General features: G+C 43.9%; 5 protein-coding genes across 8 annotated transcripts in view; 2 read left to right on the top strand and 3 right to left on the bottom strand.

Moving 5' to 3' along the window:
• sorcs2 (sortilin-related VPS10 domain containing receptor 2) overlaps positions 1–12,414 on the bottom strand; it is a 226,304-nt gene extending 213,890 nt beyond the window's left edge. The window contains exon 1 of the mRNA XM_034557809.1: positions 12,061–12,414. Coding sequence (XP_034413700.1) covers positions 12,061–12,414 — 354 coding nt within the window. The remainder of the gene's footprint in view (positions 1–12,060) is intronic.
• A 9,992-nt stretch (positions 12,415–22,406) lies between these two features.
• Positions 22,407–26,264, top strand: grpel1 (GrpE-like 1, mitochondrial). The gene is made up of 4 exons (XM_034557646.1): positions 22,407–22,808; positions 23,933–24,077; positions 24,703–24,784; positions 25,518–26,264. Exons 1-4 carry the CDS (start codon positions 22,741–22,743, stop codon positions 25,862–25,864), a joined length of 642 nt encoding a protein of 213 aa, XP_034413537.1. The 5' UTR covers positions 22,407–22,740; the 3' UTR covers positions 25,865–26,264.
• Positions 26,265–28,458: 2,194 nt separating this feature from the next.
• On the bottom strand, positions 28,459–34,408 carry tada2b (transcriptional adaptor 2B). The gene is made up of 2 exons (XM_034557397.1): positions 34,066–34,408; positions 28,459–30,894 (listed from the first exon to the last, which is right to left on the bottom strand). Exons 1-2 carry the CDS (start codon positions 34,333–34,335, stop codon positions 29,680–29,682), a joined length of 1,485 nt encoding a protein of 494 aa, XP_034413288.1. The 5' UTR covers positions 34,336–34,408; the 3' UTR covers positions 28,459–29,679.
• A 110-nt stretch (positions 34,409–34,518) lies between these two features.
• On the top strand, positions 34,519–36,934 carry ccdc96 (coiled-coil domain containing 96). Its single transcript, XM_034557398.1, has 3 exons — positions 34,519–35,260; positions 35,763–36,110; positions 36,220–36,934. Exons 1-3 carry the CDS (start codon positions 34,586–34,588, stop codon positions 36,541–36,543), a joined length of 1,347 nt encoding a protein of 448 aa, XP_034413289.1. The 5' UTR covers positions 34,519–34,585; the 3' UTR covers positions 36,544–36,934.
• Positions 36,935–39,371: 2,437 nt separating this feature from the next.
• afap1 (actin filament associated protein 1) lies at positions 39,372–123,970 on the bottom strand. 4 transcript variants are annotated; one of them, XM_034557467.1, is made up of 18 exons: positions 123,708–123,970; positions 84,702–84,830; positions 82,503–82,585; positions 70,019–70,127; positions 69,356–69,567; positions 69,019–69,198; positions 65,507–65,593; positions 64,056–64,131; positions 56,797–56,949; positions 54,538–54,749; positions 53,730–53,875; positions 52,606–52,720; positions 51,279–51,524; positions 47,025–47,154; positions 42,251–42,415; positions 41,935–42,125; positions 41,669–41,830; positions 39,372–41,137 (listed from the first exon to the last, which is right to left on the bottom strand). In XM_034557467.1, exons 1-18 carry the CDS (start codon positions 123,742–123,744, stop codon positions 41,111–41,113), a joined length of 2,460 nt encoding a protein of 819 aa, XP_034413358.1. In that variant the 5' UTR covers positions 123,745–123,970; the 3' UTR covers positions 39,372–41,110. The 4 variants fall into 4 exon arrangements, with proteins under 4 accessions (XP_034413358.1, XP_034413355.1, XP_034413357.1 ...); XM_034557464.1 differs by lacking the exon at positions 51,279–51,524 and having other exon boundaries at positions 52,582–52,720; XM_034557466.1 differs by lacking the exon at positions 51,279–51,524.
• Between the last annotated feature and the right edge of the window lie 20,209 nt (positions 123,971–144,179).

The following is a 144,179-nucleotide window of genomic DNA, read 5'->3' as shown; positions in this document are numbered from 1 at the left end:
AGACAATGGCCACAACCGACTGGTAGAACATCTCCAGCATCTTCCTGCACACGTTGAAGGATTGAAGCTTCCTCAGGAAAAAGAGTCGACTCATCCCCTTCTTGTAGACAGCATTGATGTTGGTCTTCCAGTTCAGTCGGCTGTCGATGGAGACACCCAGGTACTTGTACTCCTCCATCATGTCCACGTCCACTCCAAGGACACTCAGAGGTCTAGGAGTTGTCGTCTTCGACCACCATCTCTCTGGTCTTGGCCAAGTTCAGAAGCAGGTGATTCTCAACGGCCCACTCCACAAAGTCACTCACCACTGCTCCGTACTCCTCCCGTCCATCCCTAATACACCCGACCACTGCAGAGTCATCAGAGTACTTCTGCAGATGGCATGACCCCGTTATATATAACATATAAACATATAAAATATAAAATATATAAAAAACATATATGTATAACATTATAAACATTTATAACATAAATATATATATAGGATAAATGCAAACTTGAAAGCCAAACTGCAGACTACGATAAGGAGAGCATGAGTAACAAGATACATGGGAGAAAATAAAGCCCTGTGTTTACAGAGACAAAACTGGGAAAACAAGGAACGCATGCTGAGTGCATTTTAACAGCGTAACAAAATAATGGAAGTTTGGAGAATGTCGGGGATGCTCAAGCAGATGAGGGGCTTTCTTGTGTGCCACTGCCTGCCAACGAGTTGTTTTCACTGTTGCTTGGTAACTGGTACCTCCCCAGCTGAATTTCAGACTAAAATACACACACACACATACCTTCCTGTGTGTAAAAGTGGAAACAGAATTGGAAGGTAGTTAGTTAGCAATAGACCCCCCAACACCTACCCCCCCCCCTCCCATTACTCATACACATGAAGCACTGCAAGAGCAAACAGAGACAACAATCTCTGTCATGCTGCCAGAATCTGTACGACAAACGTGTGTTGATGCTTTAATTTAGCTCTCTGGCAGCCGGCATTCATCTGGTACTTCTAGACACTACCAGTTGCGCGCAGCTCCATGTACCTTCCCGAGGTCTCATTAGCAAGGCAACCATAGCATCGAAGCGACAAATGCTACCTACCGCCAAGTGTCAAAGAGCTGTCCCAAGCCAGCACTAAGACCAAGAGGAGGTGTTTATGTTCAACTCTGCCACAAGTTCAGACATGAATGTCTTGCTTCACAGTCAAAACTATCAGTATTTTACTCTGGCAGGTAGCTTGATTAGACTTTAGTGATATGGGTTATGAAAGCTGAGACTTTTTGCTTTAAATTGCACAGTTTATATATAGTATGTTTCAAATCAATCATCTTAATGGCTAAAATAACTAGGATTCTACGTTGACGTTGCCATGACGGGAGTAGAAAGACGGTCACAGGAGGGCGCTCAGGGGCAAGGCCGAGAGCACGACAGGGACCTCTGTCTCACAGCTAATAAAGATCCCTAAACTAGTTTGAGTCTCCTGTGTCTCTGTGCAAGGGGGAGAGGGTAACACGGACCCGTTACAATTTTTTTTTCACTGTCAAAAATTTGTTATCAGTCATGAAATAGTAAAACTAAAACTTTGACCAGACTAATGCCATGTAATTCAATGCAGTCGGCAATGCAATATTTTGTTGTAGTATTCCTTTCACTGGAAATTACACCTGCATCTTTTTTCTAAAGGCCAATGTGGGCTGGATACGATATCTTTCAAGCCTTCATAATGACATTAGGCGATGGCTTCTTCAACATACAGCCTTTGCATCCTTATGGCCATCCTGGATGTCAAACATGCTGTGCAATGTGATTTCAAGACAGTGCTGTATGCACATTAAAAAGAGAGAGAAAGGACAACCAAGCAAACAAGTCTGATGATTTACAGTCTTAGTTTTTGAGTGTCTCTTTTAAGCAGGATGAACGAGGATGGATAAATGATGAAGAAGCCTCTCTTCACATGTGCAAACAATGTTCCGCCGCAGAACAACCAGAGGCCAAATGAACTGTCTGTTCGGTATCCAAAGCGTGAAGAAATACCTTTCACATTAAGTCAGGACGCTTGTTTGTTACAGCTTTTACATGTGTGTGTGTACATACCTGCATGAGCCATGATCTACCTTGAAAATAAAGGACCTTATTGTAAAATATTATTGTTCATTCTAAAGACTCAATTTAAATTCAACCATGTTTTGAATAGATGTATCCTGCCGGCAGATTATCCTTTGACCTGATGCTAAAACAGTGCTTGCAATCTTAAAGTGGTGTTGGCAAGGTCACCTGAGTTCTTGGTAGGAAGGAGGCCACGATGAGGGTTAAAGGTGGTATCAGAAAGCTACATAATCTGTAAAGAACAGTCAACGCAACAAAGGCAGAGAAAGATGAGAAGGAGGAATTTGTGATGACAAATATATTTAGACTAATGATTCCCGACCAATCCTGTGTAATATCTCAAAAACTACTCGACGGACTGGCAAAACATTTGGAACATGATTCATTGATGGCCTCAACTTTCAGAACTGCATCAGCATGGTTCAAACTAAGATGTCTCAACAATAAGTAATTCAATTGCAATGGAATTTGGGTCGGACAGTCATGTTCTCAGGATGAACTTTAATCATAAGATTCCTCATCTTTTCAGATAGCACCATCATCAGGTCCAAATCTCAGTTTGTTTATTACCGATAATGATGTTCCCATCTCCCATATTCCCATCAGCCTTCACTGATATCAACTTTGTATATCATGCTAATTGGAATGTATAAGCATGCCTAACTAAAAGAGCAAACAGTCAAAATGATAACTACAACATGTTAACATTGTCATTGTGAGAATGTTAGCATGCTGACATTAGCATTTAGCTCAAAATGAACATAAATACATTGAGGGCAAGACAAATCACATTCATCACAGGTTTATGTGCATCAACTTGTCAAGATACGCTGTTACACAATGTGCTCTTCCTCATCCACGTGCAATAACTCTTAAATTGCAATTGTATCACTTTTGCTGCCCAATCAGCCCCTTCCCGGCCACCCTATCAAGATTACTCCTGTATACGAATGGCACATGCACTGTGTGGCTTCTGATTTGCGACTACTTTCTCAAGGATCTTAGAAAGGAAGGGAAGGTTAGAGATCGGTCTGTAGTTAGCCAACACCTCTGGATTAAGAGTGGGCTTCTTCAGGAGAGGTTTAATTACAGCTACTTTGAAGGAATGTGGTACATGGCCTGTTAGCAAAGACACATTAACAATATCCAACAGAGAGGTGCCAATTAAAGGCAACACGTCTTTAAACAGCCTCGTTGGGATGGGGTCTAAGAGACAGGTAGACGGTTTAGAAGTAGAAACCGTTGAAGACAATTGGTCTAGGTTAATGGGAGAAAAGCTATCCAAATATACACCAGGGCATACGGCCGTTTCCAAGGACACTCCTCTTGATGACAGATCGGCAGTAGTTGAGGGCAAGAGATCATCAATCTTGCCTCTAATAGTTAAAATCTTTTCATTGAAGAAGTTCATGAAGTCATTACTACTGAGGTCTATAGGAATACACGGCTCCACAGAGCTGTGACTCTCTGTCAGCCTGGCTACAGTGCTAAAGAGAACCCTGGGGTTGTTCTTATTTTTCTCTATTACTGATGAGTAATAGGCTGCTCTGGCATTACGGAGAGCCTTTTTATATGTTTTAAGACTATCTCTCCAAACTAAGCGTGATTCTTCCAGATTGGTGGAACGCCATATACTTTCGAGCTTTCGTGAAGTTTGCTTTAGGTCGCGGGTCTGAGGGTTATATCAGGGAGCAAACCTCCTTTGCCTCACTGTCTTTTTCTTCAGTGGGGCTATCGAGTCTAGTGTCATTCTCAGTGAGCCTGTAGCACTATCGACAAGATGATCAATCTGGGACGGACTAAAGTTAGCACAGGAGTCCTCCGTCACATTGAGACGTGGTATTGAATCAAATGCAGAAGGAATCGCTTCTTTAAATGTAACTACAGCACTGTCAGTTAGACATCTGGTGTAGAAACTTTTGACTAACGGTGTACACTCCGGGAGTATAAACTCAAAAGTTATGAGGTAATGGTCTGACAGAAGAGGGTTCTGTGGGAAGACCTCCAAATGCTCAATGTCAATGCCATATGTAAGAACAAGGTGGAGGGTGTGGCCAAAGCAGTGAGTGGGTTTCTGTACTCTGACAGAAGCCAATCAAGTCCAACAATGAGATAAATGCAGCACTAAGGCAATCATTATCAATATCCACATGAATATTAAAATCTCCTACAATAATAACCTTATCACTTTTAAGGAGTAAAGTTTTATGGACTAAACTCTGAAAATTCAGATATAAATTCTGAATATGGACCTGGTGGCCGGTACAGTATAACAAATAGAATTGGCTGTAATGTTTTCCAGGTTGGATGTGAAAGACTAAGAACAGGGCTTTCAAATGAGTTGTAGTTTAATTTAGGTTTAGGATTCATTAATAGGCTTGAGTCAAAGATGGCTGCTACTCCACCTCCTCGGCCGGTGCCTCGAGGAATGTGAGTATTAATATGACTTGGAGGAGTTGAGTCATTTAGGCTGACATATTCTTCATGCCTCAGCCAGGTTTCAGTAAGACACAATAAATCAATGTGATTGTCTGATATTAAATCATTTACTAATACAGCTTTAGATGACAGAGATCTAATATTTAGGAGTCCACATTTAATTCTCCTGTTTTGTTGCACTGTTGCAGTAGTGATGTTAACCTGTATGAGGTTATTTTGTATGACTCCTCTTCTGGTTACTTTTGATTTAATTAATTGATGGTGATTGCTGATTGTCTCCTGGTGTGAGTGAACGCTGGCGCATCTAGCTGCCGCTGCTCTCCGGTTGTTTTATTGTTTTTTCGACGATTTTTCGACGATTTTCTGCACAGTTTGCAGCAGACCACCTACTTACTGTCATCCCGTTTAGTTTAATAGGAACTGTGCTTAAAGCGAGTTTGTTGTCCTGCCTACCCGAACGCTGACAGCTACGCTGCTCGGCGAACATCTGCCCGTGGCCGTGGATCATGTGGAGCTACAAGCTTGCTGTGAGCGTTGTGCTCCTGTGGACTGTCCTGTCCCTCCTAATACTCCCAGTATCACCCCTGATCCACTACCTGAGCGCGGAGCTCCTCCAATTTAGATTCCTCCGTTCTGCTCCTCCGCCTTTATTATACAACTTCCCGGACATCGCTAGCCACCGCCGGAGGTACATTCACCGCGGATCGGGGCGATACCACCACATCGATGACTCCACTGCCATCAACTCCATCTGGTCCTCCACCCGCCGTCAGAAAAAACCAACCCACAGGAAGGTGGACCACACCAAGTTAGCCAGCCTAGCCAGGTCGGCTAACATTAGCTTCACCAACCAACACTCCGACGTCAAGTTTGGATTATTTAACATCCGTTCCCTCTCAGGCAAGGGACAGCTACTACAAGACCTCCTCCTCGACCACAAGTTGGACTTTCTCTGCCTGACTGAGACGTGGCAAACCCCTGACGACTTCTCTCATCTGAACGAGTCTGTTCCACCTGGGTTTGTTTACACCGCACACCCCCGTCTCACCGGAAGAGGAGGAGGTCTCGCGATACTTCACCGCGAGACTTGGAAGGTCTCGTCATTATCTTTGCCAGTATCCCAGACATTCGAATCTGTGGCTCTACAGCTGAATGGTCCTACTCCAACCGTTTTACTCAACATCTACCGCCCACCCAAACCAAACAAGGACTTCATCAATGAATTCACCACACTTCTCACACACATCTGCTCACTGTCTCCCAACATCATTCTGTTGGGCGATCTGAATATTCACATGGACAACACTAATCATCCCCTCACTAAGGACTTCACTTTTTGCTTGGACAGTTTTGGTCTCCTTCAACATATTCACTTCCCCACCCACTCTAAAGGTCACATTTTGGACTTGGTCATTTGCTCTGGTGTCACTCCCCTCAACTGCTCTGCTGTCGATCTCCCTATCTCAGACCACATGCTCATTTTATTTAATTTAAGTTTAACATTATCCAAATACAAACAGTTACGTGTCATATCCTTCCGCAACATCACAAACATTAATCTGGCTGACCTCACAACAGGCATTGACAGTTTCCCCATCATCACTCCCCCACACACCCTGGATCATCTGGTTAATCTTTACAATGATAGTCTCCGTACTCTGCTGAACTCACTTGCTCCCCTCAAAACCCGGACTGTCTCATTCCCCCACTCTGCCCCCTGGTTCTCCCCTCAGCTCCGCCAGTTGAAAGCCAAGGGTCGTCAGTTGGAGAGGCTTTTCACCAAAACCGGACTCACGATCCATAAACAGATGCACCATGCCCACATCCTCCTCTACAAAGATGCCCTCTCCTCAGCCAAATCACAATTCTTTACTGACAAAATCACTGCTGGTGCTGGGAATACCAGGACCCTTTTCTCTGTGGTCAACAATTCATTCTGCCCCCCAGATTCCCTTCCCCCTCACTTCTACTCCACGGAAAACTGTAACTCCCTAATATCATTTTTTAACACTAAAATAACTACCATCCATCAGCAACTGACCCCTCATACGTCCAGCTGTCCTTCTACTTTTGTTGCCCCCCCCGTCTCTGTACCTCTCTCCTGCTTCCAACTCCCCTCTGCCATCGTTTTATCAAAACTCATCCAGACTTCCAAGACATCCACCTGCCAACTCGACCCCCTCCCATCCTCCCTGGTTATAGCCTCCCTCCCCTCTCTGCTACCCCTGATAACGGCCATCATCCATTCCTCCCTCACCTCTGGTTCTGTCCCATCACCTCTCAAATCCGCTGCTGTTACTCCAATTCTCAAGAAACCTGGTTTAGACCCCAACATTTTCAATAACCTCCGTCCCATTTCCAACCTACCATTTCTCTCTAAAATCTTAGAAAAAACAGTGGCATCTCAGATTCAGGCTCACCTCTCAAACAACAATCTCTATGTACAGTTTCAGTCCGGTTTTCGCCCCCGTCACAGCACAGAAACCGCCCTCATCAAGATCTCAAATGACCTCCTCATGGCAGCTGACTCTGGACTACTATCAATCCTCATCCTCCTCGATCTGAGCGCCGCCTTCGACACCATCTCCCACACCATCCTCCTCGACCGTCTAGCCTCCATTGGAATTTCAGATACACCCCTTTCATGGTTTCACTCATATCTCTCTGGCCGTACTCAGTTCATTCAGTTAAAATCATTCACATCACATCCCTCCCTCCTCTCCTTCGGTGTTCCCCAGGGATCTGTCCTTGGTCCTATCCTGTTTATTATCTACCTCCTCCCACTTGGACTCATTTTCCGCAAACATAATATTCAATTCCACTGTTACGCGGACGACACCCAGCTCTATGTTTCCTCCAAACCCTCTTCCACTTCCCCGCCCCCCTCCCTCTGCGCCTGTTTACAGGAAATAAAAAACTGGTTCACCTCAAACTTCCTCAAATTGAACAGCAATAAAACCGAGGTTGTCCTCATCGGCTCCAAGTCCACTCTCACCAAGCATCCCAGTTTCGCCCTCACAATAGACAACTCCTCGGTCTCCCCCTCCCCTCAGGCTAAGAGTCTGGGTGTCGTCCTCGACAGCACACTGTCATTCCACACTCACATCAACACCACCATCCGGTCTGCCTACTTCCACCTCCGAAATATCAACCGCCTCCGCCCTTCACTCACACCCAACAGCGCCGCAATCCTGGTCCACTCTCTTGTCACCTCCCGCTTGGATTATTGTAATTCCCTCCTCTTTGGTCTCCCCCACAAACTCCTCCATAAACTCCAACTGGTCCAGAACGCTGCTGCCCGCATCATCACCAAGACCCCTTCCATCTCTCACATCACCCCTGTTCTACGACAACTCCACTGGCTCCCCATCAAACACCGCATTGACTTTAAGATCCTCCTCCATGCATTCAAGGCCATCCACAACCTCGCCCCTCCATATCTGTCTCACCTCATCCAAATCAACATCCCCACCCGGTCTCTCAAGTCTGCCTCTTCCATCAACCTGACTGTCCCCCCAGCTCGTCTGTCCACCATGGGGTCAAGAGCCTTCAGCCGCTCTGCCCCTCGCCTCTGGAACTCCCTCCCCCCTGACATCAGAAACATTGACTCTATCATTTTATTCAAAACCCACCTCAAAACCCACCTTTTCAGGCAGGCCTATGCCTGACGTGTTCCCCTCTGGGTTGCTCTGCTGCAGACTGTTCTGCTTTTAACTGTGCTGCTTTTTAAATTGTGTCAGATTTTTAAATATGTTGTACGACGACCTTGAGTGCCTTGAAAGGCGCCTTATAAAACAAATGTATTATTATTATTATTATTAATTTAAGTGACCGTGGGACAGACACAGTCTCTATAGAGTTAAGGTTAAGGGTGGGTAACTGCTCCAATGGAAGTGCAGAGAAGGGTGGAAGACTACAACTCTGCTTCTGCTTCCTGATCTGAACTCTGGGTCATGGATTAAGTCTGTTAATCAACTTGGCCATGTTTGTTACTTCCAGACTAGATTACTGCAACTCCTTATTATCAGGCTGCTCTAATAAGTCTCTTAAATCCCTCCAGTTGATCCAGAATGCTGCAGCTCGTGTACTCACAAAAACTAAGAAAAGAGATCACATGACTCCTGTATTAGCTGCTCTGCACTGGCTCCCTGTAAAATCAAGAATCACATTTAAAATTCTTCTCCTCACCTACAAAGCCTAGATTGGTGATGCACCATCATATCTTAAGGAGCTTGTAGTACCATATTGCCCCACTAGAGAGCTGCGCTCACTAAATGCGGGGCTACTTGTGGTTCCTAGAGTCCTAAAAAGTAGGATGGGAGCAAGAGCCTTCAGTTATCAAGCTCCTCTTTTATGGAACCAGCTTCCATTTTCAGTCCGGGAGGCAGACACAGTCACCTCATTTAAGAATAGACTTAAGACTTTCCTGTTTGATAGTGCTTATAGTTAGGGCTGAATTAGGTTTGTCCTGGTCCAGCCCCTTGATATGCTGCTATAGGCTTATAGGCTGCTGGGGGATGTTTTAGGATACACTGAGCACCTATCTCCTCTTCTCTCTCTCCTTATGGATGAATTTACATCTCTACATTGCACCTTATTAACTCTGCTTCCTCCCCGGAGTCTTTGTGACTTCACGTCTCATAGGGTCCATTGGACCTGGAGGTGTCTGATGCTGGTGAGCCGGCCTCCCGCGTTGGCCCTGCTGATGCCCCGCCCCCCCTCCTCTCTACCTCCTTCTGTTTCATGGATTGGAGTTCCATTCATACATTGTCATATTCATGTAATGTGTTTATGTAACTCTGTAACTCTGTTCATCTGGTCACATGACATCTATTCTTCTGTCCATCCGGGGAGAGGGATCCTCCTCTGTTGCTCTCCTGAAGGTTTCTTCCCTTTTTTCCCTGTCAAAGGTTATTTTTGGGGAGTTTTTCCTGATCCGATGTGAGGTCAAAGGTCAGGGATGTCGTATGTGTACGGATTGTAAAGCCCTCTCAGGCAAATTTGTGATATTGGGCTATAGAAAATAAACTGAACTGAATTGAATTATAATTATTTCCGCTAATTCAATTCAATTCAATTCAGTTTATTTTGTACAGCCCAATATCACAAATTACAAATTTGCCTCAGAGGGCTTTACAATCTGTAATAAATACAAACATATGGGAAATAAAGTTATTATTTATTATTATTGTTATTATTATTATTATTATTATTGAAACTGTGTCTGATTGATAAAAATGTACTTTCCATGTGTTATTTGTTCAAATAGGGAGGCTTTAGCAAGGTTGGAGAGAAAGTCTAGCAGGCTATAGGGGAGCCAAGTAAATGGGTATAGACCCAGCTCTCCTACAGATCTCCCTCTGGTTCTCCAAGATGCTCTGCGGGCCTATGCTTGACTCTATGCTACTTGGCTCTAACCCACATCCCCTGAACAGCTTCCAGCAAGCCCCCCTGTGCTCTGCCCCTTCACAATAGAACGAGAGGGAGATTGGTGGGGTCCACTTGCGGTTATGTGGAATGTCTTTTAAGAGAGCTCCAGCGTGCTCACAGTTGGGTCTGCGAGGCCGTGGCTGAGTCACTCGTGCCTGTCTAGTTATGGTCGGTCATAGTTGCATGTCGAAATGTCCTTGACCCCCGGGCGCTTCACTGCAGCCCATTGCTCCTTATTAACTAAGGAAGGGTTAAATGCAGAGAAGAATTTCCCTACTGTGGATCAATACATTCATTAATTAGTTCAAAGCACTGGTTAGCGTCATATCTAGGCTAACGTTAGAGTTAAGCAGCCAATCAGAGGCAGAATAGGGGCTGGGAGGGATTGGGTACTGACATTGCCAACTCTTTTCGAATGAATGTAGCTTGTACTAGCACAGTAAAAAGTCGCCAGATGCTCTCGTTTGCATATGGATAATATCATTATGCATTCATTTGCATAAGACTTTGTGATTGTGTCGGTTGCACAACCACAAAGAAAAGCAAGAGAGTGCCTGCACATAACCAGAGGAAAACACCCCATGCTGTTGGCTAAAGAGCCATGGACTGTGATTTATACTCGGAGCATTGTCGGATTTGATTTTGCCTACAACTAAGCACATTTGAATTTATTTATTGCTCTCAATTTGTTGCTAGTTGCTTTTTAGAAATATAGTTGCTAAGAGGGTCTGAAAACGAAATCTCTAAATCGAGCAAAAAAGACCACAAGTTGGCAACACCGCACTCAGAGGCTCTAGGCTGTTTCCACAAATAGGCTTCATCCCAAAAAAGTAAATAAATAAAAAACACTAACTGCAGTATCTTCGAAGCTTATATTCGCTCACACAAAAAGTGCGAACTCTAATTTCAGAGTTTAAAATGTGCCAATAAATATAATGTTACCTGCAAATGTCACGTTCACATTATTTACAAAATAATTTGTCATGACACTCCAAATTTGATTCAAAATGGGTCATATTATTTTCTCTCTCATGTCATTTCTTTTTTTTCCAGAGCCATTGCCTGTACAACAGCAATGTGTTACTAACAAAAAGGCTCTGATTGTAAGTGATGTCCCCACCAACCACCGCCACTGAAACTCCCCTGGAGGACTCCTCTTGTTTACATGGTGTAGCTGCTCTTGACCTGGCCCTCAGGAAAATCACTGTTTATACATACACTGACCATATGATATACGTTAAAAATAAAGGTATCACTTAAATGTCCCTCAATTCAGTTTCTCAGGAATATTAGTGATGACTTCAGTGAATGTTTCAGATGTGCTATTTTTGTCTCCAGTGACATCACTGTTCAGTCCCAGCGGGACATATTTCTTCTGATATCGGTATCTGTCTGAAATCTATTTTGGTGTCACAACCCGTTATTAGCATTAGAGCATAGCATAGGCAGACACTGGTGGTTGAGCCATAACAGTAGGCTACATCCATTTTCATATGAGCCAAGTCAAGTTTCAAACCACAAATAAACAAGGCATTGCAAAATGTATGAAGTATAAAGCTCCATCAATGTGTTAGGCTTTGTGTGACTGAATCAAGCACCAAGCCGTCTGTTTAGTGAGGGCTCCTTGTCTGGGGCTCGCAGGCGTCCTTGGACTTCTGAATGTCACAATACACTGTGGCATGAGAGCATTTTATTGGACACCATTGAACAGCAGCAGAACAGATGACATCTGGTTGGGAAGTTCAAACAAAGGTAATCTCAGCCAGCACCATGCTGTCCCTGCACAGCACCGTGTGACCAGACCATAACAACAAGCTGTGAGTCTGGACCACCATGTGATGTCATGGGAGTGATGGGTGTCACAGTGAAGCCTGCGTGTCTCATTGTGGAGCCACTGCCATGAAAAGGTTTTTAAAGTCATCATCAAAACCTGAAAGCATGCCCCGCGTGGAGCTGCACAGTGGTGTCTGCAGGGCAGCCTGCTGGGGAACAACTACTTGTTTCTGGTCATGTGGATGGATGGTGACAAAGAGGGAATGGTGAGGATGGAGCATGAACCATTGGATCGTGACAATTCGGGGATAGCCTACTCACGCTGCTGTTCTCTCCTGTCCAGTGGACCATCGCCTGGTTGTGGGTCGCATCCCCTTTGAGGACGAACGAGCTGCTCAGCAGGGTCATTTGTTTCTCCCGGGACAGCGCTCTCCTGAAGCGGGGTGAGCTCTGCCCGCCGGCGGCTTCCTCGTCAACGTCCGTCGGTAAGCCCGGCGACGACCCTCCGTCTCCGCCGCCCATGTCCAACGGAGGGTCCTCCCCGCCGCGCCGGTTTAAAGACCCGCTGTCACAGCGCACGGGTCCCGGCCCGGACATCCAGGCCGAGGTGGTCAACAGAAAGACGCAGAGGTGCGCAGCGGCGGAGAGCGGCTCTTCGGGCCGCAGAAACGCCATGTTTTGCGCTGCAGTAGCGCTGAGTATCGCGGAGACTGATGGAGAGACTGCTGATGCTTGAGTAAGATAGGTGTATACTGTAAGCCGAGGGAGAGAAAGAGAGTGAGGGGGAGGGAAGGAGGGAGGAGGGAGGGAGGGGGACTAAAGCGGAGGCAGACAGTGGGACCAACGTGGACGCGTCTCTCTACCAAGCGGATCCACAGAACGGCGCAGTGGTGCCATCTGCTGTGCATCCAACTGCAGCTCCTTGAGAATGCATGATTCATGAAGTGTCCCACACGAGGAGTTTACATTTTAGATATGACATCTGATCTTCTTATAGCACACGTTCAAGTGTGTGCAACAAGCAACAGTCATCTATAGCTGCTGTCACCGGGGGAGTAAATCACAAGTTCATCCACAAAATATATCTTATGTTATATATATATATATTCATCGATCTAGCTATCGTGTGGTCCCTTGCTTAAATGTTTGTCCTCCATCCATCATGTTTGAGGAATAACTCGTGGCCTTTTTTACGTGTGAAGGCCGTAAACATGACCGATTCTGTGTCCTGTAACAGTGCAAAAACGATTTTGCATTCAGGTAATGTAAAGGGAATTACATTTAATCTGAAAAATCTGACATTTATTTAGTTTATATTTACTTCAGCACAGCCCCCCAGTGAGGAGCAGACATCATTTCACTTGCAGAAAAAAAGACTGAAAGGTGAGGGTTAATGAATGTCACAGAGAAAATGTGGTGAAAACCCATAACTGGGAACATTCAACTCAGTGATCTTGAATGCGTGTGACTGTTGGGTGCCAGTTTGAATCTTAAACGACATTAGGCTATACAAAGAAAATTGAATTGGAAATTGAATCTGGGAGTCAGTGAAGTCTAATTTGTTGAAGTTTTGAAATTTGTTGAAGCTCTTAGTCCACATTACTATACTATAGTATTACTATAACTACATGTGAGCAGATAAAACAATGACCTGAGACTAGGACATCATTATTGGATACTAAGGATCATTTGTAAATCGTATTGCCCCTCATTAAATACAAACAGTTGGCCCTAATTTCTCCCTGGGTTTGTTTTTCTGACAGCTTTCTAATATATTCCAGCATTTTTTTTTATTAATCTTTGCTCCCAATTTAAAACTATCAGATGACTTAAAGCATTTGGGAACATTCCTCATTTGCATGATATCAGTCCACAGCCTCCTCACTGCCTGTGTTGGTGGCCCGTTGGCCATGAGGTCATAGTGTAGCTCCCACTAAGTAATAGCCCTTGTTGAGTTGTAGTGGATTTTATATACACTTGCACATGTAGATAAGAGAGGTTATGTTTTAAATTAATACATAAAGAAAGTTATGATAATTAATTTGAGGAATATTCTGAGGAATGTATTATGAAGCATAAGAGAGAATCACTGTTTTATTATTCTGTTTTAATGACAAATGTAATGATTAATTGTATGATGCATGAGAATGAATGGATGTTTTATTGTTTAGACAATAGTTAAAGGGATGCCGATTGAAACCTGAGATGTTGCTTTTATTCTGAAGGCAGGATAATAGGGTTTTATTCTGAAGGGGAACTTCCTGTCCTTGACCGGAAGTGTGAGCTTTGACCCCGCTAGCTTATCGATTGGAGGCATTCTTTGAAGTGGCCAATGGCACTAACCCTCAGGTGTGAACCTCATGTCTTATTCTCTGGTCAGCAGCATGTCTCTAAAAGGTATTTACATGAATACCTCCACTAACCAATGGAACCAACCTTCAGGTGTGAACCTCATGTCTTATTCTCTGGTCAGCAGCATGCTGTGTCTCTGAAAGGTATTTACATGAATACCTCCACTAACCAATGGAACCAACCTTCAGGTGTGAACCTCATGTCTTATTCTCTGGTCAGCAGCATGCTGTGTCTCTGAAAGGTATTTACATGAATACCTCCACTAACCAATGGAACTAACCTTCAGGTGTGAACCTCATGTCTTATTCTCTGGTCAGCAGCATGCTGTGTCTCTGAAAGGTATTTACATGAATACCTCCACTAACCAATGGAACTAACCTTCAGGTGTGAACCTCATGTCTTATTCTCTGGTCAGCAGCATGCTGTGTCTCTGAAAGGTATTTACATGAATACCTCCACTAACCAATGGGAGCTTAGCTCAGCGAATGGACTGCCAATAAAACTAATTGTAAGACGTGAATTTGGTCTCTTACGTGGTGACGGCAGACAGAAACTGTTGGCTACGTCAGGAGACTGTGGAAGCGAAGCCATGTGAGTGCGACCGGGCCTGTATGTATGTATACTGATGACTCTTGTTTGTTATGATTAAATAATGGTTATTATATATCTCTGGCTTCGGAGCTTCTTCTTCCAAGCACCAGGTAGCTCGAGATTCTCTGGACTTTAACACCCTCCTCTGAGTTCGTCCTCCTATCCAATTACAGCTCAAGACTTGGACTAATCCATGAGTTGGTGGGTCCAGATTTGTAGGGGTCGAAAGTATATATATATATATATACAGAAAGTACAATAGTATAAAGACTTAAACTGCAGCCACACAATCCCAATGTTAATTTCTCTATTCTAACATATGGATTATTTGTTGTTTTAGTCATTAAGTACTGTACACAAAGAGCTGTACTTCTTAAAGAAACTTTAGAAGACAACATTCCCGTGCCAGATTCTTGTAAACTTGTACTGAGGGGCAATAGAAAGCATCCTGGCTGGAAACATGACAAACATGGGACGTGCACGACACAGGACAGGACGGCTCTACAGCGTTGGTGAGAAGAGGAGCCTGTGAAGAGCTAAAAGAAATATTAAAAGACGATACCCACCCAGCCACAACCTGTTCACCTGCTGCCGTCTGGAAAGAGATACAGAAGTATCAGCTGATGAACCACCAGACTTAAAACAGCTTCTTTCCTCTGGATGTGAGACTCCGTACCTCATCCTCCTCCCTGCATTTTTTGTGTGTTTTTGTATTTTGCGGTGTATCAAAATGGGACTACAATCTGCATTTGTTGTGCAACTCTGTTGTACAATGAGAATATATAACTTTTTAACCTTGCACTGACAGGATTAACCTGCATCACCAATAAGTACCAGGGATTGCTTGTAAGACTGCAAGAACTTTGACTATGGTAACATTTTGTAATATCACTTCACCTCTTACGAGCAGAGTCGTAGCCAGTTCCTCAATTTATATTCATTGCTATTTCTTCATTTATATTTGACCATTTTGTGTATGGGTGTGTGTGTAATCCCTGCAGGTCAGCGCACCAAGGAGAGGTGCTACTGCATGGTGGTGTGGCTGAATGAAACAGCATTCTGTTTTTAGACCTCACACAGCTTGCATCATATGTTATTTCCTTGACAGATTATTGTGCATTTTTTGGGAAAGATGGGCTGATGCATAGAATCATGACAAATGGAACAACAAAAATAGTTATATCCATGTTAATTTAAACAGAGACACAGAGTTACCCCCGGGTATTACCCGGTGAATAAAACAATGTCATTGTATGGCTGACTTGGCAAAAACATACCATCAAAAGAATTATGAGTTATGCTGCAAACAGATGTTGTCGATCTGAAATATTTCAGGATACAGCAGGAAGAAGTTTTAAACATAATATTTAGGAGACAGTGTTAGGCATTATTTTTTCAGTGCCACCTAAAGGCAGAATTGTGCTCTTTTGAATCAAGAGCTGAATCATAGTTGAAAAATGTGTATATTATTTACATGTCAGAGTCCTTCTGTTGTGCTGCAGGTTGGGAATAAATGGAGAGAGTGATGTTGTTGGCTCAACTGGTCTCAGATCAGTGCACTCAGGTGTCCCGAGTGGCAGAACAGGAGCAGTCGGTTTGAATATTTGATGGCAGAAGGTGCATCAGTGTTACAGAAAATACAGAACACAAGAGCACCTTTCTCTACGTCTATTATAGTTTATATTTCTATCCATCCACCTTGATAATCCACTTTTTAGTGAAGTTTAGAAATAGACATGCTGTATTAGGAAGAGATAAACCCCAGCAGGCAAAGTCAGAGAACCACAGCTGGGTAAGTAATGTGAGGCATCAAGTATTTATGGGATGCTTTAAATTAATTAAGTATAAGTTTAATTATTTTAATTATTTTGTCATTTTTAACAAAATAATTCAACAGACAGCACTTTACATAATGCATGTGCTTGGAAAATGTTAAATGATTCAATAGGAATATGTTTAAAAAATCAAACTACCTAAATGTGATGCCTACAGAACTCACAGATCTAACACACAGCCTAATTGTCTCGTTGATCAACTTTAAATGAACTTGTGATCTTGAAAACAGGTCTATTTTCTGCCCTAAATCTAGTGCTTCCAAGCATAAATCAGGGAGGCCGGATGATGGCAGTATGGCAACCTCCATGACCTCAACTACCAGCATACTGCCTGTACTTGCACCTTCTAAACTGGAGCTAGCATTTAAATATTTCATATCTGTGTGTGTGTGTGTGTGTGTGTGTGTGTGTCGGGGTGGGGGGGGGGCGCATTAGACAACACACATTTAGTTACTTCAGGTAGTGGAAGGTTGGTATGTGGTTGATTAATTATTTAGTATATTATAGTCTACAGTGTACATGAGCAACATAATGAGAGTGAAACATGATTAGTGACTCCAATGCATTTTGTAAGTTGGGTAATTTGTAGGAAATGATATTGGAGTTAAACTGCAGATCATCCAAGATGCATGTAAGAGCACCGTTTGGTAGATTGTACAGAACCATTGGTACAAAAGAACTGAATGATTGAAAATAATCAGCTGATCAATCAATAATTCACATCGAGGGACCAATACTATCACCACTAAAGAGGCCAGAGACAGGTGTTGAGAGTTAACGTTTTATGCAGTTGTCCTGCAGCTCTGTAAAACTAATGCACATTAATCTTCATAACATTGAATTATTCGGGAACATTTCATGGCGAACAAAGTGGCGTTGAGCAGCCGCTCAGCAGCATGCTAACAAACTTGACTTCCATGGTCCAAGCTGTCTCTGATGATGCAAGACATGGTTCTGTCATCCATACTTCTGATCTGCAATCACACGCACACAAACAGGACGACAGCACCTGCACCGCTCAGTGAATACGTCTTTAGTTGGCTCAGGGTTATGCTGTGGAGTTGTTGTGGTTTCTGTCCTCACAGGTTCCATGGATCGTGGTTACACCTGTACCTGGCCCTGCTGACACCCACCACTACTATCATTATTATTAGTCACAGTAGTATTATTATAACCAATATCATTTCTGCTTTTGTTATCATTATTATTCTACTATATCCACTACTGTTATTGCTAGACCTGATTGTTCCCATCAATATTCTGCTTACTACTCATTATATGAATAAAATGTTTATGTAACTCTGTAATGTTCATCTGGTCACATGACATCTATTGCTTCTGTCCTCCTCTGTTGAGGGGGGTACATAGAGCATCATAGTTTGAAGCCACTGACCAAGCTGTTGGAAGTGAGTGTTGGTAAAAGGGGTCGCACAATTTATAGTTTCTTTCAGCTCATTGTTTTTGTTGGCAAGTTTTCCTGCTAACAAGTTTTCGACCTTTGCAAATTAAAAATAGTTATAGTACATAATATATGTAGTTAATACATCTAAATGTCAAGGACTGCATTTTTTCATCTACGTAACATTTTCAGAAATCAGGCACATGTGTGTCTAAAGCTGGTCCTGGGTCCTGACCCCTTGCCCCTGCTTCCTGCATCCAGCCTCTGGCCTAGACCTGGCCTGTTTTCCCAATGGTCCTGCCTCCTTCTCTGGGCCTCCTGCCTCAAAGGCCCGGCCTCATTGGTCTGGCCTCCTTCGTGATGCCTCGTGCCTGGTGGGCCGGTCTCCTGTCTCCGTGGCCCTGCTGATGCCCCCCACCCCTCTTCCTGCTTCTGTTTCATGGATTGTGGAGGTCTGGATCGTGGTCCATGCCTACATTATTCATACATTGTCATATTCATGTAATGTGTTTATGTAACTCTGTAACTCTGTTCATCTGGTCACATGACATCTATTCATCTGTCCATCCAGGGAGAGGGATCCTCCTCTGTTGCTCTCCTGAAGGTTTCTTCACTTTTTTCCCTGTCAAAGGTTATTTTTGGGGAGTTTTTCCTGATCCGATGTGAGGTCAAAGGTCAGGGATGTCGTATGTGTACAGATTGTAAAGCCCTCTGAGGGGAGGTTGTAATTTGTGATTTTGATCTATACAAAATAAACTGAATTGAACGCTATCTGCTGTGTCTGTGTAGTGGGAGTGAACCAAAATGGTAACAATGTAGACTTGTGCAGAATCGAGTAATAATTCTCAGACGTCATTCCCACAGTTAAATCCTTGTAGGCCCTATGGTGAAGCATAAACACACACACACCTTGATCCAATGCAAGGCATACTTGAAACTGTTTAATGGGATGTTGCACCCCAATAATGAGGGAGCCAACTATTGACCTCGCAGAACCCCTGAGGGAAAATGACTGTGGTTCAGGGTCACACACACAGTCCCTGTGCCCCTACAGTCAGTGGCAGGCTTGATAACTCACCCTGTTTGCTGGATACACATTCCGACTGGAAGAAACAAGGATCTTTGAATGCCCCGTGCCCCTCGGTGCCACTAGCGCATGAACAAACAATGCTGCAGGCAAATGTATTATTCATGTTCTCGACTCCATAGCGACACATACATTCTGCTCTACCAATATTGAATACATCAATACTTACACATTGAGGGTGATTAATGCATTTGATTTTCATAGAAATGGTGAAATAATGAAAATGTTAATATGATTTAATAGAAAATGACATGTGTAGTTTACAGTCCAAATATCAACATTTAAAATTTAGTGGTGAATTGAATGATTAATCAGGGCCCCAAGGAGCGCCTGAAATATCCTACCATAGAGCTTGAGACTGGTCAAATACCGGTAACGTAAAGTCGCTGTGCTAGCTGTTAGCACATCTCTCTGTAAAAAAACAACCATCAAGTAGCCTATTCAGCCAAGCCATAGTATAAATAGTTTATTGTATTGTATTTTCAAATATGAAAACTCCATAAAGTCCTTCACATACTCTGGTTTTATGTGTGAGATAGATGTATGTCAATTCATCAAAATCTTGGCTCAACACTGCTGTATACTCATGGTTTTCATGAATAACTAATTGTGTACGGTAATGTGTGAAATATCGACACCTACTGTGTCTGGACCGCTGAGTCAACATCCTGGTGCATTGTTGGCAAACACTGGTGACTTTAACCACACCCGCCTGGTTAAAGCTCTGCCAACTTTTCACCAGTATGTTGACTGCACCACACGGAACAATACAACTCTGAACCTACTGTATGAAATGAATACAATGCCACTGCCCTTCCCCCTTGGCAGGTCTGACATGACCTGGTCCTGTTGATGCCCAAGTATGTTCCTCTGCTGCAGAGACTGCCTGTGACCACCATGACTGTTAGGAGTTGGTCTAGGGGGGCTAATGACACCCTGCACGACTGGGATGTGCTGTGTGGACCACATGGGGAGGACGTCAACAGCATGACATGTGTGTACAGATTGTAAAGCCCTCTGAGGAACATTTGTAATTTGTGATATTGGGCTATACAAAATAAATTGAATTGAATTGAATGACATACTGCATCACAGAATATATCAAGTTCTGTGTTCACACCACCATACCATACCGGACTGTGCGCTGGTTCCCGAACAACAAGCCATGGATCACCAGTGACCTGAAAGCACTCCTTAATAAGAAGAAATCAGCTTTCGAGTCTGGGGACATGGACGAGCTCCGGAGAGTCCAGCGCGACCTGAGGGTGAAACTCAGGGAGTGCAAGGACTCCTACAGGAGGAAGCTGGAGGCCAAAGTCCAGCAGAACAATATGAGGGAGATGTGGACCGGAATGAAGCAAATACCTGGCTTCAAGGTTGGAGGGAGACATGGAGAGGGCTAATGAGCTAAACTGTTTCTTCAATAGGTTTAGTTCACAGCCCTCATCCATCTCCTCCACACAACACACCTCCCAAACACCTCTCCCTCTGTCCCCCCTGGTGAGCTGCACAAAGGCTTCTTCCCCTCTCTGTGACGACTGACCAGGTGAGAACAGCTGGAGAGACTCCACCCAGTCAAAGCTGCAGGACCTGATGGCATCAGCCCCAGGGCCCTAAAGACCTGCCTATCCAGCTGTTGGATGTCCTGCAGCAGCTTTAAAACCTGAGCCTGAGACAGGAAGAAGTCCCGGTGCTGGAGAGGCTGGTCTTGGCTCACCTTTGACCGCAGATGAAATCATCGCTGGACCCTCTGCAATTTGCTTACCTGCCTTGTGTGGGATCGGACGACGCCATCATCTACCTGCGGCAACGAGCTCAGTACTTTAATTAGGTTCCTCTACGAGGAACCTATTGTTTTTTCGAGGAATTATTATTATTCTCTAGCAATGAAAGTGTTTTTGGGGCCTTTATCATATCCCAAACGTTCTTAAATTTGACATCCATATCAGGACTGGCGAAAAATTTGATAATTTGGAGGTCTCGCTTTTGCGTACAAATAATTTTCTCTATAGCGCCCCCTTAAGGTAGAACGCCTGCCGTTTTTGCTCACAATGACCGATTGACTTGAAATTTGGCACACATGTCCACTTGGACCTGCTCTATAAAAAAGTCAACGGTGGCCATAAAATGCGCCTACTTAGATTTTCCGCCATTTTGAATTTTCTCCTAAACGCTTGGTCCGATCTTTAAATTTTCGCCATGAAAATGTAAGTTGTTATAACTCGGCCATACATTATTTAATCTGCTCCATATTTCTCATGTGTCATGACATACTGATAATAATAATAATTTTGAACATTTAACATTTTTATACTCTAGTTATAAACATACTCTATTAAAAAATATGATTTATGCAACTGTATCTGTAGCCCTGTGGTTTATAACTATGCTTTGGAAGCAGGAGACCTGTGTTCATGTCCCAGCTGGGACTAATTTCTTGCATGACTTTTTACATTTAATTTACACCACATGGTCTATACACGTAGACACATGATGCATGTATAAGTTCACATTGTCACAGCACCACCTCCTGGCTCCACTGGACTTCCTCGAATCTGCCCCAAACTTTTAACGCTTGATAAATGTCACAGCCTGAGGATATCGACAAGCCTATTTTCATTCAGTTAAAGCGACACCTACTGGCCAAAGGAAATCAGCCTAAAACGCATCGGATTCACATGTAATTTACATGACGTTACGTGACAAACGTTCAAACGTCAGACCGGCGGGCCTGCGTTCTCGGCCGAGGGAGCCGGCGTCCGGCCAGTACCGCCGACGTGGAAGAGGAACGAGGACCCGCACATCGCTGCTTGCAGCTTTAATTTTAAATGTGATTCTTGATTTTACAGGGAGCCAGTGCAGAGCAGCTAATACAGGAGTCATGTGATCTCTTTTCTTAGTTTTTGTGAGTACACGAGCTGCAGCATTCTGGATCAACTGGAGGGACTTAAGAGACTTATTGAAGCAGCCTGATAATAAGGAGTTGCAGTAATCTAGTCTGGAAGTAACAAACACATTTGACAACAAACACCAAGTTTTGTCGATAAATCCTTATTTTTCTGTGTAGTTGTAATACTTAACGCTTGATTGTTTCCTCTTCGTCTCATGTTTAATTAAAATCATATATTATGTTCATAATAATAAAGCTTATTTATATAACACATATCAAAACGAGCAGCAAAGTGTTTCACAGAGAGAGATAAAAAGAACAAATGATGGCATACAATGCAGATACATGCACATTTTTACATACATATATATTTACATTTATATTTAATACATGAATATATCCGAACGAGGTCTGTAAACTCCAAGTAGCCTACAGATCGGAACTAACAGGAAGTAACTGTTTCTTTGACTTCCTGTGTATCCTTTAAAGGCAGCTGCCCCACATGCTCTCCTCTACTTTCCAGGCGAGAAGCAGTTTCTCGAACAAGCCTATTATGAGATACTAAGTCATAATTATGAGATGCTAAGTTATTATTTCGAGAAAGTTTCACCTTATAAGGACTTTTTGATCAGGATTTGTTGTAACTGTCCTTGGTGGGCCCATGAGGAGCTTTCACCTTTAACTACGACTCAACCAAACTACGCCTTCTCGTCAACCTCTTTTCTGATTGGTCAAATGTGAACCATGTTCTTCTTACTGACTCCTGATAGGCTCAACCCGCACGCGGCCGTTATCACTTTGCGTGTCCAGTCAGCAAGGAGGTCTCACCAGTGGGTCACACGGGAAAATGGCGGGTTGGTGTGTGCGAGCAGTGAGACAGAGCTACTCACTTGTAGCTTCACCTGCGCTAACCAGGTAACACTCGGACACTGGACTTGTTTACTGAACTGTCCCCGTTCTAGCGATGCGGGGCTTGGTTTGGTTGTGAGCTCATGGCGGCTCGGGGAACGGAGTAGTGCAGCCCGGCTAGCAGCCTTAGCTTCCTTACCCGAGCATGGTCCCTAATGTTGACCTTTACGTGAACGACAGGCTGACAGGACGTGCGTGTTAGATGACCCGATACAACTTGACCTAACCAGCGTATTAGTGTAGGTTATGTGTGTGTCATTGTTAGCATGTCATCGCTCGAAGAAGGACGATGAGATAACTTGGCACATGCTAAACGCTACAGAGGGATGTGCCCTCGGTCAGTATGCTAATGTCACTATCATAGCTGTCTGTCATTTGGAGTTGTGTGTGTTGTCAGCTCGTTATTTAATAAGATGATTTAATTACATTAAGTGCATTATACGATTTAGTGTGTCGTCTTCTCTTGAATGGAGAACATGCCAAACCTATTCTTACATCTGATGATTAAACGTTTCGCTTCACATGTAGCTTCACATGTAGCTTCACATGTAGCTTCACATGTAGCTTCACATGTAGCTTCACATGTAGCTTCACATGTAGCTTCTCATGTAGCTTCACATGTAGCTTCTCATGTAGCTTCTCATGTAGCTTCACATGTAGCTTCACATGTAGCTTCACATGTAGCTTCTCATGTAGCTTCACATGGCATTAGCTGAAGCCTCTGTGACTGAAGTTGTCATGTCTCTACAATACTCGGGCCAGAGAAACATTACATATGGTGAAATATGCTTTTCCACTCCTACTTGTGTTTCAAACACAATTCCACTTTTAGGCTGAATACTAAAGTAAGTTGTCATTGAATGACACAATGCACCACATTCTGGGTTAGTATGACTGGCAGTCATCCAGCTGTTCGCAACCAAAATACAACGGCCTCTGGAGAAGAAAGATAATATACGCAGTGCTTACTGATGGGTTCTTCTAAAATCTATTTCGCATCATTTTCACAAACCTTGACTAATTCACTAATTATGTCTTAAGCTATTTTGTTTGTTAAGCCAGTAATCCAAAACTCAAAGTGATTCAATTTACCATCATAGTTGACATCCCTCTCCCTTCCTGCCACACAGAGCATCTCCACGATTGCTCTGCACAGCCACCCAGCAGAAGAATGGCCACGGGTCAGAGGAGGCTGAGAAGTCGGACCAGAGTGCAGCAGAGGCACTCCTAATGGAGGAGAAGACCAAGCTGGAGGACCAGCTGAAGGACATGACAGTGAGTACATCCCCATCAGACTGGTGTTATCTTATCTTGTACGTCGATAATTACTGCATCTCTTTTTACTGCATCCTTCAGAAATGACAATAGTCTGGAGATTTTTTCTTATTTTGTTAAGTGACCCCTATAATTTTACCTGGCACCTACTTTAAGGTGGACTAAAAACCTAAAGAGTGACACATTCATCTCACTGAAATACACGCTTCCTATGAAAAATGTGTAATCACTGGTAGATCCCAAACATTCTAATTATTTTCTGTCATTTCCAGTGAAAAGGTTCTTTGAGTGATGTTTTATATCTGCAATATTCGCTATGATTATTGAAAAATATGACATTAGTCTGTAATACAATGAGTTAGTTACAGCCTTAGTTTAAACATGGTTTGACCACTGGACATAGGATTCCCTATGTAATGTTTGAACTTAACTAACAATAGATCAAATTGAAGGTCTTACAATAATATGTTGTATCAAATGGTATTTGTGAATGGAGGACATGTTTACAACATTGTTACATTTTCATCACTTAAAATTAAAATGCTTAATGGTAATTAAGTACATATTATTCCTGAGCCTCTTTACATAATGACTGGTTTGCTTACTTTTTCTACCATGTTTTCAGGAAAAGTACAAGCGGGCGTTAGCGGACACAGAGAACCTCAGGACAAGGACACAGAAGATGATAGAAGATGCTAAATTATATGGTAAAGACTCCATTTTAGCGCTGCCAGTTTTCAATATTTCAACAGGATGGATGAATCCTGCAGAAAAGTTTTATATTTATTCTGCAGTTGCATGTTCTAGCCTTTAGATGTCACTGGGAACAAGGGCAGCGTTAGCTTTTGTTGATTAAACTGTATATTTGTGGTGAAATGGTTTGCTTTCAATTTAGTTTACTTAAAACTTGTATTTGCAATGTTTACATACAATAATGCACTTTATTTAGATTTCCATCACAAGCTTATTCAATCTTTTTTTCTAATTTGAGTGTACATATATGCCTTACTATTTTTATATACCTGTTATAGGCTTTAAAGTGAGACTATAACTTTCAGGGGTTTCTTTGTAGCTTTCAGATACTGGAGGCACTCTAATTGTACTGTAGGTATTGTAAATATCAGATAGCAACTTGTCAGTAGTTTTGCAAGTGGAAAATGTACATTCTATTTTATTGATTTTTAATTCTCCATTTGAAAAGCTGAGATGAGGGCCAATATTTTTGCTTCTATAGCCTTAAGTGGTCTGTAATGACCGCCGGCTACTGTTGCTAAACTTGTTTTGTCCTGTTTAATTCACTGTTTTCTGTCAGTGCCCCTGCTACGCTGCCTTTTTTAGCGTATCAAAACTATAACAAAAAGTAAACGCTACGTACCACACCAGGAGATAAGTTGGGAGATTGAAAGCATGTTGAATGTTCTAACTTCCTTCCATCACTAGGGATCCAGGGCTTCTGTAAGGACCTGCTGGAGGTGGCTGACATCTTGGAAAAGGCCACAGACAGTGTGCCCAAGGAGGAGGTGACGACCCAGAACCCTCACCTGAAGAACCTGTACGACGGGCTGGTGATGACAGAGGTCCAGATCCAGAAGGTCTTCACCAAGCATGGCCTGGTCAAACTCAACCCTGATGGCCAGAAGTTTGACCCCTACGAGCATGAGGCGCTCTTTCACGCCCCCGTGGAGGGCAAGGACCCTGGCACTGTAGCCATTGTAACCAAAGTGGGCTACAAGCTTCACGGCCGCACCCTTAGGCCAGCATTGGTGGGTGTGGCCAAAGCCCCCTAGAAAGGGGGATGTGGGATTTGCTTTGTTGCCCGAGTGTCTGATGACCTCAGGTACAACAGACTGGTTGAGGGTCCAAGAGACGGGAACCCAACTGAGCTGGACTTTGTATCTGGACCGCCATCTTTTAGCAGGAACATTTACTAATGCACTTTGTCTGGCACAGGATAGTCATTCAGTTTGTCAGCCTCACCAGATCACAGATGGAGGCTTTACGTCTCCTACAAACATCCAGCCTAACTCTAATTGTAAGGCAGTAGTACTGATTCTGTAAACTGTAAATATCATTCCAGACTTTAGTTTAAATCCCTAATAATCCTGAACCTGACAATGTCCTTGTTTGTGAGTTTTAAATGAATTCTGTCAATAAAGCGAGGCGCAGGAGGCTACTTGAGGATCTGAATACTTTGTCTTGAGTTGGTAAAAACACCCTCCCCTTGTTCATTGGATGTGATCGGGCTCTGGTAAGTCAGCCTCAGTCATTGTGACGTTCTTAAACAACAATTTAAGGTAACTGCTTTTAATTATTTAATAGCATTAGAATAAACTGATCAACTTTGGCATCTTCGTTTAGTCCTTCTTTTACATATCCTGAAATGAAAGGTTTTCAAACTGTAAGCCACGAAGTGAGACATGAGGGGAAGGCCGGCTATTCAACAGGGTCACCCTCAAGGAAACAGAACTAGAATTATAAAGTCTTTGCCTTTTTAATACATCTCCATTCATACAATGACAACATGTGCAATAACAAAAATAATGGGACAGCAAAAAGGCTCAAGTATCAGACCGGTAATGAGATTAAACCGCATGCCATCACTATCAACCCTTCCAAAAGGCTTCTCTGTATTCCAAAATCAGTTTTCATTACAAAATCTATCAACTTTTCATGACACAAAATACTCTACATTTCACAGGTTGTAGTCTGTTTCCACTTTATCTTACAAAAAGATCTACACTTGGTGAAAGGCCCCTGACGAATAATATTGCCCCCATGGAAAAAATATAATCAAATTGTTTTCCTTTGAGACATTTACACCAAACAACCATTTTGGAACAATAAGGAACATTTGGTTGCACATGCAGCGCGACTCCATTTTAAAAAAGTTGTCTGAAGGAATTACCAAAAGTGGACATTCAAAGAGGAACGCTCAGTTCTACATGGAGGCTGTTTGCTGTAAGGTTGGATACGAGCCTTCTGGTTTCAGAAACATGTATCATATCAAAACCAATATGGACAATATGATGATACTCAGCCTGGCCTGTTGCTCAATCAGCATCTTCAATGAACTAACTCCCATTAGACCTAGTTCATCATTTGCCGTGGAGATGTAGGAGAGATGGCCAAACTGATTGGCCACTAAGGTAACAACACAAGCTGAATTCATTGAAAATCATTCGGATGAAGAGGTTCCATTCATTAAATAAGGCGTGGAATATTACCAGTGTTCCCCCTCTTCTCGAGCTCTTTTCCAGGGCTTTGTCAGTGAAGCTGTCACGACGAGTAGGGAATGCACCAAACCTGTTCCCATCTTTGAAGTCTGATGCTAGAACTTCTCAAAACTATCTCTTCGCTTAGAAATGTTGACAAATGTGTTCAAAGTTAGTCGAGTTTGCTGGTATTATTAACCGGACTCATCACACGCGGTTACACGTTTCATGCTTTTTGGGCTCCATTGACATGAAGAATGCAGCAAAGTAGCACGTTGCATTAGCCGGTATGAGCCGAGTGTGAATCACATTCAGTTGACTCGGAGTCAACTCCTGTGCAATGCTACCCGTGTTGGGGAGCTCAGTCGAGTAACTCAGCTATATAAAGATGTTGACATTATTTTCTAGGACATTTGACTTTTTCTCTAATTTTTCACGTTTTCAATGAGAGGAAAACAGTTTTCCAGGTTTTCCAGGAAACGTGGGAAGTGATTTAGTATTTTTCTTATTTACAACAAACCCCACAAACAGACAGTCAGTCCACATCTTAATCCTTCCAACTGTCCATTGATTCATACAGAAGCTGTGCATCTTCTGAAGAATGATTCATGGATATAAACATATATAATGTCACAGGCTCATGAATCTCCTAAAACAGCTGGACTGCAGTCTTTAGGAAACGTTACTCAAACAGGAGTAAATAGTGCACTTTGACAGTGTGTGTGCACGTGTGCCTCATTGGTGCACACATAAGCTATATCAGGCTTTGGATACAAACACAATATTTGATAGAAAATCAACTCATTGTTGATTTGAGTCTTTACATGGGATTTGTTGACAGTAAAAGAAATAGAAAATGTCCTGTATCCTTTAAATAACTAACTAATATAATGATGCATATGGGTTAGCAAAATGAGGGACTGCGGTTTTGGTTCTGCCTTCAACACAAAGTGACGTAACCTTTGAACAAGTGGTGATAGGGAGGTGGGCCACAGCTGGCCTGACAGGTGGGTGGAACACTGCCAACTAAGAGTTAACTTAAGGCCACCTTAAGTTAAACGGTCGTACTTAAGATATGACGCCAAGTTTCCAGGGGCTTTAAAAGTGAAATACAATAAAGCAGTCAATGTATACTTCTTTGCCATCAACACATAACACATACATATTAATGATAAGGATCCTTATAATTGTATTATTAAAAGCCACAGTAACCCCTCCAAAATCAAAAACACATATTTTGGTTGACCTTGTTGCAAACGGCTCATGATTTCTGCAAAGAGACATCGTTGTTGACTTTTTCAACTTTATGTTGCTGTTGCTTTGAGCACAATAAGCAGAGTTCCATCTAGTCTCGTTAAATTGGAGAAGTCACATATCTATCTAGCAGATATCGGCAACATTAAGCAACTTGCACCAAAACTAGATTGATAAATAACATGAAAGGTAAGAGGATTAAATATGGATTTTAGATGTTGTGGTGAACTGCCCTTTAAAGATGTTGTTTTAAAGTGGAACAACACACTTGTCAGCTCTTCAGTGAACAGTTTGTTTAATGACAACAGTCTCTGAATAACCTTTTAATATTCTTTGGCATTTATTTACATACAGTTCTTGTTGCTTATTGGCTCACATGTGTACCAATACTGAGATTATATATATATATATATATATAGTGTCTAACTCTGTCAACCTTTATCTGTCGGACCCAGATATAATGTGCCTTCAGTAGCCAGTGCTCAGTACAAAGAGTGCTAGATGACTATTGAACCATGGTGCTCTTTTTCCTTCACTTGTAGGCAGTAAGAAGGAAAAATGTTAGACAAAATGAGAGTTTACTGAAGATGGAGGAGAACAATGTTTAAAAGGTTCGAAGATGTGAAAAGCAAGCAGTCCAGCTTTAACTGATGAAACAGCTGACACAGTTGATCATTTAGAAGATCCTGAAGAAGAGATCCTGAAGAACATCTAAAACCACAACGGTGACGATGTGTCATGATTCATTCTCATTTACGATCCTTTCAGGTGCAAGTGGCTTTTGCCCAGTCAGTGTTTAAATCTAAAATCATCAATGAACCTGTTGCATTAACACCAACATTTCCTTGTTAGCATTGTAGTTCTCATGTATGTAGTAACATTGTGGACATAAAGTCATTTGAACCCACAGAGTTGATTTGCCACCCGGTCCCTTTCCAAATGTAAAAATATAGGTTAGTTTTTGTTCCTAAACATGGTATGAAAATAAACCCTTTTTTCATCCTCTTTCTTTGCAATGTACATATTCACAAGGTCACCTTTGAAAAAAGCCAGTAGTTTTGTCCCGCCCACGGAGCTTATAGCAAATCAGCTATCAGCAATGATCAACGTATGACTTCCTGCTCGGAGACGGGTCGCTAGGAGGCGTCTCGGGATATCCAGCCGCTTTCCGTGAGGAAGGTGAGAATGCGCTTCTTGAGGACCTTGTCCAGGTAGCTGGGCAGCCGGCTCTTGGCCGGGATGCCTTGCCTTTTCTGCAGGTGATCTTTGATGATGATGGTTTTGACAGTCAGGTATCGTGCTGGGCTGAGGTTCAGAGAGTTGCACAGCACCTTCTCCCTGTCAGACAGCAGCTCAAAGCCCGCCAAATTCTCAATGGCGGAAAACTCACCATCTTTGCCCTCTTCTTTGATCCCACTTCCAACCCCCAACCCTCCAGCAAGGCCTCCTCCTCCTCCTCCAGCTCCACCCCCAAGTCCCATACCAGAGCCGAGCCCGCCTCCTCCTGCGCTGCCCCGCTTGGAGGCGACCACACTTTTGTTCTCCTTGCGTTTCTCCCTCTTGTGGCGCGCCGATTCATATTCAGCCGACTCTTCCAGGCGGGTGATGCCGTTGCGGCGAAAGCGCTGCAGCTCCCGTACCTTGGCCCTCAGTACGCGCTCTTTATGGATGTTCTCAAAGAAGTCTTCAAACTCCCGATGGGCCATGAACTGGCAGAGCCCCCGCAGTCTGACCCGTTGCTCCTTCTCTTCCTTGGTGATCTTTCTTTTGGGCGTACTGGGAACAGAACCTGGTCCTGCTGCTGTAGTGGAACCTGATCCAATTGTGCCACCGGCAGCTCCTGCCCCCCCCACACCACTAGCAGTGCCTATGACTCCAGGCACTCCTGGCTTCTCTTTCTCCTTGTCCTTCTTGTCTCGGCCCAGGAACACAGGCACCAGGTTGTAGTCTCGGGCGATGTTCTTACGCCGCTGGCGCTCTCTGAGCTTCCGCACATACATGTCCACATGGGCACGTTTCATTTCAATTTCCACATCCTCGTCGTCGTAGTTCACAGACAGCCCGCTGATGAGCTTCTCCGCGTCCTGGTCATATTCAATCTCATAGTCGTCACGTAGCGGCATGTAGCCCAGCTGCTGCTGCTCGGCCAGGCTGATATCCAGCGGAGGGAGCGGGGTGGTGAGGCTCGGCGACAGGGGCCCTCCGCTCGGGCAGGTGTGGTCCGTCACTCGGTTGGGAATGCTGTCGGGGATGCAGGCTTTACCCAGGTTTCCGTGGATGTACATGGTGACGTAGTGCTCCATGACTTCCTGAGGAGTTCGGGATGCTCCAACGTGAGCGGCCATGTCCTCCTGAAAGAAAGCAGACAGGAAGTTGTTCATAACGAGCTTTGTGGAAGAAATACAAAGGAATGCTCTTATATTCAATTCAGTTTATTTTATATAGCCCAATATCACAAATTAAAAATTAGCCTCAGGACCGGCACCTTATTTATGTTCATTATTTTTGTTAACATGTTATTTTAACCCTGAAAATGTTGTTTCAGGAGATACCGATGTGACAGAGTATTCAGTTGAAACACGTCCTATTCATTTGAATGTAACCTCGAACCGTTCAGCTAGTGCACAGCATACACGTCAACATATGTGGAAGATAAGTTTACAACTATAAATTATTTGACTTTTCAATGGTAAAACTTTAAGGTAAACTATTATTTTAACTTTTGGAATGTTGTTGTAAATACTTTTGATATTTATCCATCCATCCATTATCAGCTCTTATCCGGGGTCGGGTCGCGGTGGCAGCAGGTTCAGCAGGCCGACCCAGGCCTCCCTCTCACCCGCAGCACTTTCCAGCTCATTCTGGGGGATCCCGAGGCGTTCCAAGGCCAGCCGGGAGATATAATCCCTCCAGCGTGTCCTCGGTCTTCCCCGGGGCCTCCTACCAGCTGGACGTGCCCGGAAAACCTCTAATGGGAGGCGTCCAGGAGGCATCCTGACTAGATGAACCACCTCAGCTGACTCCTTTGGACACGAAGGAGCAGCGACTCGACTCCGAGCTCCCCCCTGATGACCGAGCTCCTTACCCTATCTCTAAGGCTGAGCCCGGCCACCCTACGGAGGAAGCTCATTTCGGCCGCTTGTATCCGAGATCTCGTTCTTTCGGTCACGACCCAGAGTTCGTGACCATAGGTGAGGGTTGGAACGTAGACCGACCAGTAAATGGAGAGCTTTGCCTTCCGGCTCAGCTCCTCTTCACTAAGACGGACCGGTACAGCGCCTGTTTTACTGCTGCAGCCGCACCGATCCGCCTGTCGATCTCCCGCTCCACCTTACCCTCACTCGTGAACAAGACCCAGAGATACTTGAACTCCTTCGCTTGGGGTAGGCAGTTTGCCACTTTTAATATTTAGCATATTTTAATTTGCAATAATGCACACCTGGAATTAAAACCATTTAGCTAAATGTTAATGTTTTATTAGTTATGTAGTTACATTTGGAGCTTTTTAGTACATTTGCTGTGAGCTTGCAAGTGAACTTAAGTAAACTCAACTAAATGATGCATGACAGTTGACTTTGGTTAAATGGTGCTCTGCTTTCAAGGAAATCCAATTTAGTGAGTGCAATATTACATAGTTATTTCCCTGTTCTGTAATTGGACACCAGTGAAGTAAAGCATTAGCCTTCAGACATTGACAATGTCTCTCAAACTATTTGAACTAATAAGAAATAACAGATTCATCAAAAATCTAAATATGTTTTAGTTGCAACCCTGAACCTGATAGGAGGCTGACTCGTGATATAAGTCATGCATTTATTAATAAAGTGATATTTACTTGGTGTGTATAAAAAGCAGGGTTACACTCCATTGGAGCAAAAGAGTACAACTACACGCTACCTGTTTAGTGGACTTCCTTTAAGCATGTTTGTTACTACAAGTTATTTCTTTCTAATCTCATCTCTTACATTCCTCCTGGTGTGGATGGACTTGAAAAGCATTTCCTGTTTGATGATACAGATCTATCTAAACACGTTAGGTGAAGTCAGTACTCTGTATTCTGGAGGCAGTTTGAAGCTCCCATCCTCAATGTGACATGAGAACGTCTGGAGCCTTTAATGACACATGTAACATGTTACATGTTATATGTTACATGTAACTTCTAACATGTTACTTGTAACATATAACATACACCATGTAACATATAGCATGTAACATATAACATACACCATGTAACATCTAACATGTTACATATAGCATGTAACATATAACATGTTACATATAACATGTTACATGTTACATGTAACATATACCACGTTCCATTTAACATATACCATGTTACTTGTGACTTCTAACATGTTACTTGTAACATATAACATGTTACATGTAACATATAACATGTACCTTCTAACATGTTACTTGTAACATATAACATGTTACATATAACATGTAACTTCTAACATGTTACTTGTGACATATAACATGTAACTTCTAACATGTTACATATAACATCTAACATGTTACTTGTGACTTCTAACATGTTATTTGTAACTTCTAACAAATAACTTGTAACATATAACATGTAACTTCTAACACATAACATGTTACTTGTAACATATAACATGTAACTTCTAACATGTTACTTGTCACATATAATGTTACTTGTAACTTCTAACATGTTACTTGTAACATATAATATGTTACTTGTAACATGTTACATATAACATCTAACATGTTACTTGTGACTTCTAACATGTTATTTGTAACTTCTAACATATAACATGTTACTTGTAACATATAACATGTAACTTCTAACATGTTACTTGTAACATGTTACTTTTAACTTCTAACATGTTACTTGTAACATATAATATGTTACATGTAACATATAACATGTTACATATAACATGTAACTTCTAACATGTTACTTGTAACATAATATGTTACTTGTAACATATAGTATGTTACTTGTAACTTCTAACATGTTACTTGTTACATGTTACATATAACATGTAACTTCTAACATGTTACATATAACATCTAACATGTTACTTGTGACTTCTAACATGTTATTTGTAACTTCTAACATATAACATGTTACTTGTAACATATAACATGTAACTTCTAACATGTTACTTGTAACATGTTACTTTTAACTTCTAACATGTTACTTGTAACATATAATATGTTACATGTAACATATAACATGTTACATATAACATGTAACTTCTAACATGTTACTTGTAACATAATATGTTACTTGTAACATATAGTATGTTACTTGTAACTTCTAACATGTTACTTGTTACATATAACATGTAACTTCTAACATGTTACATATAACATATAACATGTTACTTGTGACTTCTAACATGTTACTTGTCCACTCAGTCGTCCAACAGGACGAACAGAACATGGGTCGTGGATCAAAGGTCATGACCGTCACCCTAACATCAGCCCGTTGACCCTCAACCAGTCACGTGGACTTTGAACACAACTCTTGAGTAACTTAAAGAGGGATGTACCCAGTTTCCAAATCCATATTGCTCGATAGCATCGAGCAGCGACTGCTCTTCCCTGCTGGTCCATCCTCCCGCTGCCTCGGGACCCCAGAGGGAGAACCGGCCGCCGTCGACCTGCTGGTAGCCGTGCCATCTCCGGTGATTTCCGATTTCTGCGCCGGCCGAGAAGCACTCCGGACACAGTTCGATATCGGGGCAGTCAGTGCAGCGAAGCCGCAGGTTTGTAACATCTGCGAGGCAGTTAACGCAGTACTTCTTCCCCAGGTCGGCCATGTTGCCTGGCTCCTGCTTCTTGTTGTTGGAGGCAGAACTGCGCGCCTGCGCACAATGAGCTTCGCAGCGCGACCGACTCACATCCTGATTGTTAATATTAATGAGTAGGGCCGGGCGCTGATTGGTTCCCGGTCCCAGTTTCCAGGACAACTGAAACCAAACGAACCGTGTCATTGACTTGGGAAGTGCACGAGCTCTACAGCTATAGAGAAATGTAATAATACTTTTGGGTATTCTTTTTCTATTGAACATGGATAGAGAGACAGACAATGATGGGGTGCTGTCAGCAGATGCCTCCAGTGAGGAGGTTCATGGAAAGGGAAAGGAAGGTGTCCACGCTGAAATGATTGCATCAGATCATGATGAAGAAAACTCTAAAAGCCCTAGAGGGGCCCGTGTTGAAGAAGAGGCCACTTGTGAACCAGAAGAGAACCGTGGAAATGTTGATTTCATCAACACAAGTGAAGATTTGGATGTGAAGAAGAATGAAGTCAACGACCCGCCAATATCCAACGATGGGCGTATTGTTTTTGAAATCAACAGCATTGATGGCGATGGACCTCCCAGACTGCATCTCGAGAACACCAGTCCACCACAGGAGGAAGACGAGGCTGAAGAAGACAAATCCACTGCTGCTCCTGCAGACGAAGGAGAGGTCGGCCTCCTCCAGGAGCTGTGTGTGCACAGAAATGAAGCCCTCAGGCAGCGCCGTCTGCTGCAGATGAAGCTGGCAGTGCTCTTCCGTAAGAAGGCCGGGGACGACGCCCACCTGGACCGAGCCGTACCGGTGTCAGAGCAGCTGCAGCAGTATGAAAAGTACATTAACATGCTGACTGACCTGAAGCAGCAGCTCGGCGCTGATTCAGAGTCGGCTCAGCAGCAGGCAGAGGGGCAGAGGTCAAAGGCCCGAGAGAAGCTGGACACGGTCGGTCTGATTTTCAGGCTTTTTTGACATTGTTTGGAAACTTTGCCTGTAGACATCTGATCATTCCCATGGTTAACTAGCATCTATATTTATTATCAACTTTAATTGTTTGTTTGTTTAATTGTTTGATAGAGAAATACTCCAAAAAAATGAATGCATTTTCATATGACCACATTTTCAGAGTTTGAAATGGTCTCTATCCCTCCAGGAAAAATGAGTACAAGGGGTCCACACATGCTGCTCCGCCGTGAGCTGGGTGGAGGTGACGTGCATACTGAACCAGGGAAGGATTTAGGAACAAAGAGTTAATACAATTCAACTGGAAAGAATAAATAGTGTAATCTGAACCCAGTGGACCCGCTTGAGAAATTACAATAGAAACATTCCACAAGAACTTATAATAATAATAATAATAATAATATTACTATTATTATTGCATAAATGTGATTAGGTGTTCCGGTGTACTGATCAGTGAGCCAAACGGTCTCATCTTCATCCTCAGGTGGAAGATGAATGGCGAGCATTGGTGGCACAGAAGCAGGAAGTAGCTGTGGCAGCACTGAGCCGGCGCCTGGGTCAACAAGCCGCTCAGGCCGAAGTGGAGGCAACCATGGAAACAGAGACGCTGCTGCAGCAGGAGCTGATCAAGCAGCGCCTCAAGCACATCAAGCTGAGGATCAAGATTCACAGGCTGGAGGCAGAGCTCCATGAGGAGGACCAACATTCCAGAGACCCCCGACATCTCCAGTTTGAGCAGCTGCAGGCGGAGAGGCTGGAGCTGAAAAAATACACCGATAAGAAAAACGAGGTATCTTCAAAGATGCAGAAAAGTATCAGCAGCAGCTTGGAGGTAGGTTGACCAACCAAAAGGTACAGATGGCTTCAACGTCGGTTCTGTAGTTGCTTAATATGAATTCTGGTAATAAGCAATTGAGTGAGCAGTGTGTTTTCTTTTACAGCTCCTTTCAAACGTGAAGGAGAAGCTGTTCTGGAGCCAGATGGAGGTCCAGGCCCAGCGAGAGCAGTTGTCCATGGTGGAGGCCATGGTGGCCAGGAAGAGGGACCTCCTGACCAGGACTAGGCAGGCACGCAACGGCCTGCTGAGAGACAACTTGAGGCTGAAGGAGCATCGTGGGCTGCTGGGGAACAGGATCCTGCTGCGAGACTTTGAGGACACTGTGGACGCCTCCGACCATCTGAAAGAACAACTGGAGGATCTGAAGTGCCGACGAGTTGGGATGGTCTTCAGTTGTGGCAGGTGGAAGAAGAAGACAACTTCATGAATGACTGAATTGACACCTTAAAGTGCGATCAGACTACATCAGGAACATTAACGAGCATCAGACTTATCTCTTGAAGTGTGTTGAACCAGATAACATCCACTGAGATGGGGTCCAGACTGTTGACACATGTCCATGTCATACATCCAGTAAAACAAATGGATCTACACAGTAGTAACAATAGTGTTTGATACATATCGTCAACACTGTTCCAAGAATAAACACAGATACATTGTGCATGTTTTTGATTAATAGTCATTTTTTTCATGTAAAATGTTATTAACAATGTTGATCTATTCGTCACATGTAATTGATGTTTTTATATATGATATGTTAGAACTCATGTGAAATAATAAAAATACAACATCATACTCACAAACAGAGAAGGAAAGCTATTGAACGTCTTTGTTTCTGTAGATTCATTTTAAAAGTGTAACGTGTGATATTAGTTTCACACGTGACATATTCAACCTGACAATGTCTTGTTTTACATTCAATATGATTTGATGTGAGAAGGCATCATGCTGATATTCCTGCTCTTTTGAGAAGACGGTCCATTAAGTAGCTGCTCTGGAGCTTTCAATCAGATACCATGATCTTCATCCCACTAGTTTATAACCACAAAGGACGAGGACTCCTTTCACTGCTCAGTCATGATCTCACAGTTCAGAGGAGGGAGAACACAAATATTACATTTAAAAAATAATTGACTGTCATTGTACAACAGGGTTGCGCAACAAAATAGTTTGTAGTCCCATTTGGCTCCATAAGAAAGATACACAAAGCAAAACTGTATCATCACATCAGAGGAAAGAAGCCGTTTTAGGTCTTTCTATTGCCCCTCAGTAAGAGTTTACAAGAATCTGGCATGGGAATGTTGCCTTCTTAAGTTTCTTTAAGAAATAATGCCATTTCTGAGTTTTGTCCCCCAAACAGTAGGTAAGAAGAGTAATCATGAGAATTACACCTAATGTCTTGTTTTATTATTTTCCAGCATCAAGACTGAAGAAGAAAGCAGTGAGTGACGTGGAGAGCAGTCTGGTTTGGAAGTTTCTAACAAAGAAACAAGATGGCGCTCTAAAAGGTAGCTCCAGGTAAACTCTTCATGTGAAAATAGAACAGTGCTCTCTTGTGTTTGCCTGGTCACATTTTATGGGGGAAAAACAGGGAGACATCAGAATCAGGTTTGTCGTATAGGTTTCTTTTATGAGCTGCTATCTCCTCTCCTCTCTCCTTATGGATGAATTTACATCTCTCCATTGCACCTTATTAACTCTACTTCCTCCCCGGAGTCTTTGTGACTTCACGTCTCATAGGGTCCATTGGACCTGGAGGTGTCTAAAGCTGGTCCTGGGTCCTGACCCCCTGCTTCCTGCATCCAGCCTCTGGCCTAGACCTGGCCTGTTTTCCCAATGGTCCTGCCTCCTTCTCTGGGCCTCCTGCCTCAAAGGCCCGGCCTCATTGGTCTGGCCTCCTTCGTGATGCCTCGTGCCTGGTGGGCCGGTCTCCTGTCTCCGTGGCCCTGCTGATGCCCCCCACCCCTCTTCCTGCTTCTGTTTCATGGATTGTGGAGGTCTGGATCGTGGTCCATGCCTACATTATTCATACATTGTCATATTCATGTAATGTGTTTATGTAACTCTGTAACTCTGTTCATCTGGTCACATGACATCTATTCATCTGTCCATCCGGGGAGAGGGATCCTCCTCTGTTGCTCTCCTGAAGGTTTCTTCACTTTTTTCCCTGTCAAAGGTTATTTTTGGGGAGTTTTTCCTGATCTGATGTGAGGTCAAAGGTCAGGGATGTCGTATGTGTACAGATTGGAAAGCCCTCTGATTTGTGATTTTGGGCTATACAAAATAAAAAACTGAATTGAATTTGCGTACTCTAGCTAACCCTATTGTACCCTAATAATTTGTAATTTGTGATTTTGGGCTATACAAAATAAACTGAATTATTATAAAACAAATGAAAGGAATGAATTTAAAGGATCATGAAACCCAGGTGAGCCAGCTCAGTAAAGACCTGCACCGTTAGACCACCTCCCACAGACCCACAGGAGAGCTCATCACAGCTCAGAAATGTATAATGGATAAGACATTTATCTATTTTATCTGAATGAAAATGAATCACAACCCCACCAATAAAGCACAGTCATTTGTCGGGAAGTTTATTAATATATATATATATACAAGCATGTCTGTCCCCAAGGCGGAGACTGTCTGAGATATACAACGGAATAGAAAATGTATAAGGTGCAAAGACATACACTGATGCATAATCCCCCCCCCCCCCCCCCCACACACACACACACACACACACACACACAAAGCCAAGCTTTGTACAGCAGGTTCACATTAACTGACATCTTGCTCAGTTATAAGCCACCAATGAACGAGATACATTGAGCTAGAACTGCGCTCCGGTCTTCATGCTGACGACACCTGGAGCTCGCTTGGGCTATCGAAACAGGAAGGAGATCAGAACATATTTACATGAGCGAGGAGCAGTTGGTGTTTCTGTGCTCTACGGATGGATTAGTTCACACCATCACTACTAAGGGGCACGTAGCGGTAGAAACATGACGAGTGTCACACAGCGTAAGCAGTGGGACACTCGAAAAGCACCATAAACACTGATGAGTGTGTGTGTGTGTCTGAAAATGAAAGTCACAGTCTTTAATTTAGCAGAACACACAGCAATTTGAGTTTACAGCAAGTGTCTCTATTTCAGTCAGTTTAATATTTGGATGTGCCTTGGACACACACACACACACACACACACACACACACACACACACACACACACACACACACACACACACACACACACACACACACACACACACACACACACACACACACACACACACACACACACACACACACACACACACACACGGGTTGTTCAGCCACAGCAGTTGAGGTTTCTGAGTTTTCCGCGCCTCTTCAACACTAACACACACCAGCTAGCGTCCTGCTACAGTCCGACTAGCGTCCTGCTACACACCGGCTAGCGTCCTGCTACAGTCCGACTAGCGTCCTGCTACACACCGGCTAGCGTCCTGCTACAGTCCGACTAGCGTCCTGCTACACACCGGCTAGCGTCCTGCTACAGTCCGACTAGCGTCCTGCTACACACCGACTAGCGTCCTGCTACAGTCCGACTAGCGTCCTGCTACACACCGGCTAGCGTCCTGCTACACACCGGCTAGCGTCCTGCTACAGTCCGACTAGCGTCCTGCTACAGCCCGGCTAGCGTCCTGCTACAGCCCGACCAGCATCCTGCTACAGCCCGGCTAGCGTCCTGCTACACACCGGCTAGCATCCTGCTACAGCCCGACCAGCGTCCTGCTACACACAGGCTAGCGTCCTGCTACAGCCCAACCGGCGTCCTGCTACACACAGGCTAGCGTCCTGCTACAGCCCGGCTAGCGTCCTGCTACACATCGGCTAGCGTTCTGCTACAGCCCGGCCAGCGTCCTGCTACAGCCCGACCAGCATCCTGCTACACACCGGCTAGCGTCCTGCTACACACCGGCTAGCGTCCTGCTACACATCAGCTAGTGTCCTGCTACAGCCCGACCAGCGTCCTGCTACACACCGGCTAGCGTCCTGCTACAGCCCGACCAGCATCACACGAATAGACAACTTTAAGAAGCACAAGGTTGTTCCCTCTGAGACGACGTGGCTCAAACTGTACTGGGTCTTCTAAGAGTAAACGGCTTCAGTGAGAGGTGTCTCCATTCCATTGGCTGGATGGAAAAGCACTGTTAGCAATCTGTGGCTACTAGCATTTCACTGCGGGACATAACCTTCTTACCATGGTTACATCTGCAGATACAGAACATATGGACTGCTAGTGTTAAAGTTAACAGGTTGTTTACAAGAAAACATATTTGATAATGTATTAATTTAATAATGTATCACTTTTGTGTGTCATGGTTAGGACAGTTTAAGGACATTTTTACAAAGTAAAAACAATGAATGGCATGATTTTAATGCTTTCCATAAACCTGTCCTCTATGGTTGAACATGTCAACGCCATAATTCACTGTGTTTCTTACAGTTTGGATGATCTTGAGAATAATTGTGCTTCTTGAAATCGCCCTTAGAGAGGAGCTGGTGTGTGTTACAGTTGTTGTGATCACTTGGTTTGCTGATGTTGACACACATGATGGTGGAGGGAATGGGATTCTGTGGAGCGCCACAAATTCATCAAAAATAACTTTAAATACATCAACATAAATAAAAAAGGGAAGATAGTAATTCCTCGTAACATTTACAAATAAATACTTGGTTTTGACCTTTTTGAGCGAACATTGTCAATCAAAAACAAAGGTGACTGAAGAGAAAGTAGAGCGGACAACACAAGTGGCACAACTCAGGGCGCTCAGCATGCTCAATGTACAACAGTTGAAAAAGGATGCTCTGACCGGATGGGTATGCTCTGCTTGTCTGCTCCTCAACACACTCTCACACTATATGAACAGTTTGAAATAAATATATGCACAATTTCTTAAAAAGAAAAAAAAGACATGAAAGTAGAGTGGAGTGAGGGGCTGGCTGGTTTATGTGCCAGTCTTCTGCTCCCATTCCTGCAAAACAAAACACAGAAAACCAGTTTACCACTGTACGTCTCTCAGGATCCGTAACCACGTGTCATCATTCTCAAGCAAATCAACCTAGTCTAATCTAGACTCAAGGCACAAGGTCCCACTAAGGAACAGGTTCTGAACCCTGACCCGTTAAGCTTTTCACACCGTCCTTGTTGAACAGGTCTGTGTGTGTGTTATTTAATGTGTGTGTTATTCTGGCTCATGGACTTTTAAACCCATTAGGCCGAGATGTGTGTGTCAAACATCATACTCAGAACACACACACATTGTTGAGATTAGTGGTGAGGCGGATATCACTCCAGGTTGAAATTTGTCTTCAGTATCAGAGTAATGGAGTTGTACCTGTCTGCATCCATGGACACACCAATTGATAAGCTAGAGACAAATACTGAAATAAAGAGAGTTGTAGTCTGTTTCCATCAGTTTGTCAAGTCCGAAGTCTGATCCAGCCGATGCACTGGTGTCAGACATGTAAATATCTAGCAAACGGTCTGCATTGTGAGCTCTGACCTTGGCCTTCCTGAGGACGTGTCCCCGGACTGGTGAAGCCTTCAGGCCCCCCTGCTGGCGGCGGAGCAGTGAGGCGCTGTTGACCGGCAGGGAGCAGGACTCTGTGTCACTGGTGTCGCAGCTGGAGAACGACTCCTGGGCCCGTCGCAGTGTTGTTGGCGACTACACACACACACACACACACACACACACACACACACACACACTTTGTGAACTATGGAGCATTAAAGCATTAATAAACCAGCAGACAGTCCAGGCGTTCTGACCTGGATTCCAGAGGAGCCTGCTTTTGGTTCGATGGTGAGGCCCAGGGTGACCCCACCACTCAGGGCTTTCTTCAGGCTCTCCATCACCTCAGTCAGCTCCAGTTCCAGGTTGACCCGCTCCTCCTCCCTCAGCCTGCAGTCCTCCTCCACCTTCTTCAGTTGCTCCGACAGCGAGGCGTGTGAACGTTTGCCTAATGGAGGGAGGAGAGTTTATCACTTTTAAAACGGGTACCTGCCAAGCTGTTTCCCAAACACAAACCTGCTGCTATGAATTTCAGACATAACCTCCTCAATGACAAGCTCTTATTGCTCCTACCAGCAGCAGCTTCCACTGCAGTGCGCAGGTCCCTCCTCTCCTTCTTCAGCTGGGTCAGACGGTTCCTGATCTCCTGCTTCTTCTTCATCAGCTCGTCCTCCTTGGCCTGCAGCCGCTTGGCGTCAGCCTCCACGCGGTTCTTCCCATACTTGCACTGCTCTGCATCTGCACAACAAAGACGGAGTTAGAAGAAGCTGGATCCAAGAGTTTGAAGTTCTGCATAGCAGCCGTCACATGACCGACAACAGCACTACTGAGCACTTCGGCAGGCCGAGTATCTCATGAGCTCAGAACCCCTCTGTGATTTCTTTTACGAGCCAGTTGTTCGAAGATGCAATCAAGCTGGCAGAAATCTTGTCAGTTTAATATTATATATATATATAGATCTCGTTATTTATTACTACATTTTTGATTTCACAAGGATTAAGATTTGAATATTATGCCACTGAACAACAATCTTAAAGGGCTAGTTTTGGTGTTTGAAGTGGGGTCGGATGACATATTATCCATATTAATGTATTACTTGCAGAGTAATGTACTGCTGTGGAAGGGTCACAGACAGCTAACACATCTATGAGTTTAAAGGTGCTCTAAAAGAGCATCCCTGACAACACCCACATTCTCTGTTCAAGTAAACATTACTCCACTATATCGTTACAGAGACAATAGTTGTTTGTTGCTATTTTTAAATCTGTAAATTGTGTATATTGCACCTTTATGCGTATGCTATATGTAGAATATTTTCTTAAGGAAAACCTAGCCTTTCGGAAAATATTCTTCATAGAGCACTTCAACTAAAAGTTTTTTTTGAGGGTTTATAAAAATCTACTTTAAGTAATACACTGACGATGGAGAAGTACCTCATACAACCCCACTTCAAAACATCCACACCATCACCAGGAAGCAGAAGCAGAGTTGTAGTCTTCCACCCTTCTCTGCACTTCCATTCGAGCAGTTACCCACCCTTAACCTTAACTCTATAGAGACTGTGTAGTAACAAAACAGGATAATTAAATGTGGACTCCTAAATATTAGATCTCTGTCATCAAAAGATGTATTAGTAAATGATTTTATATGAGACAATCACATTGATTTATTCTGTCTTACTGAAACCTGGCTGAGCCATGAAGAATATGTCAGTGTGGTGGCTGGGGCGTGGTTAGGCTCAGCTGCAGGGGGGGAGCGGGGGCAGGTGCCGGGAAGAGGCTTAATTAGCCTCAGCTGCATTTGATCAGGGGTAATGTGTCTTGTCCCTATATCAGGTGTGTTGGAGATGGAGCATGGGACCGGCAGAGCAGGATCAAAATAAATTATCTTGCCAAACATTACACGACGTGTGCTCATTCCCCTTGTGGGGGGAACCTGGGGATTGTGACAGGACTTGTTACAGTGGAGCCAAATGTGGGGCCCCCTGAAATAAGGCACGTGGAAGGAGAGAAGCAACACCTGAATCTGCCGGACCAGCCGATCATCGCATTGGGGCAAATGCTGGGCGAGATCGCAGAGATGCAGGGGGACCAGGCGGAGGCAAACCGCCAGTTCCTGGGGGCGCTCAAGGTCCAGACGGAGAGGCAGACATACTCCCTCGAGCAGCTCGCCGCCTGGACAGCTGCAGGGCCGTCGACGCAGAACCCCTCCACCTGTGCGGGGGTAACTCTCTACAAAATGATGACGGCGGCCGACGACGGGCAATCTTTTCTGGAGACGTTTGAGGTGACGGCGGAGGCCCGCGGCTGGCCAGCGGCAGAGTGGGCGGTCCGTCTCCTGCCCCTTCTCACCGGGGAGGCACAGACAGCGGCCCTGGGGCTGCCTCCGACAGTTAGACACAACTACGCGGCGGTGCGTAAAGCCGTCATTGATTGGCTGGGACTGACCCCCTTGCGAGATTGTCCGACACTGCAGACGGGGAGGGGGAACCGGCGGAGCCTCCCATTGAGAATACACCGGCTCCCGAGTTTCACTCCATGGAAGATTTTCCACTCGAGCAGTCTCGGGAAAATACTTTATGCTCAGCCTTTGACCAAGTGATACAAATTGATGGTCACCTGGTGCGCCCTGACGCAGCGCAGTCATATCCGCACTTTTCATCATTCCGAGGGCGCCTTTGCATCCTATGCCATTAATGGAGGTTCCGTACGAGCGAATCGCCAATCACACACTGGGTAGGATGTCACGTGAGAATTTGCTCCAGGCCCAGAAGCGTCAACAACGGCTGTACAACAAGAGGGGCCAGGCTGAAACAATTCGCACCGGAAGAGAAGGTACTTGTATTACTTCCTTCTTCCAGCTCCAAACTCCTCGCCAAGTGGCAAGGGCCCTTTGTGGTCACACGGCGAGTGGGGGATGTTGACTATGAGGTGGTGCGTTCTGACAGGGGCGGAGCTACACAGATTTACCAAATCAACCTCCTAAAAGCATGGAGGGAGGCGGAGTCTGTTTCTCTGGTGTCCGCGGTATCTGAGAGAGAGGAGCTGGGGCCTGAGGTCCCAAAATCCACCAATCCGGCCTCGCTCCTTTGTGAAGACCATCTCTCCGGGACCCAGAGAACAGATATTGCCCAGTTGCAAGAGCAGTTTGCTGACGTGTTCTCTCTCCTGCCAGGACGCACAAACCTCATCATGCACCAGATTGAGACTCCTCCGGGCATGACGGAGCGGTTACGGCCCTACAGGTTACCTGAACACAAGAGAAAAGTTGTTCAGAGGGAATTGGCTGCTATGCTGGAGATGGGGGTAATAGAAGAGTCACACAGTGCCTGGTGTAGCCCCATTGTTCTTGTTGTCAAGAAGGATGGTTCTATATGGTTCACAGGGTGAATGATGTGTCACGTTTCGATGCTTACCCAATGCCCTGGGTCGACGAAGTCCTGGACCGACTGGGCACCCTGGATTCAACCAAGGGCTACTGGCAGATTCCTCTGTCGCCAGAGTCCAAGGAAAAGACAGCCTTCTCCACTCAGTTTGGTTTATACCAATTTACCACGTTTCCCTTTGGGTTGTTCGGGGCCCCAGCCACTTTTCAACGCCTCATGGACTGGGTGCTGCATCCGCACGCTGCATATGCTGCCGCCTACTTGGATGATGTGATCATCCACAGCACCACCTGGACGGAGCATGTGCAGTGGGTGGGCGCGGTGCTCGAGTCCCTGAGGCAGGCGGGGCTCACCGCCAACCCAGGGAAGTGTGCAGTTGGACGGAGGGAGGTACGGTATCTGGGGTACCACTTGGGCGCCGGGCAGGTGCGCCCTCAGGTGGACAAGACTGCCGCCATCGCTGCCTGCCCGCCGCCCAAGACAAAAAAAGAGGTGAGGCAGTTTTTGGGGCTGGCGGGCTATTACAGACGGTTCATCTCAAACTTTGCAGAGCTGACCAGCCCCTTGACTGACCTAACCCGGAAAGGTGCCTCAGATCCGGTCCAGTGGACGGAGCAGTGCCAGTTGGTGTTTGAGAAGGTAAAACAAGCTCTCTGTGGGGAACCACTCCTGCATACACCTAACTTCTCTCTCCCTTTTACTCTGCAGACTGATGCGTCGAACAGAGGGCTGGGGGCCGTTTTGTCCCAGCAGGTCGAGGGGGTTTGCCGCCCTGTCCTTTACATCAGCCGGAAGCTGTCAGAGAGAGAGGGCAGGTACAGCACAGTGGAGAAGGAGTGCCTGGCCATCCGGTGGGTGGTTGACTCCCTGCGCTACTACCTCCTGGGACGCTCATTCACCCTCTGGTCGGACCATGCTCCGCTCCAGTGGCTCCACTCCACCGCATGACAGATACCAACGCCCGGATTACTTGGTGGTATCTGGCATTGCAGCCTTTTAATTTCAAGGTGATCCATAGGCCGGGGACGCAGATGGTTGTGGCTGACTTCCTCCCCCCCCCCCCCTCTCTCCTTATGGATGAATTTACATTTCTTCATTGCACCTTACTAACTCTGCTTCCTCCCCGGAGTCTTTGTGCCTTCTCGCCTCATAGGGTCCATTAGACCTGGCTGTGTCTGACGCCGGTTCTGACTCCTTACCCCTACTTCCTGCCTCCTGCCCCCTTCACTGTGCTTCCTGCCTACTTGGCCCTGCCTCCTGCCATGGCCCTGCTGATGCCCCTCCTCTCTACGTTCTTCTGTTTAAATGGATCGTGGTTATCTGGATCGTGGTCCATGCCTACTACTCTATTCATAATTTCTGTCATATTTATTGAATGGGTTGTAACTCTGTTCATTCTGTACACATGACATCTATTGCTTCTGTCCATCCGGGAAGATGGATCCTCCTCTGTTGCTCTTCTGAAGGGTTCTCCTGATCCGATGTGAGGTCGTGGGACAGGGATGTCGTATGTGTACAGATTGTAATTTGTGATTCTGGGATATACAAAATAAACTGAATTGAATTGAAAGACCTGAGACCCCCAAGTGTGATGGTGCCTGTCGTCTATCTGAAAATAAACAGATTTTACAAGACCAAAAAGGAAAAGGAGAGCTGTGTCTTAGTATATACATATGAGGTGTGCAGAAACCCACTGAACGCACAGCTTCAGCACATTCATGACACCTAGACCTCACTGAAAAAAGACTGAAAGTGAGCATCCAATGTCTGTGTGCTATGGTCATGCATGTGAGAAATCCCTCAATCAAACCGCAGCTGACATTTTAAAATTCAATCTTATACAGGAAATGTGGGCATTGTGTGGCTTTGTCCTGTCTTTATTGTTTTAGTTTGTTAAGCTCAGATATCAACCCTTTGGTCATCAGTGAACATAATGTGCTCTCTCTTGTTGTAGCTACTTACTGGAGCCGTTCCGTCTCAGAGAGGCGCTACCATTCGTCCCATTGACTCCGTTCTTCTTGATCTGGCTCTTCGGCTCGGGCTTTTGTTTGGATGCCGTCCCATTGGACCCTGTTCCCTTCTTTCCCTTCAGCTGATTGGAGAAGAACAAGGAGGAAGGAGATTTATCAGATAAGTCAGAAGAGTTAATACTAAACTGTAATAAAGAGACACACATACATAATTTGTCTCCACAATTGTACCAAATAAAACCACTAAACAAAATGGATATGATGCAGTTTATAGATTTGTATGCGACTTGCTTACAATCTACAAAGCACTTGACTGCTAAAGAGACATTGTTTCCTTTTATATACATTTATGTACAGCATATACCTATATTTTCCCCAACTTCTATGGACATAATAGTTTGGCTTGCATATAAATAGTTTATGTACTTTGAAAAAAAATTAAAATCTAAGTCAAATTGCTCGTTCATACTTGGCCACTAAAACAAGATTCTGAATCTGAAAGCTGGTACCTATGTAATATCCTTGAATTAGGCTATTAAAATAAAAGTTCATTTTAATATTCATTTAGTTTCTTCCCTCTCTTAGAATGTAAGATGGGTTCCTCGAGCTGCATTCATTTCTTTATTTTAACACTTTTCAACACTGAAAACACAACATGGACAAAATACCACCTTAAAGAAAGTTGTGTACACCTGATGAATATATAGGGTTAGAATTCATATTTCACATTTATCTTTTCTTGCTTTTTTATTAAGATTATCTTTCGTTCAATTTTAGAACTACTTATCGGAGGATAACTCAAAAACTGTCATGACACCTTGTCCAGTTTAATTACTCAATCTGAGCGACTATGTTCATATAAACATAGTTGCTCAGATTTAATTTAATGTGCTTTAACAATATTGCTAAAGCACATTAAATTCAACAGCTGATTGTTTAATAATACCTATATTATTCAAAAGTGAGATTTCTGCAGAACTACACAGTTTGTCTTTGTGATAGCCTTGATGTCCTTTAACTCCACGTTAAGCAAATCACAAGGACTGCATTTTTTCATCTACGTAACATTTCAAAAATCAGACACATCTTATCTCAAAAAGATGCAGAAAAGCTGGTTCACGCATTTGTTACTTCCAGACTAGATTACTGCAACTCCTTATTATCAGGCTGCTCTAATAAGTCTCTTAAGTCCCTCCAGTTGATCCAGAATGCTGCAGCTCGTGTACTCACAAAAACTAACAAAAGAGATCACATGACTCCTGTATTAGCTGCTCTGCACTGGCTCCCTGTAAAATCAAGAATCACATTTAAAATTCTTCTCCTCACCTACAAAGCCTTGATTGGTGATGCACCATCATAGCTTAAGGAGCTTGTAGTACCATATTGCCCCACTAGAGAGCTGCGCTCACTAAATGCGGGGCTACTTGTGGTTCCTAGAGTCCTAAAAAGTAGGATGGGAGCAGCTTCCACTTTCAGTCCGGGAGGCAGACACAGTCACCTCATTTAAGAATAGACTTAAGACTTTCCTCTTTAATAGTGCTTATAGTTAGGGCTGAATCAGGTTTGTCCTGGTCCAGCCCCTTGATATGCTGCTATAGGCTTATAGGCTGCTGGGGGATGTTTTAGGATACACTGAGCACCTCTCTCCTCTTCTCTCTCTCCTTATGGATGAATTTACATCTCTCCATTGCACCTTATTAACTCTGCTTCCTCCCCGGAGTCGTTGTGACTTCACGTCTCATAGGGTCCATTGGACCTGGAGGTGTCTGATGCTGGTGAACCGGCCTCCCATTGGCCCTGCTGATGCCCCGCCCCCTCCTCTCTACCTCCTTCTGTTTCATGGATTGGAGTTCCATTTATACATTGTCATATTCATGTAATGTGTTTATGTAACTCTGTAACTCTGTTCATCTGGTCACATGACATCTATTCATCTGTCCATCCGGGGAGAGGGATCCTCCTCTGTTGCTCTCCTGAAGGTTTCTTCACTTTTTTCCCTGTCAAAGGTTATTTTTGGGGAGTTTTTCCTGATCTGATGTGAGGTCAAAGGTCAGGGATGTCGTATGTGTACAGATTGTAAAGCCCTCTGAGGAGAATTTGTAATTTGTGATATTGGGCTATACAAAATAAACTGAACTGAATTGATTGTAATGAGACGGGGGTCAGTGGGTCAGTGTTGCTGAAAAGAACGCAGCAGGAAGCTTTGAGGAATAAAATAACAATATCAATATTCTCCGAGCAGCAGGGATTGTTAAAGTCCTAACACAAGGACTGCCAGCAGCCTGTAGAACACCTCGTTGGATGAGGATCTACTTCTTTTAGTGGTACTTTGTGGTCTTGGAGGCGATGTTAGCACCCCTTGGCCCCGCCACGCACGCATCACAGAGGTGGCGCTCCACCTCTCACACTCACACACACACACACACACACACACAGTACTGTGGTGTACTTATACTACATGTTACACACAAAGACACAAAGATCTAGTCAAAACAGAAGTATTCAGTATTTCAGTGTTGGTATGTTTCAGTATCAGCTTAAAAAATCCAGACTGGAATGTGTCTAACTGGAGCTAAAGAGCATATTGCATGTTTCCACAGACTCAGGAATGGTTTCAGGCCACGTCGTGGTGAAATCAGATGACTACTAACGACAGCAGAGGAGGAACATGGTTCCCAGGCTGAGGGGAACGAGAGGAGGGCTTGTGGGTGGCCAACGTCAACACCTTGTCTCCGGAGTCAAAGAGCTCCTCTTCACAGTGGATCCAATCAGGAGATTCAACATCTGAGTGGTAGGGAAGGGGCTCTGCTGTTGCCCCCACAACATGTGTTAGTAGAGGTGTTAAGCATCATCCTGCAATCATCTGTATCTTTACCATTAACAATGGATACAATGTTTAAGTGTAATGAAAGGTATCGCCTCAGCTCTACAGAGGTTTTAACTGAAAACTATATTATATTTCACAATGTTGACTCCAAATGAAAGAGAAATATTCCCTGATTATGTATAGTATTGCTACAACAAATGTATAATGTGTCCTAGTAATAATTATCAATAGTTATTGTTCTCATATTTCTAACAGCGTAAACCCTAATTATGCATCTATGATTACATTTCAATCTCATATCTCATACTGTGTATATATGGAAATATTCTGGGCGACTGTGGGTCAGTGGTCAGGTCCGTCTTTCAATCAGAGCATCGGCGGGTCGATTCCAGGCTCTGCTAGTCCTAGTCGATGTGTCCTTGGGCGAGACACTGGACCCTGACTTGCTCCCCGGAGCTGTCCAGGGTGGATGAATGTCAGTCGCTTTGGATAAATGAAATGTGATGTAATGTGTAACAGTTTAGACACACTTGGCCCAAAGATTCTGCCTGAAACCAGCAGAAGGTCTGTGGGTGCTGAGGGGCCACCACAATATTTCCCATCAGATTCCACATTAAAAAAGGCCAAGATCATATTGTATGTGGCCGATAGAAACATGACATGTGCCTCTTCCTCTAAATGAAACCGGCATGAAGCCTGACGTTTGGAGCCAAGAGAGCTTTTTTCCAGTTTTCTTCTCAAGATGTTTTGTGCGTCAGACGATTTCTGGACATACAGTGCTGGCTTTTCATAATACTTGGAACACTTAGTGAACAACCTCCCAAACACTAATCAGCCATGGAATAAACTTACTGTCCCCTTGAAACATGGCAGACCATCAGCTGTGTGCTGCTGCTGCTGGTGAATGCAGCACACAACATGGCGTGCTGTGTTTGGGCTCTTCACAGTAGATAACAACACACAGTGAGTCCTGTGTAACAATCTCCTGAAATCAGCTTGAGAAACAATCCAGTTGTACACAATGTCCTTCAACTCCAGTCATCGGACTGTCAACAATGAGCAGTGCACGGTGAAGGAAGTCTTGACCTGGATATCCAGCCATGGGCTCTGACTTATGGAACCATATCTACTCATAGCTGAGGAATATGTTTTATTTTCAGTCTAGTGACAGTGATCTTGAATTCTGAAGTCATTTTTGCGATGTATTGTCAAGTCCTAATATTTTAGTGCTTCTATCAGAATCAGAACAGATGGAAAAGGTGAAAAATGAAGGCTATCTGATTGTTAACTTTAAATGAAACATTTAGTTGTTGACAAAAGAAAAACACAAAAACGTACACACGTAAAGAGTTAAATATTGTTAAATTATTATAAGAGTGTAGAGCAGGAAAACAGTGAGTAAAGAGCAGAGTTAGTCACCTGAACAGTAGCTTTAGTTTTAGAATCAGCTGCCAGGAACTTAGAAGAGACTTTAGAAACAGGGGTTTTGTATCGACTGGTAGAGGAAGAGGAAGAGGAAGTAGAAGAAGAGGAAGGCCTGGGAGCAGAGTGAGTGTCCTGCTTGGATGAGGGCATGTTTTCATAGAGGTCAGCGTTCTCATAGTGCTCCTGGTCTTTCAGCTGGCACCTCCTTGTGTTGGGACTGGAGTATTGCACCTCCGGGTCCTTGGGTTAAAGCATGCATAAGCAGAGAGGAGAGAGACATAATACATAAAACCAAAGAAAGATGAAAGGAGACCAGAAGGGAGAGATGATAACCAAATAAAGTTAGTTACACTATTTTGCCATAATAAGTGTAATTGCAATATAGACTAAACGTGTCATATAATAATAATAATAATAATAATAATAATAATAATAATAATAATAATAATAATAAATGATATTAGGGGTGGGCCACAAAGGAATATTCCTGCATAATTGAACCTGGATTATTTCCCCTAAATGTGTCGCCATGTCCGTCTCCTGTCCTCTGTTCAGAGAGCTGTTTCTGTTTTGGCATTGGCCCTGCTGATGCCCCGCCCCCTCCTCTCTACCTCCTTCTGTTTCATGGATTGGAGTTCCATTCATACATTGTCATATTCATGTAATGTGTTTATGTAACTCTGTAACTCTGTTCATCTGGTCACATGACATCTATTCATCTGTCCATCCGGGGAGAGGGATCCTCCTCTGTTGCTCTCCTGAAGGTTTCTTCCCTTTTTTCCCTGTCAAAGGTTATTTTTGGGGAGTTTTTCCTGATTCGATGTGAGGTCAAAGGTCAGGGATGTCGTATGTGTACAGATTGTAAAGCCCTCTGAGGAGAATCTGTGAATTGAATTGAACATGCTTCTCTAATTATTTAGTGTGAAGCTGTCACTGTGAGCTTAGCTCCATCAGCTCCATCAGCTCCTGACGGGACTCGTCTACAAGAAGACTGTGTGGCTTTTGTTGTGTGTCTCTGTTCTTTGAGGTTTATTTCATCAAACCATTTCCACCACCTGCAACCGACCTGTACATCGTCTTGATGTCAGTATGCAAGCACATAATGGTACCACAAATGATGTGACGTTGTTGTCACCCTGGCATCACTGCTCAAGATAAATCAAACAATACCACAGTAAAATAGAATCTTAACTATGGTAACCATCTTATATATATGTCAGTTAATCTCGCCATAATATGTTGATGTTAATGATGCTAAATGTAGCAGATGTAATTGCTGTGTGTTGCTTCATCTTACGCCTCTGAGCAGCCGTGTCCTTACCGTCCCGTTAATGGGCACATCGTCATAGTGCAGAGCCATCCCAGTGGGGCAGGCGTAGCCATTGACGGGGTTGTCCAGGTACGGGTTCGGAGAGACAGCGCGCTTACTGGTGAAACTGGGATGAGGAGACATCCAGAATCATTCACAACATCCTCCTTCTATAACCTCAGCACTCAGACTGTAAAATACACTGTAGATTAGGAGTATTCAACCAAAGGGCCGGAACATCACAGTAGTGTCTGACTTGCTATGATTTAGTCCCATATGTATTGAAGTAGCCTATAGCAGTTCTTTCAACATCTGTATGAAGTCAACAACTTCATTTAACAAAAATGAATTCAACTTAATTGTCTTTGCCCTGTAGCTTTAAATGATGTTCATTCAGGTTTCTAGTGATGTCAACCACATTATTATATTATTCTCTTGTAAAATGTGTATGCAGGGACTAAATCTGTTTTTGAAACCACTTGTTTCAGCTCTATTCTCTCTGTTGACATTATTGTTGGACAATGAATGAATGTGTTAGGATTCTGATCATATTGGGATCGTTTATTTTTCTGTTCCTTCATTTCGGATGTGAGTCGGTACGTTTGTCTCGTAGCAAAGCTTCACATTGATGCTTTTAATGATCGTTATGAGACAGACGAGTTTTTAACTGCCTTTGGGAAGAATGAACATAGAAGAGTCTTCTTGGTTAAAGACTGTTCGGCCTCTCCTCCTCCAGTCTCTCCAGTCTGTGTATAGCTCACTCGAACCGGAATACGCATATTTGATTGGCCGAGTAGCATCACGTGATGTCATTTACAACGCCTGTAATTGGTCAGTGTGTTTCTGGACTGCTGAACGAGTGCCATAAAGGCTGGAAAAGCTGCGCCGGTTAAAATACAAGTGCTCTGTCAACATTTAATAATTCTCAATTATTGATCGTGACCCGGACCGCGATCCGCCTGTTATTGACACCTGCTGTATATTCAGCCCTCATTAACAGCAGTAAGGGCTGAATATACAGCATCAACATCTCATTTTACACAACTACAACATTCACAATGAAATGACTCAATAAAATAAAAACAATAATTCAAAGGTTTACTATCTGATAACAAACAACTGTTTAATTCCCTCACCAGAAGGACTGCTTGGCCAGCTGGATGACATTGGCGGTGGTCTCCACGTCGATGTAGTCGTAGTGCAGAGTGGCGGGGTCGGTGGTGGAGCCGGTCTCAGACAATAAAATCCCCAACCAGCGACCCATCTCCTCCGAGGAGGCGGCCTGGAGGAACAAGATAAGAGTCACAGGAAATGGACAAATGAAATCCAGTGGTGCCTCTTCCTCATCTTTTAGTTAGAGACAGGGCATTTATTTATGTATTTAGCATTTGTAGGTCCTGGTTCATTTGTCATCAATAATGCTAAGCCATACGTTATTATGATGTGCTTTTATTGACTCTGCTGTTCATATTCTACATGATGCTTCCCACCTTTCACTTATGGACAAACTGCCTGGCTGGCAGGCCTGACTGCAGCTCAGAAAACCATCATCGGCAAGACAATTTCAAGATCTAACTTAATATTTAATTCTAAAGATCTTCTGTCAAAATAAGCCGGTGTAGGTAACACTGTCCTGTTGGAGAAGATGGGGTTTGAGGGGTAACTGAATTAAACAATCAAAATGTATTCAGCAGCCTGTTGTACAGTCTAAAAAATGCATGTTAGCATCCATCAAAGGCTGAATAATGATATAGTTGTACATGGAAACACAAGTAAATGTCTAGCAGAGGATGGCGTGCAGACTACGTAAGGAAATAGATTCATTCGGGTGGAGAGGAACTTTAACATATTCCCTAGCATTTGATGACAGTGGAATTTTAGTAGCCGACTAACGCTGATGCACATCTCCCCGTGTACAGAATCAAACAGATCATCTCAGCTCACCTCCAGCACAGCGACCTCCTGGCTGTTACGAAGCAGGCGGAAGGCAAAGGGGTGTTTGTGATCGAGGCCAGGGCTGACCTCGCAGCCTCGCAGGGGCAGCGAAGCGATGTGGCTCTTCAGGTCGTCACGGTCCTTATGGAGGAGCAGCTGGTTGTCTTTCAGGCGGCACCAGCGGTCCCTCCAACGGTTATTAGACAACACGTTGAGGTAGCCTGTCGACAAATAAAGTCAGAACAAACTACGCTGACTCTGTCACATGTTTCTATTTTTAATACTATCTATGGCAGGTATGTACTGGAAATCCTATGGAAGACAAACAACAGTGAAATAAACGCTATTCAAAAACGCCAAAACAAAAAGAAGAAACGCTTCAACTTTCTATTAATTATTGAGATGAGTCCGAGGGAGAGAGACACAAAGAGACACAGAGAAAAACATAGTGACACAGAGACACAAAGAGACACAAAGAGACACAGAGAAAAACATAGTGACACAGAGACACAAAGAGACACAAAGAGACACAGAGAAAAACATAGTGACACAGAGACACAAAGAGACACAAAGAGACACAGAGAAAAACATAGTGACACAGAGACACAAAGAGAGAGAGAGAGTGACAAAGAGAGACATAGTGACACAAAGAGAGAGAGAGAGTGACAAAGAGAGACATAGTGACACAGAGACACAAAGAGAGAGATAGAGTAACAAAGAGAGACATAGTGACACAGAGACACAAAGAGAGAGAGAGAGTGACAAAGAGAGACATAGTGACACAGAGACACAAAGAGAGAGAGAGTGACAAAGAGAGACATAGTGACACAGAGACACAAAGAGAGTGAGAGTGACAAAGAGAGACATAGTGACACAGAGACACAAAGAGAGACATAGTGACACAGAGACACAAAGAGAGACATAGTGACACAGAGACACAAAGAGAGAGAGAGAGTGACAAAGAGAGACATAGTGACACAGAGACACAAAGAGAGAGAGAGTGACAAAGAGAGACATAGTGACACAGAGACACAAAGAGAGACATAGTGACACAGAGACACAAAGAGAGACATAGTGACACAGAGACACAAAGAGAGAGAGAGAGTGACAAAGAGAGACATAGTGACACAGAGACACAAAGAGAGAGAGAGTGACAAAGAGAGACATAGTGACACAGAGACACAAAGAGACACAGAGAAAAACATAGTGACACAGAGACACAAAGAGACACAGAGAAAAACATAGTGACACAGAGACACAAAGAGAGAGAGAGAGTGACAAAGAGAGACATAGTGACACAAAGAGAGAGAGAGTGACAAAGAGAGACATAGTGACACAGAGACACAAAGAGAGAGAGAGAGTGACAAAGAGAGACATAGTGACACAAAGAGAGAGAGAGTGACAAAGAGAGACATAGTGACACAGAGACACAAAGAGAGAGAGAGAGTGACAAAGAGAGACATAGTGACACAGAGACACAAAGAGAGAGAGAGAGTGACAAAGAGAGACATAGTGACACAAAGAGAGAGAGAGTGACAAAGAGAGACATAGTGACACAGAGACACAAAGAGAGAGATAGAGTAACAAAGAGAGACATAGTGACACAGAGACACAAAGAGAGAGAGAGAGAGTGACAAAGAGAGACATAGTGACACAGAGACACAAAGAGAGACATAGTGACACAGAGACACAAAGAGAGAGAGATAGAGTGACAAAGACATTGGGGAGTTTTTCCTGATCCGATGTGAGGTCAAAGGTCAGGGATTTCGTATGAGGGGAGTTTGTGATTTGTGATTTTGGGCTATACAAAATAAACTGAATTGAATTGAAAGAGAGACAGAGTGACATATAGATACAAATATACACACATATGAGTGACAGAGACACAGTGACAGTGAGTCATGAAAGAAAAATGCAGCACAGTTCAAAGTAATAACTGAAGTGATATCATTCTTATTCAGCTGTTTATGCCTGGTCGCAAATATTTAGAGACCTGCTGCTGATCCACGGCCCAGGGGTTGGGAATCTGGTTGAAATGTTGTACTCCCACCAAGAATGCTTGTGAGGAGAGACTGTCTGAAAGTGTGTACCATTATCCCCATTTATGCAATTAATTGCATTTAGACTTCAAAGACTCCCAAAACATTCTTCAGTGATGTTCAACGCTGACTGTAGTCATTGGGAACACGGAGAAACACTTTGACCCTTCGACTTGGTTGGATGACACACGAGACCTTTAGAATATGAACTTGAATGTATTTTTCTCACCACACGAGGGCACTTCTTCTTCTGCTGACGACGTCTGCTCATCTGTGGACGGCTTCTTCTTCCCCAGCCCGATGATTTTAGTGATCTTCTTTCCTGCTCCCTTCCCCACTGTCCCAGTCTTATGCTCAGACTTTGAGTTCTTCTTTCCTTTTGCTGAGAGAGAGAGATTTTTTGATTTTTAGAAAACCTTTATTTTACTTATAGCAACATGAATGAACAGAACATCTTAGTCATTGCAAACTTAAACAAATCAACAAACAAAGAAAAAACTAAAAACACAAAAACATTGTATTAAAAGGAGCGTTCAACACAAGCTCCAGCCACACAACATACGATCTCATTGTAGCACAATTCTTCGCAAAAATCCTGTATGTTATTCATACTGTTAAAAATCCTAAAATCAACCCAGATTCTAGCTTTGATGCGTGAGATGAAGATACACTGTCTTGTCTATTTACACAAGCAGGAAGAACAGTTTTGCCTCTCAACAACTTCCACTTGGAGGCGTTCACCTTTCCATAGCTGACTCCTAAAATGAAGGTGGTCTTGGACCAGGTCTCACCAAACCCTTTAAAAACATCCTGCAGCGTGTTAAAAAGGTTACAGAGCCTATCACAATTGTAAAAGCAGTGGAACACGGTCTCTACCTCCTCACAGAATGGACAACGTTTACAAACCGTAGGATTAATAACAGAAATAAAAGCATTAAGACTCAATAGCACCGTGTAGAATCCTCCACCGTAGATCTCCAGTTCTCTTGTATGGGAGGTTTGTACAACACCCTCCAAACTGGTTTCACACCGATGCCCAAGTTCAGCTTCTGCCTCCACACAGTGTCGGCTCTCTGGTCCAACTTTTATTTATTGAGCACTTTAACACATGTTGTGAATATCATCTTCCCTTTCAACATGTGGAGGTCCAAGAGCTTGCACCCTGTTTCCCTGAATAGTGGTCCTGAGACCCCATTCAGTTTTGGAAGGCATCCTAGATATGGAAAAGGATCTGCAGAGTCGGGAGCTTCCTCTTTCCTGCCGTACTCCTGCAGCATTTCGACCTCGTCCTCCGTCAGTCTCCCCGCCCACCGCCTCAGGGACCTCATGCTCTGCCGGATGGATGTCATACATTGTCATATTCATGTAATGTGTTTATGTAACTCTGTAACTCTGTTCATCTGGTCACATGACATCTATTCATCTGTCCATCCGGGGAGAGGGATCCTCCTCTGTTGCTCTCCTGAAGGTTTCTTCCCTTTTTTCCCTGTGAAAGGTTATTTTTGGGGAGTTGTTCCTGATCCCATGTGAGGTCAAAGGTCAGGGATGTCGTATGTGTACAGATTGTAAAGCCCTCTGAGGCAAATTTGTAATTTGTGATATTAGGCTATACAAAATAAACTGAATTTGAATTGAATGTCAGCCCGAGCGGAGAAGCCACCGCAGATGCGACCTTGTCCTCCACCAGTCTCCCCAGGGTCGTGATCCCGGAGGAGCACAGCATGCTGGTCTGATCTGGTGTTGTGCCGTCCTGGATGTCCAACCTGGCTCCATACACCAGCAGTTCTTGAAGCAGCCAGTGTAGGGAACCTGTGGGTTCTGGTCTCTTCCATTCAAAACAGTTCCATGCCTTAAAAAGTGACGGTAAAAAGGAGATAATCCACACAATTTAAAAAGGTTAAAATCCATTAGAAAAAGTGCAGTGTCCAGACCCAGACCAGCTGCCTTCCTTAAAATGCAGTCTGTCACCTCTCTCCACACCACATCCGTTGGACCTGTGAGATACCTTTGTAAAAACTGGAACCTGAAAGTAGTCACCCTGCTGTCAATATGCACAAGCACCCCCCCCCCCCCTCTTTAGGTAAAAAGAGCACGCTCTGAGGGACCCAGTGCAGCCTGTTCCAGAAAAAATCTGTGAGGATGGCCTGTAGTTTCTGTGTGAGGCCTTTAGGAGGTTGCATGCAGGCCAGCTCATGCCACAGAGCTGAGGCCACCAGATTGTTAATAACCAGAGTCCTGCCTCTAAATAACATCTGTGGCTTTAGCCACTTCCACTTAGCCAGTCTTCCCTGCATCTTCTGCATAACTCCCTCCCAGGGACATTCATTCCCCACATACACACCAAGGTATTTGGTATATTTAAAACCCTCTTTAAAACCCATTAAATAATCCTCACCCATCACGCTCCAGAACTCTTTATATAGCTCTACCGGGATCCCATAAATTCCTGGGGCCTCCACTTGAGATCTTTAATATCTCCATTTCCAGTGGATTCTGAAAAATTCTGCAACTCCACTATTTCAGTCTCTAGATCCTTCATAGATCTGGTGATGTCCCGTGTCACATTGAGAGTGTACTGCTGACAGAGCTGCTTTATCTCAACCTTCCCGTGATCCCACCAATGTTTCAAAGAGTTAAAATCATGCTTTGTCTTCTTAAAACTGTTTTTAAAAAATCTAAAAAAAACTTTAAAATGTGCATCTTCTAAGAGGGATGTGTTAAAATGCCAGAATGCACTCTTTGGCCTTACATTGGGAATAAGAAAGTTGCACAGAACCAGAGCGTGGTCAGTGAACCCAACAGGCAGCATGCTGCACTTTTTAAAGATGTTGAAGTGGTTCACATTCCCTCTCGAATGGGCCCATGTGTACTGTCTCTCAACTCCATTTCCCCTCCTCCAGACATCGACCACCTCATGCTCCTCCACCAGCTGCCTCATTGTTCTCTGTGAAGGTCCGTGAGGTTCCCAATGGTTCTTATCTACTGCCTCATCCTCCGTGCAGTTAAAATCTCCTCCCACAAATAAAAAATCCTCCACATCCACTCTGCTTAAAACACAGCTTAAAACCTTTTTAAAAAAACCCTTGCTCAGGCCCAGCGTCAGGAGCATACTCATTTACAAAGACAAAGTTAAAAGTTCAAGTTTTGCCCTCACCACCAGCAGCCTGCTCTCCACCACATGCTCCACCTCCAGAGTCTCCGGGGCAACAGGATCCCCACCCCCCCACTGGTGGTGCTCTTGTGACTCAGCACCACCTCGCCCCCCCACTCTCTCTTCCATTCGGCCTCATTGGCTGAGTCACTATGCGTTTACTGTAAAAACATCACATTTGCTGTCATTAGCTGGTAGAGCAGGGACCTCTTTACAGAGTCTCTGGCTCCATTCATATTCAGTGTGCATACGCTTAAAAGACTCATAACAAACAAAACGTCATCTTCAATTTGAAAAAGACCCGTGACATCAATGTCAATTTCTTTATCTTTGAAACTAACCTCTTTACTCTAAAGACTTCCTTCGGTGTGAAGCCTCCTTTGTCTCTGCTCCTCAAATGTTTCCTTAAACAGCTGGAGAGCGTCTCGTCGTCAGAGAAGTATTCTCCTAACTCAACTCCTCGTTCCACTTTCGTTTTCTGTAAATAAAACCTTTATTCTCCACACACTGTGTCCTTTGGTGCCCTTACACCCATCAGGCCCTACGTCAGCCACTGAGTCCTCCTCCATACTGGACTCATCGTCCTCTGCTCCCCGGCCTCCTGTACTCACTGTCCTGTGAGTTTTCCTGAATCCTTGTCTTTCTCTTCAGCTGAGGGAGTTTAATCGTCCACCTCACAGCCCGTCAACCCAACTTCTTTCACCACTGTTCCACTCTCACACTTTTCTTTTTCTAATTCCTGTCCCCTACCCTTCTCCACCTGTCCTCCTGCCTGCCTCCTCTGTGCTCCCATCCTGAACCCCACTTTCCTCCTCTATGTCTTTCTGATTTGGGTTCTTCTTGGCGCCGTTCTGTCCATCAGATGTCAGATGTCTTCTGACAGGTGTCACTGCCTACCACAACTAAAACATTTCATGTTATCAGATGTTGCAAAAGAAGCATAATCAAAGTCATCCACTCTGACTTTGAACGCTACGTTCAACTCTTCATTCCTGTTGTTGAGGATCATGAACAGTTGTCTCCTATGAGACACAACATGCTTTAAGAACAGAGACTTGCACCCAGAGGACATTTTCTTCACCTGAGATATAACTCTCCCATTATAACCTCGTCCTTAACGAACGGTGGGATGACTTTAACTGCACAGAGGAAGAACGGGTACGGAAGTGTCAAACACCACGATCCCGTTCTCCACCACCGTGTTGACCTTGCTTACGCTATCAAGAAAAATGACCACATCTTTGTTCATCCTAGCAGCGGACTTCACGCTGGTGTGGCCGACCAGCTCCCCGCTGCTCAACTGCACACTAACACAGACACTACAACCCGCTAACCTACACACATGTCCCTGTGAACCCTACACCCCACTCTCATACACATTACCCAGTAAAGAAAATGAAAATAGCTAGTATCGCTCTCAAAAACCACGCTCAGCACTCCTACCACTCAGAGAGAGAGTGTAAATGAAGTGGACATGAGTAAAACATTGTGTAATGTCCTTTGTTTGAAGGCTCCCTGCAGACTTAACTTAATGTGCTCTACCATCATAATCTAAACATGGGAAGTTACCAAGAGAGATGTAACGTTTTCATCCATGTTAATTGTGAGGCTTTTGCAATACTGTAAGAAAGAGAACAGAAAAGAATAAGCAACTATAGGCTCTGCTGTCAACAAACAGGAGTTCAGAATAAGATGCATTCGATTTAATCATACCCTTGTGGGTTATAAAGCTCTTTCTTGGTGAATTGGATTCAGTATGAAATCCCAGCGTCCCCACTCATCTGAGTGGGCGTATTTCAGCTGGCCTAGTTTCTATCCAAAGAGAGAAAGAAATGGAGAGTAATGACACACACATTGTGCTGCAGGGAGGGCTTCAGTCGAGTAAGCTAGGTTTCAAGAGGATATGTCTGAGTCCCTCTGTCTGCCTGTTTCTTCTTCTAAACTGCCGGATATTAAAGAGACAGTGGAGAAAAACAGGGGAGGAATATACGAAGTGTTCCTCTGCACTGATGTCATCATACCAACATGTGATTTTAGACACACATGCACCCACAGAAGGAAACTTTATTTAATGACACACAAACCACACTCAACTAATGAATAGTAGTCCAAACCAATGGCAGAAACTAGTTGTATTCAAAAATCTTTTCCCTGGTATGATGTGTTTACTACCATGGCGACTGCCTTAATCAAGTAGGAAGCTGTCGCAGAGTTTTCTCCAAATATGAAACGTATACAAACACACGTCACACACATTGCCGTCCTGAGGTGGAAAGCAGACACACAGATGTGAAAGTGATTCAAACCTTTTTAAAAAGGAGGAATTATTCTTATTTTTCCCTTCAGGACACTCTGATCAGGTACATTTGACTCCAGTAAATCAGCCCCGTTTGTTACCAGCCATGGAAAGAATGTGGCTGATTAAGTTGAAAAGAGGGTTTTCCCTGAATGAGGGAATGACTGAAGCAAGACAAAGGGGTACGTTTTTATTTCATTGATGAATCTGTTGTTCTTACTGAATGACAATAAAAGTAAGCAGAGATGTCTAACTTAGAACCTTCAGGGAAAAATCAAAATAGGCTCACATGGGAAAAGTTATATCAGACTGAGCAAAAGGGCCCTTGTCCAGATTTCCATCACATGACAGCTCTTAAGTGATGTAATCAGTGTCACTATAGGTGTAAAGGGGTGAAGAGTCATAGATACGGCTATATACTATGTTGATATAAAACAACAGACCCAATTCAGATTCCATGTGCAAAAACCCAACATTAAGACATTGGATATATGGGTCTGCAAAGCATGTCGCTGTAGCACAAAATATACAGCCACAAATCGTACTATTCATTTAGGAAGGCAAGGTGGACACTGGCGGTAACGTTACTTTATTCTGCATTCTGTTAGCGCTACTGTTAGCACGCTGGGCCCTGACTAATGAAGCTGAAGCTCTAAAGAGTCTTCCTGACTGAACACTCCTTTTCATTCATAATCTCTCACTCTCTCTCCCTGTGATTCACTTTAAATTAACCGAGCAGATTCTCCACAGTTTCCTTAAGCCAATCACACCTACAATCAGCATCAGCCGTGCTCCTGATTCATCAGATTGCAGCAACACCTTTCAACTCATGGAGGATTCTGCCACATCAGACCTCAGCATAACTACTCCTTGATTATCCTGTTACAGGATGGAGTCCAATTGCCAAAGACTTTGCACTATTGAAATATTATGCATAGGTCATAAATTATTGTTCAAGTATCTCCTGATTGAACTCCCTGTTGTAAACTGAAGCCATAAGCCTTTGTCTTTAGATGGACATGCACCCATACATTTTTTAGGAAATTACAAAATTTATATCGACAGCAGTCTTTCAGTGAAAACATCGTTGGGACCAATGCAACTTTCTAGTCTATACTGGGAGGGTGAGAATGATGCATACTAAATGACGGATCTTTACATTTCTACATGTAAGAGGACAGAAAGGTCCATACTTTGCTCCCTGGAGAAGTATATCAATATGTTTATATGATTAACTGGGCTCATCTGGAAGATCGTTGCTGATCCCATTTCTACATTGCCCGTAGTTTCACAGCAATGACACATACACATGACACAACCAAGTCCATAAATTACAGCTATGTGCTGACTCCAAAAAGTTTCATACTGTTGGACAAATGCACTAATCTCACTAAGAGTTACATTTTAGTTAACAATACAAATCACTAAGCTGACGACGAGAATTTAATTTCTCTCCCCAAGGAATTTTGCCTGCTGAGCAAACAAAGCGATAAATAATCGTTAATGGTAATAACTCTTTGTAGTCAAGGCCGTCTTAATTTCAGGCGGGACAGACTGCCTCCGCCATAAAACACTGCAGGAAACAATATCCTTTAATACCATTGATTTAAGTGTCAATAAAACAGTGCGGTTGGTATATTGACAACTTTCCTGTTTCCACTACATGGTACCTCATCTATGGTTGCTTATTTGAACTACCCTGTTCTTCTTTTGATTTTAATTAACCAGAAATCATCATTTCCTCTGCACCAGAGGGGTTTTCCCAGGATGCTCCTTCCAGACATATTGTGTTCCCCACAAAAACTAAAACTCACTCATGAACTGGATGTAAATGACAAACTCATCTGTTTGCAGCAGATGTTTTTCCTTTTCCAATGTGAGGGTCCAAGGATCAGACATCGTATGTTGTACAGTTTGTAAAGCTCTCTGTGGCAAATGTGTGTTTTGTGATATTGGGCTTTTTTTAATTCAATTGAAAACTGAATGTTTATTTCCCCAAAATGTTACAGTTTGTGTAGGTATTGCTGCTGTGGTCTCTCACCTTGGTCCTTGCAGTCGCTTTGTCCGTTCTCATGAGTCACTTCACCATCAGAGCTTGGTCTGTCACACGGTGCCTTCTGGCAGTTAGGGAGACCATACAGAGGAAGGAAATCAAGAAGGTACAAAGTAAACACAACTTTACTTTTTTATACAGAGCAAAAACAGGTTGACATAGTCAATAATGCACACAGCTGTCTAACTACAATGTACATTGTAAAGATCTTTAAAAGCATCTACAAAATGGTGTAGATAAATAATCAGGCTTGGCTGGTGTTTGCTGTGCCAAGTTGGGAGCAGTTTGTCACTAAAGAGCCTCATTTTCCATCATTAAACACACATGTATATATTCAGGCACACACATGTGCTGGGTACAGTGTGACTCCAGTGTTATTTTACCCAATGAAAACCAATAACGCAGTGTTCTCCCTTCAGCTCCCTACATTTTCCCTCCTGTGCCAAACAGAATTAAGTCTTGTTTGGCAAACAGCTTTCACTACCCGGTGTGATTGCGTTTAATTATGCCAAAAAAAGAGGCCCTTATGGGATGGAGGTATAATTGCAAATATGTTTGTTGGTCTGTCCACGACAACAAGATCCAATTCAGCCATCACTGACATGTGAGGAAGACGTGACAAGAAAAACAAATCCTCTACTAATTCACAAGAATTAACAATCCTTTACTGGGACATATGGTAGATTAGATCAGTCGATTTCAGGTACCGCACTAAGTTGGTTTAAATCCTATTTATCAGATCGATCTCAATTTGTATTTGTAAACGATGAAGCCTCAATGACCACCAACGTTAATCACGGAGTTCCACAAGGTTCTGTGCTTGGACCAATTTTATTTACCTTATATATGCTTCCTTTGGGCAATATTATCAGGAAACACTGCATAAACTTTCATTGCTATGCAGACGATACTCAATTATATCTATCGATCAAACCAGAAGAAACGTTTTAGGACACACTGAGCACCTCTCTCTTCTTCTCTCTCCTTATGGACAAATTTACATCTATTGGATTTAAATTCAACAGGTGGACACAGATATGACTCCATAGGAATGCTAATGTCACACTGTTTCAAATGATGTGTAAACTGTTAGCTCAGTATTTTCACTGTATCAACTTTAAATATTTCAGTGTCGGTACACATGACATCTATTCATCTGTCCATCCTGATAGAGGGATCCTCCTCTGTTGCTCTCCTGAAGGTTTCTTCCCTTTTTCTCAACTTAAAGAGTATTTTGGGGAGTTTTTCCTGATCCGATGTGAGGTCCCGAAACAGAGGATGTCGTATTGTACAGATTGTAAAGCCCTCTCAGGAAATTTTGTAATTTGGGATTTGGGGCTATACAAAATAAACTGAATTAAATGTAATTGAATGACAATGTGGTGTTTGGGGCCAAATCAGTTTGGACAGCATTGTGGAAGAATAGGAAGTGTGTTTACCTTTTCCAATTCAGGTTTGTGAACAGGTGATCCAGATCCAGCTCTATCCAAGTCTACACCCCCATTAACACACACCTCTCTCATCACCTGAAAAACACAAGATAATACAGCGTTAGTTAATGAGACTACTGTTTACAATCGACAAAGTGAGGGAGTTCAACTCTGTACACTACTGCGTCTAACTGAGCCGGTGGAATGTTACGTCCTAACTGTGATCAGATCACATGGGTGGATCCCTTATTTAAAAATCCTAAAATATTTCCTCACATCATTGCCACATAATTAAGCAGCTTCAGGCTGGAACGCATGCCTGGAGTAATGCAGGCCACATGTACGATGAACTCCCTCCTCTCTCATATCCCATCATGCTACTGAGTGGCAGCCAAAGGATCATAAGGCAATGCAGACCATGCAGCGGAGCAACTACAGGAGGTAGAGCGTGCATGCATGGGGTAGGAGTTGGTGGAGGGGTGGGGGTGTCTGCCCCACACATTAGACACCACAGAGTTTTACGATGTCCATGGAATCCTTATGCTATAAGGTCCAGCAGGGGTGAATGAGACCCGCGGGGCTCTGGACGGGGCGCCAGTGTGCATTACCGTGACCTAATTGGACCCCTTAGATCTGCCAATCTAAGGGGTGTTTGTAGATGAGTGGTGGGCAGCGGGAAATTAGATTTCAGTCAAACCACCGCGTGTGCACGTCGGCTGACACACACACACACACACACACACACACACACACACACACACAGCCTCATCATTTCCAAAAGCATGCTGAACCGTCTCTGGCCTTGCAGAGATCCTCAGCTCATTGGTGTCACAGACTGTGGCTCCATGGGTTTGGCTCTGAGAGCCAGAGAGTGGGACGGAACTGCAACATCATGTCTATCGACCACTGGAGAGCTACGCAGACAGACTGGGGTGCTAAGTAGGTCTGATGATGTGCTACAAATCAAACTTGAGGAGATAGTGGGACTGAGTGCAGTAGCTTTGGGTGCTCTATAAAAACTATAACACAACAAATACATCTTATTATTCTCTATTTTGGGCCATTCATGTCTTTATTAGAAAGCCAGCAGTAGAGATGACAGAACGTAAAAGGAGACTGAGATGGCTAAATACATGGGACAAAGATTCCCACACAAACCAGGGACACCTTGGTCCATGGTTGGCACCCGAAGTACTCAGGGTGCACCCTCCCTGGAAATGCAATAATGTAATTCAATTGTCTTACAAAAACTCAATAAACCTGAACAACCAGTCTCCTCCAGTGCTCAGTCACTTGTCAGTCACACAGGGCGCATCTGTCAGGATCCGTCAAGTCCACTTTTAGTAATTGTCATTTAGACAGATGAGGGAGCAATATGTGGAACTCCTGAGCCACAACACTTAAACGTTCACGTTCAATCATCAGTGCGATAATTTAAAGCAGAAATTAGAGATGTAGTCATGAATGATCTGGTGCTTGTCATTTAGTTTGTTGGTCAATCTAATGCATCATTGTTTGTGAGTTGTGCTGTATGTATTTAATTATTGAGTTTTTGTGTACCCTAATTGGCCATCGAGGGACTGGCATTGAAAATGCTTTTAGACTTTAAATGCTGTGGTACTGTATGTGGTGTATACTTGTCCCTAAAACAATAATCATTAAATAAATACCATGGTGACATTCAAAAGATGGCCATGCATGTCAGTTTGCAATGGACAACAATGATGACCTCTGGGTAGTCAAGGAAGCGTTTGAAAGCACACTTGAAGAGATAAGCTGTGAAGACACAAACAGTGAACATACAACTTACTTTCCCCAAACTTGGTGCAGAAAAAGTAGTACAAGAAAAGAGAAGTTAGGAGGGAAGATATTGCACCAGTCATACACAAAGAGAATTAGGTCAAACTATAAAGAGGGCAACTGGGAGAGGAGGCAGAGGAAGGCAGAGAAATACATACATAGTTTCAAAAGAAGGATTGGGAAGGATGCAATATAGAAATGGGTAAACCATAAACACATGAGCAACAGTTAACGTCTAGGAGAATCATTACTCTACCTAGCGGGTTTGGAAACCTCAGGTACTCTCTTAGCATCCTTTACCACTTCTTTCTTCTCTTCCTTTCATTACTGTCTTTCTCCTTCTTTTTCTTCACTGTCCCTTTACTCCTCAATCTTTACCAGCTCTTCCTCTTTCCCTTTCTGTCCCTCATCTCAATGCGCTGAATGCGATTTCACAGGGCTTCACTTTTGTCAAGAGGACACACTGTTGGCTGGCTGATTCGACAGGGCTGGGCAATGCCAAAGACACCTTTATTTCCATCATCCAAATCGGTGATAAGAAATACAAGAATTGCTGTTATTGGAGTTTTATGCCATCTGGGTAGAAGACAAGTTCCAGAGAGACAGACAAGAGTCCAGGCAACACCAAATTCAAATCCAGTCACCTGACTGAACAATTAGTGCAGTCGTTACCAACCAGGTTACCTGCCTCAGCTAATCAATAAACAACTTGTTACCACGTGGAACAAGTCATTGAATCAAGAAGTAAAACATGTTTTAATCTTTGTGTCTTGACAGCCGTAAAGAGGAAATAGTTGAATTGAGAAAAAGACAGACAGAAGCAAACACTGCCAATAATAAGACTGTTTTTTCCATCAAAGGTCTGAGGGGGAAACTTGCTCCACCCTTTCTTTCTTAACACGACCCTCAGTGCCAAGAAGGGGAGTGGGGGTCTTAAAATATTGTGCACAATGCAAGGACAAACAAGGAAGTCCAGGTGATTCTCAGGAGAGCGAAGACGAGCAGAGGTGAGGAGGAAGAGGGGTCTGTATGGTTTCTTTTAAATCCAAAGACCAGATGAGGTCCGTCTTTCCTCTGGGATTGAAACTGAAAGAGCCCAGAGGAGCTGGCACAGCACCAACAACAAATAGACGTAGGGGTTGGAAAGCAGAAAGCACCAGAGCCTAGTTGATGCCGGGAGGGTATGTTTGTTTTGCAGACTTGTCGAGCAGCCAGAGGGAAAGATCAGAGAAAGAGGAGACGGGTGAGAGACAGAGAGAAAGAATGTGTGATAAACAGAGAGATCAGAGGAACACTACAAACCAAACATCTTCACATCAGAGTTAGACCAGCACAACCACCTGTTCAAAAGTCATACAATATCAGGAAAAGGTCCATCCTGAAGAACAAAAGCCAAGCTATTCTCATACTGAGAGCTACACCCTCTACTCTTCAATACTAGCAGCAAAATGGAAGTTACAGAGAATCTAATTTTAACATCCCAAATGAAACATTCAAGCCAATCCCAAGAACTTCACCCCAGTCTGACAATGATCTATGGTGAGTACCAGTGACACTGTCGTACCGTAGACAGCCACATGAGGCGGTGAGCCAAGTTATAACAGCTCACAAGGTTTTAAGTCTCTTCACTGTTCAACTATCATATCCACTGGTGACATTATTCTTTTAAAAAGTTGAAAATCAATGTTCTTCTGTGGTGGTTACAGGGTTTATTTTGTTACCTTGAGCCACTCTTCGGCCTGTTCTTTGCTCTGCACAGCCAGCACCAGGGCATCCGCCCCCTGGTGGACAATCTTCAGTTCGTGCTTTTTCTTCTTGCCATCTTTGGGGATGTGATTGATGCTGCACCCTGTCAGGGTCAGCTCCATCTGGGGTGTGTGGTCTTTGGAGGACTTGTAACACTGGAGGGAGAAAAAAGGGACGCGATTAAACTGGATGTAATGTTTTCTCGCTCAACATTGGGCTAAGAACTTGTATGTAACCATTTGCACAAGTATGTCCATTGAGCTTATGTGAAATATGCCTTTCTGTGCAAGCTTGTACATCAGTACCCCTCACCAGCAGTTTGTTATCTTTGATGACACAGAGGAGTTTGGTCCACTGGCCAAAGCGCTTCTTGCGCAGCAGGAATGCACAGATCCGAGCGTCCTTCACCAGGTCCATGGACGCTTCTGCAGATGGCCACTGGTGACGCGTCTTTTGGCTCTTCCCATCCTCCTCTTCCTCGTCGTACGACTCATAAGAGCTGCTCATGGCATCTGAGTCATAGTCTGAGAGACAAGTGCAGAAAGCGAATATTTTTTACATACTGCCTTTTATTTTCTATCATGAAAGTAAGTAAACATAAAATCAAAAATGTAAATGCTGTTTATTCTGTACACATGACATCTATTCTTCTGTCCATCCGGGGAGAGGGATCCTCCTCTGTTGCTCTCCTGAAGGTTTCTTCCCTTTTTTCCCTGTCAAAGGTTATTTTTGGGGAGTTTTTCCTGATCCGATGTGAGGTCAAAGGTCAGGGATGTCGTATGTGTACAGATTGTAAAGCCCTCTGAGGCAAATTTGTAATTTGTGATTTTGGGCTATACAAAATATACTGAATTGAATTGAATTAGAAAGAAAGCTATAAATCCACTGTTCATTTTCAGCATAGTGTTCATTAAGTACTTTGCATATGAGTAAATGCAGCTTATCAATGATGTGCATTGTAAATCATCCACCTACTGGCAGTGATGTATTCAGGAGCCTTTCCAGGACTTAAAGGAACCGCTTCCTCGTAGTAGCCTTCTGGTAGAGAGGAGCTGGGCAGAGGAGGAGGGCCATTGTTTGGAGGCTGCAGAGAGAAGAGAAGCTTATATTGATTAGTGACAATTAGAGTACAAAGCACATCTAGAGAATATTACACTTCAACTCCCTAAAGAGTTTGAACAATTACTTCTTCGCATTTCACAAGCAAAGAATTCATATTTTCAAATATTTCACTCATGTTATAGTGTTGTCAAGCACACTTACACTTAATGTTTCTTAAATATGTTTTATATAATATTCTATGTATATAATAATGATATATAATATTGTATATTCTGGTCATTGTACAAACAGAGCACAGCAACCTAAACTTCAGACCATATGCCCACAGGTTTGGTCAAGGTTACTTGATTATGGTCGTTAAAGTAAACAGGTATCAAACAAGCAGAAACATCCACTAAACATCTTCTAGATCAGTCCCCATCTTCCACTGATGATGTCGCTGTTCTGTGTCATGTTCTGTATGCAGATTTTGTGACTGAGGTAGTTTCTCTAAATATCAGGAATCATCATTTTGCTACTTCAGTTGACTGAATTGATGCTCCAACTGGGATTTGTAACAGAGGCTATCCAGACTCTCGCTTTTTGAGCCAGCCTCAAGTGGCTATTCAAAGAACTGCAGCTTGTGGCACTTCTGCATTGGCTTAATTTATCAGCACTGGTGGTTGCCACTTGGTCTTATGCTGGGTTCACACCAAAAGCGTTGCAAATATTTGCAACGCTTTTGGTGTGAACACAGCATTAGTGTCAATTGTTTGCACCCACTTCCATCTTCTAATTAATGTTGTTTGCAGTGGTGCTGCCTTGAAAATGTGATTTCTTATCAGTCAATTATAATGTCTGGATTTGTATACATAGGTAACAATAACAATGCCAATGACTTTTCCCCAAATGTATTAATCTTTTCCTTTATTTTTGTTGTATTGTTAGCTAGTAGTATTATTATTCCGTTCATTTATGGGCATGTATAGGTTTGTCCTTATGTTTTAGCAATATAAAAACCAAAATAAAACATTGGCTCCGTTTTATTCAAGTGCCCAAGTAAGACATGACCCTGAAACTGAAGTAGCTAAATGAAGTACAGTCATCATTCATTGTATTATTTACACAAGTCAGTACCAGACAACCTCAAAGTGCATAAAATAGTGTAAAACAGTAACATGGCGACTTTCTGAAAAGACCATGACCAAGCTGTGATGGCTGCAAACTTTCTTCCTCTCATGGGAAACATCGTTTTTATTTTATTTACTGGTGGCATCACTTATTTTCCGCTTTCGGACAGTTATAAAGGGGAGAAACTCCATAAGAGTTATGAAACTGTATGTGCTACGGGCCATTGGTTAGAGCTCACCCAGTGAGGCGTCAGTGCTGCAGTGATGTCAGCATCCATTGCGGTAACAACGTGGAACATTCATAAAAGGGTTTGGCGGACGTGCAGCTTCAATGGCTAACTTCTAAGTGCAGAAAGTATGTGTCATTGAGGAAAAATTGGATTGAGGAAGACGGGTGTCACTGTGTCTGCGACTCTCACAAGATGCAATATCCAAGATGGCGCCCCCCAGCTGCTAGACTACTGATCCAAACAAAGATCTCTATCCTTTGTCCATTCAAAAAACAGACTACAATATCAAATGACCCCGACCATTTTGAAGAATACAATAATGAGTACTTCAACATAGTCTGCATCATAAACCAGGACAATGCAGACAACACAAACAAGGGACAAAACAGATTTACTCCAATCAAAAAGATAATCATGTGCAACACCATCCACATCTCCAAAACCACCATGCTGCACAGATGTAACATAATTCTCATTTCAATCGAAAGTAAACTTACCGCACTTAATAAAACTCCAGAATTGCCCATCGAAGTATCGTACAAAAATTCCAGGCACTGTGCCAGAGCCTAACAGAAAGTCAGAACTAAATAGACACACTCACAGAGGAAACCATTTTCATTTAACCATTGGCTGCCGCCATTCATCACAAAATCTACCGTAAAGGAATCCAAACACCCAACACACATCATAAGATTAGTCTCTATGTGGATGATATATTGTTGTTCTTTTAAAAAAAACTCACTCATCGCAACATGTGGTAGTCATCGTGTGGTAGTCATCGTGTGTTAGTCATTGTGTGGTAGTCATCGTGTGGTAGTCATCGTGTGGTAGTCATCGCGACTTAGTCATCGTGTGGTAGTCATCATGTGGTAGTCATTGTGATGTAGTCATCGTGGACTCATCTCTGTACTTGACTTGTTAGACCTTAGTGCTGATAAAGGACTCATCTCTGTACTTGTTTTGTTAGACCTTAGTGCTGATAAAGGACTCATCTCTGTACTGGTCTTGTTAGACCTTAGTGCTGATAAAGGACTCATCTCTGTACTTGTTTTGTTAGACCTTAGTGCTGATAAAGGACTCATCTCTGTACTTGTTTTGTTAGACCTTAGTGCTGATAAAGGACTCATCTCTGTACTGGTATTATTAGACCTTAGTGCTGATAAAACACTCATCTCTGTACTGGTCTTGTTAGAACTTAGTGCTGATAAAGGACTCATCTCTGTACTGGTATTATTAGACCTTAGTGCTGATAAAACACTCATCTCTGTACTGGTCTTGTTAGACCTTAGTGCTGATAAAGGACTCATCTCTGTACTGGTCTTTTTAGACCTTAGTGCTGATAAAGGACTCATCTCTGTACTTGTTTTGTTAGACCTTAGTGCTGATAAAGGACTCATCTCTGTACTTGTTTTGTTAGACCTTAGTGCTGATAAAGGACTCATCTCTGTACTGGTCTTGTTAGACCTTAGTGCTGATAAAGGACTCATCTCCGTACTGGTATTATTAGACCTTAGTGCTGATAAAGGACTCATCTCCGTACTGGTATTATTAGACCTTAGTGTTGATAAAGGACTCATCTCTGTACTGGTCTTGTTAGACCTTAGTGCTGATAAAGGACTCATCTCCGTACTGGTATTATTAGACCTTAGTGTTGATAAAGGACTCATCTCCGTACTGGTATTATTAGACCTTAGTGCTGATAAAGGACTCATCTCTGTACTGGTCTTGTTAGACCTTAGTGCTGATAAAGGACTCATCTCTGTACTGGTCTTGTTAGACCTTAGTGCTGATAAAGGACTCATCTCTGTATTGGTCTTGTTAGACCTTAGTGCTGATAAAGGACTCATCTCTGTACTGGTCTTGTTAGACCTTAGTGCTGATGAAGGACTCATCTCCGTACTGGTATTATTAGACCTTAGTGCTGATAAAGGACTCATCTCCGTACTGGTATTATTAGACCTTAGTGCTGCGTTCGACACCATTGATCATGACATCCTATTACAGAGACTGGATCAGTCGATTGGCATTTCAGGTACCACACTAAGTTGGTTTAAATCCTATTTATCAGATCGATCTCAATTTGTATTTGTAAACGATGAAGCCTCAATGACCACCAACGTTAATCACAGAGTTCCACAAGGTTCTGTGCTTGGAACAATTTTATTTACCTTCTTTTGAGCAATATTATCAGGAAACACTCCATAAACTTTCATTGCTATGCAGATGATACTCAATTATATCTATTGATCAAACCAGAGGAGACCAACCAGCTCGCTAAAATTCAAGAATGTCTTAAAGACATAAAAACATGGATGACCTACAACTTCCTGATGTTAAACTCAGACAAAACTGAAGTTATTTTACTGGCCCTGAACACCTCAGAGATCAATTATCTGGTGATGTAGTTTCTGTAGATGGCATTTCCCTGGCATCCAACACCACTGTAAAGAATCTCTAGTTATCTTTGACCGGGACTTGTCCTTTAACTCCCACGTTAAGCAAATTTCAAGGACTGCATTTTTTCATCGACGTAACATTTCAGAAATCAAGCACATCTTGTCTCAAAAAGATGCAGAAAAGCTGGTTTACGAGTTTGTTACTTCTTTACCGACAGGTTTTATATCATATTTTGAGAGCCCCAAAAAAATCGAGCATTTTCCCCATTCTTTCCCCAGATTGAGCATTTAAGCTAAACTACATTTAATTTGGACCCCTAATATGTGGGAAGCGTGGCTAACACAATGGAATCTGTCTTCGTCTGAAGGCCATAGTTCTGACAATGATGATTTTACTGTTGAGAAAATGTATTCTATTCCGCTAGGAACAGAAGAAGAAAGAATGAGGGTACTTTTTTATTAGAAAAATTATATTGTGATTCTTTCCAATTCCATTGTGGTGCATAGCATGCTAGTTGCTTTGTAGGATAATGTAGTAAAATACAGTGAAATTTAATTTGGAGCTCACGTTTTTTAACTAAAAATGTTTTACATTTACATAACATTTAATTTAGCTGACGCTTTTATACAAAGCGACTTACAATCATACACCGTAGACACAGCTACGGGGAGCAATTCAGGTTTAAGTATCTTGCTCAAGGACACATCGACTAGCACTAGGGGATGGAACCGCTAATGCTCTGATTGAAAAGCGGACCTGCTAACCACTGACCCACAGACACCCAAAAGCACCGAATAGCGCCTCCCAGACATTGGGGTCTCAAACTGAGGACAGTCTTACAGGATGCTCGTGGTATTATCTCGTCCTAACAGCATACGAGTCATTCAGACTCATCATATTATTGGTATAGACAGGCGTACGGACACAACAGATGGACAACACTAACATAATAATTGCTCTGGCTCCGGATGTTGCAGAGCCATAAATCGTGTAACAAATATGCAAGGAACCCTGCAAGTTCATATTATCATAGAATTCATATTATTTCATACTTTAAGGGAATTCCTAATCCATCTAAAGTAATGACATTAAGAGTTTGAAGGACTTTTTCATGTGCCTTCATGGTTTGAATACTGTTCCTCCCTTACGAGAATACATTTCCACAGGAAGCACTGATACAACTATACGAACAGCAGCCTGAGCAGGTCATGTGCATGGATGCATATCAGAAATGTCAGAATTCCACAGTCATAATGTGTAATTAGGTAGTGGTAAAGGAGTCCTGACCTTGGTTTGGACTACTTTAAGTGGGAGCTATGTCTGCTGCTCCTGCCCTGAAACTCACATCCAAACTCACATGCCCTGCGTAGGAGGACTGGTCCTGAATAAATGTTTCTGCCTTTGTGCCAATGGGATGCTGGAAGGGATAAACTGAGTGGACACAGGAAAGCCACTCCCCTAGGAAAGGCTTTGGAAAGGGAAAATCATTTCCAATGATTCTTGGCAAATGACCCGATGTGGAAGCACATACGTTTCCAGCTACAGCCAATCTTAACAGATTTTCTGAATTTTATTTGACAGTGAAAGATGTTGAATAAAACCAGTTCGCATTCGTGAATTACAAGATAACTATGGGGACTTCAGATATAAAATATTTTTTTGTTTGTTTTTTAAATGTTGGTAAAATGACATTTTGTTTATAATATTGTGACATAGTAATCGTGTGGTAGTCATCGTGACATAGTAATCGTGTGGTAGTCATCGTGACATAGTAATCGTGTGGTAGTCATCGTGTGGTAGTCATTGTGTGGTAGTCATCGTGTGGTAGTCATCGTGTGGTAGTCATCGTGACATAGTAATCGTGTGGTAGTCATCGTGTGGTAGTCATTGTGTGGTAGTCATCGTGTGGTAGTCATTGTGACATAGTAATCGTGTGGTAGTCATCGTGTGGTAGTCATCGTGTGGTAGTCATTGTGACATAGTAATCGTGTGGTAGTCATCGTGTGGTAGTCATTGTGTGGTAGTCATTGTGTGGTAGTCATCGTGACATAGTAATCGTGTGGTAGTCATCGTGTGGTAGTCATTGTGTGGTAGTCATTGTGTGGTAGTCATCGTGTGGTAGTCATCGTGTGTTAATCATCGTGTGGTAGTCATTGTGTGTTAGTCATCGTGACATAGTAACCGTGTGGTAGTAATCGTGTGGTAGTCATCGTGTGGTAGTCATCGTGTGTTAGTCATCTTGACATAGTAATCGTGTGGTAGTCAACGTGACGTAGTCATCGTGTGGTAGTCATTGTGTGTTAGTCATCGTGACATAGTAATCGTGTGGTAGTCAACGTGACGTAGTCATTGTGTGTTAGTCATCGTGTGTTAGTCATCGTGACATAGTCATCGTGTGGTAGTCAACGTGACGTAGTCATCGTGTGGTAGTCATCGTGTGGTAGTCATCGTGTGGTAGTCATCGTGACATAGTAATCGTGTGGTAGTCAACGTGACATAGTCATTGTGTGTTAGTCATCGTGTGGTAGTCAACGTGACGTAGTCATTGTGTGGTAGTCATTGTGTGGTAGTCATCGTGTGTTAGTCATCGTGACATAGTCATCGTGTGGTAGTCAACGTGACGTAGTCATTGTGTGTTAGTCATCGTGTGTTAGTCATCGTGTGTTAGTCATCGTGACGTAGTCATCGTGTGTTAGTCATCGTGACATAGTAATCGTGTGGTAGTCATCGTGACGTAGTCATCGTGTGTTAGTCATCGTGACATAGTCATCGTGTGGTAGTCATCGTGACGTAGTCATCGTGTGTTAGTCATCGTGACGTAGTCATCGTGTGGTAGTCATCGTGACGTAGTCATCGTGTGTTAGTCATTGTGACGTAGTCATCATGTGGTAGTCATCGTGACGTAGTCATCGTGTGGTAGTCATCGTGTGGTAGTCATCGTGTGGTAGTCATCGTGACATAGTAATCGTGTGGTAGTCATCGTGACGTAGTCATCGTGTGGTAGTCATCGTGTGGTAGTCATCGTGTGGTAGTCATCGTGACATAGTAATCGTGTGGTAGTCATCGTGACGTAGTCATCGTGTGGTAGTCATCGTGTGGTAGTCATCGTGTGGTAGTCATCGTGTGGTAGTCATCGTGACATAGTAATCGTGTGGTAGTCATCGTGACGTAGTCATCGTGTGGTAGTCATCGTGACGTAGTCATCGTGACGTAGTCATCGTGTGGTAGTCATCGTGACGTAGTCATCGTGTGGTAGTCATCGTGTGGTAGTCATCCCAGTTAGCCCACCCTAAAGCATACGCCGCTTTACTAAAAGGGACCATAATTTACTAAATGAACATCATGCTGTATTGAGGAACACTTTTTCTCATAGGTTTCCATTCAATGTGACTTCTTTTTGAAACTGAACACACACACACACACACACACACACACACACACACACACACACACACACACACACACACACACTGGTACTGAAGCATTACAGAACTGTACACATTTGTTTCAGACTCACTGTGATTCCTAAAATTATCAAATGATCCCTTAATCTGAATATTGATTTAAGATTTGTAAACAAGATATGTTTTGAGTGGGACATTTTTACAGTTGGAAAACAAACGTTATGAATTGCCGTAGTAGTAATCTATGCCTATATAGCTCTCCCATATGCTGCATATCTGTCAAGTTGGAAAATAGGGCACTTTTGAATGATTTAGACAATATTATTTAATGTGTTCTTCTTACTACATTACCCACAATGCAATCGGACAGTTTGGTCATATATATAGGTGTGTTATGCTCGTAGTGGCTCCTTAAGCCTGGAGCTTCTAGCCAGCAGCCTAGATGAGGAGTGACAGAGGTCTGGTGACCTCACTTCTCTCCTTACCCAAAACCCCAGATTATTTTATTTTTCAAACTTGTAGTCAAGTATCAGTGAGAGATAACTACAGACATGCTCTGGGCACAGAATGGGAAATGGGTGATGCCACAATTCATCTTTCCCTGGATACACAGCACACTCACTGCTCTTAAGTGCAATGTTGCGGTCTTATCTTAGGTTCTTTACATCACCACCTTTGCATGCAGCCGTTCTCTGGACAATATTGTATCACAAAGCCATGGAACGAATTGACACGAATCCATTTAAAGTCAGTGATAATGGCCAAAAATGTCAATGTGTCAGCAAAAAAAGTCAACCGCCCCTGGATTTCTGGTTCAACAGTAAATTGTATTAGTTCTCTAGTCAACGAGACTGCAAAAATAGCTCCAATTTTCCCTCAGTGCTTTGTTAAGTCATTGGGATCACATCATGTGTCAGAAAAAAAATAAAAAATCTTGGCATTGTAAAAAGTCTTCAAAAACACTTGAATGGGGGGAAAAGTTGTGAAATAGTTTTTCCATTTGTGGCCCAGTTTCTCAGCGGGGAGTTTTTCCAAAGAGTGTTACTGTAAATAGGCTGAATAAGTTCTGAACCCCAGGATTAACCATGCTGTGGGCATTTGTCACTTAGTAAAATCCCACTGATCACCGAAGTTAAGACTTAATCAATCTCCAATTTGAATTTTCTACACTGAAAAAGTACGACACATTGAATATGACCTGCTAAACAACCCAATTTCCTCTCAAGTCCATGACATAATAGTGATGAGGTCACTTGATGGTTTGCTGTCGTTGAACAGGCCTCAAAGTAGAGGAACCCCACTGAGAAATTAAGTAAAACACGAAAACAGATTCATCAGCACCAAATGGAGCCCAAAACATACCATGCAACAAACTCCTAAAGGAAAACCATTTCTGAAGATGTTCAAAAGCAGGACTGATTCAACTGAAATGGTGTGATTTGGAGCCAACTCTAGCTCTGCATACAATCTGTAGCTTGACACAGCACAGCGACACATCTACTCGCTACAATGTGTTTCACTTTCAGGCTCAAAAACATTTGGGTTGGCGAAACACAGGAGGCCTTCATTTGTTTTAAATACAAAGCTGCTGGTCTACGGCCACCGACATGGCAATGACCTGCAGCGGGAAAGAAATGCTTTGAGAAGATGACTTTGTGTGTACAGTATTGTCTACATTTGAACACAAGGCTTGAGCAGAGACACATATTTATCTTTAAAAAGGCTTGGGGCGGCGGGGGTTGTCTGATTCAAAATGAGAAGGGGAGGAAATGAATTCCAAATGGGACCCAGACTGCTGCGGATAACGCAACCTGGCTGGTGTGTATACAGTATATCCATCATCTCAACACACTTTGGTTGACTTGTGTAAAAGGGAGGGTCTGTTTGGGGGAAGACGAGGGAGGAAAGGAGGAAGGGGTCGGGGGGGTGGCACTGCTCTCCAACATCAACACAGATGGAAATCATTTGTGTCTCGACAAAGGGGCTGGTCCACATTCTCCCAGAGCAAAGTAGAGGTGGAGCCTCACACAGTCTGATGATGTGACTGTAATACTGACTCAAATGTAGCCGTTGCTGAAAGCATTAGTGCTAAAACAATTAGTCAACAATTACAGATATGCAGCCTCTTAAAACTGAGGATTTGCATCTATTCTCTGGTATGATAAATAGAATATTTTGGGGGATTTGGTTGTTGGTCGGACAAAGCAAACTGTTTTCTTTTATCTAACCATTTACTGTAAGTCCCAAAGGCATCTATTGTGTTGCACTCAGTTGTTCACACAAGGAGTGACAGAAGTGTGAAAGGTGAGTGAGGCATTAAAAGCTCAAGAAATGTCACATGCTACTGATGCTCCTGCTATTGAGACACCATGCAAAAGTGAATGGACAACATGAAGTATGAAAACTACAGAAAACAATCAACATTTGACCAAAAACTAATCCTTCCTTGAATGATATAAGATGTTTTTCTGGAGGATGCAGCTTAATGGAAACACACAGAATTGACAGTATATGTTTCAGGATGTTAATTCAAACTACTTGACAGCTGGATGGAAACTGTTCATGTGGCTGAGGCAGTGAGCTTGTTGATGACAGGAATGTATTCCATGCCAAAGATAAAAGAGCAACATTAGTGTGGCATAAATCCTGGATATGAAAAGAGACGGAAGGAGAAAGAGAGAGATCATTGTAGCCCTACAAGACTTTAGTGGGGTTTTGCCACACTTAGTGGTCATTACGATGTAATTAGAGACAGACCGTGTTTTTTGTGGGCTTAAATACATGTGTGTATATGTTCAAGCGTGGCACATTGTAACATGGAGCAGGGATCCTCTCCCTTAGATCCCTGAAGTGATTTATGAGGTGAGGGGTGTGGAGAGGGTCACACCAACTTGAAAAGATCCTGCTTCTCGGTGAGTGTATACAGTATGTGTGTCTGAGCAAAGCCATTACTTGAGGTAATTAAAGTATTGCACACACACACCTCTAAAATGACCTCTTGCAAATGTGCATGTGGTGGCTACTTTGCTAACGTAGCAGGAATAAAGCTAAATGTTTCTGCCGGTACGGTAGCTTAACAAAGGCGGTAAAGGGCTGTGTGACAAACTGCAGAACATTGAGTAAATCCATGACGAAGGTCCCTATACTTTGATGACTTCCTGTTTTGTGTTTAATTCACAAGCAGAACATTGCAAACGTCCATTTTAACCATTCTATATTACATTTGGTAGTTTACGATTAGTGCAATCACACGGTCGCTGTCAAACATTTACAACTGCATTTTAAATCCACAAGAGCACGGTCAACTATTATTCCTTATATAATAGTGAGTAATCAAAATGGCTGCCACAGGATTTGGGGTCGACAGAGCCATGATGGAGCTTCTAAAGCCACAGGCTCTCAGCGTTGGTTTGGCTTTACGGGTCACAGACAGAACGTGGCCAATGCCGTCTCTTCCTCCAGCATACTCCATTCTTTCTGCTGCACATACAGAAACTCATGCTAAAATAGTACATTTTATTAATCAACTGCATTTGATGCATTAAAACATGATAAACAAGGTTTAAGCGTTTTGTCCTGTTCCTCTTTGTTTCTGGAACTTTTTACCCTGTACTCTTTTCTATTTTTGTGTCCCTTCTACCCATCTATCTTTTTGGCCATTCTCACAGGCACATATACAACTAAAGGGAATGGAGAGTAACAGCTTATACAGAGGTCAGAGTGTAAATGTAATCCAAGAGACCGCAACAGAGCTGGAAGGAACTAAAAGACAGTAGCTGGGTCTCCATCCAAGTATGACAATTCTAATTTACTGCTCAGTCACCAGCTCAATCCCTGACTTGGTGAGTAAGATGTTATCATTGGAAATGATAAGTTGGATGGACCACAAATACAAGCCAACACGATTTGAACTGCTCAGCAGCCTAATTATTTATCATCTGATCAGAATTAAGAGCAGCAGAGAAGGATCCCTCTATAGGATGGACAGAAGTACAATATATGTCATGTGTACAGAATAACAACACACTCAATGATTTGGGCTCTCGAGTTAAAACAAATGTGTCATTTCACTTGTGGTTGTGTGCTCCGTTTAGGAAAGTGGATTATGAAGATCATGAAGACGTTTATGGAGCATTTTATTTTTCAGTTTTTGTGAAAGTTGTTTTGATTGCAGGATGTAAAAATGACTAAAAAGACAAAGACACATGTTGCCATGAAGAAAGGAACAAAAAGTAGAGGGACATCACTCTTCCCTTTCATCGAATTTTCCGGGAAAACCTTGGCTGTGATTTCCAGACCCACACAGGTCACCAGAGGAGGCTGTGGACTGCTTCTAATTACAAACTGCACTGTAAGGCCTTGTGTGTGTGTGTGTTGCTCTAGAACAAAGGGTTGTGGCTTATTGTTATGGTGAGAAGGCGTTGCGAGTCCTCTCTGAGGCAAAAGAGAAGAGTCAGTCAGTCAGTTCTCTCTCTCTCTCTGATCCCATTGTATTACTAAATCTCACATTTATGTTGCTGGAAAAGCCTGGGGTGTTTTTATTCGACCTTTGATCCTAATGGTGGATGCTTCATACATACAGATTTTTTGGGGCTGAGTATTGGACCTCACTTTTTTGGTATTGATGGAAACGTGCCTTTAAAACCTGTTTGTTATGGCCCACCCTCGGCTAAAGCAGACTGTACCAACTGTACACTGTACAGTCTACAACTTTACACAATTGCTATTTATAGTCAGGTACTGGTGCGACATGTCTCTGGAAAGCTACGATTCTTTTGATTCGAGTGCTACAAACCATTTCAAGATCCCAACAGCATCTTTAGTTAACTGACAAGGAAAAGGTCTGATTAGTGCATTTCTTTGTTTGGACTCATTGCAATGGCACTAGACTCAAAACATTTCAAAAGCTTTCCAGCCCTAATTTATTCCATTCCGTCCATCCTTACAATACACACATGAAAAATAAATTTTATTTCAATACAAAAAGACAGGGTTTACGACCCAACCTAGTCTTGCTGTCAGAAAGAAACAAAGTGACACTCGTTCACTGGTATTTGGAGAACCTCCTCTATTCAGGCAGATGTCCAAAGCACATGCATATGTGTCTTTCTCATAACACAATACAACAGATACTTTGTAAAAGAACATCTGAAACCGAGCATGAAGCCGTAGGGTGCTCGGACTAAATGTTACCAGGTGACTCTTCAGCTTTTGTCCGAGGCACTTTAAGGTCATATGGTCAGGATTCAAGTCTTACCAGCCAGGGGTGAGGGATCTCAGGGAGGGGCATCTGAGGTGGGGCCGGCAGACCACTGTGGATCTCTGACTTGAATGATGGCTCTGGGAGGAAGGATCAAGTATCAGAAAATCTGAAAACGTTCTTAACTAAACATGTATACAGTGGGAGGACCTTTGATATTATCTAATATAACTTTCAGTAGTTGGATGGACCCAATTTGTCACAACCCGGCTCTGAAGCGATGACAAATATGGGAAAGGACACAATGGATGATGGTAAATTAAAGGTATTTATTGTAATGAAGAGACTACCATTGTGAAGTGTGTCAGTCAGTAACATCAGTAATGTAAACATGAATGCATGAGCATGATGAAGTGTATCAGTGACATCAGTAATATAAACATGAATGCATGAGCATGATGAAGTGTATCAGTGACATCAGTAATATAAACATGAATGCATGAGCATGATGAAGTGTATCAGTGACATCAGTAATATAAACATGAATGCATGAGCATGATGAAGTGTCAGTCAGTAACATCAGTAATGTAAACATGAATGCATGAGCATGATGAAGTGTATCAGTGACATCAGTAATATAAACATGAATGCATGAGCATGATGAAGTGTATCAGTGACATCAGTAATATAAACATGAATGCATGAGCATGATGAAGTGTGTCAGTGACATCAGTAATGTAAACATGAATGCATGAGCATGATGAAGTGTGTCAGTGACATCAGTAATGTAAACATGAATGCATGAGCATGATGAAGTGTATCAGTGACATCAGTAATGTAAACATGAATGCATGAGCATGATGAAGTGTCAGTCAGTAACATCAGTAATGTAAACATGAATGCATGAGCATGATGAAGTGTCAGTCAGTAACATCAGTAATGTAAACATGAATGCATGAGCATGATGAAGTGTGTCAGTGACATCAGTAATGTAAACATGAATGCATGAGCATGATGAAGTGTGTCAGTAACATCAGTAATGTAAACATGAATGCATGAGCATGATGAAGTGTGTCAGTGACATCAGTAATGTAAACATGAATGCATGAGCATGATGAAGTGTATCAGTGACATCAGTAATGTAAACATGAATGCATGAGCATGATGAAGTGTATCAGTGACATCAGTAATGTAAACATGAATGCATGAGCATGATGAAGTGTCAGTCAGTAACATCAGTAATGTAAACATGAATGCATGAGCATGATGAAGTGTCAGTCAGTAACATCAGTAATGTAAACATGAATGCATGAGCATGATGAAGTGTATCAGTAACATCAGTAATGTAAACATGAATGCATGAGCATGATGAAGTGTGTCAGTGACATCAGTAATGTAAACATGAATGCATGAGCATGATGAAGTGTATCAGTAACATCAGTAATGTAAACATGAATGCATGAGCATGATGAAGTGTGTCAGTCAGTAACATCAGTAATGTAAACATGAATGCATGAGCATGATGAAGTGTCAGTCAGTAACATCAGTAATGTAAACATGAATGCATGAGCATGATGAAGTGTGTCAGTGACATCAGTAATGTAAACATGAATGCATGAGCATGATGAAGTGTATCAGTAACATCAGTAATGTAAACATGAATGCATGAGCATGATGAAGTGTGTCAGTCAGTAACATCAGTAATGTAAACATGAATGCATGAGCATGTGTCAGTGTCCAGTCCAGACAATCGATAGATGGACTTGTATCTAGTCTTCTGACCACTCAAAGCACTTTAACACTACATGCCCTCATTCACACATTGAAACACTGATGACAAGGCTATCATGCAAGGTGCCACTTGCCCATCAGGACTAACTAATCATTCATACAACGAAGGCACAGATACGGGAGCAATTTGGGGTTAAGTGTCTTGATAATGGATGGAGGGATGATGGAAGGATAAATGGATGGCTGGATGGATAGTGATGAATGGATGGATGAATGGATGATGAATGATGGAAGGATGATGATGGATGGATGGATAATGAATGGTTGGATGATGATGGATGGACGGGTGATGATGAATGGATGATGATGGATGGTTACAAAAGAAAATATACACAGATAATCTTGCAGCCCTACCAAATCCAGATATCTGTAAAGTGGTGGATGGTTGGCGGATGGTTAAAATAAACACAGATAGTCTTGCAGAGCTTCCAACTCCCGCTCTCTCTAAAGTGTTTGTATTCTCACCTTTATCTGACAGGACTCTGTGGAGGATGTTGGAGAGGTGCATCTTCTTCTCTCGAACTCCAGCACTCAGATACTCCCTGTCCAACAGGTCCAGGAACAGACGAAGCTCACACACCAGCTCCTCCATCGCTGTACACACAACACACAAGACACACAATTTAGGGATGCCATTATCATGTTACAGACGTTTTTCACATCTGGTACAATGTACACAACAACAGTCTTTAAATGCAAATGTTATCATTTATGGTGTCCTTAGATGTCTGATCTGAAGTGAAACCTTTTTCACATTCAGTAAGTTTTTTTTTGGACCCCATCCCAACGAGGCTGCTTAAAGACGTGTTGCCTTTAATTGGCACCTCTCTGCTGGATATTGTTAATGTGTCTTTGCTAACAGGCCATGTACCACATTCCTTCAAAGTAGCTGTAATTAAACCTCTCTTGAAAAAAGCCCACTCTTAATCCAGAGGTGTTGGCTAACTACAGACCAATCTCTAACCTTCCCTTCCTCTCTAAGATCCTTGAGAAAGTAGTCGCAAATCAGTTGTGTGACTTTCTACATCAGAATAATTTATTTGAGGAGTTTCAGTCAGGATTTAGAAAACAAACACAACACAGAGACAGCACTGGTGAAAATTACTAATGACCTCCTAATTGCATCAGATAAAGGACTCATCTCTGTACTGGTCTTGTTAGACCTTAGTGTTGATAAAGGACTCATCTCTGTACTGGTCTTGTTAGACCTTAGTGCTGATAAAGGACTCATCTCTGTACTGGTCTTGTTAGACCTTAGTGCTGATAAAGGACTCATCTCTGTACTGGTATTATTAGACCTTAGTGCTGATAAAGGACTCATCTCTGTACTGGTCTTGTTAGACCTTAGTGCTGATAAAGGACTCATCTCTGTATTGGTATTATTAGACCTTAGTGCTGATAAAGGACTCATCTCTGTACTGGTCTTGTTAGACCTTAGTGCTGATAAAGGACTCATCTCTGTATTGGTATTATTAGACTTTAGTGCTGATAAAGGACTCATCTCTGTACTGGTCTTGTTAGACCTTAGTGCTGATAAAGGACTCATCTCCGTACTGGTATTATTAGACCTTAGTGCTGATAAAGGACTCATCTCTGTATTGGTATTATTAGACCTCAGTGCTGATAAAGGACTCATCTCCGTATTGGTCTTGTTAGACCTTAGTGCTGCTTTCGACACCATTGATCATGACATCCTATTACAGCGATTGGATCAGTCGATTGGCATTTCAGGTACCGCACTAAGTTGGTTTAAATCCTATTTATCAGATCGATCTCAATTTGTATTTGTAAACGATGAAGCCTCAATGACCACCAACGTTAATCACAGAGTTCCACAAGGTTCTGTGCTTGGAACAATTTTATTTACCTTCTTTTGAGCAATATTATCAGGAAACACTCCATAAACTTTCATTGTTATGCAGATGATACTCAATTATATCTATCGATCAAACCAGAGGAGACCAACCAGCTCGCTAAAATTCAAGAATGTCTTAAAGACATAAAAACATGGATGACCTGCAACTTCCTGATGTTAAACTCAGACAAAAGTTATTTTACTGGCCCTGAACACCTCAGAGATCAATTATCTGGTGGTGTGGTTTCTGTTGATGGCATTACCCTGGCATCCAACACCACTGCTTCTGTCCATCCGGGGAGAGGGATCCTCCTCTGTTGCTCTCCTGAAGGTTTCTTACCTTTCATCCCTGTGAAAGGCTTTTTTCTATTATTTGGGAGTTTTTCCTGATCCGATATGAGACCAAAGGTCAGGGATGTCGTATGTGTACCGATTGTAAATCCCTCTCAGGCAAATTTGTAATTTGTGATTTTGGGCTATAGAAATGTATTCAATTCAGTTTATTTTGTAATCATCAGCCTTGGAGAAAATATCAAGCCTTTTAGCCAACTTCGTTCTCTGAGTTCTATCTCCTTAAAAGGTACGGCCGACCTGCTCGATATGAAAAGAGCCATGTGATAACGTCTGTTGTGATTTGGCGCTATATAATAAAACTAAAATTGACTTCCTTCGACACAGTTAATTTAGTGAGTACAAGAAGCAACATTGTAATTTACAGCTGTGCTAAGTAACAAACAGTATCGGGGCTTCACACTAAGGCAAGGAGACACTGTGTTTGGGCAAGTGGAATGCCTCAGTTGTCTGATTGGGTAAGTAAAATATATATGTGATCTCTATTAAGAGCCAATATTCAGTAAACATATGTGCTTGTGAGAAACCTGCATTAACGATTTCTAGTATCAGATCCCTAATGATGCTACATTGTGAACAACAAATCCGTTACAATCGGCAGAAGGAGAGCTAGTCCGGCAGTAACAGCTGATGACACCGCCCTGACCATCTTCCCAGACCTCCCAAGTCCACATTGTTGCTGCTGTCGTCGTTTATACTGTTATATATATATATATATATATATATATATATATATATATATATATATATATATATATATATAGCACATTTAATATATAAAAATTTCTGGAAAGCAGATTTGGTGTGTTAATAGGGAGGTTTTCCCCACATCAAACCTCTAGAGAAACACAAACTACACACAGAAATGGAACACAGCATTGCTCACAAGTCCATTCTAATGTAACGGTTTAGTTTCAAACTGGGACTGAACAAAAACACATCACAGACAAGTGGGCACTAGGTATCGACCCGAACAGGAACTCGTTCTACAAGAGACCCGGCAGGCGTGTGGCTGATCTGCAGGGACAGACCTGGCAACCCACCTGAACAACAAATTAGTGCAGAATTATTGCTGCAAATGGAAAACAGCCCCCCCTCCCCTGCAATACCAAACAATAGGAGGGAATCCAAATATTGTGAGAAGCCGAGATATATGTGTGCAGTATTTGACTGTTCTTATATCCATACATGAGCTTGGCTGACCTCACATTCAGTTCGTAACCGTGCCTCAGAGCCGCACTGCAAAGACTCTCAAAATCAGGGTCCTGGCTTCTTTTGGTGCAACTCAAGCTCATCGTCAACATGTGATCGTATCCAAGGTCACGACATCACGCTGAAAGGCAGCTGCAAACTCAAGGGGGCCAGTGGAGTAAATGATAATACATTTATTTTATTTTTGTCAAGTCAGGAAAAGTAACCATAGCTCCATTTGGTCTGTAAGGCAGTTAAAGATGTCACCGTAAGAGGAGAGAGTGAGAGGGAGAGGGGGGAGTGAGAGAGGGGGAGAGGGAGAGAGAGAGACAGAGAGGGCGAGGGAGAGAGAGGGAGAGACGGGTAGAGGGGGAGTCAGAGAGGGGGAGAGGGAGTGAGAGGGAGTGAGAGGGCGAGGGAGTGAGGGGGAGAGGGCGAGGGGGAGAGGGAGAGAGGGCGGGGGAGAGGGAGAGACGGGGAGAGGGCGAGGGGGAGAGGGAGAGGTAGGGAGAGAGAAGGAGAGACGGGGAGAGGGTGAGGGGTAGAGGGCGAGGGCGAGGGAGAGGGAGAGAGAGAGAGGGAGAGACGGGGAGAGGGCGAGGGGGATAGAGGGAGAGAGAGGCAGAGGGCGAGGGAGAGGGAGAGAAAACCTTTATTTTACATTAAAAAACAAACAAACAAACAAACAGAACATTGCACTCACTTCAAAACCAAATCAAACAACAAAAACAACCAAAACCAACAAACACAACGCTTCTGTCCACTGGTGGTCCTGAGACCGTTTCAATGCCATAGTTTCAGTCAAGGTTTCTCCTCCTCTGGGCTGAGTCGCTCCTCTGGGCCGCTCCTCCGTGCCGCTCCTCCGTGCCGCTCCTCTGGGCTGCTCCTCCGGGCTGCTCCTCCGGGCTGCTCCTCTGGGCTGCTCCTCCGGGCTGCTCCTCCAGATCTCCGGCCTCCTGTGCTTGGCTGTCAGCCTCCTCCTTCAGCCCTTTATTTACCACTGTCCTGATCTTCTGAAGCCTATATATCTCCTGGCGTGTAAACCCTCTCTTCGTCTTGTTCTTCATGTGAAGCCGGATAGATTTAATCAGTTTTGGTAGATCGGTGAAGTGCTTCTCCACTTCACACTTACTATTCTTTGTGTCTTTGAGGAACCATTTCAGCCTGGCCAGACTATATTCCCTCAGAGAGTCACTTTCATCAGAGGACCCACTCTCTACCACAGAGTCCTCGTCCATACTGGACTCAGACTCATACCCTTTGCCCAAAGGTCCCTTTTTTTTTTGCGAGCCTTCCTCGTCCCCCCCGGCCTTCCTCTTCAGAGGATGAAGCTTCTCCTCACCCTCCTCCATTTCCACCTCACTTTCTCCTACCATGACCTGCCCACACTTTTCATTCCCTCCTCATTCCTGCCCCCTACCCACCTCCACCTGTCCTCCAGTGCACCCCTGTCTGTCCTCCTGAATATGTGCTCCCCCCTGAGCCGCCCCTGCCCCCTCTTCTTCCACCTGCAGTACTACACCTGCCCTCTCCCCCTCCATTTCCTGGGCCACCTCAGCCCCTTCTTCGTCCTCTTCCTCCTCCTGCTGCTGACCCATCTCAGCCCCTTCTTCCTCTTCCTCCTGCTGCTGACCCATCTCAGCCCCTTCTTCCTCTTCCTCCTGCTGCTGACCCATCTCAGCCCCTTCTTCCTCTTCCTCCTGCTGCTGACCCATCTCAGCCCCTTCCTCTTCTTCTTCCTTCTGCTGCCCCACCTCTGCCCCTTCTGTGTTCACCTGCTTCACCCCACTACCCCTCTCTGTGATCACCTGCTTCACCCCACTTCTCCCCTCTGTCTTCACCTGCTTCACCCCACTTCTCCCCTCTGTGTTCACCTGCTTCCCCCCACTTCCCCGCTCTGTGATCACCTGCTTCACCCCACCTGCCTCCTCCTGTTGCTGCTCCCGACCCCCCTCCATGTCCCCTCCGTCTTTGGGGTCCCCCCTGGTGTCGTCCTGTCCACCAGCCTTCCTCCGAGGACAGGCCCTACTCTGATGCCCTTCCCTCCCACAGTTAAAACACTTAATATTGTCAGTTTTTGCATAAATTATAAAAAGAGAGTTATCAGCTCTCACCGTGAAAGTGATGTCCAAGTCCTCGCTCCTGCCATGAAGCAGCATGAAGCATTGCCTCCTGTGCGACACCATGTGTTTCAATAGTGGAGAGCTGCTCCCAGAGGACATCTTCCTCACCTGGGACGTGACCCTCCCGTGCTTCGACAGCTCCCCCACCAGTACCTCGTCCTTCACGAACGGCGGTACGTTCGCCACCGTCACCGCCGCCGTGACCAGGGGAGAGACGGGGACGTGCATGTCGAACACCACGACCCCGCTCTCCACCAACGTGTTGACTTTAATGATGCTGTCCAGGAATATGACCACAGCCTTGTTCATCCGGGCAGCGGACTTCACGCTGCTGTAGCCCACCACCTCCCCCACCACCAGGCTGCATCCTCCACCGAGCACGGGAACACCGGCATAAGCCGAATCCCGTACGTGGGATGTTTATGCGGGGGTTGGTCCGACAGTCACATTTAAGTAGGGGTGTCACATCTACAACACAATTTCACCTTTAATCCAAAAGTCATAATACCATTATTGATTTAATAGTTTTTTCAGCACTGCCAATGTTAGACTATTAAATCAGGATTTGTAAAGAGATTCTTCTTTAAACAGACAGACTATAAAGATATCAGCGTGGTATGATCGGCATATCATTCAGGAATGTACCATATTATATCAGATTTTAAAAAATGTATTCAAAATGTAAGCTAAGCAGTTTGGTCTTTGAAGCATTGTCTTTTCTTCAGACTTTCTGTATTTTGTTGCTTTCCTGTTTGGACATAGCGTTGAGTCCACATCCAACATCTGGAATAAACTGGAACAGGAGTCAGTACCCAACACCAGTGTGGACCTCATTCAATCTGAAGTCATACAAATGAATGGGAGGAAATCCCAAATATGGTGGAAAGCCTTCCAGGAGAGTGGAGGCTGTTCTAACAGCACATTATTGAAATAGTACTGAAGGGATCAGTAAATTATTCAATTACTTGATGAAAAGAAAACTATTATACAACCATTTTGATTAAAAAAATGTAACATTTAATTCGAAAATATGTCACACATTTGCTGTTTTTAACCTCTCAAATTTGCTGATTTGCAGCTTTTCTTCAACCTATGACAGCAAATGAATTATATTTGGGTTACTGTTGGTCAAATTTAGCCTTTTGAAAACATAACTTTGGGCTTCGGGAGGTTTTCATGGTTGCTTTTCGAAACAATATAGACTGATCAATTGATGAAGAAAATAATCATTGCAACCATGTAACACCTTACTATACTTGGTTATATAGTAACAGAGTAAATTGAATACCGATTAAAAAAAGACATGTTACATCAAAATCTAATTTAAAAAAATCATATACAAATCCAATAAACATTCATGGGCATTGATGAACAAAATTGCACATTCAGAGATAATAGAGTAGTAACAAGCTTGGTAAAATAGCTTAGCGCTTTGCTTTGTAACATCTCCACTGAACACTATTGCCTCTAATAGCAGCAACAAGAGAACGAGCATCACCTACTCAGGGCTTTGGAAGAGTGTGAAAACGGGACTTCACGGTCATATGGAAGCATCATCAATCATGTCAACCAATCCCAATTCCTCAGAGCATCCCCGTTGTCAAGCTACGTACTCACTCACCCTAGATCACTTTCAGCATGCTTTCATATCACACAGAGAACAGCCAAGCTCTCTTTGCTGTTGCATTGACCGTTTCATAGCTTTGTGCAACCTGTGCAATACTGTACCTCTACTGGGGTGGCCAAAGAACGTACCCTGTGTGTGTGTGTGTGTGTGTGTGTGTGTGTGTGTGTGTGTGTGTGTGTGTGTGTGTGTGTGTGTGTGTGTGAGTCATTAAAACCCAAAGCAAGCTCTCTAGAGCACCAAAGGCGTGGAGGGGAAATGAAGTGGCATGGAGCAAGAAGGACCACCCTCAAACAAGGCCCACGGGCAAGCAGAAAATACCTCTTTTAATGCAAACAAACCACCCACTCTCCTCTTTTCTCATTCCACTCCCTGCTTGCCTTTCTTTATTCTTTCTTTATGACATTTGTGCATGTTTTGCATACTTTGGATAGTGCAACTGCATTTATTTTATTTATTTTTTACAAAACACAAATCACATTTTGATCAGTTATCTGATATTTGGAAACTTGTGTCTCACATATACTTTCAATTCAATTGTAATGAGTTGTATTCTTAGTAGCATTGGGCCGATGTAAACAATTAAACAACAATCCAACAACAATCCAGCGCAGGCTCATTCAGTCTAGCTGGATAATCTGGCCACGCCCCCTGAAGAAAGTGACAGCTCACTTCCTCATTGATGAAGGAGCAATATTAGTTAGATTAATGTTTTATAGGGAGAGAGTTCTTATGACGTGATGATGACTTCCTATAGGAGCACTATCCATTCTGCCCACAAGCAATAATGTATTACAGAACTTCTGGAGCCTACATTGAACACTACACGCCGCAGCCGGGCATTGACTGTCTCACAGACTGTATGCAGACCCTTGTGGTACATTGTTGTACAGTGTGGTACATTGTTGTACCGTGTTGTACATTGTTGTACAGTGTGGTACAGTGTGGTACATTGTTGTACATTGTGGTACATTGTTGTACCGTGTTGTACATTGTTGTACAGTGTGGTACATTGTTGTACAGTGTGGTGCATTGTTGTACAGTGTGGTACATTGTGGTACATTGTTGTACAGTGTGGTGCATTGTTGTACAGTGTGGTACATTGTGGTACATTGTTGTACAGTGTGGTGCATTGTTGTACAGTGCGGTACATTGTGGTACTGTGTTGTACATTGTTGTACAGTGTGGTACAGTATGGTACATTGTTGTACCGTGTTGTACAGTGTGGTACAGTGTTGTACATTGTTGTACAGTGTGGTGCATTGTTGTACATTGTGGTACAGTATGGTACATTGCGGTACATTGTTGTACCGTGTTGTACATTGTGGTACATTGTTGTACAGTGTGGTACATTGTTGTATAGTGTGGTACAGTATGGTACATTGTGGTACATTGTTGTACCGTGTTGTACATTGTTGTACAGTGTGGTACAGTATGGTACATTGTTGTACATTGTTGTACCGTGTTGTACATTGTGGTACAGTGTGGTACATTGTGGTACATTGTTGCACAGTGTGGTACATTGTGGTGCATTGTTGTACAGTGTGGTACATTGTGGTACCGTGTTGTACAGTGTGGTACAGTGTGGTACAGTATGGTACATTGTGGTACATTGTTGTACCGTGTTGTACATTGTTGTACAGTGTGGTACAGTGTGGTACATTGTTGTACATTGTTGTACCGTGTTGTACATTGTGGTACATTGTTGTATAGTGTGGTACAGTATGGTACATTGTGGTACATTGTTGTACCGTGTGGTGCATTGTTGTACAGTGTGGTACATTGTTGTACAGTGTGGTGCATTGTTGTACAGTGTGGTACATTGTTGTACAGTGTGGTACAGTGTGGTACATTGTTGTACAGTGTGGTGCATTGTTGTACAGTGTGGTACATTGTGGTACAGTGTAGTACAGTATAGTACATTGCGGTACATTGTTGTACCGTGTTGTACATTGTGGTACATTGTTGTACAGTGTGGTACATTGTTGTATAGTGTGGTACAGTATGGTACATTGTGGTACATTGTTGTACCGTGTGGTGCATTGTTGTACAGTGTGGTACATTGTTGTACAGTGTGGTGCATTGTTGTACAGTGTGGTACATTGTGGTACCGTGTTGTACATTGTTGTACAGTGTGGTACAGTGTTGTACATTGTTGTACAGTGTGGTGCATTGTTGTACATTGTGGTACAGTATGGTACATTGCGGTACATTGTTGTACCGTGTTGTACATTGTGGTACATTGTTGTACAGTGTGGTACATTGTTGTATAGTGTGGTACAGTATGGTACATTGTGGTACATTGTTGTACCGTGTTGTACATTGTGTTACAGTGTGGTACATTGTGGTACATTGTTGCACAGTGTGGTACATTGTGGTGCATTGTTGTACAGTGTGGTACATTGTGGTACCGTGTTGTACAGTGTGGTACAGTGTGGTACATTGTGGTACATTGTTGTACCGTGTTGTACATTGTTGTACAGTGTGGTACAGTGTGGTACATTGTTGTACAGTGTGGTGCATTGTTGTACAGTGTGGTACATTGTGGTACAGTGTGGTACAGTATAGTACATTGCGGTACATTGTTGTACCGTGTTGTACATTGTGGTACATTGTTGTACAGTGTGGTACATTGTTGTATAGTGTGGTACAGTATGGTACATTGTGGTACATTGTTGTACCGTGTGGTGCATTGTTGTACAGTGTGGTACATTGTTGTACATTGTTGTACAGTGTGGTGCATTGTGGTACCGTGTTGTACATTGTTGTACAGTGTGGTACAGTATGGTACATTGTGGTACATTGTTGTACCGTATTGTACATTGTTGTACAGTGTGGTACAGTGTTGTACAGTGTGGTGCATTGTTGTACATTGTGGTACAGTATGGTACATTGCGGTACATTGTTGTACCGTGTTGTACATTGTGGTACATTGTTGTACAGTGTGGTACATTGTTGTATAGTGTGGTACAGTATGGTAAATTGTGGTACATTGTTGTACCGTGTTGTACATTGTTGTACAGTGTGGTACAGTATGGTACATTGCGGTACATTGTTGTACCGTGTTGTACATTGTGGTACATTGTTGTACAGTGTGGTACATTGCGGTACATTGTTGTACCGTGTTGTACATTGTGGTACATTGTTGTACAGTGTGGTACATTGTTGTATAGTGTGGTACAGTATGGTAAATTGTGGTACATTGTTGTACCGTGTTGTACATTGTTGTACAGTGTGGTACAGTATGGTACATTGTTGCACAGTGTGGTACATTGTGGTGCATTGTTGTACAGTGTGGTACATTGTGGTACCGTGTTGTACAGTGTGGTACAGTGTGGTACAGTATGGTACATTGTGGTACATTGTTGTACCGTGTTGTACATTGTTGTACAGTGTGGTACAGTGTGGTACATTGTTGTACAGTGTGGTGCATTGTTGTACAGTGTGGTACATTGTGGTACAGTGTGGGACAGTATAGTACATTGCGGTACATTGTTGTACCGTGTTGTACATTGTGGTACATTGTTGTACAGTGTGGTACATTGTTGTATAGTGTGGTACAGTATGGTACATTGTGGTACATTGTTGTACCGTGTGGTGCATTGTTGTACAGTGTGGTACATTGTTGTACATTGTTGTACAGTGTGGTGCATTGTTGTACAGTGTGGTACATTGTGGTACCGTGTTGTACATTGTTGTACAGTGTGGTACAGTATGGTACATTGTGGTACATTGTTGTACCGTGTTGTACATTGTTGTACAGTGTGGTACAGTGTTGTACATTGTTGTACAGTGTGGTGCATTGTTGTACATTGTGGTACAGTATGGTACATTGCGGTACATTGTTGTACATTGTTGTACAGTGTGGTACATTGTTGTATAGTGTGGTACAGTATGGTACATTGTGGTACATTGTTGTACCGTGTTGTACATTGTTGTACAGTGTGGTACAGTATGGTACATTGTTGTACATTGTTGTACCGTGTTGTACATTGTGGTACAGTGTGGTACAGTGTGGTGCATTGTTGTACAGTGTGGTACATTGTGGTACCGTGTTGTACATTGTTGTACCGTGTTGTACATTGTGGTACAGTGTGGTACATTGTGGTGCATTGTTGTACAGTGTGGTACATTGTGGTACCGTGTTGTACAGTGTGGTACAGTGTGGTACAGTATGGTACATTGTGGTACATTGTTGTACCGTGTTGTACATTGTTGTACAGTGTGGTACATTGTTGTACAGTGTGGTGCATTGTTGTACAGTGTGGTACATTGTGGTACAGTGTGGTACATTGCGGTACATTGTTGTACCGTGTTGTACATTGTGGTACATTGTTGTACAGTGTGGTACATTGTTGTATAGTGTGGTACAGTATGGTACATTGTGGTACATTGTTGTACCGTGTTGTACAGTGTGGTACAGTATGGTACATTGTTGTACATTGTTGTACCGTGTTGTACATTGTTGTACAGTGTGGTACAGTGTTGTACAGTGTGGTACAGTGTGGTACCGTGTTGTACATTGTTGTACAGTGTGGTACAGTATGGTACATTGTTGTACATTGTTGTTGTACCGTGTTGTACATTGTTGTACAGTGTGGTACATTGTTGTACAGTGTGGTATAGTATGGTACATTGTTGTACATTGTTGTACCGTGTTGTACATTGTTGTACAGTGTGGTACAGTATGGTACATTGTTGTACCGTGTTGTACATTGTTGTACAGTGTGGTACATTGTTGTACAGTGTGGTACAGTGTGGTACAGTGTGGTACATTGTTGTACCGTGTTGTACATTGTTGTACAGTGTCGGCGATGCAGAACATCGGGAAAGCCGCTGTATGCCGTGGTGTTGGTGGAACTCATGAATGTGTTCATTACGTTCCTGTCAGGACTCAGCCAGCCGGACTCCCTCCTCAGCCCGTTCACACAGTGACACCCGGTACCTCAGAGCGCGCTGCCAGGGAGCTACGGGCTTGGAGGCGGGGACAAGCCAGGGGCGCTCCAACTCACACCTGAAGCCACTCAGCTCGTCCCACGGCTGCAGCTCGTCAGCTCGTTGTATTCGGGGGGATAAAGATCAGGACTGTCTGTGTTGACGTTGCGAGTTCGTGCCATGATGTCCGTGGACTTTCCTCCTTGTGTCGTCACTGAACTTTCCCTCGTGTCTTTGCTGACTTTTTTGTGTGGAGTATTTTCTTGGATTTTTTGGGGTTTGATGTTCGATCACCCGTGGACTAAGGGGACACTTTGAGTTTTTTGTGTTTCTTTTCTAAGTGACTTGTTGTGCTCAATAAACTACGCCGTGTGTTCGGCTAGAACTAAACCTTGCTGTTGTCGTGCGCTTGGGGTCAGAGACAAACCATAACAGTACGAACTCGCCATGACGACCCCAGCCGACACAGAGAGTGGATTGTCCAGCTCTGTTCAGGTTGCCCTTAGTAGGCAGCTGCATCTGACCAACACCCACTCTCACCAGCTGGAGGCGGCCTCCATTGCCGTGCAGAACCTCCAAGCCCAGGTCCAGCCGCTCCACGCTTCTGTGGAGATCCTGACTCGTCAGCAGGCGGCATCGGCAGACCAACAAGCCGAGATCCTGCTACAGCTGCGGGCGTTGACGATGGCCCTCACCACCCAGCCGCTGAACCAGCCTGTGAACCCGCCCCCTGTGTATCCCTCTCCGGTTAACCCTGCGGTTTCCAACCCAGTACCACGGGAGCCTAGCCTCTCCAGCCCCCGACCGTTCGAGGGTGATTTTGAGACTTGTGCCACCTTCATCATGCAGTGTGAGTTGGTTTTCGCTCACCAGCCTAGCAGGTTCACCTCTGACACCGCTCGAGTCGCGTATGTGATTAACCTGCTCGCCGGCCGGGCAGCCCAGTGGGCTACCGCTTCCTGGGCCATGGGTGCCAGCTTCTGTCTCTCCTATAGGGAGTTTGTGGCAGAGCTACGTAAGGTGTTCCATCATCCAGCCAGTGGTCAGGACCCCGGTGCCCGGTTGAGCAGTATCCAACAGGGTGGTGGCAGAGTGGCGGACTACTCGGTGGAGTTCAGGTTGGCCGCTGCGGAGAGTGGGTGGAACGATCCTGCGCTTCGGGTCACCTTCCGGAGGGGGCTCAGCGAGGCGGTGAGAGACCAGCTAGCCACACGGGAGGAGTCCTCTTCCCTTGATGACCTCATCAACCTCGCCATCCGCATCGATGGACGCCTCTGTGAGAGGAGGCGGGAGCGAGTCCTCCGGGGATCCCTTCCCACCCCCCACAGACCCAGCACACAGGAGAGGACCCTCGCCGTAGCTCAACCTACTCCCCCTACTCCCGTCCTGCCCTCATCACAGACGACGACTGGCGAGGAACCCATGCAGCTGGGACGCATGCGCCTTAGCCCAACCGAACGGGAGGCCCGATTCAGGGCAGGCCTGTGTCTCTACTGTGGCCAGAAGGGACATCGCATCAGCGGCTGCCCCACCCGGCCAAAAGATTAGGCTCACCAGGACCTCGGGAGATCCTAGTGAGTCACCTTTCCTGTTCCCGTAGTCCTGCACCACCGAGCCGGCGGATTAGCGTCACCCTGGCCTGGGCGGATCAGCGGATTACAGTGGGGGCCCTCCTCGATTCTGGGGCGGATGAGTGTTTCCTGGACTCGGAGTTCGCTACCCAGGCTAACATCCCGCTAGAAGCACTGGAGGAGCCCGTAGAGGCCTTTGCACTGGACAACCGCCATCTGGCCCGCATCACCCAGAGCACCCGTCCCATCTCCCTCACTGTGGCGGGAAACCATGTGGAGAACCGCAAGTTCTACCTGATCCAGTCCCCACTGGCCCCTGTGATCCTAGGGCACCCCTGGTTTGTACAGCATGAGCCACACATTGCCTGGTCCTCTGGGATGATACTGGAATGGAGTTCCTCCTGCCACGCCCAGTGTCTACAGGCAGCCCCCAGCCCGTTACCCCGACCAATCCCCAGTGTCCCTCCCCCGGACGTTTCCTCTATTCCTCCGGAGTACCACGATCTGGGAGAGGTTTTCAGCAAGACCCGGGCTCAGTCGCTCCCTCCACATAGGCCGTACGACTGTGCAATTGACCTCCGCCCTGGGGCTTCCCTTCCCAGCAGTCGGCTGTACAGCCTGTCTATTCCGGAGAAGGCTTCGATGGACGAGTACATATCGGAGTCAGTGGCAGCAGGGCTCATTCGGCCGTCGTCCTCCCCGGTGGCAGCGGGCTTCTTCTTCGTGAAGAAGAAGGATGGGGGCCTCCGACCCTGTATTGACTATCGCCAACTGAACGACATAACGGTCAAGAACAAGTACCCCCTCCCCCTCATGAGTTCCACCCTTGAGCCCCTCACCCAGGCTACCATCTTCACCAAGCTGGATCTCCGGAGTGCCTACCACCTGGTTCGAATCAGGAAGGGGGACGAGTGGAAGACCGCCTTCAAGACACCCCGAGGTCACTACGAGTACCGGGTAATGCCGTTCGGCCTTACCAACGCCCCGGCGGTATTCCAGGCGCTCATGAACGACGTGCTCCGCGACATGCTGGACGAGTTTGTGGTCGTTTACCTCGACGACATCCTGGTCTTCTCCAGGACCCTCGAGGATCATGTCCAGCACGTCCGCCGGGTGCTCAAGCGTCTCCTCCTTAACCGGCTCTTCGTCAAGGCTGAGAAGTGCCGATTCCACTCAACCTCTGTCGACTACTTGGGCTTCGTTGTGGAGAAGGGTCAGACTCGGGCCGACCCCCGCAAGATCCAGGCTGTGGTGGACTGGCCGAACCCCACGTCGCGAAAGGAGTTGCAGAGCTTCCTCGGGTTTGCCAACTTCTACCGGAGGTTCATCCGGAACTACAGTGTCGTGGCGGAACCTCTCACCAGGCTGACCTCTCCCTCCCAGCCGTTCATCTGGTCCCCAGCTACCGATGCCGCGTTTCTGGCTCTCAAGAGGAGGTTCACCAGCGCCCCAGTTCTACTCCATCCCGACCCTAAGAGGCAGTTCATTGTGGAGGTGGATGCCTCGGACACCGGCTTGGGGGCGGTTCTTTCCCAACGAGCCGTGGCGGATCAGAAGGTTCATCCCTCTGCGTTCTTCTCTCGCCGGTTCCTTCCTGCTGAGGAGAACTACGACATCGGGAACCGGGAGTTGCTGGCAGTGGTAGCTGCTCTGGGGGAGTGGCGCCATTGGCTGGAGGGGGCTGAGCAGCCGTTCACCATCTGGACGGATCATAAGAACTTGACTTTCATCCGGGCGACCAAGCGTCTCAATGGTCGACAGGCTCGGTGGGCCGGCTTCCTCAGTCGGTTCGATTTTTCTCTGACCTATCGTCCCGGTTCCCGCAACATTAAGGCGGATGCCCTGTCCCGACTACACCAAGGGAGGAGCCTGACTGCTGAGGAGTCAGTTCCCATCATCCCCAAGGGCAAGGTGGTTGGCATGGTGGCCTGGGGCATCGAGACAGTCGTGAGACAGGCGTTGCGCTCCCATCCTGCTCCGAGTGGCGTGCCCCCACGCCGTCTGTTCGTTCCGGAGTCGGTCAGGTCCCGGGTGCTTCAGTGGGGACATGCTAGCCAGTTTGCCTGCCATCCTGGCGTCCACCGCACCTTCACCTTTCTGGCTCGCCGTTTCTGGTGGCCTACTATGAGGAACGAGGTAAAGGACTTTGTACTGGCCTGCCCCGTTTGTGCCCGCAGCAAGGCCTCTCACCGGGCTCCCGCAGGGCTACTGCAGCCCCTTCCAGTTCCTAGCCGTCCCTGGTCCCACGTGGCATTGGACTTTGTGTCTGGACTTCCGCCCTCCCAGGGGAAGACGGTGATACTAACGGTAGTGGACCGTTTCAGTAAAGGGGTGCACCTGGTGGCCCTCCCTAAACTCCCTTCGGCGTTGGAGACGGCGGACCTCCTGACGAGCCACGTGTTCCGGCTTCATGGTCTCCCCCAGGACGTCGTCTCGGACAGAGGACCCCAGTTCATCTCCCAGGTATGGCGAGCATTTTACAAGGGGTTGGGCGCCTCTGTCAGTCTTTCCTCTGGTTATCACCCACAGACAAACGGACAGACTGAGAGGATGAACCAGAGCGTGGAGTCTGCGCTCCGTTGTGTGGCAGCCAGGAGACCATCCTCCTGGAGTCGGTTCCTCCCCTGGGTCGAGTACGCCATCAACTCCCTGGTCAGCTCCGCCACCGGCCTCTCCCCCTTCGAGGCGTCTCTGGGTTACCAGCCGCCGCTCTTTCCTGCTCAGCAGTCGGAAGTGGCAGTTCCCTCCGTGCAGACCCATCTGAACAGGTGTCGTCGTATCTGGGAGGTCACCAGAGCCGCCTTACTCCGAGCGGCTGAACGTGGCAGCCGAGGAGCCAACCGTCGCCGGAACCCAGCGCCCGCATACCAACTGGGGCAGAAGGTTTGGCTGTCCTCCAAGGATCTTCCCCTGCAGTCAACCGCTAAGAAGCTGGATCCCCGGTTCGTTGGACCCTTTGAGATCACAAGGGTGCTCAGTCCTGCAGCGGTGAGGCTGAGACTTCCAACCTCCATGAGGATCCATCCAGTGTTCCATGTGTCGAGAATTAAACCTGTCTCCCACAGTCCCCTGATGCCTCCTGCCCCAGTTCCACCTCCCCCTAAGATCGTAGATGGGCACCCTCAGTGGAAGGTTCGCCGACTGATGGATGTTCGCCGACGAGGACGTGGGTACCAGTTTCTGGTGGACTGGGTGGGCTATGGTCCAGAGGAACGAAGCTGGGTGTCCCGCCAGCTCATCATGGACCCAGGACTGTTGACTGACTTTTATCAGGCCCATCCCGAGAAGCCTGGCAAGTCGCCAGGTGGCTCCCGTAGAGGGGGGGGGTATTGTCAGGACTCAGCCAGCCGGACTCCCTCCTCAGCCCGTTCACACAGTGACACCCGGTACCTCAGAGCGCGCTGCCAGGGAGCTACGGGCTTGGAGGCGGGGACAAGCCAGGGGCGCTCCAACTCACACCTGAAGCCACTCAGCTCGTCCCACGGCTGCAGCTCGTCAGCTCGTTGTATTCGGGGGGATAAAGATCAGGACTGTCTGTGTTGACGTTGCGAGTTCGTGCCATGATGTCCGTGGACTTTCCTCCTTGTGTCGTCACTGAACTTTCCCTCGTGTCTTTGCTGACTTTTGTGTGGAGTATTTTCTTGGATTTTTTGGGGTTTGATGTTCGATCACCCGTGGACTAAGGGGACACTTTGAGTTTTTTGTGTTTCTTTTCTAAGTGACTTGTTGTGCTCAATAAACTACGCCGTGTGTTCGGCTAGAACTAAACCTTGCTGTTGTCGTGCGCTTGGGGTCAGAGACAAACCATAACAGTTCCCTGACCATATCCGAGTAAATGCGATACAAGTTATGTATATACACATATATAATCTACTTGTTATGAAAGAGTTGAGATAGTTATTTTAGATCTCATTGGATGATGCATGTCATTCCGCCGACTGCCAGCAGGCACATTTAAAGAATGAGGCACTTAATATGAGCCGATACATTTTCCCAACACTGATGCTGCGTTGTGAGTAGATTCATGAAAGTCAATGTAGACGAATGGATGTGAATAAAGAGGATTTTCATCCACTTATCTAGACGTAGTCGATGAAAGTCACCGAGCTGTGTGAGCCTACGGGTGATGTTATGTGTGTGTATATATATATATATATATATATGATATTAATGTTATGAACCCAAACACGAGGGCATTAGATGTTCCGACGTTTGTGGGATTTCCACAACAAGTATAAAGCAGAAATACTGGTTATTTCTTCCATGGTGGAAGTTATAAATGTTTCCATGGAGGTAAGCCACGCCCCCTCTCCAGCGCGAGTGAAGTGAATGAATTGATTACATTTTGCCATGATTATGGTCTGGAATTCCTCAAATACGTTCATGATCATCTCCTGCTCCTCAGCAGAGAAAAAAAGAGTCTCTTCCTTTGAGTTTATTTGCCTTTGTGCTGTTAGTAAATCATGGTTTCTGTGATGGACACTTCCCCCTTTTGAAGTCAGACGGACACCCGCAACTATCCTGATTACTGAAGTCTGGCTCAAATTAACGAGATGGTTTGACCGCGGATCAATTTAAGCTGGCTAATAGGACATTTGATCGACTTAGTTGAGCCACGTACGAAAAATAGGGCCCTGGTCTCGTCACCCCAAAACAAACACATGACCTTTCTAGTAAACAAAGGAGCATGCTGCCTTCTTCTCCACCTCCACTGAAGTCTGATCTCCTTCATGTTGCCGGCCTCGGCTCTGCAGTAAATGCTCACGGGTGACTCTGATAGTCAGTTTATTAAAGCACATAAAGTGATGTTAATCACGTTGTCATGTTGCTTATTACTAATGCAATACTAACCGTGGGCTCACAATGACTCATGTCGATTGGAAGCTCATACACGGGAATCAACCCGTGACAACCTTTCCTGTGTGTGTGTGTGTGTGTGTGTGTAAAAAAATACTGAGCCAGGTTGGAGGGAGGATACTTCTCCCAGAATACAGCTGTTTCGATTGACAGCACACTGACAGACACGATCTCTCTCGAAGTGACCTCGTGCGTGCGTTTCAGGTGTCTGTTCTTTGTTACCAACAGCGTCTTTAACACTTCAGGAATGTGTTTAGTATGAGCAATTGACATGCTTTTCAGGTCAGGATCTGACACAGACACACAGACACACACCACTAGCCCATGTGTCCTTGGGCAAGACACTTAACCCCAAAATGTCTCCCGTAGCTGTTCCTAGGTTGTGAATGTTAGTTGCTCCTGATGGACAGGTGGATCTTTAGCTCCTCCCATCAGTGTGTGAATGTTAGTTACTGCTGATGTACAGATGGAACCTTAGCTCCTCCCATCAGTGTATGAATGTTAGTTACTGCTGGTGGACAGGTGGAACCTTAGCTCCTCCCATCAGTGTATGAATGTTAGTTACTGCTGGTGGACAGGTGGAACCTTAGCTCCTCCCATCAGTGTATGAATGTTAGTTACTGCTGATGGACAGGTGGAACCTTAGCTCCTCCCATCAGTGTGTGAATGTTAGTTACTGCTGATGTGCAGTTGGAACCTTAGCTCCTCCCATCAGTGTATAAATGTTAGTTACTACTGATGGACAGGTGGAACCTTAGCTCCTCCCATCAGTGTGTGAATGTTAGTTACTGAAGATGTACAGGTGGAACCTTAGCTCCTCCCATCAGTGTGTGAATGATGTCATGTAGTGTTAAAGAGCTTTGAGTGGTCGGGAGACTAGAAAAGATTTACACACACACACACACACACACACACACACACACACACACACACACACACACACACTTAAAGTAACTCAAATTTCTTTCACTAAGTACAACGTTGTTTTTTTTATTTGCTCATTTCAGACCATCATCAACATGAAGTCATGCCATTAGTAAGTTTACTTGGATAAGTAAGGCTTTACAAATGTCTCTTATTCTCTTGGCTGGGATCACAAACACACAATGCCAAAAGTGAACTTGGGTCAATTCTCATAATAAAAACGTATTTCTGGCAGCAGTGTGAGAAGGTTTTGTTGAGTTGTAGTGGATTTTATATACACTTTCATATGTAAACGAGAGTCTGTTTTAAATTAATACATACAGAAAGTTATGATAATTAATTTGAGGAATATTCTGAGGAATGTATTATAAAGAAAGGATCACTGTTTTATTATTCTGTTTGTTTATGACAAATGTAATGATTTACTGTATGATGCATGAGAATAAATGATGTTTTCTTCCTCCTGACAACAGTTGAAAGGGATGCCGATTGAAACCTGAGATGTTGCTTTTATTCTGAAGGCAGGATAATAGGTTTTATTCTGAAGGGGAACTTCTTGTCCTTGACCGGAAGTGTGAGCTTTGATCCCGCCAGCTAATCGATTGGCTTAGCGAACAGAATGGCGGCATTATTTGAACTGACCAATGGAACTAACCTTCAGGTGTGAACCTCATGTCTTATTCTCTGGTCAGCAGCATGCTGTGTCTCTGAAAGGTATTTACATGAATACCTCCACTAACCAATGGAACCAACCTTCAGGTGTGAACCTCATGTCTTATTCTCTGGTCAGCAGCATGCTGTGTCTCTGAAAGGTATTTACATGAATACCTCCACTAACCAATGGAACTAACCTTCAGGTGTGAACCTCATGTCTTATTCGCTGGTCAGCAGCATGCTGTGTCTCTGAAAGGTATTTACATGAATACCTCCACTAACCAATGGAACTAACCTTCAGGTGTGAACCTCATGTCTTATTCGCTGGTCAGCAGCATGCTGTGTCTCTGAAAGGTATTTACATGAATACCTCCACTAACCAATGGAACTAACCTTCAGGTGTGAACCTCATGTCTTATTCGCTGGTCAGCAGCATGCTGTGTCTCTGAAAGGTATTTACATGAATACCTCCACTAACCAATGGAACTAACCCTCAGGTGTGAACCTCATGTCTTATTCTCTGGTCAGCAGCATGCTGTGTCTCTGAAAGGTATTTACATGAATACCTCCACTAACCAATGGGAGCTTAGCCCAGCGAATGCATTGCGAATAAAACTAATTGTAAGACGTGAATTTGGTCTCTTACGGGATTGCCTGGAGCGCTCGAGGAGAAGCGCTCAGCCAGTAGACTGCGGAAGCGGAATCACGTGAGCGCGTCCGGTCCGGACCTTGTATGTACTTGACGATCCTTGTTTGTTATGATTAAATACTTTTGATTATATATCTCTGGCTTCGGAACTTCTTCTTCCAAGCACCAGGTAGCTCTAGATTCTCTGAACTTTTACAGTTTCTAAGGTTTTTCCCCTGAATGCAGTTTTGCTAGTTTGCAGTTTTGTTGGGGCGGCTGTGACTTTTAGAGAGACACTGAACCTCAAGCTGCTCCCCGAGCAGTTTAAAGCAAGAGTTAGTTCAATTAAATCGCCCTTGGCTTGAGCACTATCTTTTTTTCCTGACATTACAGCAGAGTACTCGGCATCTACCAATCGACTTGTGACTCCTTCACTGCGAGCTAAATCACAAAATGGAGACTTTTTGCTGTCCTGGCTCCTCAGTGGTGGAACGAGCTCCTCATTGGTGGAACCAGCTGCTCATTGGTAGAACCTGCTCCTCAGTGGCGGAACAAGCTTCTCATGGTGGAACCAGCTCCTCAGTGGTGGAACCAGCTCCTCATTGGTGGAACCAGCTCCTAAGTGGTGGAACAAGCTCCTCATTGGTGGAACCAGCTCCTCATTGGTGGAACCAGCTCCTCATTGGTGGAACGAGCTCCTCATTGGTGGAACCAGCTCCTAAGTGGTGGAACAAGCTCCTAAGTGGTGGAACAAGCTCCTAAGTGGTGGAACAAGCTCCTCAGTGGTGGAACCAGCTCTTCAGTGGAGGAACCAGCTCCTCAGTGGTGGAACCAGCTCCTAAGTGGTGGAACCAGCTCCTCATAAGGTGGAACCAGCTCCTCAGTGGTGGAACCAGCTCTTCAGTGGTGGAACGAGCTCCTCAGTGGTGGAACCAGCTCCTCAATGGTGGAACCAGCTCCTCATGGTGGAACCAGCTCCTCAGTGGTGGAACCAGCTCCTCATGGTGGAACCAGCTCCTCAGTGGTGGAACGTGCTCCTCATGGTGGAACCAGCTCCTCAAGGTGGAACCAGCTCCTCAAGGTGGAACCAGCTCCTCATGGTGGAACCAGCTCCTCATGGTGGAACCAGCTCCTCAGTGGTGGAACAAGCTCCTCAGTGGTGGAACCAGCTCTTCAGTGGAGGAACCAGCTTCTCATGGTGGAACCAGCTTCTCATGGTGGAACCAGCTCTTCAGTGGTGGAACCAGCTCCTAAGTGGTGGAACCAGCTCCTCATAAGGTGGAACCAGCTCCTCAGTGGTGGAACCAGCTCTTCAGTGGTGGAACGAGCTCCTCAGTGGTGGAACCAGCTCCTCAATGGTGGAACCAGCTCCTCATGGTGGAACCAGCTCCTCAGTGGTGGAACCAGCTCCTCATGGTGGAACCAGCTCCTCAGTGGTGGAACGTGCTCCTCATGGTGGAACCAGCTCCTCAAGGTGGAACCAGCTCCTCATGGTGGAACCAGCTCCTCATGGTGGAACCAGCTCCTAAGTGGTGGAACAAGCTCCTCAGTGGTGGAACCAGCTCTTCAGTGGAGGAACCAGCTCCTCAGTGGTGGAACGAGCTTCTCATGGTGGAACCAGCTCTTCAGTGGAGGAACCAGCTCCTCAGTGGTGGAACGAGCTTCTCATGGTGGAACCAGCTCCTCAGTGGTGGAACCAGCTCCTCATTGGTGGAACCAGCTTCTAAGTGGTGGAACCAGCTCCTCATAAGGTGGAACCAGCTCCTCAGTGGTGGAACCAGCTCCTCATTGGTGGAACCAGCTCCTAAGTGGTGGAACCAGCTCTTCAGTGGAGGAACCAGCTCCTCAATGGTGGAACCAGCTCTTCAGTGGTGGAACAAGCTCCTCAGTGGTGGAACAAGCTCCTCAACGGTGGAACCAGCTCCTCAGTGGTGGTGGAACCAGCTCCTCAGTGGTGGTGGAACCAGCTCCTCAGTGGTGGAACCAGCTCTTCAGTGGTGGAACCAGCTCCTCAGTGGTGGAACCAGCTCCTCAATGGTGGAACCAGCTCCTCAATGGTGGAACCAGCTCCTCAATGGTGGAACCAGCTCCTCATGGTGGAACCAGCTCCTCAGTGGTGGAACCAGCTCCTCATGGTGGAACCAGCTCCTCAGTGCTGGAACAAACTCCTCAGTGGTGGAACGTGCTCCTCAGTGGTGGAACCAGCTCCTCAGTGGCATCAGGACAGCAGAAAGTATCCACTTCTTCAGCTGGAAACTAAAACAAATATTTTCCGACTAAACCTTGAATAAAAACAGATTAACACTTCAGTGGCACTTACTCGTGGCATTACTGTAGTTTAATAAATTTAATAAATAAGTGAATTCAACCATGAGTTTGTACTCATGGTTGAATTCACTTATTTTAAGTCACTTTGGATAAAAGTGTCAGCTAAATGAAATGTAATGATATTAACATATATTAACACTGCACTGCTACGTTCCCAGTACCGAATAACTGGAGATGCACAGGGATTTAAATGATCTCGGCTGATTCCCATTTCTGCTGATTACTTTGCCTTTCTAAAAACAATAAATTCAGTTTATTTTGTATAGCCCAAAATCACAAATTATCCTCAGAGGGCTTTACAATCTGTACACATACGACATCCCTGACCTTTGACCTCACATCGGATCAGGAAAAACTCCCCAAAAATAACCTTTGACAGGGAAAAAAGGGAAGAAACCTTCAGGAGAGCAACAGAGGAGGATCCCTCTCCCCGGATGGACAGAAGAATAGATGTCATGTGACCAGAAGAACAGAGTTACAGAGTTACATAAACACATTACATGAATATGACAATGTATGAATGGAACTCCAATCCATGAAACAGAAGGAGGTAGAGAGGAGGGGGCCGGCCCATTAGGAGTCAGGGGGCAGGATTCTATACTGCGTATTAAGGTCTATTATACTGTAGAGATGCAACTATTAATGTTCTAACTAAAAACTATTGAACCCCATCTTTTTTTAAAGAATATAAAGGGGTATGTATTATATTATCTCCACATGACCCTGTGCTGTCAGCAGAAGAGCCGGACACAGATCACTCTGAGCAGCATGCATGGGATTGAATTACAATATAAAACATTTCTCAACTGCAAATAATGGCCTTTCTAAACGGCTAACAATATAAGGCATAACTAGCTGTAATAGCGACACTGCCATAAGCATAAAACCTGTACAGAAATAATAATACAATAATAAAGTCAATTTGGGAGGGGCGACACATTGTCCTCACTGGTTTCCATACAAACAAAACACAGTACCTGACTAAGTGGCCTGTTCAGGTGGTGGAGTATAATTAGAGGCCACAATGTGTTACAGTTAAGCTACAGATCATCTGAAATCCACATGGAGAGACGGATCAGCATGTCGTCTCTATCACATGTTTGGGAGCACCTGCTGTTCCAGCTGAAGTAGGATGTCCAGGTCCAACTACGTCCTGTGTTTCTAAGGTTGCAGGTGATAAACCAACAAATATAACACTATAGCATGAAGTACTTTTGTTAAGTAATGCTCCGCCTAAACTTAATGAAGATCAGCTGAGAGTCCCTACCTCCTGACTAGTTAGTGTATTTAATAATCTATAGCAAAAAGAATTGAAAAAGTCAATTCACAGATATTCCATCAGCAACAATTATTATAATCAACCGTCTCAGTCGTTTAAAGGACATATTCACTGATAAATATGCACTAGTTCAGGCTTCTCAAATGATGAGAGCTGCACCTCATTAACGTTTTCAGGACTTTAAACTGTATAATTACTTTTTTGTCTCACATTCTACATAAGCTCTTCCTATAAGATGAAATGGCCTTCTGTACGGATCCTTTTGGTCTGTAGTGCGGAGGAGCTGTGAAAGTCCGGCATTATTACAGTCATACATGTTTCAGAAGGCTCAGTGAAGCCTGGACTTTGGAGGAGAAAGTTGTGGACAGCTCTCTCCCCATTGTTCAGTTGTGGAATTATGAGGTGTGTGTGTTCTCACATTAGACATGCCAAGAGAAGATCACAAAGCAGGGCTGATTGCTATCAGACAGTACAGGTGGTTTACCGTACAAACAGATGTTTCCCTGACTGCAAATACACATCTGCAAAAACCCTGAACTAAAGAAAGAAGAGAAGAGAAGAGAAGAGAAGAGAAGAGGGGGTTAAATATGGAGACAGGCGAGGTTTACACTCCATATTAGAGAGAGCAATAGCAAGCTAAAGACAGATAGAGTTGGAGCCTGGCGAAGGATGCTCGGCTAAAAACCACAGGACAAGGAGAGGGAGATGGGTAAAGGGGAGGACGAGAGAAGCTGTCTGCTGGTGGAAATAGAGGACACATGGATTCTCAGAATGGAAGATGCCTGGGTGTGAGCACCTCTCTAATGAGACACACGGTCCAGAACTTTCTCATTAGAGAGGTTATGGAGGTTGCAAGCCTACTAAGCTATCATGGGATGATCCATGTGTCCGCTGATGACATGACATAAATACAAGCAGGACACTGGGATCATCACAGACTGGATGCACTGATCTGTGCCCCCCGACACACTTCACCTGTAAAGCATTGTGCCATAATCCTTCTCTTCTGTTCCATTTTTCTTTGTTTCCCATCTGCGAAGTACGTTAAGTCAATTAAAAAATAAATAAATATACATGAATTTTGATTTTCTGCTTTCTTTGGTGTTGTCATTACTACCTGAAAACATTTATGTTTTGGACTATTAGTCAAACAGAACAATTTGAGGGCATTCCCTTCTCTGGATTGTCAACAGGTCACACTTTTTATGTGAATGACGGGGCGCGAATAGAGTGAAGTGAAAAATTCACCTCATTCACCAGACGCTGAGTTGCGAAAGCCAATCAGCGTTGAGATGCTCCGCCCGTCATCACTGACGTCGTGCCGTTGGTGAATCTAACTGGCTGCTGCTGCTCTGGTAGCGCTGGAAGCGGCAGCTATCGAGACGGAGTCGGTGAAATTTACCGAGCTGTGTGAGCCTACGGGTGATGTTATGAACCCAAACACCAGGGCGTTTCATGTTCCGACGTTTGTGGGATGTCCACAACAAGTATAAAGCAGAACTACTGTTCTTGCATATGGCATTGACATTGAGCGTTTGGAGGTCTTCCATCAGAACCCTCTTCTGTCAGACCATTACCTCATAACTTTTGAGTTTATACTCCCGGAGTATACACCGTTAGTCAAAAGTTTCTACACCAGATGTCTAACTGACAGTGCTGTAGTTAAATTTATAGAAGTGATTCCTTCTGCATTTGATTCAATACCACGTCTCAATGTGACGGAGGACTCCTGTGCTAACTTTAGTCCGTCCCAGATTGATCATCTTGTCGATAGTGCTACAGGCTCACTGAGAATGACACTAGACTCGATAGCCCCACTGAAGAAAAAGACAGTGAGGCAAAGGAGGTTTGCTCCCTGGTAGAACCCTCAGACCCGCGACCTAAAGCAAACTTCACGAAAGCTTGAAAGTATATGGCGTTCCACCAATCTGGAAGAATCACGCTTAGTTTGGAGAGATAGTCTTAAAACATATAAAAAGGCCCTCCGTAATGCCAGAGCAGCCTATTACTCATCAGTAATAGAGAAAAATAAGAACAACCCCAGGGTTCTCTTTAGCACTGTAGCCAGGCTGACAGAGTCACAGCTCTGTGGAGCCGTGTATTCCTATAGACCTCAGTAGTAATGACTTCATGAACTTCTTCAATGAAAAGATTTGAACTATTAGAGGCAAGATTGATGATCTCTTGCCCTCAACTACTGCCGATCTGTCATCAAGAGGAGTGGCCTTGGAAACGGCCGTATGCCCTGGTGTATATTTGCATAGCTTTTCTCCCATTAACCTAGACCAATTGTCCTCAACGGTTTCTACTTCTAAACCGTCTACCTGTCTCTTAGACCCCATCCCAACGAGGCTGCTTAAAGACGTGTTGCCTTTAATTAGCACCTCTCTGTTGGATATTGTTAATGTATCTTTGTTAACAGGCCATGTACCACATTCCTTCAAAGTAGCTGTAATTAAACCTCTCTTGAAAAAGCCCAGTCTTAATCCAGAGGTGTTGGCTAACTACAGACCGATCTCCAACCTTCCCTTCCTCTCTAAGATCCTTGAGAAAGTAGTCGCAAATCAGTTGTGTGACTTCCTACATCAGAATAGTTTATTTGAGGAGTTTCAGTCAGGATTTAGAAAACACCACAGCACAGAGACAGCACTGGTGAAAATTACAAATGACCTCCTAATTGCATCAGATAAAGGACTCATCTCCGTACTGGTATTATTAGACCTTAGTGCTGCGTTCGACACCATTGATCATGACATCCTATTACAGAGACTGGATCAGTCGATTGGCATTTCAGGTACCGCACTAAGTTGGTTTAAATCCTATTTATCAGATCGATCTCAATTTGTATTTGTAAACGATGAAGCCTCAATGACCACCAACGTTAATCACGGAGTTCCACAAGGTTCTGTGCTTGGACCAATTTTATTTACCTTATATATGCTTCCTTTGGGCAATATTATCAGGAAACACTGCATAAACTTTCATTGCTATGCAGACGATACTCAATTATATCTATGGATCAAACCAGAGGAGACCAACCAGCTCGCTAAAATTCAAGAATGTCTTAAAGACATAAAAACATGGATGACCTGCAACTTCGTGATGTTAAACTCAGACAAAACTGAAGTTATTTTACTGGCCCTGAACACCTCAGAGATCAATTATCTGGTGATGTGGTTTCTGTAGATGGCATTGCCCTGGCATCCAACACCACTGTAAAGAATCTAGGCGTTATCTTTGACCGAGACTTGTCCTTTAACTCCCACGTTAAGCAAATCACAAGGACTGCATTTTTTCATCTACGTAACATTTCAAAAATCAGGCACATCTTGTCTCAAAAAGATGCAAAAAAGCTGGTTCACGCGTTTGTTACTTCCAGACTAGATTACTGCAACACCTTATTATCAGGCTGCTTCAATAAGTCTCTTAAATCCCTCCAGTTGATCCAGAATGCTGCAGCTCGTGTACTCACAAAAACTAACAAAAGAGATCACATGACTCCTGTATTAGCTGCTCTGCACTGGCTCCCTGTAAAAGAAGAATCACATTTAAAATTCTTCTCCTCACCTACAAAGCCTTGATTGGTGATGCACCATCATATCTTAAGGAGCTTGTAGTACCATATTGCCCCACTAGAGAGCTGCGCTCACTAAATGCGGGGCTACTTGTGGTTCCTAGAGTCCTAAAAAGTAGGATGGGAGCAGCTTCCACTTTCAGTCCGGGAGGCAGACACAGTCACCTCATTCAAGAATAGACTTAAGACTTTCCTGTTTGATAGTGCTTATAGTTAGGGCTGAATCAGGTTTGCCCTGGTCCAGCCCCTTGATATGCTGCTATAGGCTTATAGGCTGCTGGGGGATGTTTTAGGATACACTGAGCACCTATCTCCTCTTCTCTCTCTCCTTATGGATGAATTTACATCTCTCCATTGCACCTTATTAACTCTGCTTCCTCCCCGGAGTAGTTGTGACTTCACGTCTCATAGGGTCCATTGGACCTGGAGGTGTCTGATGCTGGTGAACCGGCCTCCCGCGTTGGCCCTGCTGATGCGCCTCCTCTCTACCTCCTTCTGTTTCATGGATTGGAGTTCCATTCATACATTGTCATATTCATGTAATGTGTTTATGTAACTCTGTAACACTGTTCATTCTGTACACATGACATCTATTCATCTGTCCATCCGGGGAGAGGGATCCTCCTCTGTTGCTCTCCTGAAGGTTTCTTCCCTTTTTTCCCTGTCAAAGGTTATTTTTGGGGAGTTTTTCCTGATCCGATGTGAGGTCCTGGGACAGGGATGTCGTATGTGTACAGATTGTAAAGCCCTCTGAGGCAAATTTGTAATTTGTGATATTGGGCTATACAAAATAAACTGAATTGAATTGAACTAGTGGTTATTTCTTCCATGGTAGATGAAGGAAATCAGGGGCATCGTTAGGCCTATTTTAGGGGGGCATTGGCATTATTGGCTTTAAATTAAACTATTGTTTCTGACATGGACACATTATATAGAACTGTAACATGCTACATATGTGCGTGCGTTCAGGTTTGTATGTTTTCTTGCCCTTCAAATTGCAATCCAATAGCCTATCATCATACTTAACAATATAATCCCCGGGCACTAGGACCTTGGGGAGGCTGCTGCGCTGACGCTCTCACTCTGCCAAGTCATGTCTCTCGTCAACGACAGACAGGATTTTAGCTCAAAGTCAATGATGCACGGAGTGTCCTGTAAGTCCAGGTAGTTACAGAATGTGGCTGTCGGTAGCAGTTAACGAGTGTTATCTGCTTACATTCAGGTTTACCTGTAAGTCCAGGTAGTTACAGAATGTGTCTGTCTGTAGTTAACAAGTGTTACCTGCTTACATTCAGGTTTACCTGTAAGTCCAGGTAGTTACAGAATGTGTCTGTCTGTAGTTAACAAGTGTTACCTGCTTACATTCAGGTTTACCTGTAAGTCCAGGTAGTTACAGAATGTGTCTGTCTGTAGTTGTTAACAAGCGTTATCTGCTTACATTCAGGTTTACCTGTAAGTCCAGGTAGTTACAGAATGTGTCTGTCTATAGTTGTTAACGAGTGTTACCTGCTTACATTCAGGTTTACCTGTAAGTCCAGGTAGTTACAGAATGTGTCTGTCGGTAGTTGTTAACGAGTGTTACCTGCTTACATTCAGGTTTACCTGTAAGTCCAGGTAGTTACAGAATGTGTCTGTCTGTAGTTAACGAGTGTTACCTGCTTACATTCAGGTTTACCTGTAAGTCCAGGTAGTTACAGAATGTGTCTGTCGGTAGTTGTTAACGAGTGTTACCTGTTTACATTCAGGTTTACCTGTAAGTCCAGGTAGTTACAGAATGTGTCTGTCTATAGTTGTTAACGAGTGTTACCTGTTTACATTCAGGTTTACCTGTAAGTCCAGGTAGTTACAGAATGTGTCTGTCGGTAGTTAACAAGTGTTACCTGCTTACATTCAGGTTTACCTGTAAGTCCAGGTAGTTACAGAATGTGGCTGTCGGTAGCAGTTAACGAGTGTTATCTGCTTACATTCAGGTTTACCTGTAAGTCCAGGTAGTTACAGAATGTGTCTGTCTGTAGTTAACAAGTGTTACCTGCTTACATTCAGGTTTACCTGTAAGTCCAGGTAGTTACAGAATGTGTCTGTCTGTAGTTAACAAGTGTTACCTGCTTACATTCAGGTTTACCTGTAAGTCCAGGTAGTTACAGAATGTGTCTGTCTGTAGTTGTTAACAAGCGTTATCTGCTTACATTCAGGTTTACCTGTAAGTCCAGGTAGTTACAGAATGTGTCTGTCTATAGTTGTTAACGAGTGTTACCTGCTTACATTCAGGTTTACCTGTAAGTCCAGGTAGTTACAGAATGTGTCTGTCGGTAGTTGTTAACGAGTGTTACCTGCTTACATTCAGGTTTACCTGTAAGTCCAGGTAGTTACAGAATGTGTCTGTCTGTAGTTGTTAACGAGTGTTACCTGCTTACATTCAGGTTTACCTGTAAGTCCAGGTAGTTACAGAATGTGTCTGTCTGTAGTTGTTAACGAGTGTTACCTGCTTACATTCAGGTTTACCTGTAAGTCCAGGTAGTTACAGAATGTGTCTGTCTGTAGTTAACGAGTGTTACCTGCTTACATTCAGGTTTACCTGTAAGTCCAGGTAGTTACAGAATGTGTCTGTCTGTAGTTGTTACCGAGTGTTACCTGCTTACATTCAGGTTTACCTGTAAGTCCAGGTAGTTACAGAATGTGTCTGTCTGTAGTTGTTAACGAGTGTTACCTGTTTACATTCAGGTTTACCTGTAAGTCCAGGTAGTTACAGAATGTGTCTGTCTGTAGTTGTTAACGAGTGTTACCTGCTTACATTCAGGTTTACCTGTAAGTCCAGGTAGTTACAGAATGTGTCTGTCTGTAGTTAACGAGTGTTACCTGCTTACATTCAGGTTTACCTGTAAGTCCAGGTAGTTACAGAATGTGTCTGTCGGTAGCAGTTAACGAGTGTTACCTGTTTACATTCAGGTTTACCTGTAAGTCCAGGTAGTTACAGAATGTGTCTGTCGGTAGTTGTTAACGAGTGTTACCTGTTTACATTCAGGTTTACCTGTAAGTCCAGGTAGTTACAGAATGTGTCTGTCGGTAGTTAACAAGTGTTACCTGCTTACATTCAGGTTTACCTGTAAGTCCAGGTAGTTACAGAATGTGTCTGTCGGTAGTTGTTAACGAGTGTTACCTGCTTACATTCAGGTTTACCTGTAAGTCCAGGTAGTTACTGAATGTGTCTGTCTGTAGTTAACAAGTGTTACCTGCTTACATTCAGGTTTACCTGTAAGTCCAGGTAGTTACAGAATGTGTCTGTCTATAGTTGTTAACGAGTGTTACCTGTTTACATTCAGGTTTACCTGTAAGTCCAGGTAGTTACAGAATGTGTCTGTCTGTAGTTGTTAACGAGTGTTACCTGCTTACATTCAGGTTTACCTGTAAGTCCAGGTAGTTACAGAATGTGTCTGTCTGTAGTTGTTGACGAGTGTTACCTGCTTACATTCAGGTTTACCTGTAAGTCCAGGTAGTTACTGAATGTGTCTGTCTGTAGTTAACAAGTGTTACCTGCTTACATTCAGGTTTACCTGTAAGTCCAGGTAGTTACAGAATGTGTCTGTCGGTAGTTGTTAACGAGTGTTACCTGTTTACATTCAGGTTTACCTGTAAGTCCAGGTAGTTACAGAATGTGTCTGTCTATAGTTGTTAACGAGTGTTACCTGTTTACATTCAGGTTTACCTGTAAGTCCAGGTAGTTACAGAATGTGTCTGTCTGTAGTTGTTAACGAGTGTTACCTGCTTACATTCAGGTTTACCTGTAAGTCCAGGTAGTTACAGAATGTGTCTGTCTGTAGTTAACGAGTGTTACCTGCTTACATTCAGGTTTACCTGTAAGTCCAGGTAGTTACAGAATGTGTCTGTCTGTAGTTGTTACCGAGTGTTACCTGCTTACATTCAGGTTTACCTGTAAGTCCAGGTAGTTACAGAATGTGTCTGTCTGTAGTTGTTAACGAGTGTTACCTGTTTACATTCAGGTTTACCTGTAAGTCCAGGTAGTTACAGAATGTGTCTGTCTGTAGTTGTTAACGAGTGTTACCTGCTTACATTCAGGTTTACCTGTAAGTCCAGGTAGTTACAGAATGTGTCTGTCTGTAGTTAACGAGTGTTACCTGTTTACATTCAGGTTTACCTGTAAGTCCAGGTAGTTACAGAATGTGTCTGTCTGTAGTAAACGAGTGTTACCTGCTTACATTCAGGTTTACCTGTAAGTCCAGGTAGTTACAGAATGTGTCTGTCTGTAGTTGTTAACGAGTGTTACCTGTTTACATTCAGGTTTACCTGTAAGTCCAAGTAGTTACAGAATGTGTCTGTCTGTAGTTGTTAACGAGTGTTACCTGTTTACATTCAGGTTTACCTGTAAGTCCAAGTAGTTACAGAATGTGTCTGTCTGTAGTTGTTGACGAGTGTTACCTGTTTACATTCAGGTTTACCTGTAAGTCCAGGTAGTTACAGAATGTGTCTGTCTGTAGTTGTTAATGAGTGTTACCTGCTTACATTCAGGTTTACCTGTAAGTCCAGGTAGTTACAGAATGTGTCTGTCTGTAGTTGTTAATGAGTGTTACCTGTTTACATTCAGGTTTACCTGTAAGTCCAGGTAGTTACAGAATGTGTCTGTCTGTAGTTGTTAATGAGTGTTATCTGTTTACATTCAGGTTTACTTGAGGCAAAGGGAAGTTAGAAACTGTCTCCAGTGAGCGAGAGTGATTGAGCGAATTTGAAATACAAGAAATAACTATCGACATCTCTCTATTCTTTGCATTAATATAGATTATTATTATATTTTTTCCATTGAATGGTATATTTGACACTGAACTAGGTCATCTTTATCTCAGTGATACTGTCCAAATGAGCATAAAATATCACTATGACCCTGAAATTCTGTCTCTTATGTTATCATATACTGAATGAAGCAAAACTACAGAGCAACATCACACTCTTTCTGATTGAACCAATCTATGAACTGTCGGAAACAATGGATTTCAGGGGCCCTAAGGTGTGAACGCAGCATAAGCATGTTTGGCTAAAAGACAGAAAAGTCAGAACACCACAAAACAAACAGAAGTATTATGTTTTTCACAAATCCAGACCTCAGCCCTTTTTTGTTGCTCTCTGCTGGCTTAATCTCAGAGACCTCTTGCTGTGTAAACCCCCCCTCTCGCTGCACCACACCCTGTCATGGCGTGCCACCAATACAGCTGTGGTCATGTAATCCTAAAAGCTTTGTCTAAGACAAACAGACACCCTAACGAGCTAACAGGGTCATTCCATTACAACAATAAGCCTATTAAAGACGCCCGGTGAGGCAAATCAGAAATGATCCTCTCTTAATGGACCCAAATTACCACGGTAACCAGCAAGACTATTTCAACTGTTAGTTTTACAGTTTGAGGCAGGATTCCAAAGGTAAATGCTGAGGTGATGATGATGATGATGCTTAAGTCAACAGGCCGGTTGCCAGTTGTGTTTCAGCCATATTAAACTGTCCTATTGGCATCCATAGGGGTTTTCTGAATAGATCCCTCTCCTTCTCCCTGTGTTTTTCCAGAAGAATATTGACACAAAGGGAGGCCAGCAGGGCTATGATTAGCCAGCCCAAAAATTAAAGTCTCTGTTCCCGCAACTTACTGACAGGCTGGCTTTGCAGAGAGGGAAGGAGAGATTACAAACTAATTTCTCCTCATCTCTCCCCTCTACTTCTGGGATCTATCTTCCCCACCACCACCAAAAAAGGGAGGGGCTCTCACGTGAAAGCTTTTAAACTTCAATCATCGTTGGGGCAAATGGATTTTCAGAGCAAGGTGGAGAGGGAAAGCGACCCCCGACTCTCAAGCAAAACCAAATGGGCCAAAACGGTGACACCATGTACCCATTCTGCCCACATCATACACACCCCAATTAATTGCCCGTCAGCTCAGGGTTTCCGTGAGGAAAGCTGTAATAATATATGGCAATAAAAACAAATGGCGCCCCAGGTCCTGAAGGCTTTGAAGAAGGTGAACCTCCACAAGGCTGTGGGACCCGATGGAGTTCCTCCCAAAGTTCTGAAGGCCTGTGGGGAACAACTAGCTGTTGTGTATGCTGAGATCTTAAACCTGTCACTATCACAGGCTGTAGTCCCCCATATCTTCAAATCCTCCATCATCATACCAGTCCCCAAAAGACCAGACACACCCACTCTAAATGACTTCAGGCCAGTGGCACTCACACCAGTCGCCATGAAGTGCCTAGAGAAACTAGTTCTCACACATATCAACCACATGGTCCCAGACACTGTCGACCCGCTCCAGTTTGCCTAGCGCTCCAAACGATCAGTGGAACACGGTAGCAATAGCTCTACACCACACTCTGCAACACCTGGAAAGCAGCAGAAAGTATGCCAGGATGCTTTTCCTGGACTACGTTCTGCCTTCAATACAATCCACCGGGGAAAACCGATCGAGAAGCTGACAGACCTTGGTGTCCCAACACCCACCTGCAACTGGATCCTGGACTTCCTGATAGAAAGACCACAGGTGGTGAGAATGGGAGGACAGGTGTCTGCTGAGCTCAGTCAGCACAGGATCCCCACAGGGCTGCTGCCTCCACCCCAAACTCTTCACCCTGTACACCCACGACTGTGTCTCCACCCAGGACAACACCACCCTCATCAAATACGCGGGTTACACCACCATCCTGGGGCTCATCAAGGGGGAGGGACGAGTCAGGGTACAGGAACATCGTAAACAACACTCTTGTCTATGGTGAGGAGAACGACCTCATCCTCAACACGGACAAGACCAAAGAAATAATACTGGATAATTCAGGAAGAATCCTCCCCCTCTACAGCCTCTTATCATCTGAGGGACTGAGGTGGAGAGGCAGACAGCTGCTTCATTGGACTGCAGGTCACATCTGACCTGAGCTGGACTCTCAACACCACAGCCACTGTGAAAAAAGCCCAGCAAAGGCTTTATTTCATCAGGCTGCTCAGGAAAGCCGGTCTGAGCCGTCGCCCTCTCACCCTACAGAGGTCTGGTAGAGAGCATCCTCACCGCAGGCATCACTGTCTGGTATGTAACACCACACAGGCAGAGAGGAAGGCTCTCATAAAGACTGTGCAGAGGATCACAGGAACAACACTTCCTTCCATGGACTATATGTATGTGCAGCGCTGTCGTAAAAGAGCAGAGGTAATAATCAGAGACTCACTCCACCAGCTCACTCTCTGCTCAGACACAAACAATGCTCGTACAACCTGAGACACAGCAGAGCGGACAGCATCATCACCCACAAAACACGCTTCTTCTTCCCAGCCACAGTCAGACTGATGGCAACACAAATCCACTGAAATATGTTCAATAACCCAACACTACACTTATGTGCAATATGTGCCATTTTAATACTTAAAACAATATAATTTAAAACTGTACCCCAAACTGTACATACTAGCACCTCTCTTGTCCTTTTACATAGTACCACCCCTCTGTATACATCACCACTTCTGTACAGTGTTCTCTTTTATATCTTGTATTTTTCTCTTCTTTCTTATAATATAATGTTATTTCTGAAATGTTGACTCGGAGAGCCCTGCATAAGAGTTCCAATGTGTCTGGACTGTTGATCCAGGCACAAATGGCAAATAAAAATCTTGAATCTTGAACCTTGAACTGGTCTTGAGCAAGGACTTGCTGAAAGGGATCCTTGACTCTCCTCAGAAGCAGAGTCAATTACACCAATTGTCACCATGGCTGCTGTAAACAGGATCTATAGACAGGTACATACATCGGCCTTCTTAGGGGTTTTATCCAGATCAGTGAAAATGCTTCGATAGAAAGGGAGGACATGGTCATAAATGTATCATCAGCCAGATCAATACACTCATGTTCGCCACTTATTATGTTAACACTGGGCCCTCCTCACGGAAATCAAACACTCCCCCACGAGTTCATGTCTGCCCATCATCACTGTACAGGGGTCACAGAATACACCGTGTGTGGATAAATACAAGTAATGCGGAACCAAAGTTTACAAGGATGAGTTCCGCCCAGAAACCTTTAGCTGTTTACCGTTAGCAACATTTAGCGGAATAAGCTGATTTAAATTTTTCAATTCAGTTTATTTTGTATAGCCCAAAATTACAAATTAGCCTCAGAGGGCTTTACAATCTGTACACATACGACATCCCTGACCTTTGACCTCACATCGGATCAGGAAAAATGACCTTTCACAGGGAAAAAAACCTTCAGGAGAGCAACAGAGGAGGATCCCTCTCCCCGGATGGACAGAAGAATAGATGTCATGTGACCAGATGAACAGCATTACAGAGTTACACATTCAATGAATATGACATAAATTGTGAATAATTAGTAGTAGGCATGGACCACAATCCAGACCTCCACAATCCAGGTCTAACAAAACAAGTACAGAGATGAGTCCTTTATTTGATGCAATGAGGAGGTCAATTAAGTCATTACTACTGAGGTCTATAGGAACGTGTACAAACACAAAAAACACATGCGTTTCAAATGTTTTTTGTTTTTTTTATTGTTTCCCAAAGTTGCCAGAGAAGTGCTCCCTCCATCCCCAGCAAGAGGATTTAGTCTGTATTTGCACTGCTGTCTGCTCAAAGTAAATGAAAAGAAAAGTATCTGCCGTACCAAACTGTGAGCCCAAAACGGGTATAAAGCTGTATGAACTTTACCTTATACTTCATTCCTGTATACTAGTTGTCATAAACTCACATTGGTTAAACCCTCGTCCAGATGCCAAACCAACACATGATCTGCCATTTGTGGGTGTGCCACTGAGATGTGATTACAACCCCAACACACAATAGGTGTCTGTCAGAAGCTGAGCAAAAGCCGGGCGGAGAAGCGCTGCCGGGCCACCTGATACCCTGCAGCTGCTAGCGGAGGTCCTGTTATTGTAGGACGCCATTCACTGCTACAAGCAGGACACATTAGAGAGTCCAGGATCATGTGAGGAAACCTCTGGCTGTGCTGTGTAGACTCACCCCATGTTGACCCGGACTTTGTCATGTCTGACAGCTTCAGTTGAACTGGGAAATCTGATGCAATGCATTGACTTTCACATCTAATACCAGAACCATTTAAGGGGTGGACTTTGACCTCATGAGGGACAATAAAAGAGCTTTAATCAATTTAATTAAATCAGCTTTTAAGTGAGTCTCAAACTCTAATGCAAAACCAAAAGGTGGTTGGACTGACTCATTTCTCTTCGAATGAAGTCTAGAAAGTCAAGAGTGTGTATCATTTCAAATGGAGGCCAATGGGGTTCAGGATAGAGCCCCCATGGTTCTATCTTACAGGTCAGAAAAAGCAGAGTGTACTGATTCCTTATTTTAAGTTTCAGTAAAGCATGAAACATAATACGTGTTGTTGATGTATCTGGATCTGTTGTCTAACAACAATAAATTAATGAAAACCAGACTTGTTTTTAAGGTCACAAAACTAGAAAAACTAAGTTCAGTGTCATAAAGGTGAGCTATGTCAGAAAGCTGAAATTATAGCAAAGTACAGAAAACTAATATTAGCAGCAGCTACATGCTTTAAAGTGAGTTGTTCATAATTCATAAGGGAGTGTGTCAAGCTGAGCCCCGGGAATAGAAAGCGCCCCTTTGATGTCAGTGAAGGTAAAGGTCAGTCTCTGTTGTACAATACACATGTAGCGCCCTGCTGATTTGATTACATGTGTGTGGTGGTGCGTTTTGTTATGAGGTCTGTTGTGTCCCGACTTTTCTGGGCTGGTTCAGGTGTCCAGAGGGTGGGGAGCCAATCAGAAGGAGGGAGGTGGGTGAAGATAAAGGGGAGGTGAAGCTAGAGTTCGGGTGATGATTTCAAGAGTGGAGGAACAGGTGTGTTAGCAGAAGAGTGAACGGAGGGTTTGGGATTGGCGTCGAGGAGCAGATCCACGGAGGACAGTGAGCCGGGTTGAAAGCGCGGTCGGAGTGCGGCGGACCAGCTGACGGTTAACCCGTGAGGGGTTCCTTGAGGACCACGTAGCCGGCGAGAAGAGGGGAGGCAGGACGGAGGTTCCGGGGGTCATCGCGCTTCCAGAGGGGACCAGCTGGTTTTAGTAGGACTGCATCACTCGCTCTCTTTGGGGACCGTGAGTACTGACCCCGCAGACGGGGAGGATTAACCTGAGCTCCAACAAGCGCGCCAGCCTAGGGTACCCTAGCACAGACTGTTAACGCCCGGGATGAGTGTGTGTTTCTGTTATCCATCCATCCATCCATCCATCCATCCATCCATTTTCAATATCCTCATTAGGGTCGCGGGGCGCTGGAGCCTATCCCAGCTGACATAGGGCGAAGGCAGGGGACACCCTGGACAGGCCGCCAGTCCATCGAGGGCACATGTAGGGACATACAACCATTCACTCTCACATTCACACCTATGGGACATTTAGAGATCAATTAACCTGCAGCATGTCTTTGGACTGTGGGAGGAAGCTGTTTTGTATAGGAATAAATGTTAATGTGTGTTGATCCCGTGTCTTGATAGAATTCCAGGGTTAGCAACCTGCTATATTTATAAAGGACACAAGGAGTTTAACCCGGGATATATATTTATATAAATGCATGGGAGTTGAGCCCACACCAACAATAGGCTATAGTGAGAATTTGAGTAGACCCTTTTTCAGTGCACCTCCCATGCAAACAGGGGGAAGTAGGAGGACCCTGACTAAAACAGCAACTGAGAGGGGGGCTACACATACATTCAGTCAAAAGATGCTATTTGTGTTGTTTTGAAGGACAATTTCAAGATGAACTCTGACTACCATCTAACAAAGAACAGACTGCCCTTTGATGTGGCCTGCAGGTTTATGTACTGAACAGAACCGACCGCAACTAGACCCAAAGGTTCCAATGGATCAACCGAAGAGCTACACAGGAGTCATAAAACCAAGTCCAGGTCTGGACCCCCGAAGACCACAGACATCCTTCACATTAGGAGCGCTGCATTTGTGCATAATGACCATCACTTCTCCAGAGGACTGAAAGGAGTTTGGTGTGAGTTCACACTACATGGACACGTGACAACGACCACAACCCTGATGACGTTGTCCCTCCTCTCATAACTAGGGTTAACAACATGGATCATAGACGGTTCCACCACCGGCTCTTCACATCCATGACCCAAGAAAGGCACTTATTTACGGTAGTCGCGTGGTAAGGCTAACATGTACATAAAGTTTCACCTGAAATAGATATCCTTCTGCGTGCGCGAGGGACAGATACTCACATCCAATCAAATAAACTCTAGCAATTTTACAATAACGCGTTGTATAAATGAAGTGCATAGAAGTTATAGAACACAAGTAGGCCACAAGTACAACATCCACAACTCAAGATGAAGGACCGCCGGCAGACCGTTATCGATTCATCCAGATGCTACAAGCTCTCGATGCTAGCAGCTCGTGAGCGCTGACAGATGACAGACAAGTGGAGTTATGATGTGAAGCCAACAGACACAGTGCAGTGACGTCACTGTGACCTCACGGAAGGGCTCCTGTGAATGAAACTAAACGGCCCCAGGTGGAGCCACTCACCCCTGTTGGATGTGAACAGAAGAGGGTCGCTCCTCATGGTGAAGTCAAACGCATCCGCCCGACGACGCACACAGCAGCGGGCGCGTGCCCAGTGGCTCCCCGGCAGCAGTACAATCCACACCGAGAGACTTTAAGGCTAAAGCGTTAGTTCCTCCGCGTTCAGCCTCCACTGGTTCCTTCTCTGGCGAGCCGACCACTGAAACGCCTCTCTGTTGCTTTCACCAGTTTTCTCCGGGTCTTTCTCTTCGCCCTTCCTCCGCCTTCCTCCCTCGTCCTCCCCCTTCCTCCGCCTTCCTCCCTCGTCCTCCCCCTTCCTCCGCCTTCCTCCCTCGTCCTCCCCCTTCCTCCGCCTTCCTCCCTCGTCCTCCCCCTTCCTCCCTCGTCCTCCCCCTTCCTCCCCCTTCCTCCCTCGTCCTCCCCCTTCCTCCCTCTTCTTTCCTCCCCCTTCCTCCCTCTTCTTTCCTCCCCCTTCCTCCCTCTTCTTTCCTCCCCCTTCCTCCCTCTTCTTTCCTCCGCCCCTCTGATTCTCCAAACGGCTCCCAAACCCTCTCGCTCTCTCTCCCCCGCAAACGGCCTGCACGGATACTTATGCAGCATTTAAAGACCATCGGAAATAAAACAATTCCTTGCCTGAATTATGGATTTGTTTCCCATTATCACGGGCTATTGGATATATATACATATATATATATATATATATATATATATATATATATATATATATATACATATATATATATATATATATATATATATATATATATACATATATATATATAGGTGTGAGAGTGAATGGTTGTATGTCCCTACATGTGCCCTCGATGGACTGGCGGCCTGTCCAGGGTGTCCCCTGCCTTCGCCCTATGTCAGCTGGGATAGGCTCCAGCGCCCCGCGACCCTAATGAGGATAAGCGGTATTGAAAATGGATGGATGGATGGATATATATATATATATATATATATATATATATATATATATATATATATAATTGCTATATCCAGCTATGGCACATGAACACACATATCTCGAAGTGAGATTTACCTGAGCGCACATGAAAGCCTCCTCTTGTTATGCCTCCTGCCTTCCTTCTCTCTGTCTGCATCACCATTCTTTATGCTCATTTTTCTAAATATACTTTATGAACTTTATAATTTTGCAAAAAGAGTGCAATTATTTTTGACAATCCCATTACTGCATTATTATATTTACGATATCCACTGTTGCTGTCATTCCTAATGCTCTCATCATGTGAATCATTTCTGTCATATGTATTGAATGTTGTTCATTCTGGTCACATGGCATATATTGTACTTCAGTCTCTGTTGCTCTCCTGAAGGTTTCCTCCTTACGACCGAGGATGTCGTATGTGTACAGATTGTAAAGCCCTCTGAGGATAATTTGTGATTTTGAGTTATACAAAATAAATGTAATTGAATTGAACCTTAATTGGTGTTGCTGGAGATATTGTAACTGTACCAGGCCTTGGCCATTCATCTCTTTACTATTACATGCTTGTAATTTTAGATTAGTTTACATGGCCACCCCCTGGATGTCACTCTGGAGAAAAGTGTGTCAATGCAAAGGATTTGCTTCTATTCTGTAAACCTTCTGTTTACAGTATTATAGCCCTTTAACTTCAAAACTCTATCAGATTGGTCTTCAGCAGCTTAGTCACACGTTGCTACACACAGGAGAGCAGGAAAGAAACAATAAAAGAGAGCAAGAGGCTAGCTTTCCTAATTACACCCCATTACTATAAGCTGCAGATCCCCCCCCCCCCCCCCCCCCCCCCCCCCCCCCCCCCATCCCCATCCCCAGGGGCAGGAACCAGTCTGAGTTCAATATCCCATCTGCCATTATAGGCACCAGGAGGAAGGGAGGGGTTGGAGGGTAACCAATGTCGGGTTTTTTCCATTTCTCTTCTCTGCACTTTTCCAGTGAGGAACCTGAGAATGAAGTGTGGAGAGAAGAAATAATGCACCGGCTCACCACACACTGGGAGAGGTTGTTAGTAGTATATTTCCCTAAAGGATAATCACCATAATGTTCCTGTAACTGACAGTGTGTGTGTGGTGCTCAGTAGTAAATCTATGCAATTATTTTTAGTTTATGACTTGTTTAGCTATTAATGTATTAATTATGCATTGTCTGTGGTATGTTGCAGCTTATGTGCCTGGGGGATAAGTGTGCAAGCTGCAAAGAAATCTACTTTAAATTTAAAGAAGCACCTGCATACACACAGCTCTTCAACACTGGTGGGTGGCCAGGCACCTTGAAGAGGGGAACGATGGCAGTACAGCTTCAAAACAGCAACGTTTAGGCTGTAGATAAATGAACAAGCTTGTAGCTTTAGAAACACAGCTTGTTCAGTGGCATTAAGCTTCAACCCATGACGCTATACCTTCCCCTCTGGCGTTGGTTTTGCATGTCTCAGTGACGGGGTGTCAATATATACAGTTATGCTCATTGCATGTGTTGAGTTGTAGTGGATTTTATGTATACTTGCACATATAAATAAGAGTATATGTGTTAAATATACATAAAGATAAGATAATTAATAAGGGATATTTTGAGGAATATTCTGAAGAATGTGTATTAAGAAAGCATATAAAGAATGATCACTGTATTATTACCTAATGTGGATTGTAAGATGTTTAATGGTTGTCCTAATAATAGGATGACTCAAGTATAAAGTATTGGTTCTGGTGACAGTAGGTTTCTCTGGAGAGATCGTTAAAAACAGCTGTTTCTGGGCGTAAGAAGCTTTTATTCTGAAGTTCCGGAAACCTTGCGTCTTATTCTCTGGTCAGCAGCATGCTGTGTCTCTGAAAGGTATTTACATGAATATCTCCACTAACCAATGGAACTAACCTTCAGGTGTGAACCTCATGTCTTATTCTCTGGTCAGCAGCATGTCTCTGAAAGGTATTTACATGAATACCTCCACTAACCAATGGAACTAACCTTCAGGTGTGAACCTCATGTCTTATTCTCTGGTCAGCAGCATGCTGTGTCTCTGAAAGGTATTTACATGAATACCTCCACTAACCAATGGAACCAACCTTCAGGTGTGAACCTCATGTCTTATTCTCTGGTCAGTAGCATGTCTCTGAAAGGTATTTACATGAATACCTCCACTAACCAATGGAACTAACCTTCAGGTGTGAACCTCATGTCTTATTCTCTGGTCAGCAGCATGCTGTGTCTCTGAAAGGTATTTACATGAATACCTCCACTAACCAATGGAACCAACCTTCAGGTGTGAACCTCATGTCTTATTCTCTGGTCAGCAGCATGCTGTGTCTCTGAAAGGTATTTACATGAATACCTCCACTAACCAATGGAACTAACCTTCAGGTGTGAACCTCATGTCTTATTCTCTGGTCAGCAGCATGCTGTGTCTCTGAAAGGTATTTACATGAATACCTCCACTAACCAATGGGAGCGTAGCTCAGCGAATGGACTGCGGTTTAAAACCAGCTGTGAGACGTGAATTGGGTCTCTTGCGGGTTGCGACACACAGAAACTGTTGGCTACGTCAGGAGGCTCGAGGAGAAGCGCTCAGCCAATAGACTGTGGAAGCGGAATCACGTGAGCGCGTCCGGGCCGGACCTTGTATGTACTGATGATGAACCTTGTTTGTTAAATTAAATACTGATTATTATATATCTCTGGCTTCGGGACTTCTTCTTCCAAGCGCCAGGCAGCTGGAGATTCTTCTGAACTTTAACACATGCATGGTGTCTTTTCAAAATAAACGTCTGTCTTCACAGGAAGTTAGGGAAAGGCAACACAACCAATTATTGAGGTGTAAAAAGAGATGTGACTCCCGCACGTGAGTCACGTGACCAACGAGTACAAAACGTCTCCTGGATAACCCACCTGCACACAATGTATAGAGATGTAAAGAGGATATTGCGTCCTTCCTGCCTGCAGAGTTACAGATGGCGTAAGCGAGGTTATCCAATGGTGGAAAGGTAGACATATAGTGAAGTTACTTTTCTCAGTACGTAACACTGTAGAGTATCAAGGCACTTTTACAAGTAACGTTTTAATTAGTTACTTTCAAACCCACTTTATCTATTCAGGTTTTGTATTATTTTGGGACTATTTAGTTTCTTAAAGACCAGTACATTTTCTTTTGACTCAAGCCTATTAATGAATCCTAAACCTAAATTAAACTACAACTCATTTGAAAGCCTTGTTCTTAATCTTTCACATCCAACCTGTAAAACATTACAGCCAATTCTATTTGTTATACTGTACCGGCCACCAGGTCCATATTCAGAATTTATATCTGAATTTTCAGAGTTTCTATCAAGTTTAGTCCTTAAAAGTGATAAGGTTATTATTGTAGGAGATTTTAATATTCATGTGGATATTGATAATGATTGCCTTAATACTGCATTTATCTCATTGTTGGACTCGATTGGCTTCTGTCAGAGTACAGAAACCCACTCACTGCTTTGGCCACACCCTCCACCTTGTTCTTACATATGGCATTGACATTGAGCATTTGGAGGTCTTCCCACAGAACCCTCTTCTGTCAGACCATTACCTCATAACTTTTGAGTTTATACTGCCGGAGTATACACCGTTAGTCAAAAGTTTCTACACCAGATGTCTAACTGACAGTGCTGTAGCTAAATTTAAAGAAGCGATTCCTTCTGCATTTGATTCAATACCACGTCTCAATGTGACGGAGGACTCCTGTGCTAACTTTAGTACGTCCCAGATTGATCATCTTGTCGATAGTGCTACAGGCTCACTGAGAATGACACTAGACTCGCTTAAAGACAGTGAGGCAAAGGAGGTTTGCTCCCTGGTAGAACCCTCAGACCCGCGACCTAAAGCAAACATCACGAAAGCTCGAAAGCATATGTCGTTCCACCAATCTGGAAGAATCACGCTTAGTTTGGAGAGATAGTCTTAAAAAATATAAAAAGGCTCTCCGTAATGCCAGAGCAGCCTATTACTCATCAGTAATAGAGAAAAATAAGAACACCCCCAGGGTTCTCTTTAGCACTGTAGCCAGGCTGACAGAGTCACAGATTTGAACTATTAGAGGCAAGATTGATGATCTCTTGCCCTCAACTACTGCCGATCTGTCATCAAGAGGAGTGGCCTTGGAAACGGCTGTATGCCCTGGTGTATATTTGGATAGCTTTTCTCCCATTAACCTAGACCAATTGTCCTCAACGGTTTCTACTTCTAAACCGTCTACCTGTCTCTTAGACCCCATCCCAACGAGGCTGCTTAAAGACGTGTTGCCTTTAATTGGCACCTCTCTGCTGGATATTGTTAATGTGTCTTTGCTAACAGGCCATGTACCACATTCCTTCAAAGTAGCTGTAATTAAACCTCTCCTGAAGAAGACCACTCTTAATCCAGAGGTGTTGGCTAACTACAGACCGATCTCTAACCTTCCCTTCCTCTCTAAGATCCTTGAGAAAGTAGTCGCAAATCAGTTGTGTGACTTCCTACATCAGAATAGTTTATTTGAGGAGTTTCAGTCAGGATTTAGAAAAAACCACAGAGACAGCACTGGTGAAAATTACAAATGACCTCCTAATTGCATCAGATAAAGGACTCATCTCTGTACTGGTCTTGTTAGACCTTAGTGCTGATAAAGGACTCATCTCTGTACTGGTCTTGTTAGACCTTAGTGCTGATAAAGGACTCATCTCTGTACTGGTCTTGTTAAACCTTAGTGTTGATAAAGGACTCATCTCTGTAATGGTCTTGTTAGACCTTAGTGCTGATGAAGGACTCATCTCTGTACTGGTCTTGTTAGACCTTAGTGCTGATAAAGGACTCATCTCTGTACTGGTCTTGTTAGACCTTAGTGCTGATGAAGGACTCATCTCCGTACTGGTATTATTAGACCTTAGTGCTGATAAAGGACTCATCTCCGTACTGGTATTATTAGACCTTAGTGCTGCGTTCGACACCATTGATCATGACATCCTATTACAGAGACTGGATCAGTCGATTGGCATTTCAGGTACCGCACTAAGTTGGTTTAAATCCTATTTATCAGATCGATCTCAGTTTGTATTTGTAAACGATGAAGCCTCAATGACCACCAACGTTAATCACAGAGTTCCACAAGGTTCTGTGCTTGGACCAATTTTATTTACCTTATATATGCTTCCTTTGGGCAATATTATCAGGAAACACTCCATAAACTTTCATTGCTATGCAGATGATACTCAATTATATCTATCGATCAAACCAGAGGAGACCAACCAGCTCGCTAAAATTCAAGAAACTGAAGTTATTTTACTCTTCCCTGAACACCTCAGAGATCAATTATCTGGTGATGTGGTTTCTGTAGATGGCATTGCCCTGGCATCCAACACCACACCAAAAGAGATCACATGACTCCTGTATTAGCGGCTCTGCACTGGCTCCCTGTAAAATCAAGAATCACATTTAAAATTCTTCTCCTCACCTACAAAGCCTTGATTGGTGATGCACCATCATATCTTAAGGAGCTTGTAGTACCATATTGCCCCACTAGAGAGCTGCGCTCACTAAATGCGGGGCTACTTGTGGTTCCTAGAGTCCTAAAAAGTAGGATGGGAGCCAGAGCCTTCAGTTATCAAGCTCCTCTTTTATGGAACCAGCTTCCACTTTCAGTCCTGGAGGCAGACACAGTCACCTCATTTAAGAATAGACTTAAGACTTTCCTCTTTAATAGTGCTTATAGTTAGGGCTGAATCAGGTTTGCCCTGGTCCAGCTCCTTGATATGCTGCTATAGGCTTATAGGCTGCTGGGGGATGTTTTAGGATACACTGAGCACCTATCTCCTCTTCTCTCTCTCCTTATGGATGAATTTACATCTCTCCATTGCACCTTATTAACTCTGCTTCCTCCCCGGAGTCGTTGTGACTTCACGTCTCATAGGGTCCATTGGACCTGGAGGTGTCTGATGCCTGGTGAGCTGGTCTCGCGCATTTTAGAGCCAACAATTAACTAACTTGCATGTCTTTGGACTGTGGACCTGGACCTGGAGACAATTCTGCTGACACCTCTCTATCTTGTGAAGCGAGCTCATGAGCAGCTGTACTTCTTAAAGAAACTTTAGAAGACAACATTCCTGTGCCAGATTCTTGTAAACTTGTACTGAGGGGCAATAGAAAGCATCCTGGCTGGAAACATGACAAACATGGGACGTGCACGACACAGGACAGGACGGCTCTACAGCGTTGGTGAGAAGAGGAGCCTGTGAAGAGCTAAAAGAAATATTAAAAGACGATACCCACCCAGCCACAACCTGTTCACCTGCTGCCGTCTGGAAAGAGATACAGAAGTATCAGCTGATGAACCACCAGACTTAAAACAGCTTCTTTCCTCTGGATGTGAGACTCCGTACCTCATCCTCCACCCTCCTCCATTGCTTTCTATATCTTTCTTATGGAGCAAAATGGGACTTTAAAGTTCATTTTGATGCACAACCTTATTGTACAAGGACCGTAAACAACCTTGTTGCCTTACTAAACTAACACCTGTGACGGGGACAAGTCGAGTCTGTCCACAACACTCTCATTTATGTGACAGGTTTTCATTTTTATTACCTGCCTATAGTGACTGTTGTCTTGGAGAAGCAGAGGAAAGTTATGTTATATATCAATTGAAATCCTCTCTATCCCGCCTCCTATTAGTGAACACTGTTTCACTGAAAACAGCTATCTGCTGCTTCTGGAAACCCGGCTGATGAGAAGCCAAACCAACCAAAAGAACAAGCTAAAAAAGATCCAAAGAGCTGAGGTGAACTGCAAGTAATTCTCTGTGGGTTTTTTGTTGCTAGTACCAGTTTCTTGTTCATCGCTTATTCAATTCAATTCAGTTTATTTTGTATAGCCCAGAATCACAAATTCCAAATTTGCCTCATAGGGCTTTACAATCTGTACACATACGACATCCCACAACAGGCACCAAAGAGTCTGCCTGAGAACCAAACGATTCGCCAAGCTTGTGTTTTATTGTGTTTTTCCTACCCACTTTGTGCCGTCTTGCCCTAATGTGCTGTGATTGGCTAGTACTACTGTGCTGTGTTTGGCCATCTACACTGTGCAGATTACCAATTGATAATGCCCCTTGGAAATTAACCGACTAGTTCACATTCTTGTTTTGTCTTGTTTTGTGGGACAATTGCTTCAGACATGCCTGTCAAAACAAATGATGGGCTAAAAGCCCTCTGAGGCAAATTTGTAATTGGTGATATTGGGCTATACAAAATAAACTTAATTGAATTGAATCTGAGCCCAATAACCCTCCAGAATTGATCTCCATTAAAACTCATTTTACCGATAAGAAAATCATCAGCCAGACAAACACCACTGAGCTTAAAACACAAGGTACAAAGTTGGGTTTGGGATGTATTCATGGGTAGAAGAAAGTGGCATTCCTCACAGCACTGTTCATTGTATTTGACTGTGAGGCAGTATGCAAGCCAGATGACCCTAAAATCAGTCAATTGCAGTGGAGAAATCCAGTGGGAGGATTTCGTCTTGAGCTCTAAGACTCTTATCAGGGTGGGATATAATGATGGAGAGGGAGTGTGAACATGTGCTTGAATGATGAGCGATGAAATATTGGCTGGATTACAGAACATGTGTTGTAACTCTGTTTATTCTTGACTCACTTCTGCATTCAAGTGTGTATAATGTGGGTGTGCGTCACTTGATAGATATTTGGCCTTGTTGTATAAAAGTCAATAGTGACATCAGTGTTTGGCCCCCTGACTGAGATGAAATCTAATAGTGATTTAAGATACTATAATAACTTGGACCCTTCCCTGCCATGAATCTATTATGTTATTCAGACACCCCACTGAGCAAACTATTGCTTTAATTATTGCTTTACTAACTCTGCTTCCTCCCCGGAGTCGTTGTGACTTCACGTCTCATAGGGTCCATTGGACCTGGAGGTGTCTGATGCTGGTGAGCCGGCCTCCCGCATTGGCCCTGCTGATGCCCCGCCCCCCCTCCTCTCTACCTCCTTCTGTTTCATGGATTGGAGGTCCATTCATACATTGTCATATTCATGTAATGTGTTTATGTAACTCTGTAACTCTGTTCATCTGGTCACATGACATCTATTCATCTGTCCATCCGGGGAGAGGGATCCTCCTCTGTTGCTCTCCTGAAGGGTTCTTCACTTTTTTCCCTGTGAAAGGTTATTTTTGGGGAGTTTTTCCTGATTCGATGTGAGGTCAAAGGTCAGGGATGTCGTATGTGTACAGATTGTAAAGCCCTCTGAGGGGAGTTTTGTGATATTGGGCTATACAAAATAAACTGAATTTATACTAATTATTTATATATTTATACTATTATTTTAATTAATAATACCCTTCTTCAGATTTTCTTGCTTTTTCATGTTCTTGTTTCTGTGTTATCCCCGTTAAAATATTTTGCCTTATACATATGTAACCCAGTACCAAGTAGTGTCAACCTTCTACAGTTAAACAATACCTGCAATGTATCCTTTTTGAGCCCAGATCTAAACAGTTTTGTATAATTTTGCTCACAGCTAATCAACGCAAGCATTCTTTGATTTAAAGCGATGTGTAGTTGGTCAGCAGCTACAACCCATAGAGCAAGGATTGCCTACCTGCACATGGCTCTGAACATGGAGATGTCTGAGCCAACGGCTAGCAGCTAACATTGCTAATATAGCGAATAGTGCCAGCATCAGTGCTGACAGAGCTAAGAGTTTTAACCTGGAGGGAACCATGGGTGGGCAGTACCCATGGTTCAACACGTTACCATATGGTTACCGCTGCATAAGATCAGCGCAGTGCACGTGTGATTAGCAAGCCAGTGGTACACACACAGCTTCTCTCTCTCTGCTAAACGACCTCAACAGCTTCTTTGCACGGTTTGAAGCACAAAACGGCACACGTCCACACAAGACTCTGCCCCCTCCCCACGATCAGGTCCTGTGCCTGTCTGCTGCCAGCATGAAGAGGACACTCTCCAATATCAACACCCGCAAGGCAACAGGTCCAGACAACATCCCTGGTCGTGTGTTGAAGGACTGCGCAGAGGAGCTTAAGGGTGTCTTTGCGGATGTCTTTAATACTTCTCTAAGTGCCACTGGACGATAGTCATTAAAGCCGGACGGAGTGGGTTTCTTTGGCGCAGGTATGATGGTTATGTTTGCACAAATGAAAGAAATGACAATAAAGCTGACTTTGACTTCCATTCACATGATGGATATCTAAGTACTCTATTGGTATAAAGTATACTGGTATTAGTACTAGCATTAAGTAAAAAAAAAAAAGAACAGCCCAAGTATACAATGCAGAGAGATAACAATGAAGTCATATGTGAACAGACTGATTTGGAATGAATAGAATAGACAGTTTCTCAAATCAACCCCCTTCCCAGTTTGCTTTATTGAGTTAAGACACAGTTTGGTTTTGAGACAAGGCGAGCCTTGTCCCCGTTGTATGGGGCGACACTGATGTGGTACTGTCCGGGGGTGATGCGAAACCTCGAGAAACTCAGACATACGACTACTATTGGGACTGACTGAATGACTTTGTGTGTCAGTTTCTGTCACGACGGCTTCCTCTTAAACTACAAAGTGCTATCAGTAAGAGCCATTTAAGTGCTACTAGAGTGCTACTACGGCGCTACCTTCCCTCAAGGTATAGGCGAAAAAGATGTGTTTTTAGTTTGTAGAGACTTTCAGCTGTCCTGATGTCAATGGGGAGCTCGTTCCACCAATGAGGAGCCAGCACAGCGAACAGTGTTTAGCTCGTAGTGACGGAGCTACAAGCCGATTGGCAGAAGCCGAGCAAAGTGAACGAGGTGGGGTGTACGGTTTGACCATGTCCTGGGTGTATGGTTAGACCATGTCCTGGATGTAGACCGGACCCGATCTGTTCACAGCACGGTACGCAAGTACCAATGTTTTGAAACGGATGCTGCGGCCACCGGTAACCAGTGAAGGTCACGGAGGAGCGGAGGATTGTGGGTACATTTCGGGAGGTTGAAGACCAGTCGAGCTGCTGCATTCTGGATGAGCTGTAGCGGCCGAATGGGCCAGGAGGGAGTTACAGTAGTCTAGCCATGAGATGATCAGAACCTGGACCAGAATCTGTGCCGAAGTTCCTGGCAGTCGGAGTCGGGGCCAACACAGAGTTGTTGAAGGTAATAGTCAGGTCGTGGGTGGGAGAGCCTTTTCCTGGAAGGAAAAGAAGTTCAGTCTTGTCAGCGGACATCCACTGAGAGATGTCAGTCAGACATCTACTGAGAGATGTCAGTCAGACAGGCAGAGATTCGTGCTGCTACCTGTGTTTCAGATTGGGGAAACGAGAGGATCAGTTTGGTGTCATCAGTGTAGCTATGGTAGGAGAAGCTATGCGAGCGAATGACGGAGCCGAGAGAGTTGGTGTACAGAGGGAAGAGAAGAGGACCAAGGACTGAGCCCTGAGGGACCCCAGTAGTCAGAGGACAAGGCTCAGACACAGATCCTCTCCAGGTTACCTGGTAAGTGAGGTAGGATGAGAAGAGTGAGAGCAGAGCCTGAGATACCAGGTCCTGGAGGGAGGACATGAGGATCTGGTGGTTCACTGTGTCAAAGGCAGCGGAAAGGTCTAGAAGGATAAGGACAGAGGAGAGAGAGGCTGCTCTTGCAGTGTGAAGCTGCTCAGAGACAGCAAGGAGGGCAGTCTCTGTTGAACCCTGAACTTGAACCCCTAACTCTAAAATCTGAAAAACTGTACCTGAATGCCTGTAAGTGTATGTATCTTCAATTTACATCTACAACATCACAATCTTGGACATCGTCATGATTATCAAACACACTCAATAGAGTCTTGTGGTGTTTGTCAAAAACAACATCGACATATGTGTGATAGCAAAGTGACACCCTGTTTCCTGTCCAAAATCACACCGGTAGCCTGTGACTAATTCTGGGGTTGGGTTTATGGAAGATGGTTTTATCTGTGCTTTCACACTGAAAACAGCTGCCTATTGCATCTGGAAATGTCAATGATGAGAGTGGTGAGTGCAGAGTTGGGAAGGGGTGTAATGATACACAAAAATGGGTGGAGGTTCAGGAGAATCGACTTCAGGAGAAGCGACTTCATCTGAGCTAGTTTGGCGGTCAGCAGATCCACTCTAGAAGAGGTCAACCTCACCCCTCAGGTGTTACACCTTGGCCAATCTAGCTGCGTAAGGCCGCTAGGTTTCAGTTCTTGCACTGGCTCTCCGAGAGGCCCTGACTAGGGGGGGCAAAGGTCATGGCCGTCTTCAGGCTGGAGCCATACAGGTCCTACAGCCAGATAGTTAGACATAGCCACGACTCTGGAGGGACTGCCACTGATGTGGGCTAAGTCAGTCTGAGTGGCGGGCGCTCTGCTGACTGCTAGAGAGAGGCAGGGAACACTCAGTGAGAGGGAGCGAGGACTCTCTCATCACTGGTGTGGTAGCGGTAATTACTGGTGTCCTACCAGTAAACTTGAGCGGGAGCACTCTGTTACTGTGGAAACAGTTCAGAAGAAAGTCTGTCTGGTGAGAGGGGAGCGCAGGAACTCTCCTCACTAGACTGGTAGCGAGATTACTGGTGACCTCGCAGTGAACCTAAGCAAGAGCACTGTGCTACTGTGGACCCAGTTTCTGGAGAAACAGGTCAGAAAACAGCCCGTCTAGTGAGAGGAAGTGAGGACACTCTCTTCAAGTTCAGCTTTAGCTGATGCTAACATAGTAGTTGAAGATGAAAAAGGACTGATCTCAGGATGACGCCGGAACTTATACCCGGCTGGGGTCATCCGAGGTCACAGGTGACTTTATTAGTATTAAGACTCGACCTGTGTGTGCGCGAGATGGAAGATATATCCAGTGGTAAGCACCGCCTCTGGCGGTCAGGAAGGATGAAATAGAACTAGATATTGCGTGCACCAGACTTTAACATGACGATTCAGTACAAATACACAGGGACCATTTTCACATTACATCTATGATTCATTGTTGATTATGTTCAGACTGAATACATTTTAGAGGAAGTCCAAGTCAACTGTTGTGAACTAGAGCATTTGTTGAGTTTGTGCTGAGCTATCAGATACATACAGACACTTTTTTTATGTGGTGACAGCTACAGTAGCTACAGCTAATGTCAGAGCTATTGCTGCATTAACAGTTAGCAACAACTTAACACTTATCACAAAAACACACCAGTAGTCACATTTCAGTCTTAATGCACCCTTAGATTAGATGCAACCACATCAGAGGCCCAAATGAAATGATATTTGTTTTTGGGTAATAAGCCAAATAACTGCCTCACATTATACAAACAAATTATACAATATTTTACAAACATACTGTTTGTAAAATATAAAGCAGAAACAAAGGAAGGAGACTCAACAGAACAAGACCAGATAGAGTTTGAAGAAAAGTGAGTATTTGTCTATAAAACCTTCACCTACAAAGGGCTAAATGGCAGAGCAATACATTGTGGGATATATATTATCTCAAAAGCACTATTACCCAAACCTCAGCAGGGTCCATGAGCTGACAGGTCAGCAAAGCGGACTAACTTCCCCGGACTAAGGCCATCAATGTGTGTCTGTGCTGTCACAAAAAAAGCGTCCGAAAAGGAATGACTGTGTAAGTGCTAGATAGCCTGTTTTGTTCAGCGGGTTTCCGTCTTCCCAGAAAAAGGCTGGTATCAAGGTCTGAACAGCAGCCAAACTGCACACCTCTGGCAACCATCCATCCATCCATCCATTATCACCCGCTTATCCGGGGTCGGGTCGCGGCAACCATATCTACTTTCAAACCCCAAATAGTGAGGAGAGAGTGTCTGTCTGTCTGTCTTAGAGGTGGCTCCCTAAAGGTACATAGGGCGTCATTTCACCCAACCTGGAAACCGCCTGGTTCAAATTCAGGAGCTGTCATTTCTTTCAACGTTGAACTCGCATAGTGCAAAGGTCATTGGAGTGAAAGCCAACAGAGAGAAGCCTTCAAATGATGTGTCCTTTTAAACTTGCTAGAATGTTTTCCATCAGCAACAGATGTCGACAGCTCAGGAGGTCAGGAGGTCTAACAACACAGTGGTTGATACAGTAAGTATCCGCTTTAATGAAAACCAATAGATGCATATTGTGGCGCCATAGTACAGCAGGTCTAGTTTTGACTACTGTTACTTCCACAAACAAAGTCTACAGCATTCTGGACCCGTCTTTGTATTTGGACATGTAAACAAATGGGGCGACATGACTTATTTGCAGTGTATCAACACCACCATCAAACATGTGTGTTGCTTTCCCAACACACCGAGTAGCAAGCACAATAACTCCCAACGTGTGTGCCTATATATCTGGCTTGTGCCGGTTTTCCATATGTTACAGGGTCACAGTATTAGGATTCTCTGCACTGACTAGCTTCGGCTGTCTGATCCAGCTGGTTTTGTTTGCACAACATCCATTGTCCATAAATATGTCTCAGTTTTTGAGTATGCATATGCACAATGTGCAGATGTTTTGCTTTAAATTAGTGCCATAAAGGCCACAGTTAAATACTTTTAAGGAGAGATGCAGGGAAATAAGTTTAAACTAGAAAATGTTGCAAGAAATGTCGATGCTGTGGCGGCTACTGCCGTAAGATGTTGCAATATATATATGCCAACATTACTAGATTGATTACTAGATAGTAGTAAGATGTGTTATTGAGATTACTTAAGAGCAGCTATTACTTCATAGACACAGCTGGTTACCACGGTGATTGGGGGACCAGGGTGAAGGGAAGATGAGATCTTAAGACTGGGATTGGATTTTCAACCAAACCATCTGTTACTTGGCTTTCGAGTCTAATACCCAAAATATTATAATCAATAGAGAGGAAAGACTCAGCCAAACGCGTTGATATGCTTGTTATATTTGTTATGTTTGTGGAGTTAAAAATGTGTCTTAAGCATCTTAAGACTGTGGAACTATCAACTGTCAGCTCCACCGTTGACAACTGACCTTATTGTAATAACTCAGCATTTTCCTACACTCATTGCCAACTATGTCAGGTATGCACAAGCATTCTGGACTTAACCAACTCCACCATGCAGTGTTCTAACTCTCATAGGAAACCACTGGGTCGTTATATATATATAATATACATATAGCAGGTTAATGCATGACAAACCTGCAGCAACACAGTGAACAAGACTATCGTAAAGCTTTACTCCAAAGGGTCAGATGACCGTATCACTACTGGAAATACTGGTGTGTGTGGTGTGTGTGGTGTGTGTGTGTGTGTATGTGCATCTTTATGAGGAAGGCTGTGGTCAATCAGCACACAGGAAATCTGAACAATCTTCCTTAATTACAGCACTGATTGACCCTCAGTTCAACCAGACGGTGGCGTTGTGTTTGTGTGTCTGTCCAGTCAGACTATTCTTCCTCCACACAACAGGCAGAATACTGTCTGATGATAGATACAATATAACCTTTTGTTTTTTCTCAATAGCTTAAAGACCACATTGCTAAACACATCCAACATTTTGCAGAGTGCTAAAGCTGCTCTCCTCTGTGACGTTTTCCACCGTATCCTCACAAAATAGTTCATACGAAACCCAAGAAAAGTTACTCTTCATGTTTTGTGTGTTTTCTTACCAAAACATGAAACAGGTGTCAATTTGCATTCATTAAATACATACCGTCTTTTCAAAATAAACTTCCCTCTTTGCAGTAAACTCTGTAAAGACTACTTGGTAAGGTTTAATGAATATTTATTTAGATTCATGATGCTAATGTAGCTGTATGTTGGTCAAATGGATGTGAACAACAGCAGTAAAGACCGCAGCAACAAAACATTTAAAAAATCCATAATACTCATAATTGCTTAATGAAGTCATACATCTGACAATAAGGTCAAATAATTCCAATTCTAATCAACTATCTTTCTAAATGAAGAGTAGTCTGCTTGTCTTATGAAATAAAGCCTAGTAGAATGATGTCAGCCCATTCTCTTTTACACTGCAGCAAAGAGGCAATGGTATTCACCATGCACAGCAGTCACAGCAGCGCTATATAAAAGCCATATGCTCCAACTATGTGGTGGGTGATCCCAGGGATGGAATGAAGTGAAATGACTTCATCTCTTTCCACAGAGAGGAAGACTTTGGGTGGAGGAGGTGGGACGGAGGGGGCGTGGAGAGCAAAGGATGTTTCATCATCACATAGACCTCACGTGGTATTTATAGCATGATGGTTGTTGAAAGTCATCTGTGTGTGTGTGCTTGAAGTTTCATATTCATGAAACTTCACAGCAAATACGCAAAACTTTGTGCACACACCTCAGTCACCCGCCGTGGTGGTTCTGTTTGTCATGCTGGTAGGAAACTGAACACGGTCGTAACTAACCAAAGTGCGTCTGTGTGTGTGTGTGTGTGTGTGTGTGTGTGTGTGTCCAAGCAAGTGAGTTGGCAACACCACACACCATTGGCTCTTAAGTGGTCAGAGAAGGCTCCAACCAGTATTTAGTCAAATCCCAACAGCGTTTCCTTTCTGGGAACCTCAAAACTTAATACATGCAACTAGATGTTTTTAACACCAGTAAGTATTGAAGTTCAACCTTCAAGTTTGATAATATCATTCACATTATGATGGTATTATTACATCTACAGGCAAAATACTGAGAGGTTACATTTTTTCACACAGGTCAGTAAAAGTACAATTGAACCTATTTAAGTCCATTTTCAAGGCTATCCTAATTGGGTGTGACCTTTCCAGAGACTTTGGCCTCTCTTCTCTTTCTGTACATGCTATCACTCTCCTTTTTCTCTCTTCCAAGAAACACAGAGAACAGAAACACCAGCTTGAAGATAGAAATCTAATATCCGGCACCTCTCACCGATGATATAAGTCATGTAAATATCTACACAGCTACCGCGCTTTACTAGAACATCAAAGAGAGCAGAAAACTCAACCCCACACAGGAGCAGAGACCATGTAAGGATAAACCAGAGGTCCACATCATTCATCTTAGGAAAACCAACCTTGGTCAGCCATGACACACTATCAATAGCTTAAACTTCTATGCTTCTTATTACTGAAAGCTCACTAAGTGTCTTTTAGTTCTAAATTACAGAACAAACCCAAGCTATATTAAGGGATTGAATGAGGTATTCCAGTAATGCAGAACATGTCTTCCTCTCACACAAGGCCTGGGGGATCTATAGGCACATCCATTCCACTGTTAGTCCAGGCATCTAACCAGGATGCCTCCCAGTGGAGATCCCAGGAAGGTCCAGAACACACTTTAGGTGGTAGGTAGGCATTTTAGATGGACATTAACAAACAACCACTTTGTCTCCCTCAACATGAGTTTGAACATGAGTTGTAACAACAGAACGTCTCTGATGTTGATTATTGACTCAATTGCTGCCGTGCTTCCAGCATTGCCAATGCACAAGCACATTAATATGGAGGACAGAGTATAGATCTCTAACATTGTATTCCTTGCGGAATCAATGGAGAGGAAGGCTTTAAGCTAATCAGATGACACGTGATGTCTCTATTCATTGTGAGAGTCTGGCAGCTTACTTTCAGTAGGTGACTTCCATTTGTGGTGATGTCAGTAGAAACGCTAGCACTAAGAAAACAACCCACAACTTGACTTTTTTGTATTATTTTCTTCTCTGGTGAGAATTCGAGGTGAAGACATACTGCCGAGGGAAACACATATTTTGAAAGACACAAATTGTGCCGTAAATCCGGAGAGCTAGGCCCAGATTTACAGTATGATGGAGGCAGAAAGAGGAGCATTAGAGATGATGAGGTAATGAGGAAATAGTGTTGAGTTTCATATGTCTGCCTAACTAAAACATGCAGTGAACGCAAGACAGAAGGAGATGGACACAGTGCATGACAGAGACATGCAGCAGCTTTTAAAGAAACACTTCATCACAAAGATGCTATATGGTAGTCTAAACACAAGTAACAGTCAGAAGAACATTCTGGATGACATCATGTACCTGTTTTGCATTCTTCTGTACTATAGATATTTATCTTAAACCATGCTCAATATCCAATAATGCAACAATCTAAGCCGGTTACCCTCAGCATGTAGTGCAGCAGCTTACAATGTCATGCTTAAACTTGATTGCTTGAATAAAGAACCTGAATCAGAAACTCTACTACATGTATACTTTACATGTTATGTAAAGTATAATGGAAATGGCAAATCTGACGCACGTTTATCTCGTGTTAGCTGTCAGTCTGAGTTTACAAGACAAACAGTAGTCTGTTCAAATGTCTGATGCTGATCAACACCTTGTAAGACAACAGGAAATCCTCATATTATTCACACTTGGGGACCTTGTTTTCACACCATTAAAAAGGATTAGATTGTACTATTAGTGTTCAAATAAGGTCCCAGATGCAGTAGCTTTATTCCAGACAGACGTCACAATACACAAACAGTCCAAGTTCAATAATGAAAGGAGAAGGTGCAGCAGAGTGAGCAGGTGAGAGTGATGGAGCTGACGAGGTGGGTGTGACTAACAGTTGGACACAATAAGCTGATGAGGTGGGTGTGACTAACAGTTGGACACAATATGCTGATGAGGTGGGTGTGGCTGATGAGGTGGGTGTGACTAACAGTTGGACACAATAAGCTGACGAGGTGGGTGTGACTAACAGTTGGACACAATAAGCTGACGAGGTGGGTGTGACTAACAGTTGGACACAATATGCTGATGAGGTGGGTGTGACTAACAGTTGGACACAATATGCTGACGAGGTGGGTGTGACTAACAGTTGGACACAATATGCTGATGAGGTGGGTGTGACTAACATTTGGACACAATATGCTGATGAGGTGGGTGTGACTAACAGTTGGACACAATAAGCTGATGAGGTGGGTGTGACTAACAGTTGGACACAATATGCTGATGAGGTGGGTGTGACTAAAAGTTGGACACAATATGCTGATGAGGTGGGTGTGACTAACAGTTGGACACAATATGCTGATGAGGTGGGTGTGACTAACAGTTGGACACAATATGCTGATGAGGTGGGTGTGACTAACTGTTGGACACAATATGCTGAAGAGGTGGTTCACAAAGAAAATTAAAGTGTGCTTCTCATAATGTTAAACTATTAAAGACTTTGGGAAATGTGTGTGTCTGTTTATGGTCTCAATCTCTAGTTTCCAGTCTTCTTCTACACAGTATAATCAGAATCAGACTCAGCTTTATTGGCCATGTGTGTGTACACATACATGGAATTTGACTACGGTTACACGTTGCTCATGTCGTACATATGAACAGAAGATATACAACAAACAAAAGGAATATAAAAAAAAGACAACAGAGTAGAACACAGAAACTATTTAACGAGTGTGTGCGTGTGTGTGTAGAGAGAGAGTAAATCCCACTGTGACTGTGTCCTGTGTGATTGAGACACACTGTGTCCTGTGAGTGTTGTTCAGGCTCAGTTCTGCTTTCCATTCACACTATTTGATACAGATGTTAAGCTGCTATTTACTCAGGGATTCCACTGGATAGATGGTTCAGTGTGGCAGTGGGAGGCACACCCACATCCACACCACCAATCACAATACTGGATTGAACCATTATGAATCTACCCACACACACACACACACACACACACACACACACACACACACACACACACACACACACACTTCAAGACGGGGCTTTTTTTGTTTTCTAGGGTAGGCTGCTCTATCAGTGTAAATATGATGGTCGGAGCTTAAATAGCTGACTTGAGAGAGGAAGGATTAGGTGTGTGAGAATAAAAACTGTGAAATTGACTTGCTGTTAGCATGCAGGCCTTGTATAAATAATGACTGGAGAGTTGCCTGTCAACTAAAGACACACTCACCTACAGTACCTAAAAGACACAGACCATTTGCTTGGAAAGAAATACCCTTCTCTTAAACATGAATAATTTGCCATCCTTAACAATTATGTGGTTCTGTAAGAGGCTGAAGGGAGTGAAGAGGCACAGATGAAAAGAAAGAAAGTAATCTTTGCTTAAAGGATACTTTCATACACTATCAGTGCAGACTGTAGTAAAACATGACAGAGATGAGTGTGTGTGTGTGTGTGCGTGTGTGTGTGTGTGTTTACACACAGGCCTGGAAAAGCTCAAGCTAGCAACCTAGATCCTCAATAGAGACACAAACTAAATGCACAGTCATGACAGTTGAGTGGGTGTGTCAGTGTGTGTGTGCCATGGGAAGCGATAAACTGATTATACAACAATTTCCTTTTATAGGAGGCCTGTGTCTGCAATATTGGTCTTCTCTCACATTAAAATACATCCAGGGAAATAGCACATTTTCTTTGCTATCAGTTTGGAAGCTTGCATGCTTCTTCAAGAATCCAATGATGTGGGAAACAATATGCTGGCTGTGCACATCATACACAATGTCATTTGTCAATAAAAGGAGTTAGCAATATGTGGTTGAGATTAAGCTAAGGGTTAAAGTTATAG

This window comes from Cyclopterus lumpus, chromosome 18 (genome assembly GCF_009769545.1).
Source record: "Cyclopterus lumpus isolate fCycLum1 chromosome 18, fCycLum1.pri, whole genome shotgun sequence".
In the NCBI taxonomy this organism is placed as follows: domain Eukaryota; kingdom Metazoa; phylum Chordata; class Actinopteri; order Perciformes; family Cyclopteridae; genus Cyclopterus; species Cyclopterus lumpus.
Note: the sequence above shows the minus strand (reverse complement) of the source record. Positions and strands in the feature narration are given on the sequence as shown.

Excerpts from the sequence above, each read along its gene's own strand:
- ccdc96 (XM_034557398.1), top strand. The coding sequence starts at position 34,586 with ATGGATAGAGAGACAGACAATGATGGGGTGCTGTCAGCAGATGCCTCC. Across the intron at positions 35,261-35,762 it reads CCCGAGAGAAGCTGGACACG|GTGGAAGATGAATGGCGAGC; the intron begins GTCGGTCTGATT and ends CTTCATCCTCAG. Across the intron at positions 36,111-36,219 it reads GTATCAGCAGCAGCTTGGAG|CTCCTTTCAAACGTGAAGGA; the intron begins GTAGGTTGACCA and ends TTTCTTTTACAG.
- afap1 (XM_034557467.1), bottom strand. The coding sequence starts at position 123,744 with ATGAGGAGCGACCCTCTTCTGTTCACATCCAACAGGG. Across the intron at positions 52,721-53,729 it reads CTGGCCAAGCAGTCCTTCTG|TTTCACCAGTAAGCGCGCTG; the intron begins GTGAGGGAATTA and ends TCCTCATCCCAG. Across the intron at positions 42,126-42,250 it reads TGCAGTGGAAGCTGCTGCTG|GCAAACGTTCACACGCCTCG; the intron begins GTAGGAGCAATA and ends TCCCTCCATTAG.
- grpel1 (XM_034557646.1), top strand. The coding sequence starts at position 22,741 with ATGGCGGGTTGGTGTGTGCGAGCAGTGAGACAGAGCTACTCACTTGTA. Across the intron at positions 22,809-23,932 it reads GCTTCACCTGCGCTAACCAG|AGCATCTCCACGATTGCTCT; the intron begins GTAACACTCGGA and ends CCTGCCACACAG. Across the intron at positions 24,078-24,702 it reads ACCAGCTGAAGGACATGACA|GAAAAGTACAAGCGGGCGTT; the intron begins GTGAGTACATCC and ends CCATGTTTTCAG.
- tada2b (XM_034557397.1), bottom strand. The coding sequence starts at position 34,335 with ATGGCCGACCTGGGGAAGAAGTACTGCGTTAACTGCCTCGCAGATGTT. Across the intron at positions 30,895-34,065 it reads AATATGGATTTGGAAACTGG|GAGGACATGGCCGCTCACGT; the intron begins GTACATCCCTCT and ends GCTTTCTTTCAG.